Here is a 144,179-nt window from a genome sequence, read left to right as displayed (position 1 = left end):
GGTCTGATTTGTTACCTCACCTGTTTCTAATTGAGAACCCTTGCAAATTAATATTAACAACCAGATTCCTTCCCTCCTAAATACTTTGATTTTCAGCTTTGTAAGGAATGAGACCATAGGAGCTATTGACTTTCTCATAAGGTAGAAACATACTCAGCACCTTGCAGGGCTGGGCACTTAAATTTGGCCCTGGAGAATGCAGGTGATAAGTGAATGGATAATAGCACTGTGCCTCAGGAAAGGGGTATTAGCATTCTGTTAGAGTAAGCTGTAAGGAAACAGCAATACTGCAAGCTCCTCAGCTTCTCCATTTCAAACAGGTGGCCAAGCATAGCTGAACAGGCTTTCCAAACATCTTGCATTCGTTGCAGCTCTTCTGGAAGCTTAAGAGTGTCAGATTCCCAGCCTGCTTGGGGAGCTGGGGAAAAAGAAATTTTAAGCAATTTCAAATTGTTTATTTATTAAAAAGCCACAATAAGTTCAGCAGTTGCTGCTATGACAAGTTGCTTTAAAAAAATCAGGGAATTGGTACTCTGGTGAATGGACGAGAAAGAGGTGGTGAAAGGTTAATAAGGAGACTTTGAGTAGACATCAAATAAAATGAGTTTTGACTTGTAGTATTTGCCTGTTCAAAACCAGGTACAGCACTTGCCAAACAGTTGTGCCAGTTTTAAAGTCTATTGGAAAGGGCCTCAAATGCCTTAAACTCTGATCATTTTTCACATGACGTAGGATTACGAGTTGCATGGATTTGATTTCAGTCCAGCTGGAAGGAACACTCGCCTGCATTGGCATAATTCAACAAGCAGCATGGGTAGAGGGTGGGTCTGGAGCCAACAGACTTGGGCCTAGCAGGTCGCCCAGTATGCTGAATAACTTGTAATTTTACAGCTTGCTGCTCAGAAAAATGGGCCTGGTGTAAAAATTAATAAAGATCTGTGAGTGAACAATGCTCGTTGAAATCCAAGTTTGGCAGAGTAACCTAGGGATAGAAATGCCTTCTGATTCTGAAGGGGAAAGCAAGTTGATTTTGTCAGAAGCCCTGTGGCAATGTACACAAAAGCATGAATACGAATACATAATATGAAATATAATTCTTGATACTCGGATTAAACTGGTCAGTTGTAAAGACACAGGGCCACCTCCTCAGCAGCTGTAAATCAGTGTGGCTCCATGGACTGAAGTGGAGGAAAGTTAAATATTTTGGCATCTGAGCAGTCTGTGAGAAAGCAGTTATCAAGCAGTCAGTAGGTAATTAGACTACATCATATAAAATAAAAGGACATACTTTAACCTTCTAGAAGAAACAGTAAAAAATAGCTCTCAAACCACTCTGACAGGGCAGTTTGGGATTCTTCTAGCATTGAGGAATTAGTGGCTGGTGCAGGGCTGGCATAGCTGTCTCTGTGTCACCTCCTTTGGTCCCCCCAATGTAGCAGATGAGTTGGGGATGGGAGTGGCTAAACTGCACTGTGCTTCACCAATCTCTAGTTCTAGAACATTCGCTTTGAGTGCATGGCAGCAGTATGTAATTTGGAGGAGCCCTGAGGCTGCTAAAAGTTATACCAAGGACAAACCCAGTCTGTGACAGCACTGGGGCTCAGGAGAGTGCAAAGAGAGGATCCATATACGGGTTCAGCAGAAAAGTTTACTTGTGGCACAGGAATGAAAGTAATATCTGAGTTAACTTTTTCAATTATACAGCTCCGTGAAAGCCTGCTACAGTAGCTCATAACAAGAAAATTATGTAGTACATCATGAAAATGTAGTACATCATGAAAAGGCCACTTAAAGTGCTTACATTTTGCAATTACTACCGCCCTTCTGGCTTTATAATCTATGAAGTTTATAATCTATGTATCAATGATGTTGAGCTTCATAGCTCTGCCATATTTCCTATGGAAAATCGTAGGCATATATTTCTCTTCTGTATAAGATTCCAATATATATTTCTTGCAAACAGTATGCTAGAGTATGATATTTTATACCTTCCAACAATGCTAGAGCTCTGGATCATCTAATTAAATCACAAACAGCTAAATTTGTAATGTCGACAGTGCTGTTTCTCATAAGGTACTTTCACTCATCAGCACGTGAATCTGTGTGGACTTTACAATGATTTCATTGCTATATTGCATCTTTAAGAGGACATACTTTGAAGTCCTACATGGTTATGAATTGAGAATCACAGATATGGACTAGGAATGAAAGCAGCTATTTCTAAGCAATAACTTTCTCCCTAAGAAGCATCCTTTCACTGTGTAATTGATGTTTCTTTATTTTCACTGCTCTTGGCCCTTGCAACCTGATGTTTAATTCAGTACATAAAAAATCCTTACTCACAGATACAAACTGTAAGCTTTCTGTAGTGTCTCGCACAACTGCAAAAAAATTGACCTATCACCTTCTGAATTCTTTGTTTTCTCCCACATAAAAAGCCTGCTGTTTGCTTCTCACTGAGGCATAGCACTATGGCAGTCTGTGACAATTCCCCTCCATTGAACAAATTTAGAACCAGACCTTTCACCTTCATTTTCTGTTTCTCCCAAAGCAAATGCAGTGTCTCAGATTCAGCCATTGGAATGGCTGGAGGCTTAATTCTATGACACGAGCCTGAGACCACTGGAGACCCTTTGAAGGGCCAATATTATATGTTCATGTTGTAATGACTCAGCAAGGAGGATGTATTTCTGAATTTAAACAAAAACCAGGCAAACATAATTTTCTCTTCAGAAGAAATTTAATAGTTTCACTGCTGGATCCCTTAAATACACATTTTTGTAAATATTGGTTTATAGTTATGTAGTGTCTTTAAAATTGGAATGTGCACCATCTATGTATGCATCAGGCATTTAACACTTCATATGCACTTTGCGCTGTACTTGTACTAATTTTTTGAATATACAGTGTTGTTGTAGCCATGCTGATCCTAGGATATTAGCGAGACAAGGTGGGTGAGGTAATATCTTTTAGTGGATCATCTTCTGTTGGCGTGAGAGACATGCTTTCAGGCTTACACAGAGCTCTTCTTCAGCTTGTCCTTGTCATCCATCTTTTCTTGTCTCTAATTTTTTGAATAATCAGGCAAAGGGGGAGATTTCCAAAGGCCCACATACCAGTTAGGTGCCCAACTGCCATTAAAAGTCAATGGGAGCTATATGTCTAACTTCCAGTCTTCTCCAAAGCAACATGTTACTGTGAACACATTTCATGGTTAATTTGGCCACATTAAAAAGTGTGGGGTTTTTCCCCCCAGTTATGGCTTGAACAAACACTTGACAAATGTATTTTAAAAAATAGCCAGATCCGAAAGCCCTTCTTCACAGAAGTAATCATTTATCATACAACTCTTCTTATTGAAGTAGATGGGTCAGCTCAAGTGTAGAGATTACTCATGTCAGCATCTGCATTATTGGACTCTGTCAGGGTTCCCTCCCCACTCTGAACTCTAGGGTACAGATGTGGGGACCCACATGAAAGACCCCTTAAGCTTATTTCTACCAGCTTAGGTTAAAACTTCCCCAAGGCACAAATTCTTTGCCCTTGGATGGTACGCTGCCACCACCAAGTGATTTAACAAAGAATCAGGGAAAGGACCACTTGGAGTTCCTATTCCCCCAAAATATCCCCCCAAGCCCTTACACCCCCTTTCCTGCGGAGGCTTGAGAATAATATCCTAACCAATTGGTTACAAAGTAATCACAGACCCAAACCCCGGGTCATAGAACAATAGGAAAATCAGTCAGGTTCTTAAAAGAAGGATTTTATTTAAAAAAAATGGTAAAAATCACCTCTGTAAAATCAGAATGGAAAATAACTTTACAGGGTAACAAAAGATTCAAAAACACAGCAGGCTTAGTTTCAAAGTTAGAAAAAACAGGAATCAACCTCTCTCCAGCAAAGGAAAAATTCACAAGCAAAACAAAAGATAATCTAACATGCCTTGCCTGGCTTTTACTTATAATTTTTATAATATGAGAGACTTTTAGGATGGTTTATAGGAGGAGTTTTCTGTCCTGATGCTTCTCTGCTTCCCAAGAGAACACTCAAAACAAAACCTTTCCCCCACCCCCCAAGATTTGAAAGTATCTTCTTTCCCCATTGGTCCTTTTAGTCAGGTGCCAACCAGGTTATTTGAGCTTCTTAACCCTTACAGGTAAGGAGGAATTCTAATCTACCCTTAGCTGTATGGTTATGACAGGCTCAGTGATGGAATCCTTTCCTCTAGTATCCAAGCTTTATTTTCGATACACTATGTCTGTGTTGAGACAGTGGCAATTACCAGTGGGGCACAATCAGAAGCCTAGCATATTTAACTTCACAGATGAAGGGGGACACTTTACAGAAAAACCATAAGCTCACCCCCCATTTATTTAATGCTTATGTTTGGCTGAGGCTTGTTTGTATATTATAACTGACAATTTGAAGAAGGAAAGGAAGAAAAGGGAATTAGCCAATAAAATAAAATAAAAATAAACAAAGGGAGGCTGTTCAGATGAAGCATAGAGAGATGAGAAGGAATAGGAGGAAGCAAGAATAGAGATATAGGTGTAGGCAAATAAGAGGATGTGGAAACAGTTATAAGTGAGGGGAATAGGTGGAAATGAGAGCAGATATGAATGGAGTTGGAAGTAGTAAATATATACATATTTTGAGTTGATGCATACTTTCTTTTACTAGGTTTCATAGTAGCAGCTGTGTTAGTCTGTATTCACAAAAAGAAAAGGAGTACTTGTGGCACCTTAGAGACTAACCAATTTATGCAACCGATGAAGTGAGCTGTAGCTCACGAAAGCTCATGCTCAAATAAATTGGTTAGTCTCTAAGGTGCCACAAGTACTGCTTTTCTTTTCTTTTACTAGGTTTATGATTTAAACAATTGTATATAAAACTAATTGTTGGGGTATTACAGAGTATGAATTGTCTTTCTTGAAAGTAAATGGGAGTACAGTTAAGTAAGTCCTAGACTCTCATCTAAATATTTGAATAACCAAAGAATAATCTGGATTCTAACAAGGTTAGAGACCTATCTGTATCCCATCTGTACATCTGAGAGACTAAATGCACTCCAGATGGGAAAATTCAATGAAAAAACATATTTAGAATGGTAAGTAGTGATCAGACTTGATGGTAGATAGTACCGTCTCCCTGTGTATGGAGGAGAAGGGATTATGTTATCTCAGTTGTCACCCTTATCACCATTCCTTTTAGCCTTCCCAGGGCAGGTACCATTTAGTCTTATATGTGCATACATCATCTAGCATTTGTGGGACATTTAGAGATACATTAGAATTTTTTTATTATTATTTATCTGTCACTTTTTAAACTACTAAAATATGTTTTTCTTTAAAAGTGAGGCTATCAGGTATTGTGTGGGAGGAGGGTTTTGACATATTTTTAAAACATGCCATCATCTTTAATCATCTTGGACCTAGGTTTTCTGCAGGGTATTACTTCCTTTGATCATGAATTCATCAAACACATATTTTCCCAGTGATAAAGTTCAGTCCATTACTGCAAAAATGAAAACTAAGAGATGCTGTCAAAGGGAAATTTGCTGACTGGGGCTTCCACCCCATGATTTTATAGAAGACTTATGGAAAGGAAAGATAAAATAAATTTTAAGTAGTCTCTCTCCCTCTCTCTCTCTCTCTCTCTCCCTCCCTCCAAAGGAAGTATCTACAGACAAATATTACCCATTTAAAACAGACTGATCTTTTACTTCTTTAACTTTTGATTTGATTGTGAGCCCTCTGCATTTAACCTATCAGCAATGCAGATGAATCTTACAAGTAAGGTTACTTCCCAATTTGTGATGGCTCATTTGAGTCAATCTGCTTTTCTCCCTTCTGGGCACCATACGAGGTGTCGCATTGGATCCACTCCATCACATCTACACCAGCATAAAACTAAAAGGAATATGTGTATTCAGCATTAGTACACCACCAGACAAAACATAAAAGTCAGTTCTCAAGTGGCATTGGTGCAAAATTTTAAATTATCGCCCAAAGAGTTCATTTATTCATAGAAGACGGAGGAAGAGGAATCAAACAAACAAAAATCAGGTCTCTCAGGGGAACTAAGAAGGAAATGATATATGGATTTATATGCTGTGGTAATGGTAATTCTGCTAGGTGCTCAGTTAAGTGTGTGTAAGTGTGTGTGTGGTCTAAATGCTCATGGAAGTACTTCCTTACTTTGCATAGTTGCTGGTTTCAACCCTATTCTGTCAATTGAGAATTTTATTTTATTTTTTTAAAAGTCTGTCACACTTTGTTTCATGGTGCATGAAATTTTTAAAATTTGCTACAAAGGTGAAGGGCTGTGATGTAAGTGGTTTCAACACCAAAAGTAAACTGTAAACATAACAAATATACTCCAGAAACACCAGTGCAGTCAAGGGCCTGGATAAGGAGAAGCATTTGATGCTCTTCTGTGAAGATCCACAGACTTTGCCAGACTAATGAGGAAGAAAATTTCAGAGTCAACTTTCTTCTGCTGAGAAATCCTCAGCCTGTTTCTGATCATACAGTGGTTTTACTCTAGCTAAGACTCCATGAACAATCAGGGTACACAGGTGCCCTTCCTTGTAAATCTCATAGACAAAGTACGTGCAATTGCTACTCTCACCCTATTCTATAACGGTGGTTCTCAACCAGGGGTCAGGGACCCCCTAAGGGGCCTTGAGCAGGTTTCAGGGGGACCTCCAAGCAGGGCCAGCATTAGACTCACTGGGGCCCAGGGCAGTAAGCTGAAGTCCCACTGCATGGGGCTGAAGCACCCAGGGCTGAAGCTGAAGCCTGAGCAATGTGGCTTTGTGGGGGGCCCTGTGGCATGGGGTCCCAGACAATTGCCCTGCTTGCTACCCCCTAATGGTGGCCCTGGCTTTTATATGCAGAAAGCTAGTTATTGTGGCACAGGTGGGCCATGGAGTTTTTATAGCATGTCTGGGGGCCTCAGAAAGAAAAAGTTTGAGAACCTCTGCTCTATAATAGGTAGGGTTGCCAACTATCTAATCACATAAATCCAAACACCCTTGCCCCACCATCCTCCCCACCCATTCCCTGAGGCCCCACCACTGCCTCGTCCCTTCTCCAAGGCCCCACCCTGCTCACTCCATCCCCCACCTTCACTCACTTTCACTGGGCTGAGGCAGGAGGTTGGGGTGCAGGCTCTAGGCTGGGGCCAAGAGGTTTGGAGTGTGGGAGGGGGCTCTGGGCTGAGTCTGGGGCAGAGGGTTGGGGTACAGGAGGGGGTGCAGGATAGAGAGCCCCCCCGAGGTAAGCAGGGCCAGGGGGTTCTGCGCGTCGCTCCTGGAAACAGCCAGCATGTCCCTGCAGCCCCTGGGGATGGGGTGGGGGGCCAGGGACTCCTTCAGGCACCACCCTCTCAGCTCCCATTAGCTGCAGTTCCCCACCAATGGGAGCTGTAGAGTCAGCGCTCAGGGCACGGGCAGTGCATAGAGACCCCTGCCCTCCCTCCCCAGAGTCCGCAGGGATGTGATGGCTACTTCCAGGAGCAGTGCAGGGAGCCTGCCTTAGCCGTGCTGCACTGTTGGACTTTTAGCACCTAAAATCTCCTGGTTTGGCTGCAGTAGCTTCTGGGAGATAGGGCCTGATTCCGGGAGACTCCCAGCAAAACCAGGATGGTTGGCAACCCTAATAACAGGCTCTCCTTGAACAACCAATTCCTACCCTAACCCGTGTCTTATCCAGACACAGGCAAAGTAAATGTTCTGAGTATGATGCAAGTGATATGTAGAGTTGCATGTCATTCTGCTGCTAACAGGATATTTTCATATCATATCTGTTCTTCAAGCTCATAGTCTGGTTTCCATAAACCAGAACCACCCAAATATTTCCCAATTCCAACTTTCTTTGATACCAGCCTCAGAGCTCCAGCCAATTTATATAACACTAACATAATATTTATAACATAACATAACATAATATGAAACATTTTTTGCAACTTTGTTGCAACTTTCAGAAAAGAACTGGAGAACTGTTGGATTCTTTAATATTTGCCTCTTTTAGGAATCCACAGGAGTCAATTGCTTTCTTCCTTGCCAACAAACTGCCTTCTGTCATATCACTGTCCATTCACATTGCTGATCAGACTTTGGTGTGGATCATGCAGTTAGCTCTACTGGAGCTACATAAAGCCTGTATTCAGCAAATCACTTGAGCACGTGCTTAACTTTAAGAACATACTTAACTTAGATGAATTTAAACACATGCTTAACTTTAAGAATGTGCCTAAGTGCTTTGCTGAATGGGGATACATTTAAATACATGCTTAAGTACTCTGCTGAATCTGGGCCTAAACTCTGAAGTAGATTCACTTCATTATATTCTTCATTTCTTTTCAAACACTGATTTCAGCACATGGAAGAATTTTAATGTAACTGTTGCCTGATTAATCAAACTTCAGAATATTCACTTGCATATTCGTGTAATATACAAACATGTTAACATAACCAACATATTGTCTTCAGCACTTCTCAATTTTTTATCACCCAAACATTCACGTCTCCATGCATTCATAATATTCCATTAAATGATATGGCAGTCTGAAATTCTGTTGTTCTGCAAACCCTGAGAATGTTTCCTTGCAGATGGGACATATCGTTTTGTTGGGATCATAGCTTCCCTGTCATAGTGTTCTTCTTTCTCTTAAGATGTGGTGAGGTATGAGATGATGACTTTGAAGAAGGAAATGTAGTAATCATTACAGTTGGCCTAATAATAATAGTAAATTAGAATTATTTTATGTAGAACAAATCATGGAATTCATGTTCACAAATATTTGCTAATTTTTCATCCCTCTCTATAAACTGTGCAAATAATGAAAATATTCACCAACTTTATTTTCAAAAGATAAAAAAAATAAGTTGTCATTTGTCAGCTCTTGTAACCAGAGTGTCTTCAACTTCAACTACAGTGGAGCACTGGGGTGAAATCCAGAGGCAATTTTCCTTCATATTCTACACAAAGAAGAACACAATCACCAACCACTACTTAGCTTTGCCATGTCTGAAGCTGATGATATACTCATGTTGGTGATGATATAAACATGTTGTTTGACACTGAACAATATGCCATACAAACATTCAACAGGTGTCTTTTCATTAGGGCTCTGGTGTTGTTCAGCAGTTCTGAAGGAAACCATCTATTTTCATAGTTGTTAAACTACTTTATGCAGCTTTATTCAGTGTCCACATAAAATATCTCAACACTTGATTGGTTATGGCCAGTATGAGATGAATCAATGATGCTTAAAATAAGATAATTTGCAAAATTCTTGGCCACAATATGGCAGACAATTGTGTTTTTCATCTTTGTAACACCCAAAAGCTTCCCAAATGAAGAGCAACAGTAGCTGCTCAATTATACACCCTCCTTTCCCTCACCTCTTTTTCCCTTGTTTGTTTGATTCCTTGAATTTTGAAAAAGTGGTGCCTCTGGGATTCACTGCAGTATTTTAATTGGCTGTAATTCATAAAACAAGAGACCCAGATATTGGGTTCTAGTCATTCTCCTCTCCAAACATAGCAATCCTATGCATGACTTATAGAAAGCATTGAGAGTTGCTCAGTTATTTAACATTTGTTTTTAATAAGAACTTGCTCCTGTATGCTAATCACAGTCCCTCTGAATTGCAAATCAAATTCTGGAGGGGATTCCATAGTTACTTAGACTATAGTTACGTGAAAGCCCATAAACTGTGTTATTCAGGTTAAAATTGAAGGCTCAATATTGGCTTTTTTTTTTTAAAGGAGAAATGTTAGGGGGAAATCTTTGCAAGTAGACCAGTGCTTTTATAAAATCTGAGAATAGCATTGCACAGAAAAAAATGTAATTTTAAGGAAATGTTCTTCTTCCCACCACTAAATTATGCATTGTTCAAACAAACCATGGAAAGAGGACTAGTCCATACCTCCTAGCCTCTATATATTAAGTGGTTGCACTGCTGAATCAGCATCATTTCTCATAAATAACAGGATTCAGAGACGATACAACTACTTTTCTAGTGGATTAACCTGTGGCAAAGAGCACCGAGCTTATTCTACAGGTGCAAAATGGAAAATCTACAAGTCTTCCAGTATGAACTGATCCCAGTGTCATCATGCATAACGTTGCTCGAAACTAATGGGAAATGTCACTCAAAACAGTCTACACTTAAAAATTAGATTGACCTAGCTACTTCACTCGGGGCTGTGAAAAATTTTGCGCCCTGAGCACCATGATTAGATCAGCCTAACCCCCCTGTGCAGATGTGGCTAGGTCAACAGAAGAATTTTTATGTTGACCTAGCTACTACCCCTCTGTGAGATATATTAACTACATCGATGGAAAAGCCCCTTCCTCCAGTGTAGGAAACATCTATACTATGGCGCTACTGTGGGATAGTTGCAGCACTGTCGCTGTGCTGCCGTAGCAGCTGTAGTTTCGACATACCCCACGGTAAATTGATGCATTCCAGTAGCTGAAGTTTTTGTGTTCCAAATCTTCATATTAAAAGGCTAAAAAAGCCCACATTTTTGGACCTGGAGGGATGCACTTTAGGCACTTTTCCCATAGACATTTAATCTGAGCCTTAATCTATTTAACAATACACTGCTTCCGTTAAACAGGCATTTTATTAATAAATACTACCTGGACATGCTTGAAAGCTTTTATAGTGTTATAAAATGTTTAATGACTGTTCATTTTATAGATTTGTGCTAGTCTTGCTCTAACAGGATCCTCCTAACTATAAAGAGCTTTAGAAACTTATTGAGCTTATATGATAGCAAATATTTGGTGGTGAATCAATAGGTCATTTTGTCATGAAGAATAATGTTAAATAGAATAGGCAAAGGTTACTATTTTCACAGCATGGTGATGTCTTTTATGGAAGATCACCTGCTTCTCTTATGCATAGGTGCAGCTGGTTACAACAATACAGAGGATCTCACATAAAGTGCGGCAGGTAAATAGGATGAACATAGACTGGCCAAATCCAGGCTGAACTGGAATGCAATGCAGCAACTATAGCTGGCTTCAAGTGAAGTAAAAAAAAAAAACACTCAATGGGCTTCTGACTAATAAAGAAGTTGAGGAGATAGTGTAACAGAAGCTTGCCGATCCCTGATATAGATGTTTTATGTTGTTTTGTTTTACTAGCAGGTTGTTGGTAAAAGTTGGGAAATTGAGTCACAAGTCCACCCAATATAGGCTTCATCAATTTTCGCCTTTATTTATACAATTTCAGACAGAATTAATGTCACTTACAGTGGCTGAACATACATACATACATTCATGCCAGGCAAATAACAGATAGGATAGAACTGGCACTGGGAAGTTCTTCCCCCTTCCTTGATAGTCATCACCTTCTCTGTTCCATTGGTCTGGTTCTTCAATCCCATCCTTCAGTTTCTGGTCTGGTGTGTCTCCAGTATGGGGCCATGTTCACTTAATCTGTAACATAGAACTGTATGAAAAAGCTAACTAATCTTTATCCAATTGCCTTTTATCACATTAACACTTTGGGTTTTAGGTAGCCCGTATATTACACATGTGCAAGCTGCAATTAATTAACTTGTGCATTTTTCATGCTGGTTTTTGCACTTTCTGAGTCATGTCATTTTATCACCCTGTCCTGGGTCTTTCTTTTGTTACAAGCTTGTCTGTGTTTACCTCAAAACTTCCAGCACAATATGTTACATTTGTTCTGTCATCAATAACATCATTTTAAGCAGCTTAGCAATTTTACGTAACAGAAGATTTGGGAAAACCACACTTATGCCATCAAGATCTTTTCCTAAGTGTTACCTCATCTGTACTCATTCACTATCCATAATTACAAATTATTAAAATATATCTATCAAAGCTTTTAATTTTACCATTTAGCAATCCTTCATTTTATATTTCAACGTTATAAATCAGTATATGTTATCTCTTTTATCTGTTTGGGAAGGGGATTTTGGAGAGCACACTATGATTCTTTAATGTCAGCATTTCTTATCCTCTTTAAATATGGGTTTTCCATACAAAGTCCAGTTTTGTTTGTGACTCATTAGAAAGAAACTTCATTTGAGTTTCTCTTGTGCATGCATTTTGAGGGGTGTCTCAATTTTAAGGCCTTGATATTTAGTTGCTTCTCATGGTACCCCAGCAACCATTTTCTCTGTATTTTTAACTAATCTTGTTTTTAAAATTAGTATTGTATCAGGTATTTTCATGCAGAGTACCCCCAAAAGAGATGAGAATCCATCAATGCCTAAAGAGAGATATTGAAGGATAAGGAGATTCTGAAACTTAACTCACTATTCCTGGTCTCAGACAGAAGAGGCACAGTATAGTCAGAAAGCAGGATCTCCTGCCTAGTTATTAGCATCTATGGATGCGGTCACACCTAGTGGATATGGTTCAGTGGGTGACAACTCTGCCTAGTGGAGGCATTACTCATGGCAACAACTTCACCTGGTGGATAAATGCAGAGAACAGTAGGAGAACCTGGGCCCTCCCACTCCACCAGGTTCCGACCTAGGTTCCTGGGAGGCTGGTTCGGCTGCTCACCTGTCGGTGTCTTGTGTCAGCTTCAAGTTAGCTTACCTGGGTCACTTCCTACTTCAGTCTGCACCCCATCTGGCCACTGCCCATCCCTGGGAAGAGTCACCTTCTGGGTTTCTAGCCCCAGTCCTAGTTGCTGTGTGTTGTGGCTCCTCTGCTCACTGACTCGGTGTGGGCTTAGGTCATATTCTCCACTGGAACTCCCAGGGCATATCCTTCTCCCTGGTTTACAAGCTCCTGACTGAGCTGCCTGGCTGGCTTTTAAACCCCGCCTCCAACTCGACCATGCTCAGCACAGGTGGAAGGGTGGGGCCTCCATAGCCCAGAGTTGCTCATTAAACCCCTCCTATCCAGTGAAGGGCTTATACATCCTGTCACACATGGACACAGGTGTCCTTGCCCAGTAAAGCGTATCACCAAAAATGCAGCAGATGAACAAAGGGGAGACACAGAAAGACCGCGTACCTTTGTGAGCTGGCATGGAGTGTAGGTGACAAACAGCAGAGAATGAGGAGAGGGATCATCCAGTATCACCTTCTAAAAAGAAAGAATGAATGAAAGAGACTAGTGAAACGGCATGAGCAACACCTTAGCAATATTAATTATGTGACAGCTTCCAACCCACCTCTTCAAACAATTGTCTTTGTCATGTTAATTCATGACAATTAATTCACCATAGCTGTAATATTTGAAGTGTGAATAGATGCTGTTGAAAAAGGAGTACTTTCAGACTTGATTCCTTGTTCGAGTTGTAGAGTTTAAGGCCAGAAGGGACCACCTGATCATCTCGTCTGACCTCCTGCATATCATGCCACCAACACACCCACAGTAAACCCAGCAACTGTAATTAGACCAAAGTATCACAGCCCATTTATGGGTTGTACATATTTAAACAAGGGGCTTCTAACAAAATGTCTCCCTTTAGCCACGCTTAACCCCATGTCATGGGACATGCACTTACAGAGAAAAGGGATGAGTGACTGAGAACTCTATTCATTTGACTTCCCATTTAAACAAATACACTTTCTCATAACCACAACCAAAGCTGAGGCACACCAGCTGTTATTCAAACTAATGTTAACTGCCACTTGCTAGAAATGCTTCTGCTTTGTTATTAAGAACTAGACTTACTGTTCAACTTCTGTAATTTAAGGGTCTCTTCCCTTTGAGATTGCCTGACACATGGCACATTCCACAGGCAAAATAATTGCTGGTCTGAATTAATTTTATATACCCATGTGTTGGGATGGTGCCAAATTATTATTAATTGCTGTGATTGATACTAATAAATGTGGAAAGCATGAGTCTGGTATGGCTTGGTATGTCTGAACCTGAGCAGGATCTCTTAGCATTAGATGAATGAAGTGGAAAATTACTAGAGGTGCTGAAACTGCACTGGAATGGTTTATAATGGCTTGATGGGCATATATGTTTCAACCCCGAACTTTGGAATATCAGCAGAGAACCAGCTCACAAAGTAAAGAACACATAAAATCATTTGATCGGTGGGCTTGGTGCAAGCTGACCTGGGTCAAAGTGACCAGTTCGGATGGCATCACGCTGAGAGCTTCAGTGAATGATTGATGAGAGGGTAAACAATGATTAAGCTTTGGTCTGTCTGTGTCCGCTTTGCAGTCCCTTCCAAAATATTAATTAGGGTATACTAGTTATAAACACCTACAAGGCATACTTCTGGGACATGTGACTCCTTTGAGAACAAAAGGTATAAATTCTAAGCAAAGTAAATTAGTTAGATTAATTCCCCAATTAACATCTGAAGAGGATCATGATGCTGTGAGATAGAGGGCTCGGAGCAATGTAGGCTCCGCTTCGAGGGATCTTTGCGGGATCCTAGAACCAGAGGGCTCAGAGTAACCAAGACTCTGCTTCGGGGGAACTTGGACAGACCAAGTGCCTGAGAGGGGAAGAAAAAGAAGAGAAGGAGTCTCCATCTAGAAATGGTAGATATGCCTGCTTTGTTTGCCAATCAGGATACTGTGTAGAGCTAACATACTTACTAAGGGTTTATGCTTGGCGAGCTAAGACTTATAGGAAAAGATGTGTACTATGTAACCTTAATTGCTTGTGTGATTCTTTCTCAAATTAATTACTGTGCATTAAGCATATTTGTTTCTGCATTCTCACTGGTACCGGTAACATCTGCCCAGCTGTGGGCCATAAATGATCCATTTCAACACCATGGGATAATAGTCATCTCAGGCAGGGATGACTCAGCAATATCCAGAGGGCAAGGTGCTGGGGGCGGGGTGGGGGAAGTAACTGGGCAGGAATCCAAAGTTGGGAAATCCCTCTGACGCTCCCTTCGACTTGGCTACCAGATTTTAACAAAGGACTCCCAAAAGTCCCCTCCAGCGTATGACTGCACTTCCTGCAAGGAGATTGGAAACATTCTGTCACTCTCAGGAGACAGCCCATTAAAATGTTAATGTAAATGACAGCTCTCCCAGTAAGTGGATGAAACATTAAGAAACAAATCACTGGATTTTAATCATGTGCTGCTGAAGGATGTTCTGAAGGGAAACTGTCAAACTGGAAAATTACTGCAAAATAAAAACAAATCCACAAATATTCACTGATATTTCTAAGATGACTCTTCTAGTTTGCTTGCTTCTTTTTTGTATTCACTTTACTATTCTAGGAAAGAAACTTTACTAAAGTGAGTACTCATGAATTGCTAAGTTTAAACTCAAATGCTTAGCTATTCACTGAAAGTGAATGTGCAATTAAATATTTGATTGTGTATTTTTTTCAGTGAAAGCTGTGTTGGTTATTGACATAAAGCATCCAGTCAGAGAAAAGAAATGCTACCACATGACTTATGCTTCTAACCAACATGGTACACATTTTGAAGTTTGAATATTTGCAATGAACTCTTCATAAATGACCCACAGACCTAGAATTCTTTGCTAAAGAAATTGATACATAATATTAAATAATGAAATAGAGAAAAACACAAGTTGTTTATGGACAATTTGTGAATCTAAAAAGAGGTGACATTGACTAAATTATCCTTTATGATTTATTATTCAGGATGGATTGCATCAGCCAATCCAGAGAAGCAGAAGCACATTTTTGTGTCCATTCTAACCATGGGGAGATGAAAAGCATTTTCCTCTTTAGGGAGACACCTTTACAGCAAAAAAAGTTTAAAAAGGAACCTAGTATCTGTCAGTTAGGAGTGTTTTAATATGGAGGATAATTACATTGACAGTTATGAAAGTGCTTATGTTTCTTTGCTAAATATAGGCAAGGGCTGTTGAATGGATAGCACAAAGAAAACCAGAAACTGCCTGTTTGACTTCTTCCCCACAATGGGCAATCATCTTTGTGATGCAGAATATATACTGACACTTAAGCCCTGATCTTGCCTCCTGTGTTGCATGCAACTGATCAGCTTCATCCATGTGGTGTTGCATTGAAATTAACTTGACATTAATGATCCTCCATGCAGAGGCAGCTGTCCATCTGTGCATTACACAGCACAGGATTGGGGCTCTACTTTAGATCTACCCACAATGGACTATTGGGTGAGATTAGAGTAAAGCTAGCCGGCGTGATAATAAACTAGAACACCTGGGGAAATGCCTGTGTGAGGGGAGTGTGAGCTGAAGACAAGCCAGGCACGTCGACCAAATCATTGACAAGGGGGTTGAAAAACAGACCCTTCCCTGCTTCCCAGGATCTCTCTCCTCTACCCTCAGTCCTAACAAATTTCTAACAGGTTGTCTTTGACAAAAAAGGGGTAGGAGATGGGCATTGCTTTCTAGAACCACACTGCAACTAAGCTGAGGTGTCTTATTTTGGGAGACGTTTTAATCTAGATAGATTTGGCAACTCATTTCTTTCTGAGCTATAATGTTTTCTCTGTTTCTCTCTATAAATCTTAGACTTTGTGTAATTAATCTCCTCAAAGAGAGCAAAACTATCACCCTCTTGGGAAAGTAGGCAAGGAGGTAGAGTGCCTGGAGCATGTCTCTTCTCATCAGGTGTTTCATAAAAGGATTCAGACTCAATAGAGAAGTCCACCAGCCAAAGAGGGACATGAGTGGTAAGGGTGCTGTGGCAGGAGCGCCTGGGGGCAACACGGTCTCCATTTTGGGAAGAGAACTCGGTTCACGTTACTGGAGTTTTGATTATATGCTTGAATTTGGCCCATATATAAGACTACATTCAGCAATACTTTTAACTAGCAAAAGAGGAATAGCAAATAGTATTTCTATGATTAAATACTAAATATATTTGCAACTTGGTCAAATTATCATTGCTTTTGAAATTTTACCATCACATTATAAATAAAATGATGATTAAAAGGGATTGGAACTCAACATACTTAAATAGTTTTCTGCTCTAAAACTCTTATAAAACATTTTTAAAAGGTTACTGGCACATGAAAGATAGAGAGCTTACCTGGATGTTAGGCACCGTGCCTCAATTTGCTTTGCTTGAGTTTAAGGCTAGTCCTTGGTAAATGAATAAAAAGAGACCTTGAAAAATAACTCTGGAGATTGATTTTGTTATGTTAATCCCAGTCCTTCCAGTATAAGTGGTGCAGATAGAAGGAGGAGTGAATAAATAATGTTTTCCTTTGTGCTGAGAACTCAGGTAAGTATACTTTATTATTGTGTGTTTGTGTTTACATTGAAGGGCATCACTTAAGGCAAGATGATGACAGTCTAAATTGATTTTTACACATTAATTTTATCTTCCCCAATGTTTCTTTTTTCCAGAAAAATATGACACTCTCTCCATCTTATGCTATGACATTTAACTTGCATTCATCACATTGGAAAGTTATGTAGGCAACACTCCAAAACTGCTTTAACTTTTATTGGCAATGCTTATTAGTGATAATTTCTCCATCAGGTACCTTTCCACTATCATGCATCAGCAATAACTTTCAATACCTAACAGCCACGGGGCAGTTGGCCCAAAATGTCCTTCAGTCATTTACAATGACCTGATTTTAAAAGTGCTCTGCAGCTGTAGCCCTCACTGAAGTCAATGAAAGCTGTGGTGCTCAGCACCTTTGAAAATTAAGGCCAGAATTAGCTAGCTGGCATTTAGCCCATAGTACATTTTCAGCTGTATAAAGGATTTCAGTTTTGCTTCCAAAAAGATTGTCTTTCTATGTGCCTTCTTTTTGGCATGCAGTTCGGTGCAAAGCACCAAGTAGACTTGTCGTGATCCTGCCATTTGTAGAGCTCAGTTATTTGTATTTTGGGGTCATTTCCCTAATGGATTTAGAAGCAATTAATTATGGGGAGAAGGCTTTACTGGACTAGAGCCGGAGTTTAAAGCTTTTCTAACAATGCATTTCTGTAGGTCTGTGAACTTTCTGCTCATAAAAGGTGAAAACCTTGATGACTGAAGTCCTGTTCGTCTATAGAACAGATGCAGCCAAGATGATAGTAGTGCTTGCTTCCCTTACACTGCCCTGCCAATATTCAACAAATTTAATTTGGAAGGCCCACTTCTTGGAGAGAGAAGGGTAGTTCAATCTCCAATGCCCTTTTAGTCCTTGATTTTTCTCCTTGGAATCACGAAGGTCTGAAAGTGCCGGACCCATTCTCACAAGTAGATACAAGAATAGAGAACAGTGCTGCAAATTCATGATAGCAGAGTACATTGAATAGTAAAAGTAATGTCAGGTTACATACTTCTGGAGGGAAACTATCTTAAAAATAACACAGAAAATTCCAAGTGCTTGGATCTCTAATTCATTAATGCCATTTTATGTCCTGTACCCTATGCAAAATGGCCTTCAAGCAGCTGGAAGATGGTCATTGGAGAGTTCCCTCTGTGCAAGAGAACTCTGAGCATGTGGCGATCTGGTGGAGGCAGTTCCTGAGCCAGTCATCTTGCACAGACATGGCAGGGGAAGGAAAGGGCATGCTGGGGATTTTAAAGGATAATATTTGGCTGGAGGAAGAAGGGGTGATATAGCATGATGGAAAAAAACTCTGCTACACTTAATCATCCAATGGCGTAATGTCCCTGAGTAATAGAACTGGTCAGAACATTTTTGAAGAAATGAGCTGAAACCCTTCATGGGAAAGTGACAGTTTCAACTATATTTACAATGGGAAGGTTTCAGAGATCTCAAGTGGACTATCTGGTTACTTCCAGAGTACAAGAGAGACCTGAATTGAAAACCTGACCTTTTAACCTGAAAACTGACCTTTTAACACAATTCCATTTTGTGAAATGTTTGTTTTTTGTTCTGAAACAAAACATTTCAAAGTTCAAAACCTCAAAAGTTTTCAGGAAATGCAACGGTCTTTCTCTGGCCAGTTCTACTGAAAGACCTCTTGCTTGTGGGGTAAGTTTATCACTGCCCTTGTGCAGCTGAGAATTTGGGAGTCTCAACCATCTCCTTGTATCCTCCCTACTCCACTTTGTCTGAATCAAGCCCTAAATATTTGTCTCTAGTTCTGTTCTTTCTGGGATAGCCAAAAGGCTGACAACGCCTGGATGATTTTCTCTCTTCTCTTCGAACATCAATATTCAAGTTTATATTCTGGTAAGTGACCTGCCAGAATTTCAGGATTTCCTGTTGGGGAGGATGAAGAAAGGATTCTAAACATGTGGGGGAGCACTTCTTTCTCCAATAAATCACTTTTAGAGTCACCTATTTCTCAGACCTGTTCCCTGAAGACCTTTAGGAGCTCACTCAGAAGGTGTCTCAAAAAATTTGTGGTAAAGCACAGTGTTGTTAGTTTGTGAATGTGATGATAATAATTAACACCTGCCAAAGGCCTTAAACTACTCTAAATATTTGACCCTCCCAACACTTTGTTGAGGGAGGTAAGTACCAATCACAAATAAACTGGAGTAAATAAATAGTCAAAGAGGTAAAATCTTTGTTGAAATTCTATGACTGGGGAGAAGGGGGATCTTAGGAAAAAGCTTATCCCACTGGACTATAGCTACCTGAAATATCCAGATCTTACATTCTGTGTAGTTCCTACAAGTGACAGTTACCCCAGAACACACTGCCTCTCACTCCATCTCTCCCCAGTCAAGGAAAAGCCCTGGAATTCCTGAGATTTGAAGGAAGCAGACAGCCAAGGCTGGCTACATATTAACAAACTGTTACCTAGCAGCTCTTGGGGAACCAGTAACCCAGCCTGTCTGACTCACGAAAGACACACCCACCCCCGCCTCTATTTGAACCAAATCTGCATCAGAAGAAAGACTTACGAAAAGAAATGAAAAGGCAGGGGGAGACACACTTAAACCCTTGGAATAAGGATGACAGAATTAAGGAAACTCCACTAGCCTCATTTGCAGTGAAGATGGGACAAGGCGTCATCTCCATTAGCATACAGAATGGAGAACAGAGATTCCAAGGCAAGAACAGCATGGAACTCTGGGACCAGAAAAGCAGGGAAGCACTGTATGATGGGGGATCTCTGCTCCTGATGTTAATGAACCCACGCCTGCACACACCCAGCTCAGTAGTTATCAGACCAATTCTAGTAATAAATCCTTTATTGGTATCCAGAATAGTGATGCTCCCTAATTGCATTGTGAGCTCCCTCCAAGGAACACAGCCCAGAGCCAGGAATGATCAGCTCCCATGTCTAGCCTGAACGAAACAACTTTGGTGTTCTCCCTTGTTTACACATAAACAAATCTAATGTTCTCCCTTGAACCATTGTTGTTTCTCTACAAAAACTCCTACCCATGCTCAAGTAAGTGTTCTGATGCCTGGATCCAAAATCTGCAGCAGTTTCATTGGGACTTAATCTTCTCCTGACTGATCATTCTGGGGGCTCTGCCTGTCTCCAGCACTCCGGACCCTCAGCTACCACCACTACCTGGGACCCCCAATCTATTCAAGCTTCACAGAGTGGTGAGAACCCAGCTCTTGCTCTCTTTCACTCTCTTTCTAAGTATAGCCTTCAGACCCTGACTTGTGTGATCAATTATAGTTTTCTAAACCTGACTTTTATAATCAAATTTAAGTTAAATTTAATATTATAACAGTTTTGTTTGTTTGGCTTCCTTATGGTTATTACCTGGCAATAAATAACTTTCACGTTTAAGCTGGTTGCTTCTCTCTCTCTCCCCCTCGTGGGTGGTTTTTTTGGTTTCCTCATTCACTCTTCAGTAACACTCCTCGTAGCTAAGCTAAAAGATCCCTACAGCACCCAAAAATCCTGTGGGGTTTGCTAATCAAGTGGGTTACTACCAGAACAATTTTAACATGAAAGTAGGGATAGAGACATGCTGAACCTGGGACATATGAGGGTGGCAGCTTGGAAGTGCTGCTCGACCCAGTCTGCTGAGTCCAGGGGCATATGAGGGTGGTAGATTGAAAGCGCTGCTCGACCCAGCCTGCTCTGGCATGCTCTATTCCGGTGCAGTACCGATGGCATATGAGGGTGACAGTTTGGAGGTGCTGTTCGACACAGTTTGTTGAGTCCAACGGCATATGAGGGTGACAGCTTGGAAGTGCCACTCAACCCAGCCTACGGAGGCCAAGGACATATAAGGGGTCAGCTTGGGTGTGCTGATTAACCCAGTCCTCTTGGATGTGCGTGTGTGTGTGTTAGTCTGATTCTGGGGCTGGAAGAACCCAGCCCTGGGGAACCTAGGTCCTGCAGGATAGCTCCATTGGGAGGGAACTTGCAGAAGGGAGAAGTAGAGCTCCGTATGAGAACACAAGCAGTACATTGATAGAAGTACAGACCCCTCTCTCCCAGAAGAGTAACCCTAATAAATGAGCATACCACGAAGTAACGGGCAAAGCTGGTAACAAAACGTGTAAGAACCTTTTTGCTGGATGATAGGAAGGACTCTGTATATTCCTAATCTTTTAACCAAAAAGCCAAGAAAGGTTTGAGTTTGGTTTATTTCAAGATTTAAGGATAAAGGTTAAAGACAGTTATTATTTACCAACATAATTTGCCTAGTTAATTGCTAATATAAAGATTCTCTATGGCTGTGAGAAACAAAAGTATTGGGGCCAAATGATATAGTAGACATTACAATATTTCCTATCTGAGTTCAGTGTTTTAAACTTACCTGATTTTTCCAGGCTTCCCAGCAATAACTGGCCATTTTAGCCATTGAGTTAAATAATTTGGGAAGTATCACAAAAAGCCTCAAGTTAGTATTATTTTGAGATGTACATATTTACATATTTTTGTACTTCATCTTTTTGCAGAAATATTAGAAATTATTCATAGAAGTTATGTATCACTGGTAAGGAATTGAAGAAGAATCTTGTATTTTTCCCCCTTTTTCATTGTGCCCCAGATTCCCAGCTGTGGCCAAGGAACGCACAGCACAGCTGAGGTGGAGGTGAGAGAAAGGTGACTTTAACTCTTCTTTACACTTGTCTGATCCTAGGCTGGCTATACACCAGGCTTCTCCCTTAGCACAAAACCAATGGGACTACTCGCAGGCTTAAAACTAAACACATACTTAAATGCTTTTGTAGATCAGGGCCTTAATAGTCTACATTACATTAGCTGTTAATGGCCAAGCCAGGCTGTTTTAGCAGCCAGGGATTGCTGGAACACAAGTAATCTCTACCTACATTCCCTTTCCCCTGGCCTCATCTCATCATGCCAGCTGAAGGGAAGGAGGTGGCATAGAAGCCATTATGTATGTGCCAGTGGAAAGTAGGATTCCTGTGTCTGGCTACCCTGGTTTTGAGGGAGGGAAGCTTTGCACTGACAACATGTAGAAAAGGGGCGCGTATGCAAAGTAGAATCTGGGTTTATTCCTTTATCAAGCACTGCTGTTAGGAAAAGGAAATAGCATTGTACTGAAATGGAAACTGTAATACAATGATAATTGTATATAACTTAACCTATTTTCGAGGCTCCTTTCCTCCCTCCTCCCCCATACACTGCACTCTGGTCTTAATAGGCTAATCGTCCTTTCTCAGGCTAGTCGAATTAATTCATGGGCATCCGACATGTCTTTTTAAATCATTTTGACAGTATAAAAAGGGGCATTCTCCCTGAACTGTACTCAGCTGTTTGATTTATTAAGAGTGTGAGAGTGACTGTCCTCTTTCTCTGGGATAATAGCCACTGCACTGATACGGCAGTACAGGCTTGGTAGCAGTAAAATTATGAGGCTGTATGGTAGACGTCATTTTCAACAAATAGAATCTCTGTGTCTCTGTAGTAGAGCAAGATACATAGTGAGAAAAATTATTTGTGAACGTTTTGAGGACTTCTAAATAAAATTTTGCTTCCCCCTTTTCTTCTTTGTTCTTCATGAACATTTGGGCGAATGCTATTTTGTTTACATGCATGCTGATCAAAAGAAAATTTTAGCCCTGTAGCCAAGATTTGCTAAATGAAAAACTTGAAATAATTTCAGTTGGAAGTGGAAGTAGCTTACAAAGTTTAGGTCACCCAGTCAGGGAAAGAAACAATACCATGTGAGTTACATGGTCATAATACAAGTACTGAATACTTGAATAGTCAAAATGTATAGAGTCCTGCTCTACCAGGAACTGTAGTGACAAAAGCAGCAGCATGGCAGGCCTCTACTCAGAGGAGCCAGCGTCCAGCCCGGGCAGCTCCTCCAGCATGGCTGTAGGACTGCTAGCCTGGTCCGCTGGAGTGAGTAACAGGCTAACCAGCAGCCACTTGCACACATTAGCGTTACCAGGGATAGCTGCTGGTGAACCTGATGCCCACCCCAGTGGGCAGGACAAGGGAGGGTACAGTCACACTGGAGAAGATGACCAGGTTGGGTGTTGGCTCCTGTGAGCTGTGACCCAACATGCTGTTGCTTTCACCATTGCAGTTCCTGGTAGAGCCCTTCAACTCCACAGATATCCACTTTATATGCATGGATACCCACATCTGTAGAAATACATGTTGTGTCTGTGCAGGGCTCTAAAATGTGTAAATTTTGTGCTCTCTAGAGGATGCAATGTGCTTGTCCAAATGAATTAATGGGTGAAGGAATTAACAAAAAATAACAGTTTGTTTGATGGCAGGTTGTGAACAGAAAAACAGCTAAATTAACCAAATAAAGTATTCTTTGCAAATTGTTTGCACAGTTCCATTCCTTAATATCACTGTAGTCTATTTGCATGTAACAGTTAAATTAGCAGAGCCTTTTTTTTTCCCTTTTAACATGTCTAGCTAATGTTGGCTACATCAAGTAATGACGTTAAAGTAAAGTGAACTAAGCCATGTTCACTACATTAATAGCATACTTAAAGTTATCAAGTGAACAATTGTAAAGAATATCCAGTGAGTACACAAAATATACAGTATGTCAGGTTAACTAAGAGAGTTTAGTGAAATAATATAGTGAACAGGACATTCCCTGATACATGAATAGGCAATATGGATATTGTAGTATTACTCTGTTTATACTTACAGTACACCAAACAACTTAGTGTTGGTACTGGATATTCAGACTGAAAGCAAACAGTTTGTTAAAATAGTTGTGTTACTATTCATGCACATTGACAACTGATACAATTCAGTTTCAACATCAGGCTGGTATAATATAAGTAAGGGGCTAATCCAGCACGCTATACTAGACATTATCTTTATAGCAATATATAATATAAAGAAGAGTATGATCTAGTATAATTGAAGAAGGAGAGGAAGAATTGTGAGTTATCCTCTTTTACTAACCAGAGCCCAGATCCAGCATTGAAATCAATGGGATTGCTCATTGTTTAAAATTAAGCACATGCTTAAGTGCCTTGTTCAATAAGGGCTTGGGTATATTTTGAAAACTTCCAGGCTCTTAGCTTTTATCTATAAGTAATGCAATTGCATTTGAGTTCTTTATCCTGTCAACTACAAATGCTTGGGTAGAAAATGGAGGAACTGCAATAGGATGGGCATATGTATTAAGAAAACCAGCCATGTATAAGCAGCAGAAGTTTCAGAAGGCCAAAGTGGATGAGAGGTTGTTGTGGCTCAAACTACTTAAGAGAAATCCCTTATTCTTTGTCATGTGATTTTTAAGATGCAACATTTCAAAGCTTTCAACTTCCATATTTGGTGGAACAGAGCGAGCCAAGACCTATTCTCCCTGTGGTGAAAGCTATGAAACCCCATTAACTCTGAGAGGAAGGGTTCTCCTGAGGTGGCACTGAGGCTGGGGATAAGGTGAATTGAGTTCAATTCCCTCTGTTGCCTCAGACTTTGTACACTACAGCATCTAGCAGAGCCAATCAGAGGGGGGGCCAGGAGGGCCATTAGGCCTGGGCCTCAAGCTCAAAGGGGGCCTCAAATTTAGACACTTGTTAATTTTTGGGCATATAAGAAGTTTCGCAACTTGTTTTTATGTGCATCCCTATTGGGCCAAAATGTGACATACTCTCTCAGCTTACAGCTGCAAATTTAAGCAAATAAGAGATGTGATTTGGTAAAAGACATACTTTTTTTGTTGACCAATATAGATTTTGTCATATTAAAGAGTTTAAAATGTTCATAAATAATAATAAAAATATATAGGTTCTGATGGCACAAGATTAGACCATGTGTTGTCATTTTTTATGTTTATTAAGGCTAGGGGCCTCAAAAGCTGGAAGTTGCGCTGGCCTCTCTGGACCTCTGTGCCTCTAGCACAATGGAGTCTGGATTTCTGTTGAGGCTTCTTGGCCCTTTCCTACTGCTAATAATGTTGTTGTTGTAACTCGAGGGGATGGAAGACCACGAGTGTCGATGAAGCCCCCTCGCACTAGGCCCAGGTGTCCTTGGCCCCCCCTCCCGCCTGGAGGCACTCGCAGCAGCTCTGAGTACTAGGCCCAAGTGTCCTTGGCCCCCCCGCCTGGAGGCACACACAGCAGTTATGCTGAGAATCTGCAACAATATGCTGCGGAGTCAGACTGCCTGAAACTAAGCAAGGCCAAACAGGGCAGATATGGAAGAACAATGCTGAATAAAGCAGCTTTATGTATGGTTTAAGAAATGATACAGAGCACAAGGGCACTAGCTGGGAACTGGATTGGCTGGCTATATGGATACTTAGGGCAGCTTGCTATTGGATAAGTATGCTGGGAAAAAGGATGTATAAAAGCCTGTGTAACTTCCTGCTCTGTGTGCAGGATTTGAGATCTTATTCTCCCTGTACCTTTTTGCAGCTGCAAATAAACTTTTCTGCTTCTCCACCCCATTGTGATTATTGGGTGTAGCACACCGGGTAGCGAACCAACTCCAGCTGTTGTTTAGCCTCTCGGCATTGGGTGCCAGCAACATTGTGGTAGATGGTTGTAATCAACTCAGGCTCTAGAACAGGGATCAACAACCTTTGGCACATGGCCCGGCAGGGTAAGCCCCCTGGCAGGCCAGGCCGGTTTGTTTACCTGCTGCGTCCGCAGATTCAGCCGATCGCAACTCCCACTGGCTGCAGTTCGCTGCTCCAGGCCAATGGGGGCTGTGGGAAGCGGCACAGGCTGAGGGATTCTCCCTGCAGCGAACTGTGTCCAGTGGGAGCTGCAATCGGCTGAACCTACAGACACGGCAGGTAAACAAACCGGCCTGGCTCACCAGGGGGCTTACACTGGTGAGCCGCGTGCCAAAGGTTGCCGATCCCTGCTCTAGAACCCTAGATTCACCTAAATCTATACAAGGTTTGCTACTGTAACCCACACACCTCCTGGGTGTAGTGTTCTGTCCCATCTAGTGGCACCGAGACCACTTAAAGAGAGAGAGAAAAAAAATGAATCTGCTCTACAGCCTTAGCTAACAGCCAGTTGGCTTTTAGTTCATGCTGTAGAAGCTCATGTACTAAGCTCCTGAGGTTCCAGATTCGATCCCACCCACCAACGATCGGGGTCTGTCGGCATTATGCTACCAGCTTCTCCTAAATAAAGGCTAATCTCATGGTAGATTGAAGCTCTCATGGATTCTCTGGATTACACGAAACATATGTTTCTTCTTTGTTTTATTTTAACAATATTGTTTCACTCTTTAGTGTTCTGCAATTAGTTAGAAAGAAAACGATAGGAATGGACAGCTTTCGTCTCTAAGGTGCCACAAGTACGCCTTTTCTTTTTAATAATCATGTTATTCTTCAATTATATAGCCATTGATTCAGGTCTGTTCCCTGTGTAAGTGCATGTCTGTAAATGTGTTCTTTGTTTCAGGCATGACTGCACAATATACTACTACTGCAATGCTACTGGGGATTCTATAGTTAAAGGGGAATTTGTCTCACAGTGGAACATGCATGTAATTTTTCAGTCTACATACCAAAATCGTTAGTTTCTGAATTTTCTTTTGTCTACCAAGTTTTTATGAAGAAATAGTAAAATATTCTGAGTAGACAATCCTCCAGCCATCTGTTCCACTTACATATGAACTTTTCTCATGGCACTCAGGCTCCGTGCACACCATTATATTTCAGTTTTGCCTATCTACCACCAGCCTCCATTGGTGGGTCTGTGTGGTGTATTCCTGGGGGAATGAAAACAGATTCCCCCTGCAGATTTCTTTGCTTCCGTTTAAAAAGTGAGGGAGAAGCAAAGGGAAGCGGCCAGGGGTGGGTGGGTGGGTGTGTGTGGCTGGGAATGCCCATGGACTTAGTTTGGGGGGCATTGCCCCCAAACAGACGTGAAGCATGGGGGGCCCACAGGGTCACATGCCACTGCCCCTCCTTTTTCAGTGGGGCAGCTCTGCACTCTAGCTCTGCTGACTTTGCAGCTGGATGCCACCTTCTGTCCTCTTGCTGGTTGAGTTACCATTCTGTGTGCTGGGAGCCATCCTGGTTTTTGTATAACAGTGAGTGACTAGGGTGGGGCAGGGCAGGGGACAGGCTGGGGATGTGGGGAAGAGGCAGTGGGGAAGGAAGTGAGTGGGCTGGGGAGGGGATAGACCAGTGGAGTTAGAGGAAGTGGGAGCCCAGCATGTGGCATCCCCTTGGCAGCAGTTGAGGCTCCCCTGTTAAGCAGGCCCATCACACCCCCACCCTCAGAAGCCCCACCTCCCCTGCACCTGGACCACCCTGATGAGGCCCTCCAGAAACCCTCCTCCCTGAGCCCCAACCTGCTGCACCTGGATCCAAATGAACCCCACCACCCCTGCTCCCAGACCCCCCCCCCCGCTGAGCTCCCCACACTTAGACACCCCCTGTTTCACCCCACCCACCTTCATTTGGAAGTCCCTGCAGACTCCCATTGCCTCTGCACTTTGAACCCCCCAATGATCCCCAGTGCATCCAGATCCCCCACTGAGCTGCTGGCACCCAGATTGCCCCACACAGAAACCTCTTACTCCCACCTGGATCCCCCCACACTAAGTCTCTCCGCACTTGGATCCTGCTGCCGGACTGAGTGTGTCTGCCCACATCGCATGTGCCTGGTGCAGAGGGGCAGGGCTCCAGGGTGTTTCTGGGGCAGGCCTGGCCCTTTCACTGTCAGGGTCGGGTGCAGTCTCACTGCCGAGTCCCTGTCCTGGGGTGGGGGTGGAGGGAGGCTGTAGGGTGATCTCCCACCTCTATGCAACCAGTGGCCTGTGCTCACCACTGTCATGCTGGAGCTTCCACATTTATTGGCAAATAAAATACATGGAATTTTAAAATATTGTGCACAGAATTTTTAATTTTTTGATGCAGAATTCCCTCATGAGGTACTGTGCAGCTATGAGGTGGGTGCTGGACAGTGAGGGGTCTGTGGGTGGGGGGTCCTGAGCGGGAAGTGTGGTGTTGAGGGCGCTGGGCAGTTGTGATTGGAGGCCAGTGTGGGAGGTCTCTGGGTGTGGGACCCTGGGCATAGCGGGTCCAGGGGGGTTCTGAACATAGAGGACGGGGGAGGTGTCCGTGAGGGGGTGCTGGGCATAGGAATCTGTGGTAGAGGTCTTTGGGCAAGGGAGTGCTGAACATAAGGGCGGGGTACTGGGTAGAGGGGGCAGTGTGGTGTGGGCCCACCCCAGATGTGAAGGGGCATGGGGCATCGCAGGGCTGGGCGGGCCAGTGTGCGTCTGGCAGCTGTGGGTTTGTAAATGGTGCCCTCATGCTGGGCTGCATGGAGTGGGGCCACTCCTAGCCGTGCCATATCCTGCCTCATGCCCCCAGCCAGCCCCTCACTCTGGGGACTGACCCTCCCCCGCACCATGCCCCATTGCCCCCATGGGAGTTCACAATATGTTTGGCGCCGGATCTACAAAAAGTCATTCCGGCCCTGAATATTGGCTTCAAATTATGTATATTGGTATGAAAACAAGATTAAAAGCAAGGTAGTAAAAGTAGATTAAAGTATATCCAGCAAACCAAGTTAAAGTTATATTTTAGTTTCCTTCCTCAAGCTTTTCCTTCACCAACTCGAACCATCACCGGGGGATACACACAGCAACAGTGAATGACTATTGCAACCAGAGGACTGAGCTCCTTAACCAGTAATTCTGATTTAAAGAATCACTTTAAAGTCACTTTAAGTCCTCAGATGTGATTGGGGGAGGGGTGAAAGTAAACCTGTAACACTTTGCTGGATGGTTAAGAGAAATCAGCACATCAGCTTTTTGTTATTCAGTGGTATATTTAAGTCCTGATCAATACAAGCTGATGGAATTTGCGAAATGGCACACTGAGCAACTGTGACAACAGATGTCAATGCAAAAGGGCAGCAGCTCAGTTCAGAGGCCCCTTGACCTAATGAGAAGGCATGTATGTTTGGGTGAGTAGCAGCTGCAATTACTCTCCCTTCTTATTTTCTATCCGTTGTATCAGTGCCAGTGCATGAGGCGAAAACCCTGAAATCTCTCCAGTTCCAAAGCTCATCCTAAATAATTGCATGCATCAGGGAGGGAAAGGCAACTTTCGAGGAGAGTGGAACATGCAAAGCAAAATCCAGGAAAGAAGAGGAATGTGGCAGACAACAAATACATAAAACAAGAAATGTGCTCCCTTTGACCCTGTATTGTCTGTGCTCTTTGACTCTTATTTGCAAATTATTTGGAAGTTGTAGTCTGAGGCCTTTCTAGGGAATCTTTCTTTTTTCAAGTACATCCGTAAGGTGGAAATATTTCTAAAAGGTGATTTCTAGATATTCTTTTTTGTCCCCTATAGGCTCTGTTATTATTTATTTATAAACAAATGCCCAGATGGAATGTGTTCTTCATCTGTAAAATAGGGCAATAATCCTACTTATCAGTGGGACGAATGCTGTACTATGTCAAATCTCCACCATGAGTTGTTGTTGGGGACATAAAAATCATCTCAGATTCCACCCACACTTTGTTCAAATCATTCCCAAAATACATTTATACTCTGAGCCTCATTCAAAGATTCCCATTGGCTTCAATGAGCTTTGGATCAGGCCTTTTATCCATGTCTGCCCCTTTTCTCCTTCAAACCCCCCACCCCTTTTCGCTTGTATGTTCTACCCTTTACTTTTCTGTCAAGTTAATTTTTTATATCCTGATCATGTAACTTGCTCCATGCAGGTGGACCCTGCACACAGCACCATTGACTTCCCTGGAGTTCTGTATATGAGCAGGAGTCTCCCCATGACAAGCTTATTGCAGGATTGACACATTAAGGGATGGTTATATAGAGGGGGGTGTTATTTCACACCGAGTTTGAACATTCTGGCTGGTGTGTAGTAGGTAACCTGCAGTAAGAGCATGCACACGCACTACTCCCTGTTTCACTTCTGTTTCAATCCATATAATTGTGTACACATGACAGGGACTTTGTGTGGAATAAATATGCAACATTCTGGGTGTGTATCCCATGGTCCTTTGCCTTGCTTTTGGGCAGAGTGCATTCTGGGACTTTTCTCCCAGCGCATTGCAAGATACATACCAGAAGTCATAGAATCATAGAAGATTAGGAGGTCTTCTAGTCCAACCCCCTGCTCAAAGCAGGACCAACCCTGTCTTTTAGTGTTTCCTGTGAAACACAGAGCACATTTATGGATGCAATATAATAATTACAGGGCAAGTGAAAAGGAGAGGTAGCTCTAGGGAGGTTGTTCTAAATGGCAGAGAAAAGAAGCAGCAGGTCACAGAAATGAAAACAGGAGAAATGTAGCTGCAGTGCTCGGAACACCTGCCTTTATGTGTTGGATCATATTAAAGAAGTTCTGTATTAAAATCACAAAAGAGTTTGATTCCCCATAGTTTAAATTCCAAGGTATTACTAATTAAGATGGTTTTTGGTACTGTTTCTCTCCCTCTCTGTGTGAAACTTGCAAGCTGCTAATTGTGTTATTACATCCTAAGTCAGAGTGTGTTCTCAAAGCAATACTTTGTAACAGAAACAGCACACAGATACTCCCTGCCCTTTTATGTTTATCTCGCTTTGTTAACAATTATGATTAAAATAGAGATAGAGGATGTATGTGGATGGATGCTTGGTGTGGATAATAAATGAATGATCAGGGAAGTGCCAGCCGAAGAATCCAGTGTCCATCAGCTGAAGAAGGCGTCAAGTGGAAACAACCAGAGGAACCCCGGAGCGCAGACTAGAATCCACCCAACAGCCTCAAGAATGGGAGAATCGAAGAACAAGATAACATCTGGCAGAACAGAGCTGTCAGGAATGTGCCATCTGCTGATTGATTCAGCAACAGCATGATGAAGCAATTCACATAGACTGGCATAGGAATAAATTCCTATAAAAATGGACTCTAGAAACTGAGAACTTTGGGGTCTGATTCTGCAAACCAACTTCCAGGAGCGTCAGATGTGCATCTGACAAGGCCCTGCTCCCTCCTCGTGTCCAGGCCACCTGGCCAGTGGCTTGGCATGAGCAACTCTAAGGCTGGTAACTATGATAACAACCTTGCAGAACTTGTGTGTGTATGTATGAATGAATGTGTGAATAAATATGAGATTGAATGGAATGTTATAGCTATAACTAACTGCTTACTATGATTCTTTCGTTATTCACAATAAATGTGGCATTTTGCCTTTTCCCCTTTAATAATATCCTGCTGGTTTTTATTTTATTGGTATAACGTATGCTGCAAGGTTGTACACTAACTAATATTTGTTTATTCCACAGGCTATTTATAGACTTTGTGGCTTCCTTTAATTGCCTGAACCCCTGTACTGGCTGTAGGTAAGGGGCATGACAAAAACCTGTGCTAGAAATTAAGGATGAGTCACAAACTCATGATTTCAGCATTTGCCAGGATTCATCTGTGAGTGTTTGCAGAAATTTCTGAGACAACACAGCCCTATTGATAACCCATTAAGATCTTCGCTCCAGAGAAACAACAAGCAATTGATTCAAAACTTGCTCTGCTTTTAGCTGATGCTTCTGGGTATCAACAGGGCCCCACAGAAGCATACTGTAAAATGGAGTAACAATAAAACATATATTTTATTTAGAAAACGAACATTTAAAAGGAGAAAAGAGAAAAATGCAGGATTGAGAAAGCTAATCTTCCCAACACCATTCTCCTATTAGTGTGGCTGCACTAATATGTCGACTCACAACAGATAATATTACACTGTGTCTTGCAAACTTGAAGGTCACTTTAAGATTGAGCATATGGGGAACAAACAATTCTGGCTAGGGGACATATGGCATGTCCGTGACCTCTCCTAGTTTTTCACTAAAGGACCACTTGGCAAAATGCAAGGGGGAAAAAAAAAACAGTTTAACTCAGCCAACCTTTCATAGCTATTGAATTTTGGCATGGGGTATGACAGCGGAGCCATGAAAATGAATGCCAGCAAGAACCTGGAATGGGTAACTTGGCTGTTGCAACCAATTAAGTAATTCACTAAGCTCATATTGAAATGCTTTGTAAAATGTAAAAGTCAAGGAGTTCCAACAGAGTCAGTACATTTATAACATCCCATCTCCATTGAAAAGAAGCATCATCTTGAGTGCTGCTGGGCAATCCTAAAGGAAATCTGAATAATTTCCAGCTCATAGCTTTATCTTTCTTCATCAGTGCCAGCAAAGAGTAAGCCTGAGATGAAACTGAGCCAAGTACTAATGTGGCCTCTTTCAGCTCTGAGTTGCTCAAATACCAGCAGTCTCAAGAAACCAGAGTGACATCACCTGTTCACCTCCAAATTACTTAAGCAAAATACAACTTGCTGGATTTCCCTCAGTGTTCCTGATCTCACTCCTGCCCTCCCAATACAGTTCCTTACCACATCACCAATGGGATTTGTTCAAGAAAACATTTCTTAAAAAACAAATCCAGCATATGGTGTTATAAAAGGATATACACTGTGAGTTCAGACAGAAGTCCAGTATATAGAGAATAGAATCTATATATTTTTAAACAAACACAAATAGGTTTTTTATAAAAAAAATGTTAGTCTCTAAAAACTAAACTGAGTTGCCTTCAATTGGCATACCAGAGATCCCACGTTTCATGTAAATGAAGCAAAAATGTAGCCTATTGAGCTGCACTTTTAACCTTCACTTAGTGCCTTTGGTATCCCATTCAGCATGACCAACATTTTAGCTGCTCTGCTTGAGATTTATACACAAAAGGCAGCACTTTTTAGAAACCAATATTCTCCGCACTTGCTAATTAATGTATCAAGTTAATATCCATCCAGAAACTGAAAGCTACTTCCTTGTACTGTTGATTGTTATCATTTCCACAACTTCAAGGCACTGCCTCTGTGATGAACAGAATATCTTTGCATTAGCCAGAAATATTATTCCAGTTGTTGAATACTAACCCTCCACTTAGACTGGTTATTTACATAGATTTTTTAATGTTCTTGGTGGGGAAAAAAAGATTTCTTATTGTATTGGAAGAGGAAAAACCTGTATGCTCTTTCCCCAGTGCATTGAGTGCTCGTTGAAATGTTCCAGGTTTATTTTATTTGCTTTTATTTGAACAGAGAAATCATGGAGGCAGCTGTGGCAGTTTCTCCACATGACCATCAGTGCCACTAATGTGTTTCCACCTCACCTAAAGAGAATACCATGTTAGCAGTGACCAGGGTAGCTCAGTCTCCGTCCCATTCAATCCTCGGCTTCCCTGAAATTTCCATCAAGGGTGTCAATTTGTGTAAATGTGAGAGCTGACTTGGGGAAAATAGGACTGATAACATCCACACATTTTCACATGCTGTGGGCCACCAAACAGATCTAACAGTTTTGAGAGCTACTGTTAGTTTCAATTTGCATCTGTGACCCAGAGGCAGAATGTTCCGTATGCTGTTATCCTTAACTCAGCCATTCTCCTATCTCGGATAATTGTCACAATGTTTGAGATCCTATTACGTTTCTATCCACAATTGGGTCTACCTGTTTTCTCCTCTTCTCTCTCCCCCACCTCCCATCTCCTGCTATAGTAGCTTTAACATCAAGAGAATAGAAATTAACTGATGTTGCTTGATTTAATATCACTCTAAAAAGCTTTAGGGCCTTGATCACTTTGAGTGATACTTTATTTGGTGTGTAGTCCCAATGAACTGACAGGAACATTTGTAGTGTTCAGCACGGGTAGCAGATTCTCTCCCTTAATTACCATCTGATCATTTGTTCAATGGCATTTGTATGAAACATTAACTTCTTTTGAATAAGGATGAAATTCTTCATATATTTTTAATTAAACTGAAAGACTTCCACGTTTGCATAACATGTTTTTTTTTCCTTTCTATTTTGTATATCTTTGCCTATTCTTTTTAACAGTTTTAATGAGTTCTTATTCTTAGCCAGGAAACCTGCACGGCTTCTCTTTACTGTCTCTGAGCAATTTGTTGTTCTCCACAGTCTGATCCTCCCTGACAGTTTTCTTGACTCTATTTTCTGTGCACAAAGAGAAAAACAAGCACTTCAGTCTAGATTACTTTCATTTTAGATTAGGGAAAACAGCAATACAAAGTGAGAACAAATATAAAATCTTCATGAGAGAGAAAGCAGAGTATCTGTACAATTGGTAATGTAAAACACTCTGTAAATTCTTTCATCTCTAATCCTCTTGGAGCCCTGCCACTAGCGGAAAGGCAGTTGGAGAGACTTTTCATTTTATGGTGTAGGCAGGATCGCTGTGTAGATAAGGTCCAGGATTGGGATTGAGTAGATCTAGGTTCCTTTCTCTGGCACAGGCTTCATGTGTGTCCTGAGGCACATCATAGACATTCTCTGTGTCTCTGTTTCTCATCTGTAAAATGAGAAGATTAATACTTACTTTGTCTCTCTTGTCTATTTTGATTTTTGCTCTCTAACAATACCTGCACAGCAAAAGAAGAAATATCGGCCTGATATCATTCAACTATTACAACATGTGCCTTAAGTTGTTATAATAACATCCCAAATTCAGCAAAGCACTTAAGCATATGCTTAAGTTTAATCAAGTGCTTAAATCCCATTGACATCAATGAGACTAAATTACCATTACTGAATAAGGATGCTTTCCTGAATCAGTGCCCAAGATTGCAGGGCATTAAATACCTTACAGTGGAGTATAACACATACAAAATAAAACAGTGTGGTAAAGATAACATAATAAGAATATGAAATGTCCATAGCAAAATGTATACACTAGATTTGTCTCCAAATTAAGGTAGAGCTGAAGATGAGGTGAGAACAAGGATATTTTCATTTGTTTATATTTATTTTGTGTTGCAGCCCCAAACTTTAAACACAAACGAACTTTACCTTTTTGATGTTGCATGGACATATGCTGCTGTTCTGGAGACAGTTTCAATAGTTTGCAATTCCTTTCATCAACATGGTTCAAAAATTCCCACCAGAACCTGTTATTATGACTCAAGGGCTACCTGACATACAGATAATAATGTTCACATTTTTGTTTGATGACTTGATGTTATCTCCTGCGTTCCTTGAACATTTCAAGGTAAATAATTTATTGTGAAACTGATTTTGTTCTCAGCAAAGAGGTATAATGTCTCACTTCATTTTAGCTCAGTTTCACACTGGCAAAAAATGTGCTTTGTGTATGAAAATTCTATGTTCACTGTTCTCTTTGAACTGGGTCACTTTTTCACTTTGTGGATCTGACCACTGACATCAGGGGATCAGGCATTTGCACTCTGCATAGAGTTTATTCACTTAGCTGTGGAAGACTGCACAAGCCCCTCTGTCTTATTTAATCCTTCATTGCTCCCTCTGGGTGAGGGGACTATGAGCAGAACACCTGCACAGGGGGCTCTCTTTAGTCGGTAAGTAGTATTGCCACTTCAGCAGGATTCCTAAAAGTAGCAAGATGTCTAACTAGTGTCTGTAGAGATACTGTAGAGAAGGAGATATCCAAGAGAACACACTCAGTGCCCTGAGCATCAGCACTGTGCTCTCCGCTGCATCTCCACCCTCGTGAATTCCAAAATCATGAGTCAGGCCCCTAAAAATCATGAAATTGTCTTAAAAACCAGAAAAAAATAGTTATTTTAAAAAAATGTGTCTTCTGGTTTTCAAAGCTTTGGGATTCATGTTTGTAGTTTTTCTCCATAGCCTTGTTGTCTAGAGTAACAGGTCTATAAACCCTGCACTAGCTTGGAAGGGGTTAAGGAGCTACTCTGGGCTGGCGTGATCCTGCCTCTCTGCACCTGTATATCATGCCAGGACTGGAGGGGGAGTTAAAAGGAGGGAGTCCTCGTAAGGGAACAGGCTATTGAGCTTTTCCAGCCTGAAGACAGGGCTGACAGCCTGCAGAGCTCCTGCCCTCTCAGAAGAAGGGTGCAGTTCCCCTAAGAGGGAAAAAGAGACTGAGACTTGCACTGGAGACCCAGTGAAAGCTGAAGTGGACAGTGATACTGAAGCCAGAGCCCCATATGCTGGCCAGAGCTGCCTGCAGATTCTTGCCCTCCCCACCCCCACCCGCTTTCCTTTCCTTTCCCTTATACCCTTATTTCATTTCATTTGCTGTGTGCTATGTGTTGTTACCCGTGGAGCCACAAGAAGGCAAGAAATAGCCAAGAGGTCTTGGCCAAGGGGCTAAGTGCCCGGCTGCTAGAAAGACACCCCCCCTCCTGCAGCACCTGCTAGAGTGTGAGTAATCAGAATCACACGTGAGTGCTCCCCAAGTAGCCCCTAAAGGAGGCACCTTATCACAGACTGATCAAGAGAGCTACAAACTTGCTTTTTTAGAATATGAATGTTGAGATTCTGATGCGATAACATGACTGCAAGACAAGAGCTGAGACTTGGAAAAAAAAGACCAAATATTATGAAATTCCCAATAACATTTTGAGGGTTGGTTCACATTCTGCCTCAGAGAGATTGTATATGTGTGATAAAACTGAACAAATAAAAGTTAGAGATAAAAGCTACCCACTTGTCTAAACTAGCTTCTAGAGCTGAGGCATGGGAATCTCTCAGTATATGTCATGGGATTCTGTTAATTTAGATTTAAAAAATAAAATTATTTTCTAATAATATGAAAAAGGGGTTCAGGAACTGGAACTAGTTTGCTAACCCTAAAAAAGTAGTTTGTAAAATCTTGTACTCCATTACTGTACTTATCCCTTAGGACTGCATCTTTTATAAACATGTTTCTTTCACCTGCTCTTCTAATTACTCTTCCTTACCTAATACACAATTATTGTTTTCCTCAGGGATACAGCTTTGGAATAACAAGAAGGAAGGTTTCCATTTGTTTTTAAGTATATTTTAAAAAATTACTGAGTATCTCTAGAAAACTGGTCCCTACTGTACCTATAACAAAATATATTATGTATGAATTCTCTTTTTATGTTATAAATTGGATGGCTTTTGAGTGGTTAGCGGTATTGTTTCATTTACATATGGATTAAATAGCCCTATACATGTTAACGAGTTTTTTATTGATATAACTAGAGAATCAATTCAGTCCATTTTTATTTTTTGAAGTGTTCAGGGAACACAAATATTTGCTGGGCAACAGGACTGTGTCAGCCCATTCAATGGAACTGTAATAAATAATTTACACATACTAGAATTACTTAATTGTACTACCACTAGAAAAGATGTAGGTAACTTCTGTTCTTTAAGGACAGGTGACACTCTGAGTTGGTGAAGGGTATTTAAGAACATGGCTTTTAGATATTCTGTGTCTCAAATAGCAATTTTGATTACCGATTTAATTTAAGTTCTTCTTTTTTAATAATTTCTAAAATACTGCTTCCTAGTTTTATGTGTCATCATTCTTTCTGATATTTTAACACTGGATAAAATGTAGGCATCTGTGAAAAATTAACCATGTCACATTATATTGCTCTTTTGTAACTGATGAAGTGACAAGAGGAATCTTCCATGAATTTCAGACGACTAAAAGCCTGAATACATCCTTTCTATAGGAAAGACAATCCCTTAACTAAATAATATTACTTAGAACATATAGGGCTAAATCCTTGTACAGAGTTTTGCCACTGACTCTAATAGTCATTGAATTGGCACATCAATGTGCTTTATGCAGACAACACCCTGGTATATCTTAACTACCTAATCCCTACAACAGCCCTGTGAAGTAAACACATATTGTTGTTATTTCCATTTTTAAAGATAGGAAAACTGATAGATAGGAAAGGTTAAGCCCAAGGTCACATAGTGAGTGAGAACTTCATCACTTCTAGCTCATTCCTCCCATGTGTTCCTTCCTCAGAATGCTCCATCACAGGAGCTCCCAAATATGCATCTTGTAGGGTTGGGGTGAATTTTGAGAACTTTTAGAGGGGCAACTGCACCTATACCCCCCCCCTTTTAGGGTCATGGCCCCAGCCAGCATCACTCTTGGGCAGAGACCTGCATCACTCTCCTCATAACTGGGATTTCTCCAGGCTGCACAGTTCCCTGCCTACACTGTGTAATCCCAGCAAGCCAGACTGCCTAGACAGGCCAGCGTCTTTGTGCTTTGTCCACTGAATGCATCCGATGAAGTGAGCTGTAGCTCACGAAAGCTTATGCTCAAATAAAATTTGTTCGTCTCTAAGGTGCCACAAGTACTCCTTTTCTTTGTGCTTTGCTTTCTCCTCAGAGGCTATAAACAGAGTAATTGCCCACAGTTATACGTTACCACACTGCCATATCTAAGCAAGCACATGTACTCTTAAAGTGGAAGCATTACAGAGAAAATGTACTAAAAACAATAAAGGAACCTACACGCATGCTAATAATCTTATCAGAGATCACCCCTGCTCCCGCCAACTTCAGAAGGAGTCAGTTCGTCAAACCCCCGCCAAGGAGTTCTTCTGTGGTTACAAGTTCATAAAGCTTTTTCTCAGAACAATCACTGCCATGGATATATCAATCTCGCCTTTATATGGCTTGAGTGTTTGATCTTCAGAGTCTGGGGCTAGGTAGTCAGCAGACAATGGTTCTCTCTTCAGGGCATAGCTTCAAAAGGTTGGATATTTGAATTACTGAGGTGGAATTTCGTATTCACCTCTCCCCAGGCATTTCCTAGAAAACCCACTTAACTTTGTTTGCAAAAGGTCATTCTTGTCTAACATGTTGTTTCAAATAGTCTTTTCAAGTTCATAACACTTCCCAGGATTTACATTGGTCACATCTTCCCTCTAGAGAAGTTCCATACAATCCTACAGTGATAGATAAATTTTGTATTTTTAATACAATGGACTCCAAAGCTCATAAAACATAATTTAATAAGGTTTTTCAAGGACACTGCAGGAAATAGCTCAGTCTGTCACATACCCCATACACTCCCTGGTGGATGAGACAATGCAAGAATATAAAGCACCAGACTCACAACTACTGACATGTTTGGGCAGAGCTATTCAATCGCTGTTTCTTGGGACTCCTCTGTCACATAAGAGAATGGCTGTGCTGCTGTTGGTTTTTTCTACTGCGCCTGCTCCTAAACCCTCCCCCTCTACATGTCCCTTCCTACGGATATTACTATGAGAGGCAGATTGGTAGAAGCAGGATCAATTTCTGTTGTGCCACCACTATATATTTTCATGCTGTAAACACTACCCATCATAAAATCTGTGAGATGTGGTGTGAACCTGGGCCATGGCTGCACTGGGGCAGGAGTTTCTCGCCAAGGCAGCTACTCCCAGCGCAAAGGATAGACCGTCTCCAAGAGCAAATAGTTGAAGTCAACAGTCTGTAAGCAAGCCACAGTCTGAACATTGATCCAGAGCAGGGATCGGCAACCTTTGGCACATGGCCTGCCGGGATAAGCCCCCTGGTGGGCTGGGCTGGTTTGTTTACCTGCCGTGTCTGCAGGTTTGGATGATCACAGCTCCCATTGGCCGTGATTCACCGCTCCAGACTAATGCGGGCTGCAGGAAGCAGCGCGGCCCAAGGAATGTGCTGGACGCCGCTTCCTGCAGCCCCCATTGGCCTGGGACGGCAAACTATGGCCAGTGGAAGCTGCGATTGGCCGAATCTGCGGATGCAGCAGGTAAACAAACCGGCTTGACCCGCCGGGGGTTTACCCTGGTGGGCCATATGCCAAATGTTGCCAATCCCTGATCCAGAGTATTCAGCAAATATTTATGAATATTGGAAATATTCCTAGAAACCAGGATCATTTCACAAATGATCCACAAATAATAATAAAATTATAATACCGATAAATTGCTGGATTATTTGTTAGCAATAAATAATTCAATTACTTTTCCCCAGCTCTAGAATGTTTGGACATTATTTATTTATTTGCTTGGGTATATTGTTCTGTTCTGCTCAGTGTCTTACCACCATCGGATCTGAGTGTCTTAGATAGCTCGGGTGCCAGTAAGTCAGTATGTGTAGCACCTAAGAAATAATTCAGTAAGACAGTGAACAGGTCCTTCTGGTGGTGAGCATGGCTTCTAAAAAGAATTGCATCACAGTTAGGAAAAAGCATTTCTCCAGGATCTAAATGCCTGCACAGTCAGTTAAAAAGAACTCATAAAACTACCCGTGATGGTGCCATTTAGTGATTCTCAATAATATTAGAAATTTCCTTTGGGTCTTCATTCAATCATATTGTTGGATCAATGTTTTGGCTTTGTGTTTATTTCTTTATGCAGGATTCAGGGTATAATTGATATTTTCCTTAGTTTAAGAGGAATTCAGCGACCAAATTTATGCAAGCATATACATTCACAATTATTTATAGAGAATGGGGGCGAGGGACTTTTTATTGCCCATATCCATTTCCTAAGCAGATATCTGGGTTATATTGTTCTGCATACTTATTCAGAAATAACTGCAGAGCTGATATTTCTTTAATACCCTGAGGGGACTGTCAGATCCCGTCCTCCCAACTTCTTCCATTAATATAATCAGAGTGTGGGAATAATGTTGTGTTACTGTTCCATACATTTTTAACAAAATTATTAGTACTCCTCACTACCAGTTGTCAAGATCCTATATTTCTATCATTTGTAAGGTAAGCTTGTGCCTAGCTAGTCTGCATCGAAGATTCCCTGACATTCTGAAGCCCCTTAAGAACCCTCCAGGGTACATTCTGCTTATGCGTGTATATTCCCTAACGAATAGCTGAAGCTTCATGAGAAACTCTGAAAAATTATTGAAACTAGAGAAAATGGAGGGGAAAAATATTCACAGATTGGTTCACAAAGTTTAAAATAAATTCACTGTGTCCACATGCAAACTCCTTTGTTTTTGCTTTCTGTAAACATTCAGGTGGTATGAGCATTCATGGAAAGGAAATCTCAGGCTCCAAACCCAGTGAGGATTACTACTGTAGCAGGGAAAAGGAGGTGTAGCCATAAAGAAAGATGGGACTTTATTTGGCACTACATCAGGCCAATCTAGGATGTTTACAGATGGTATAAGTTAGGACAGCTTCATATCTGCCCTAACACAGTGCGGAAATAGCCTGCCTTGCTCAGAGCTGACACCAGGATCAAAAGACTACAAAGCCACTTGTGCACATATGTGCCCCAACCTATGCTATAGCTCCATCAATGATAGTCTAGGACAGTGGTGGGCAACCTGCGGGCCATGGGCCACATGCGGCCCATTAGGGCAAGCTGCTGGTGGGCCTCCAGACCATTTGTTTACATTTGCATGGCCACCCGCAACTCCCAGTGGCTGTGGTTCACCGTTCTTGGCCAATGGGAGCTGCAGGCGGCCATGCAAACGTAAATAAACAGTCTGGGGCCCCACAGCGGCTTGCCCTGATCGGCCGCGTGTGGCCCATGGGCCTCAGGTTTCCTATCACTGCCCTAGGATCTAGTCCACTAGCTCCTAAAAGTTCACCTATTATTTCTCAAAACTTATTTCATAGTATTGTTTCAAGGGATAAAATTAAGTTATTATTATAATTGTTGTTAAGTGCAGAAGATTCAGTATAGCTGTAAGGAACAACAGGAGTTGCCACTGGAGTTGTATTGGTTGTGTGTGACTGTTGGGGGAGGGAAAGTGGACCCAATAAAATGCATATGTCATTGCCATTGTCATATGAATATATCATTGCCACAAGAAACCTCATTCTGGCAGCAGATTAAAGAAGTACAGCTTTTAATAGGATAGCCAATAGGAAACTGAGAACTAGTAAGGCCTCTGATAGACTTTTGAGATTAACAAAATGGAAAAGGCTGGTGGATTTGTTAAACTCTTTCCATTCTAGCCTTAGCCCTCCATGGCTTTAAGTGTGTAGAGATGCACTGAAAATAATATAAAAACCTAAGGGACCTTGTGGAGTGTTCTTTTCAGTACAAGCTTGCAGGTTGTTTCTCATATAAAAGAGACATACTGACATAATGTGAAGAGCGCTGACTTTGCAAGACTTCTTTTCACACTGTAAAGGAGCCCTTATTGAACAAACCTCTCTGCATTCCAAGAAGCCAGTTTATAACCCATCTAAGTTAATATTTTTATGGGGAAACCTGCAATTAGTAACCAGTAACCTGATAGATGGATTATTTCATGTATGTTCGTCATATGAATGTTAGGAATGAAATGACAAAGGATCAGCCTTTTTCCCTGTGAATCAGTTAAGGTGATTTGTTTTCTGAAGCTCTGCCTCATCCTCCAAAGAAAAGATTGGCATTGATCGTTCATCTTACAGCTCCCATCTCTAAACTGTAAGGAAAAACAGAGTGGTAGTAGGATAAAACTAGGTCTTATCAGATATAGATTTCATTATGCTAGCAGCACAAAGCATGTGCCTGGTGTGAAGATGAATACTTTTAATGTGCTTTGATACTGAGTGAATTAAAGCTTTGTTAATTAACTTTCTTTCTTTCTTTCTTTCTTTCTTTCTTTCTTTCTTTCTTTCTTTGATAATAGATATTAATTTTATATAAGGCAAAATGAGAGATGCTTTTGCACTCTTGCTGTCCTCAGATTTTTTTTCTATAAAAGAGGCAATCTTATTTACTTTTCTGAAGAAATTCACACTTGGGAGTGAATTATTCAAAAGGGCGTTAACTTGTAAGCAGAACTGTAGCTCAGTGTTCACACATTAGTACTCAAGATGCCCGAAAGCACATGAACTTTCTCTTCTACAAGAGAAATCACTGCAATTAAAATTAAAAAAAACCCAGCAACCCTCAATGATGTGTCAGCTGGGAATTCAGAGCTTTTCATGCATGGAATTCTCTGTATATGCTGAATGTGAGCACCCAAAGTGGTTATCATTGCGAACGTTGCTTTTGACTTTTGTGGGAGGAGGATCAGGCCAATAACTGACATAATGATACTTATTAATCTGTGAAGGCTTCCATGAGATTTAATTAATCATTGTTTGAAAAGCAGTTTGAAATCTTGTATTAAGGATCACACAGACATTTTAAAATATTATTGTTTCTCCTAGGCTTTGGTTAGGACTGGTCTGGTTTGGTTTGTGCTTCTTGCATTTGCTTTATTCTCATTACAAATGCATCTGTATAGTTGGATTCTGCCCTCTCTGGGTGAGGATTCTTCATGAAATGGTTTGTAAAATCCATTATTTATTTACCATGGATGACACCACCACCGGCCCGTAACTTGGTTTCATTTTTCACTTGGTCCTATCACTAGACCGGCATATTCAGGCCACTTATAAATGTTGCTGATTTTTTTTTTACATATTGCTTCTAAATCTGGCCTTTCTTCCATGGCCACATAGCTTAAATCCTTGCCCATGCTTTCATCATTTCACACCTTAACTACTGCCACCTCCACGTTCCTGTCCTCAACTATTGCTACCTTGTTCCTCTCCAGCCTATTCAGGATGCTGCTGAGGGAGAATTAATGTGAGCGGGTGGTAAAGATGGTGGGTAATGAGATCAGAGAGGCAGGTGGGATGAGTGAGCCCAAAGCAAGGACAATTTTGAACTGAATTTTCATTTATCATTAATAATGGTAAAAACGTAAGTTCGGCCACTCTGTCTGTCTGTGGTCAGCTTCCCATCTGTAAAATGGGGATAAGAATAATGCTCCTTTGTCTGCCTTTTCTACATAATTTCAAGTTTTTTAGGACAAGTTCTCATGCTATTCATCTGTAAGCAACTGGCACAATAGGGCCTTATCTTGGCTGGGGGCTCTAGGCATTATCGGAATACAAATAACAAAGAAATAATTATTCTTGGCCATGCTCTTACCTACCATATGGACATCCTTAGAGGTGTCCCAGTGCAACAGTGGCAGCCTGTGCCATATTGGGCTTGAATGTATTTTAGCAAGTGTATTCAGTCAACAGACAAAGCACTTCCCTGGAAGACAGCTGGCTATTTTCTGTTGCAGCAGATCTCTGTGGAGAGCAGAAAAACCTTCACTGAGTCCATTGAAATGTCACTTTGCTTGTTGCTTCATGTTTGCTTTGGTAGCCTAACATTACAATACAAAGGTTACCTTTGAGTCTGTATTGAATAAGCAGCAGAGCACATGTTCAGAGGAACGGGTCTATTCCTGCTCACTCTGGGACAGATTCTATTTCCCTTACTACTGCTGACTACTATCTTACTCTGTGAATAGTCCTAGTGAAACTAATCAGGTTCCTTGAGGAATAAGTTAGTACTCAGCCCAATTAAGGCTACCAGGATCCTGGCTGTTAGGCAGTGTTTGAGATGGTTGGTTGTTTTTTTCCCCCCTTCCTGTAGCTATACATGCTGAGATAAGGATACTCAAATCTCATGCTTCAGGTGTAATATGGTTACCACAAGGTCCTGAAAGGGATATTTTCTTCACTTGTATCACTGTACACACTTGAAGGCTTGATGCATTATTGAAATGGGAATGTATTAGCTTTTATTTAAAATATTTGTTGTCTACTACTGGATAAAGGATGTCAGGCTTGATGATGGTGAGTGATTTGTTCTAGTATAGTAAATCCTAAATCATAATAATTTTATTTTGGTCAATATTTGGCCTGATTTGCTCCTGCCATGTACCTTGTGTAGTCATACTTTCAGATGGAGTATCAAACTAATATCCTTTCTTAGACCAATACATCCATTCCACTGGTTCTCAAGAGTGGGGTGAACCTAAAGTGGTGATCTACTTTAAGGCCTTGATCCTGCAAACACTTCTTCAAGAGCCCATTTTCTCATTTTGAAGTCAAAGAGCCTATTCACATACTTAAAGTTAAGCACATGTATAAATGCTTTCTGGATTGGGGGCTAAATCATTATTATTTCACAATCTAGGCAGTTTAAAAATAAAGCCTTCTCAAGAGCAAACCATAATACTGTTCTAATATGCTTTAAGCTACTTTTAACAAAGTAACCACAAGGATACTGGAGAGTGGAGTGCAGCAATTTTATTGAAAAAGTCCACTAGTGTGTGCAGTTCCTTTATTAAAAGGTTGTCAAATACATTGGACAAGGAACAATTGATGATCAAGAATTAGTTATACCTTTCTATACATGTTTATTTCCAAAACTATACAAACAGTGGAAAACTGTCTTTATGTCTCCATATAATCTATTAGTAATTGTGTAATAACATACATATACAGCTCTCATTGCAAACTCCAAACCTATTTTCCTAGAGTTGACATTTTACATCTTTGACAATAAAAAAAAATGTCAGTAATATTTACATGTGCTTAACATTGCATAATTGAGCATCATACAGGTTCTGAAAACCACTGGCTAAATGAGTTTCAAGATTCACCCAGGTGGGTTAAATAGTTTTTAATACACATAAGCTATGCACATATGATTTATTAGCAAAGACACTCTTCATTTCCTTTTATTGTTTCAAGGTTACCTGTAAATTGTGTGCTAGCCGGGGTTAGAGTCTGTATTTTTGGAAAGGTACACACAGAACAAAAAGCAGTGCTGACTAATATTGCTGTTCAGAAACATGAATGGGTGGTGAATGATAGGTGTCTACACAGTGCAAATATAATGAACCAAAATGAACCTGAAGTTTACCTAGAGAATAAATATTTGTTGTGGTTGCTAAGAATCAAAGCTGTTTCTAATCCTTCTGATTAATTCAAATTGATTGTGTATTATTATTATTATTATTATTAATTTATTAGTGTATTTGTATTACTGTAGCACTTAGGTGCTCTACTCATGGGCCAGGACCCCAGTGTGCTAGGTGCTGTTCAAACACACAACAAAAAGATGGTGTCTGCTCCAAGGGGCTTACAATCTATTTCCCCAAAACACCCTGCGTGAGAAGAATAATCAAAGTTCAGGCTCAATATGGGAAAAGATTCATTTAAAACATATGTATTAAAAGACCACAGATGATCTTGCAATGTATAATAATTGCAAATTCAGCTGAGACATAACAATGTTGTCACTGGAAAATGAGAGCTAAAACAGCAGCAAACACATACAGTTACTTTATAAACTAAGTATTATATTGGTCATACAGATTGTTCTGTCTACATGTTATTTGTTTCAATCCTTAACGCTTCTCTAATGTCTTACATGAAAGTGTTGTTGTCTGCTTGAATCTTCCATGCATGAGGGAGCGGGGCAATTTTTCCAGGGAAAAAAAATTATCCACATTTCAGTTACAATAGCACAGCCAGAGACACAAAATAAAAGACAATAATTTATGGTACCTTTGCTTCATTTATTTTGGTCAAAAGAGATGCATGCACTAGAGACTTTAAGTACTACAAGGTATTGAAATATTTACAGCATTGTACATGTGTTCTTAAAGGGAAGGCATAGTGAAATGTCTATTTTTATTTGAGAGGGAAAGTTACTTTGCTAGCCTACTAACATTTATTTGAAGTGAAAGGTGAAAGATGACTCTTCCAAAAAGAAAAGCCCACAGAGGACAAAGATATAGCATATTTATAGTAGATGCTAACAAACTGTACAGTACTTTACTTTGAAATTCTAGCCTCAGTCACTCATGATTGAAATGACAATATCCAATTATTAATTAAAGTTGGCATGTTTCCCTCCCTTTCCCCCAATAATGCTCTATTTGTTTCTATTCCAGCTGGTCGAGCTGCATGTTACCTGCTTTATTTTTTGTTTCAAATCACTTAAACATATTGAATGGAATTGTTTAAATCACAATAATTATATGATAGTTTTAGACGAACAATATGATATGATTGATATTTACTGGGTTATGGCACTAGAGAATTCAGACCACTATAAAGCGTGTCATAAATACTTTAAGTGGACTTCAAAAGGAAACCATCTCTCTAAGAAATTCAGTGAGTAAGGCTCATATCACCTATTTCCTTTCTGATTTTAAAGGTAAAGGTAGGATACCCAGTACACCAGGTTAAACAAACAGAAGGCAGTTGGAAAGAAGATGCGGGCATAGGAGTCCATTTTGGCAACACGGATGTGTATTCTTCCATGCCGCCACGCCCCTGTTCGGCAATCCTCAAAGCAGCAGAAAAAGCTGGCACAGTCCTTTCCATCAAGACACTCATACCCATACTCTTCATCCCTTTCTTGGAGGTGTGTGGCATTGTTCATTTGAATAGTAGCTGATCTTGGTCGGATATCAATTGTAGGTGCCTGTGATGAATGAGGGACAAAATATGGGAGCAGGAAGAAAGAGATTGTTACAATCTTCATAACAAAACTTGATTTAGACTAATGGTCAGTCTATGCAAAGGATGGTTCTACTTAGGGGTAAATAGGGACCTGCTAAAGAATAAGGAGCTCTAATAGTAAATCCTTATTTTTAAACTATTAAAAGAACATTTTCATATATATATAGCTTAAATTCTGAGATAAGCAATGCAGATTAACATTACGTATTAATAAATATGAGTAGGTAGGTTTAATGCCAAATAAATTAAAATTTAGAGGGTAAAGGAAACATTCAGGAATGCAAGTTAATGGCAATTTGGATTGCTTTTGCCTTTTATATAGTATTTGCATGATATATGAAGACAATTATTGATGTTGCACATGAAAGGAATTGCGGTAATCAACTGGAAATGCAGGATTTTCTTTAATAAAAGTGTGTCCATGCTTCGGCACTGGCAAATAACTGCAATTTGCTGAAAAGAGCGAAGAGAATGTTAACTGGTTGATCTGAATCAAGGGGTTTGAACAGTCTATGTAACAGTCTCCAGTAGTTTGCTTTTATTAATCCATACAGCTCGGCATCTACCATTGTTCACCATCTGGAAGCCTCTACATGTCCAACACCGTATACAGTAGCTGTACATGTATGTACATTTGCTATAAGTTGAATTAATTAGGCATTTTCAACTATCTTGAGCAATTGGTGAACGTCGCATTGCATAATGCATGCCACCCAAACTTTTGGCTGGCACCTGGCCAATTTTTTTTATGATTCTGGAAAATTACGACATGTCAGTTTCCACAGAATATGTCAATTCTATTCGCTTCAGCTTAAATATTCTTCTTTTTTTCCCCCCTCAAACTCAATCTCTGCATTTCTGAATGAAGATCAGAGTCAGATGTAGTATACAGCTATCTATATTTGCAATTTTGGATAACAACAGCATGTGGATCCAGTGACAGTATTAGAAAATGTATGCATTTAAAACCCTTTCAAAACTCTGACATTAGACATAAGAACACCATACAGGTAATTAATGATGACAGTGAATTTTGAACAGCTCATCATTAGAAGAGATTTTGGTTTTGTTTATTTAAATTAGACCACAAAGGTTAAAGGGGGTCAGAGTTGAGTTCTAAAAGGGTACATTACTGGTGCTTAGTGTGGCTGGTGGTATTGGATCCATGGGTAATTGATAAAGAGAGAAATACAGATGCTTTAAACACATTAGGCTCTCTTAACTCATGCGATCCAAAAATGTTGGGCTCTCTTGAACTTCAAGTTCAAAACCGTGAGTGAGTCAGGGTTCGGGCTGCTGAATCAACTCTACAAATTTGTTTAGAAATCTGTAGCCATTCTACTTATTTAGGATATTGTCCTGAGTAGAATGCTTAAATGTCTAATTAAAAAGAAATAATCTCATTTAAGCTCTAATAGTTAAATTCAGCAGTCGCATGCAGTAAATTTCCATTCCAAAAACTTTATACCTTGAAGGAAAACATCCGAAGAAGCTTTTGTTTTGCAGACAGAAAAGAGAATCAGAATTTTTAAAATAAAGAAAGAAAGAAGAGGAAGAAAGAGAAAAAATAATATAAATTAAAGATACTTTTTAAAAATATAGCAAGTAAAAAAATAAGTAAATTATAAACAGGAAAGGGGGACAGCCTTTTAAATAAGAAACTCTGTTATACTACGGACAAGAAAATATTTCTCTCATCTCAGTGTCATGTAATTAAAGTGGACAAAGCCACAAAATAGGGAACCTGGTTTCAATCTTTTCATTGTTCAGGGGAATTAAGAGATGTCATTTGGGTCATTCCATTTTAAAATTAAGGGCTATCTGCAAAGTTTGGATTTACATTCAGGGCCAAAGTCTCTGCTACTGGAAATTGGCCCTTCAACTCTCCACCCTAATGTTCAGGGTTTCTTTGAGCCTTGATTTAGTATCAGGCCCATCCCTACTTCTGATTTGAGGAAAGAAAACATAATCTTCTGTTGGACTGAAGAAAACAGTTGTAAATGTCCCCAAGTGCCCACAAACCTTACTGTTTACATGACTTCTGTTTGGTTATTTATCCAGGACAAACAAATTCATGTTTTGTTTTGTTCTTTTTGGTAAATCAGCAGATCAGTGACAAGCGTTTAATTAATGTAACAAAATTATTTACAATAAGATAAAACTGTGCATTACAATGACAAAAATGTTAATCTTTATTTGCTCTCCTGTGTATTTGCTCTCCTATGCGTAAGTGCCTAAAGGATTTAGAGTAGCAGCCGTGTTATTCTGTATCCGCAAAAGGAACAGGAGTACTTGTGGCACCTTAAAGACTAACAAATTTATTTGAGCATAAGCTTTCGTGAGCTACAGCTCCGATGAAGTGAGCTGTAGCTCACGAAAGCTTATGCTCAAATAAATTTGTTAGTCTCTAAGGTGCCACAAGTACTCCTTTTCTTTTTTCTAAAGGATTTGGGTGCTCAAGTCCAATTGATTTAGGTACATTTGAAAATTTCTATTGGTGTACTCCACGTACCATGAGTGTGTGTAGAGGGAATGCAGAGGAGAAACTTCAAATGCATTTTCTTTCTTTTTGTATTTTGTCTCTTTTGCTTCCCTCCCTCCCACACACACTTAGATTCTGTTGCTCTAGAAGAACAGAGTTTTACTTCAGCATGGAAGCGTAAGGTACCAACCTCACTGAAACCAAATAGTCTGCAAATACTGCACTGACAATAGGGGATTTCCAGTGGCCTTCACTGCAGCTGTTATAAAGGCTGTTATCATATACTTGTTACTGCTAGCAGGTAAAGCTATACGTGTTAATAGAATCACATTCTGAGGTAAGAAATAAAAAAAGGGATTCAGGAGAGAGAGTACAGTAAGGAAAATAAAACAAGGAAAGAATAGAAAGGAAAGAGAGACAGGGATTTGCAAAAAATACATTTTGTGCTTTGAAAATAAAAATTAAACACTCAAGTGCTCTGTATTCTTTACATTGCCTTTGTCATTCCCTATGAAGTAATGGTACATAAACAGGTATTTTTCCCTACATAAATGAATCTAACGGAGAAAATTCCCATTGTGACCAAGAAGTTTTGATAATCATGCAACAAGATAGGGACAGCAATAAAAAATAGAATAGCTTAATTTTTAAATCTGCCTTGTGCAGTAAAGAAAAGATAATCATTTCAGCGTACAAACAGGAAGTCACTGTATAAGGTCACAAGATACTGGCAGAGCTAAGACAAAGAAATTGATTCTCATATCAGGTTTCAGATGTTAAGAATTATAACATTCATAAACCAGTCGGAGAACACTTCAATCTCTCTGGTCACGCAATCACAGACATGAGGGTCGCTATCTTAAAGCAAAAAAACTTCAAATCCAGACTCCAGCGAGAAACTGCTGAATTGGAATTCATTTGCAAATTGGATACTATTAATTTGGGCTTGAATAGAGACTGGGAGTGGCTAAGTCATTATGCAAGGTAGCCTATCTCCCCTTGTTTTTTTCCTACAACCCCCCCCCCCCCCCAAGACGTTCTGGTTAAACTTGGATTATTGCTGTGCACATTGTAAGATGAGCTATTGCCAGCAGGAGAGTGAGTTTGTGTGTGTGGTTTTTGGAGGGGGGGGTGTGGGGGGGGTGAGAAAACCTGGATTAGTGCTGGAAATGACCCACCTTGATTATCATGCGCATTATAAAGAGAGGTTTCAAAGAGGGATGGGCTATTACCAGCAGGAGAGTGAGTTTGTATGTGTGTCTGTGTGTGTGTGGGGGGGGAAGAGTGAGAAAACCTTGATTTGTGCTGGAAATGGCCTTCCTTGATGATCACTTGATGATCACTTTAGATAAGCTGTTAGCAGCAGGACAGTGGGGTGGGAGGAAGTTTTGTTTCATGGTCTCTGTGTGTATATAATGTCTTCTGCAGTTTCCACGATATGCTATGCATCCGATGAAGTGAGCTGTAGCTCACGAAAGCTCATGCTCAAATAAACTGGTTAGTCTCTAAGGTGCCACAAGTACTCCTTTTCTTTTTTCTTTTTATTCTCATATCAGTGACTCTATTTACCATAACATGAAGGCATGGTTTTGGTAATAGTGGTAACTTACAGAACACTTTGGTTAGATGGAGCCTGCCACTAAGAAATCAATCTCTAGGCTCCCAGACAACTGTAATATATCAACTATTCATTCCCCATGGTTGACTGAGTTTGTATTCCCATTTACGTCTATGAACGGTTTACAGCTATAGCACAGTATAACGAAAAGGCAAACACAAAGTAGGATTTAAATGCTCTCTCAGAAAACATAACTGAGATTTATATAGGGAACAATACAATACATACTGGGTTTTTCTTCTTTTTGTCTTTATCCTTGCTTGGTTTTCTGTTGCTGACAAAGTAGTGCAGGGTCCCATACTCCACCAGTGCAGAAAAAACAAAAATAAAACAAACTGACACAAAAAGATCCATTGCTGTCACATAAGAGACCTTGGGAAGAGATTTACGAGCAATTGTACTGAGGGTGGTCATTGTCAGAACAGTTGTAATACCTGGTAAGGAGACAGAATTGAACCAAAAAAATGTTACTATTTAAGGTGACAAAGTAATTCTGTCACTTGCCACATGCTGACTGGCTTTGAAGGATGCCCTGGAGTCCTGGCATACAGTGAGAGTGTTAAAAAGCAGCATGCTAAGCAGGAGGGACTTGTGTATTCAGTGAGAGACTCCAGGCAGTCACAGGAAATACGAATTACAATGCATTGTTTCCTACAAAGGGACTCCCATGATGTAGCACCTGAAGAAATATTAGGAAAAAATATAACTTTTCAGCAGAGGTAGCCAAACTCAACTGGGGGAAAAAAAGATCATCCTCAACAACTTTGTCCATCCTTAGAACTGAACTTTTGGAAGGTTCTTTATGTTGAAATAAGTTTCCTTCATTTTCAGTTTCTGGGCAGTGCTGAAATACCCAAAGAAAAGTATTAGAAGCTATTACAAGAAGTGGAAATGCCTAAAATCTCTCAAGAAAGTATTATGAAAAAAAAAAAGTGGAAAAAGAGGGGGGCTAGAATCTTAAATGTCAACAAAAAGCCAAGACCTCTATTTAACGTCTCAGATGAATATCTTATATGAATGAGTTTGATGTTCATTAAATGAGGGATTAAGGATGCAATCCAAAACTCCCACACTTTTCATTAGGGTTTGCATCTGTTCTTCATAGCAATGACCAACTGACCACAATCAAATATGTAGGGAAACTTGCACCTCACTATCCACTGTAATTCTGACAATTCACCTTAATTGTAACTAATCCACCGTCTGTGGGACTATTTTATAATTTTAAAGTTTTTGATGCAAAATCAGAATTTCTATAGGGCCTAATTCAGAGCCACTGAAATCAGTGCACAGACTCCCATAGGCTATGATGGGTTTTGGATCAGGCCCATAAAGACTTAACAGAAAAACAAACCCCACAATTTAATCCCCATTTGTGCTTTTATGGATTGAAAATACAAAAAAAAAAAAATAGGAGAGATAAGGGAAATTACCATTTTCCCCTAATTACAAAACCTCAAATTATAATAAATAATTGTCAGCTTGAGCCTTCACACCTGCCTACATTCTTATATTTTGAGTTGACATTATGAATACCTATATATGTTGAGTACAGAAAACTGCTCATCCACACACAAGAATTGAAAGCCAACACTGATCACCAAATAGAGACTGAACTTGTATGTATGTGAAGTGACTTCTTCTGTATAATGTTGAAGGTGAACATCAATGATGGTTTCCCACGGTTGAAACCCACATACAAAATGACAGAATCTCTGCTGATCTTTATATGACATTAAGAACCTCTGTGTTCACACCCTGAACCTCTGTGTTCACACAATTGAAATAATCTTTGTACAAAATGTGTCTTGTGAGGTATCATTAAAAAACTAACAACACACCGATCATTAATGTTCTTCTGTGATGTATGTATGCGGTGGGGTATTAAGAGTTCTGGATGTATGTATGCTAGAATTATGACTAAAGTGTGTAATCCTGGAAGGTCAGGGGGAGTTGTTAAACAGATCTATGTCCCATTGTTAATAAATTTGTTTTGTTTTGTAAAAACAAAACAAAACATAACTCTGTGCTGTGTTTAATTGGAAGGGTGTACTTATCCCAGGTAAATTAATAAATTGTGATGTGCTTTTCGGTCTTTAGAGGAAAGAAATGAACCTTATTATTTCTCTAAACTGTCCCAGAGAATGCTGGACATTTCAGAAAACACAGTTCTGTGAACATTTAGGACTGGGAGTGTGTTGGGGTCACCTTTCTGGTTGTAACCAAAGTGGGTGGAAGCCAGATTGGGGCTGTAGACAGGCTGCTGTAGTCAGAGCTGCTGAACCAGGCCTGTCTAGCATATGGACACTCAGGATGTGATCTGCATGTTGGTAGGTTGGCTAAGCAAATCCCAAGCTGGGAGCTCAAGCAGCAAAGCACTGTAAAGCACCCAGGGTTGCAGGGCAAGTGGTGATACAATCCCTCACTGGTCTGGATTGTCACTCCCACCCTTGAACCCCATCACACCCTTTGGTAGGGAATGACTGGCACAAAGCCAAGATCCAGCACATTTGCAACAGGGAGTTTCCTTTTAACAGGGGAATTCTCTGCTGCCCATTCGTGGTCAATTTCTGGTCCCCTTAAGCCTCCTGAATAGTGTAAACAGGCCAGTTCTCAATAGAGAATCTGGTCCATGTTGTACATCTCAAAAATAATTGAATTCATTTACTGATTGTGCACACATACAACATTATTTTAAAACCTTCTGTCCTGCAAATCCTTGATAATCCAGTTCTGAGTCTCCATTGGAAAAAACTTTACAGTTGTGTTTGGCTAACCTGTATTGTGTTTTTGTGCAGAACTGAAAATTAGGTTGGCAAATCTAAAGTCATTTTCACTTATCAGGACTCAAATCCAGATCTCTGAAAGTGAAAAGTGGGTGGCCACAATTTTATCATCTAGCCACATAATTTTACCTTGCATTTTTAGTGCCATCAACTGTTTCTTAGAAACAAGTTATATTTATCCATCTCTTAGCTTATTAATGGGCCAATTCATGTAGAAATTGCTAATTGTAACTAATTGCATGAGAGACTTTTGGGACAACATATGATAAGAACTCTGATGACAACTTAAAATTCATTTGATTTATAGTTGAGAGGACTCTGTTCCTGTGAAGTTTCCCTCCTACTTTTGCCAGACCCAGAGGTTTGGAGATTCTTAGAAGGCTGGTCTAATTTTGGGGGGGTTTACTTGAAAGAAACCCAAACTTGGGGCTTTAGAAGTTTGCCCATCACTAGTATAAAATCATGTGATAAAAACTGCCATGAAATATTCCAGGTACATTTCAGAAATGCACATATTCACATGCCTGCCTTCAAAGGTGATATGTTCCATTCTGTACGTGAAGTAAACCCCAGGGATGAAGTTCATCCCTGAGGGAAACTTACAAAGCATAGACAGACTGCTGGAAGTACACCGAACCCTGCTGAAATCAATGGAGCAGGCTGGCTGTGCATTGTAAATTGCAGGATCACAGCCTTAAAGTTTAATTTAAGACCTTAAAATAGGTCTTATATGGTGTGTAGGCCTTGTGTGTGCCTTCTGCAGAGGGCTGTCTGAAGATGGGTGACGTTCAGAGACAATAACTTTGACAACAGCTGAATATTTTTTGTGGGAGCAGGGGGGCCAGGAGAGGTCACATAAGCAAACAGTCAGGTATTAAAACACATAATCATACAGAAGTAAGTATGGAATTAAAATACAAACAACTGAGATACCAAAACATGGTGAACAATAACTCTTTAGATACAGACAAAAACAAACCTTATAACTAACATCAACTTCTTAATAGAGGTAAAAGAACAGCTGATTTTTGGTGCTTTTGAGACATACATATGAGATTTGGTAAAAAGAAAGAATGTCCAGATAGCAAGATAATAAAAATAGGTTTATCCTTTAGGGCAATAAATTTCTCTCATGCATGTATGGCCTTTACTGAACCAGATGTTCATACAAGGAAACTGGGGGTTAGGCTATTGTGCAGTTATCAAACGAAAAAGGATGGAATCCATTTTTCTAGAGGGAACGTCACATCTTTTTGCAATAATCCATTGTTTCTGCTACCATTCTTATTAAGGAGGGTAAATATCCATTTTCTTCATGAATACACATGCACTACAATGGCCAGTACAGATGTGACAGGGGAGATCTCGCAGCACCCTGATGAGACACCTCAGCAGAGAAAGCTCAGGTCTTTACACATGATACATACACCTCTGCCATGCATGTACCTTTGTTCACCTTTGTTCATGGTATTACATGGATAACTGGCCAGATTAACTCTTCCTTGGCATTGACTATATTGACAGCATTGGATGTTTTTGTGTAAAAGCCAAGCTGCTCAAATATCAGAAAAATGTTCCCCAACATTGTTATGGCAAAAAAAAGGATGAATTTCCAACTAGCTCTTCAAAATATGCAAGATCTTGAGTATAAAATGGAATCCAGGTGCTCTTGAAACTCACTGCTGTGCAGGCTTCCATTGCAATTATTTGAAGTATGCAGTCCCTTTGCAGGACCCAATATAGTAAAAGGGGAAAGGGGAAGAGATGCAAATGTTGCTTGACTCACATTATATCTTGACAAGAGACATACATTCCAGTTGCCATCTAAGGCCTGGTCTACACTGGGGAGGGGGGAAATTGATCTAAGTTACGCAACTTCAGCTACATGAATAACATAGCTGAAGTCGACGTACTTTGATCTACTCACTGCGGTGTCTTCACTGTGGTGAGTCGACTGCTGATGCTCTCCTATCGACTCCGCCTGTGCCTCTTGCTCCAGTGGAGTACCAGAGTTGACAGGAGAGCGCTCGGCAGTCGATTTATTGTGTCTAGACTAGACGCGATAAATCGACCCCCGCTGGATTGATCGCTGCCCGCAAATCCAGCGGGTAGTATAGACAAGCCCTAAGTGACAAATGCAATTCTTTCACATGTGATGCACAGAGAACTATACTAGACTTGCAGCCAGATGCTCCCCTATACTGGAGCTCTGCTAGATACATAAATCATATCGTAAATGCTGGAAGACACAGCAACTCACCCAGAGATGTTCTGGCTGGAACTGCATCCTTGTTAATCCAGAAGGAGACCCAGGATAGCACTACAATGAGTGTGCAGGGGATATAGGTCTGAATAGTGAAATAACCCATTCTTCTGCTCAAGTCAAAGTAAACTGACATGACTACGTAGTCCCCTGTAAAACAAAGATATACATAGAATAGCATTTAAAAACCCTTTAGATTTACCATCTGTTACCTAGGTATATACATAGTGAGTTGTGTTCACCATGTTTGGATAGGTGTTCTAGAAACAGGTACACACACACATTCTGTAGAGCTGTGAGTTTGGTTTCCTGCTGTTCTTTATTAACTGAACCCTGTTCGCTTCTGGGGTATGGAAGGAAACATCCCCCATGACCCCACATGTATGATGAACTCCAACCTTCAAGAGGAACAACCATCTACACAGTAAAAGGTGCTCCCTCCCCTACCGTTTTATTCCCCTCAACCTACTCTCCTTTCAGCTGGATTTATAGACCAATCTGCAATCTGCTTCATGTATCCTAGCACATGTCTCAGTAGTGGTCCAGCATGTCTCCAATCACTGTATTCCAATGAGCCAAGTGTTTGTGCTCTCAATTGTGCTTTAGAGTGCTTTTCACACCTATACTGGTGCAAAAAATTTGGCGGGAGAAGATGGCCCGGGGCCCAACAAAGGCTCCTTCCAATTTGTGGAATCTATGTAAAGAGAAGCCCAGGACTAGAATAGCGGGGAGGATTGTTAATCTATATTGAGGTACATTTGCAGAGCTGTAGGAGGGAAGGTCAACCAAAACTTACTCTTGCTCAATGTAGTTTGTTGTTCATTTTGAATACTAAATTTACAGGCATATTAAAATTAAAAACCTGTTCTTAATCTTCACTAGAATAATCCCTAATAAACTCTAAACATGAAAGAGTTTAGAGGTAGCCTTTCCAGGAGCAGTGTTTTTTGCAATAGAAATGTCACCATCCTAGTCATTCCTCACTGCCCATACTAACCAGATTGACTATAACTGTTATTATAGTCTTTATCAACTAAAGCAATAGAAACCTCCTTACTACCATTAGAATACTCACAAATTAATATAACATATATCTGGTATATACTGACGAGTCATGGCTAAATGCTAAGGATCTGTTTTATTACTTTACCCTAATTCTCATATCATTTCATGGACAGGCTAAAGTTAAATATTTAAAACATACATGGTTAAAGAGAGCTATACAATCAAAACCCATACAACTGTAATATTAATTATTCTTATCTCCTGTGAGTCTAATTGGCCACTTTGGGAAAGGTGGTTATTTTTGTCAATTTGAATTTCTGTATTTATTCACTTTAACATATGCTTCTAACAGCCCTGGCATTTCTAAAATTGGCTGTCTCCCTGCCATGCTATGGTAGAGATTACACTATGCATTAGCTGCTGTATTTCAAAGGAAACATCCTTTAAGAGGAAGCTCTTTTCATGTTTAAAGTTATTATTTTTTTAAAATGAGGCTAAAATCAGAAGAGGAATGAGAGGTAAAACAAAGACCAAAAAGTCTGACAAGGAACATATACACAGCACGGGTTCATGATAGAACTAACGGAAAACCAGTTTTCCATGTGCCTAGATAACGCATCAGAATATTAGAGTCCAAAGATACATATCCAAGGACATACATAGATCATAGATCCTATGAATGTTGAAAATTGTATTATATTATATAAAATTACAGTCCACTGCATGGTTTCTTGTTTCTTTCTTTGAAATTGCTGGTCTTGAGCCAGTATGTTGGAATGGATGGACTGGTATGTCACTAATTATTAACCCCACATTTTATCCTAGTTTAGGACTGATCTCTTTTGGCCCAGAGCTCCAGAAGCTGCAGCACTCTCAGCTCCAAGCACTTTTTACTCTTAAGCATAGGAAATGGCATGGCTAACTCATGCAAACACCTTTTTTTTGTAGACCTTCTAGGACAAAATCTAGACCTCAAAATCCATCCTGACAAGATGGGCACATTAACTTCACCTACCCAGGTAGCAGAACTGCTGTGAAGTCCCTGTGCAAAGCATATTCAATAGGACTTTATGCAACATGCCCCCGACTCCCACCCCTTACCCCAACTTACTGGGTGGGGGAGGGAGGAATGACAGGAGAATATACAGTTACCTATATTTCCCCAGCTTGCCCAGGTCCTACCCTGTGTGGTGAGAACCCCCCTATACAGCCATCCACATCCAGTCTTCTATTGTGGTACTACTATCTGGGAGCTAGAAGGATGGGGCTTTGTTTGCCCCTTAAGGCAAATATCAATTATTACTTTATTATTATTTTATAATAGTGCATTTAATTGACACATTTTCTTATTTCTTTAATAAAAAAAATAAAATTATGTCATCCCTCCATCCTCCTCTCCCACCACCACAAAAAGTATATAAGGAAACTCAAGAAGTTAATAAACTAGTAGAGGTCTTAACCCACTGAGCACCATTCAAACATCAATCTGATGTCAACAGCTCCTCTCCATGAACAATTTATTTCTAGGGAAACGTGAGTTCACCTTCATCTGGCACTTGCTATACACACTGGGGACTCTCCAGGGGCTAATGTTTTGTATTTAATTTATCAAGAGTTTTTGGTGCTTTTTCTGCTGCTGGATTCCTGAACTGGAAATGTTGGTAAATGACACATTTCAGTCAACATGTTCCCTTGAATCAGACACTGATCTAAGTTTTTAGATTTTGTTCTCCCTTCACAAACAGCTTTTTCTCTTTCCTGCACTAAGGATCTTGATTAGGGTCCCTGAATGCATCAGCTTGTGGCAACATCTGCATAGTTCCCAGGTCTTACTGCCAAGTTCTGGGTGAGGTTGGGGGAAAAAAATCCTTAAAGGCCGAAGCAGCTGCACTCATAATGGTAAAATGCGAGCTAAAGTCAATGAGAATTCTACCTGAAGAAGGGCTGCCAGACTACAGCTCCAATGGTAAAGAGTGTTTATATCCGTGCAGCTGCTTTGAGGTGTTTGTGGGGAGTTGATGATGAAGGACTTTCTACCACCCAGGGCACTAGCTTGGCATTCAGGAAAGCTGGGTTCAATTTCCAGCTCAGTTACAAATTTCTTGTAGAAAATGCTGGCCCTGTTGAAGTCAAGATTTGCCATTGGCTTCAATAGGGCCAGGATTCCACCCCATTAAGTGAAACCCATTTATTCTAATCTATCTTGCCTCTGTTGTCTATTTGTAAAATGAGGATAATACTTCTCTACCTCACAGTGGTGCTATGAGGATGAAATCCATTAATGATCACACACTACAGTGGGTGGTGATGGTTTATATAAGTAGCTAGTTAGGGAGACCCTCTGCTGTATATTTATATAGGACCAAGCTTTGTGACATATAGACAACAAAGCATTCTTTACACTGTAAAGATATCAGTAGTATCAAGGATCACTTTTTAATAGCAGCCACTGTGACCCCACACTGCTAAAGCCCTCGGTTTGAGATGATAGGCTTGTTTCTCCTCTCACACCATTTTCACACTAATATATCACTCTATTGACTGCTCTGGAGTTATTCTTTATTTCCACATGTGTAAAAGTGTGAGAGGAGGACAATGCAAGGTATCTTCGCGATAAAAAATAATGTCAACACTTCATCCAAAGTGCCACCTGACTGCCAGCCCAGTATTCTACTCCATATATAATTCCGTAAATTAAATATATATTTGCCTATTTTATCTTGAACAAGGAGTGACATTGTACATACTGATAAAGAGAGCCCAAACTGTGCAAACATATACATTGCAACTAAAATATTTCTCAGTGAAAACTCTGGGATAACTGGTCCCATAGCATGAGAAAGAAAATAACTGTTCACTTCAAGAATGTTCACTTCAACTGTCCACTTATATTTATAAGCAGCTTCTTGAGTGATATTTATTGGTAGTTGTTAAAAGCCAGGATGCAGTCATTTGGGATATTGCTAACACAACAATATTTGCACCCATGTATGAACACTCGACAACATATCTTATAAACATACCAAATGCTAATTCACTTCAATTATTTTAATAAGTAGCTCTCATATTTTGCGCAATAAAATTATGCTTGCCTTTTGTTCAACCCTAGATCCAAAGTGCAGGCTAATTACATACCTGTGCTGAAAGTGTAGTCAAAGGTAACAATAAAATATTCTTTTTATGCAGCTTCTTTCAGAGTACCATATTATTGTGACACTAGAAGGGCCAGTAATTAGCCTTCATCACTGTTAGCTATACATTGTATCCCCATTTCAGAAGAAATTCTTCAAATGCTACCTGCAAACTCCTCTTTCATAATTGTCTCTTTTTCCATCCAGCGTATGTTTGGCTTTATTTTTAGATTTCTAAAATACACCTGGAAGATTCTGTCTGAGCACAGGTGTATGACATGAAAAATAATTGTGCAACTTGCAGATATTCCAGCTATCCAGATTTCTAATGTTTCTCTCCCCACACTCCTTTTACTTGAAACTGAAACCAAAGGAAAAAATAAACATGATTTAAACTTTTTAAATGTATGTTTGTTATGGAAACATGGAGACATAGTCAGGAATAACATTTTATTTCAAATTAATAGGAACAAAAGAATGAATGAATGTGTGGAGAATCCCATCTTTTTCAATTAGTATGGGCTATAAATGCTAAAAGTTAATCACTAGGAAATATTTCTGCAAGAATACATGTTTTTGACCACAGGAGGGCACTGTCACCTCAGAAAGGAAACAGGCAAAGACCATAAATCTGTCAATGGAAAACAGAATCTTAAAGTTATCAGTGACTACTCCTTAAAATGATTTGCATAAACACAGCAATGGCATGACACATTCTGTAAGTATATTGACACGGATGCTCCTCCAAAAGAATGTACTACAGCTCTAAGACAACCCAAATCCTATGTGATAGAAATGTTACTAAAGTAATGATGCTCAAATAAATTGGTTAGTCTCTAAGGTGCCACAAGTACTCCTTTTCTTTTTGCGAATACAGACTAACATGGCTGCTACTCTGAAACCTATCATAATATCAGTAACTGAATATAAACTCCATGCAAATTGTAAATGGGAATATTGTTGTCCTGTGGTGGCAGACCTTACCTTCATTTTCTCCATAAATAACTAAGTTAATGGGCAATAGGTCCATCAATAGTTATTAGCCAAGATGAACAGGGACATAATCCCATACTCCAGTTGTCCCTAAACTTCCAACTGCCAGAAGCAGGGAACTGATCACTCAGAATTGCCCTGTTCTGTTCATTCCCTCTGAAGCATCTGGCACTGGCCACTGTCAGAAGACAGGATTCTGGGCTAGATGGACAATTGATCTGACCCAGTATGGCCATTCTTATGATCTTAATAGATACATTCTTGATCTGTCTCTTTTATTGTTACCACTACCAAAAAAGTCTACCTCCAGCATACAAAGATTCCATTTCATACAGGGTTTAAAGAATTAACTGATTAGGCAAATTCCTAGAGTTTAATGGAAAAGGCATATTTTGTTATTTTTAGGATATATTATATGAAAATACCATCATTATCTGAAGGGTTGGCTTTCATGAATATAGCCTTTCAATTAGAAGTGATAGTTATACTACCTTAATCAAAGCAATCCTGGACGTCACTCTGAATAAAACTTTTAGCCAAGGTAAAGAAACAAGTGTTAAGTGACTACAAAGTTCCCTTAAGGGTGAGCTTGGAACACAATTTAAAAGGCTGTGGAGCCCCAATCGTGGAGCCCATTGTGCTAGGTGCTGTACAAACACCAAACAAAAAGAGAGCTCCTGCCCCCAGGAGCTTACAAGGTAAGTAAAAGATGTGCGTAGAGTTCAGTAGGTGGAGAAATTAGAGTGTAAACTCTTTGGGACATGGATCCTCCATTTTTCTCAGTGTTGGTGCAGTGCCTTATGTTATCAGACTGGGGTTTTCAAAGGCACTGAAGGGAGTTAGCTGCCCAAATCCCATTGAATTCCAATGCGAGTTGGGTGCAAATCTCCCATAGGTTCTTGAAAATCTTATATTAGTGCCATTGTATTGACTGGAAAAGTTTGGTGCCATTGTGATATAAATATTCAATATTAGAACTGACAATTATTGGGAAAGATTGTTGAGGGAATGCAAATTCCCCCCTTACTCTATGGAGTCAGTATGCCAGACTGCCACTTCCAACTCATTGGGGAGTAGAAGGATCATCACAGCTGCTACAATTTCCCTTCTCACAGGAGCAGATGGGGTGGGGGTGCAGCCTTGATTCCACCATCCCAACAGACCTTGAAGCATAACTACACTGGTGCATGGGGGACTGTCTGCTGTGCTAGATGCAGGTTCAGTGCAGTCTGTACCTTCTCTAGAGCACTAAGAAGACTGGGAGGGAAGCTGTGCCTCCTTAAGTCATAATATCCACTCTCTCCCAAGCTGTTCCAGGGTCAATGCAACAATGTGCTGCCCCTTGTTACGGGCTAGATTGCAAAGTGCCAGTCTAACCCATTATTACTAATGACATAAATCTGGTAAGATCTGATGTATCTGCCCTGATGTTTCTTCACTTCATCATTAATTATTACATTTTTTTAAAAAAATTGAAAACCAGAGACTCTCCTACTTATTTCCCAAGACCTATATATGGTTTTTTTGCAGGAGTTTGCTATATTTATGGGGAAGCTGGTGGGAACTCCATAGTTAAGGTACTACTGAAAAATGCAGTTAAAGAGACATGGTGGTTTTGCAAGAAAAATAAAATAGTTATTTTCCAAACTCATACAATTTACGAAAGGAATGAAGATTTAATATCTGTGAAAAATGTAAACGATTCCACTGAATAAGTTAAAGTTTAGAAGCTGTTCAAAATGACCCATTTCTGATTTTTATAAGTTTTATAAAGTTCTTAGTTTAATACCTTTAAAGAGGTGAAATGTCAAATTTACCATGTGAAGAGATATTGATAGTATCTTGTCTAATGAAGCATGGTTTTGTTTGCATTTTTCACCATAACTTTTTTCATTTCTGTCAAAGCATTTGATGATAAATGCACAGGATGATGGATGGATGGATGGATGGATGGGACAATGAAGCTACAGTGAAGGTGATATATAATGCATTTAACCAGGGCCACTGCCAGGATTTAAAGAGCCCAGGAAAAAGAACCCACCAGCTGTTCCATCTGCACCCCACCACCAAGTGGCAGGCCCTACCATCAACCTTATAGCCCCATCCTACCCTTACTTTTGTTTCTGTCCCTCACAATAATTTTAATTCTGCCCCTCAGTCAAAAATGACTATTTTACTTACTAGTTCCAGGCTTCACTGTATTTGTTCATTCATTCATTTTTCAACCACATAAGAACTAAACAGCTTAAAAAAGAATTAAAACATTCATCTGATGAAAAAAAAATAACATTCCCTTTCCTTACAGTTGTACTGCTGCCAAGCTTCAATAAAAGACCAAACAGATTTCTGTTTTTGGAGAACATTAATATCTTGGGGGGTGGAAATCTGCTGCAGCACTGAAGATAGTTGCTTAAAACAAAATAAAATCCCTCAGAACCTCTGAAATCCTACAACCGAATGTTCAGTATTTGGTGTGTCTGTCTGTTATGTAAGGGACAAGGCAACCCGTGATTATCATTGATGCTGCATGGCATCTGTACTGAGTGAGTTCCATCCCTGTCCATTTCAAAGCCATGATTATAGTTTGATTATGTAATGAAGTAAAACAACATTAAGGTTTGCAGTATAGTCCATTTATAGAAGATTATCTCTGGGATTCAGCTATCCACAAGCCTGGTTTTCAATTTACATTCCAAAAGATGAATGAATCCTAATTACCTTCTACAACATGAAGAGAGAGATAGGCGGGGGGGGGGGGGGGTGTTTTAAAACAAATTCTCTGTGTGTGTGTGTCTGACAACAAACACATTCTGATCATGGGGAAAAAAACTGGTTTGTGGCTGTGTGTGTAATGACAACCCCAGCAGACAAAACTACTGCAAAATGAGAAGAATCATATGGCTATCCAAAGAAATGAGATAACTGTACTGCTGGCTACCAGTCTGACAATTCATGGAGTTTGTTCAGTCCTTGTCCACTCATTTCATCTTGGATTTTTACATCTGATTTCATTTCACAGATGGTGTTCCAATGCCATTTAGTTTCTAATTATAGGAGGGACCACTGTAATGATGCCAGACTGTAGCTAAAATGTCCATCAGTTTCATTAGTGGAACTCTCCCTTCTCCACTTTGAATCTATGGGAACAAAACGCAACCATAAGAATTCACTGTGGCCTGAAAATGTTGGCATGTGTGGGGGTTCTCATTGTGGGTTGTGTGCATGTGTGTGTTTTAAATAGTCCATATTTGAACACTAAAAGTTTGAAGAAATCTTGACGGTGGGTGGCTTTGTATAGTCCAAACTATTTTCAAATGCAATTCTGTGAGTACTTTTTCCTCCCTGTTTGGGACGTAATTAAAAACAAACTAACTCTTTTATTTTGAAAAGCAGCAAAGCAACTGAGCTGGCATTAGCAAGCACTTTCCAGCAAAAACAGGAGGATTTTTCATGTGCAGGATTAATGTGCATGTGTGGCAGTGGCATTGATGTAATAGATTGTAACCACTCTAAAAGAACGATTCTGTGTAAATAATCTGCAAATTAAAGAACCTTCTGCTTGCTCTGCCTTCCCCCTTCCCACTAAGCTTCAACGTAGGATGAGAGCTCTGTGTTTCACCTCTGAGCTGTTCAGATTGGTTAGAGTATTTCTTTTCTCAATAACTTCTGGGACCCAGAGTGATAAATTAAATAATGAAGCAAATAGCTTAGCAAATTTAAAACAAATGCACTTGTATAAATGCACTAACATCTGCAGTTACAGCAGCTAGAATAAAAATAATATGGACAGATTTTCAAAACAGCTCAGCATGTAAAGTGTGGAGTTCTTTTGCAAATCTGGCCAGACATGTCACATTGGGTCCTCAGCACTTTTGAAAAACTGGCCCCTATTTAGATGCCTAAATGAAAGCTGTGCTCTGTAAACCTGGCCTGAGGGTGGGTGCTAAACACTTGAAAATCTGGCCTTGATTTATTTTTGACGTTTGGACCAAAAGAGTTATCACTGTAAGTGTGAACGCTCCAAGAGATAACGCAATTGTGAATGCGTGTAAGGAAGAAATATTCTCCGATGATATAATCTTGCATAGTTAGAAGCTCTGAGGTGGAGTTCCAACCTTGCTGCTGTTACAGGGAGGTGACGTGGCTGGATGGATTATTGTGATGGTCCTGTATGGATGTTTCAATGTTTATGAATTTATTTACTGTCCTTGGTGGTTTAGATTAGATAATATGCTAGGATTATGGAACTGCATGGGATGGAATTTGTAAAGATGTTATTAATTTTGTCATGATAAAAACATAACTGTTTTTTTGATAGATAGTGACAAGGAAAGAAATAACCTAAAATCGTGGATTTTTTAAAAAATTGGTTGGGAGGGTGGTGGATGAAGCCAAATTATTAAGAGATGGTATTATGGGGGAAGTTTTGCATTTATGGATTTCCTAGACAAGAATGTATTTTCAGGAAATATTTGAATGACAAGAGGGAGGGAGTCCACTGTGCTAAGGGTATGGAGATTATTCTGAGTATAGCAGGATGCTTCGAAGAAGGCATGCAGGTAGGAGTGGAACAAACAGAGCAGGAGAAGACTTGGTACTTCCACAGAGGAAGGGGTCCAGTTGTGTCTAGTTCTTGCATCTGAGAATGGCAAATGGGGAGGCTTCTTAAACATAAATTTCCCCATGCACATCCTTCCTCACTCTTGCCCAAAACCTCAGGAGACGGTGCTGTAAAATAAATATAATGCTGATCTCCGCAATAGGAGAAATCAAATTCGCTTCTGCTCCAACTAACAAACCACTTGCATCTAGTGTCAGCAAAGCTCCCAAAAACCAGCATTACTGTTGAATGAACAGAATTTTGTGCATGCCATGAGCACAGATGTGACCATTGGTGAGTGGTATAGTTCATATAACATTGCCTCGCGGATTCTCTTTAAAATCTTTGTGGATTGTCTGTGATATGGCAAAGGTCAGTCTGAAATTCCCCTGAAAGCCTTTCATTCTGGGAGAGGAGAGAAATTCAAGGGTACTGGGTATTAATTTTTCATTTTTATATTTCTAGTTATTTTCAGAGCCAAGAAACAGCATTATATAAACCCCCCACTGCCGTAATAAAACTGGATTTTTTTTCCTGTTTTTCCCTCAGCAGGGTGGAGTACATGAAATGCAGGGAAGTCAAGTTCTATAGGGAGGCTACAGATTTTACATATTCATTCTGTCTGAAGCCTTAGCAGGAAGTACTGCTAGAACACCAGCATCATGCTACCACAGAGTGCACACAGAAATCACTCGAATGATGGTCTTATAAACAAATAGCCAGAAAGATTCTGGGATGCAAGGAGGAAGATAAGATGCTTTATTGCTTGAGTGCCTGCATTTTTTAAAAAACAACCTCAATTTCATTTATTTTTGGCTTCCTTTAAATATTTTAAAAGATTGCATCAGTGTTTCACTGGAATTTTTGTTTTAAACCCCCAGGAAACCAATCTAAGCTACCAAGAAAAGACTAAAACTCACCCGGGTATGAGATCCTGGAGGGCAAAACATCAAGGAGCAAAAGTATTTCAGATCAAAACCAACTTTCTCCAAGGCTGAGCATGATCAGCTCCTAACTGTCAGGCACTTCAGAGAGCCAGGACAGATCAGTGATAAAAGGAGATGAATTTTAGCACAAGTACAAGAACCAAACAAAGCTAGAGGGAGTGAAAAGTGGATTGGTTTCTTGCGGGGGGGGGAAAGGGAGAAATGCAGGACAAATACCGCAAGGAGGCAGTGTGCACTAATGAATAGGGCTCTGGACCAGAGTTCAAGAGTGCTGAGTGCTAATCCCATCTCTGCCACTGACCAGCTCTGTGACGTTGAGCAAGTCACTTCATTACTCTGTTCCTTCACTGGCCCCATTGTTACTTCAGAATATAAGCTCTTTGGAGGAATGAGTATCTCTATTATGTGCTTGTACAGTGCCTGGTAGATTGGGGCCCTAAATTAGATGGTATTTTTCACTGAAAAAAGTTTCAGCTGCAAAATTTTGCCCAGCTCTCATGAGGAGATTGTTTTCCTGGCTGCCAGGACTAAGGGCAAGGGCGGAGGCTGTCTGTACTTTCTGCATTTGCTTTTGTGTCAGCGTTCTAGGGAAATACTCATTAATGAATTACATCCATTAGTGGTATGTGCTGAAGAATTGTGAAGCACCCACTAGGACATCTTTTAAGTGTGTAGATTAGTCTTCATTAGACATAGAAATAAGCTCCCATGAGGGAAAGAAAGATAACAAATCACAGTCTAAACAGCTTAGAGGCCAGTAGTTTTGTCTGTCAGAACTTTCCTCAGCACAGTTATGTCTAACAACTAAGGTACAGATGCAAGCTCGAATATCAGATGCAACAATCTTTTCCCTGTTCCAGCCAAAACCAGGTATTTTTATTAACCCATGTCTGCATTTTTGTCTATAGAGTCTCACTTGAGCATGCGGAACAAAGGTGTCAGATAAGCATGATAAAGATGCAGTCACTAAAAAGAAATTGGCCACAGTGATTTTTGTGGATCCTCATCTCCTGGGCATTGCATGTCTTTGTAACAGAAAGACATGGTGGAAGGGTCAGGGAGAAAGGAATGATAATACTTCTACTTCCCTCTCAATGATTTAGTGGTTTTCTGGGTAATATCAGAGACCACAAGACTGAAGGAGTGAGCAAAGCAATCAATAATATAGTGGCCTTCAGAACCATTATGTAAGAACTACAGGGCTTGAACCTGGGAGGTTGTGGGCCACTGACACCTCTGCATCACCTAGGCTTAGGCTAGGCTCCCACAGGTGGACCCTGTGAGGCTGGGCTCAGCAGGAAGTAGCACCTAACAGGACCTGAGTGGCAGCCCCTCACAGCCTACTGATTGGCCGATACCAGTACTTAAACCAGGAAGCCATGAAGTAGAGCTGTCTGAGCAACAACACAGACTGCCTGCCTGTCTCTGCTCCAGACCATGCTTGTGATGAAGTAATGAAGTGACTAGGCTTTGGCTTTTGACCCTGGTTTGTCCTCAACTTCACTATTTGACGGCTGCCTGTAACCTGGCACCTGACTCCAATCTATTGACAACCCGATCCTGCCTGCCTCCTGAGGTCTGATCCTTGGTTTGCTCTCTTGCATGTCTCAGACTGTGACCTCCCAGTACCTGACTGGTCTGACTTCTGCTGTGACCACTAGGTATGACCACCCACATCCCAGATGTGACACATTAAGTGACTTCAGCTATTGGACCCATTGTTAGAAACAAGGAAAATAGCCTAAACTTTCCATATTCTAGCCACATACAAAAGGTTGTCCAATATGTACTAGGGAATGTGGACTTTTTCGAGGTGATCATGTTGTGATTTTTTGACCAAAAATTTTACCCTTAGCAACTGTGAAAGTATATGAAAGTTCATAACATGTCACAATAACCTATGACTTTTTGTCTGCCTGAGAATTAACCTTGGAGAATAGGTCAAGTTATTTTCAATAAACTTTTTCAATAAATATTTTCAATAAATTTTCAAATGTTGTGAACAGGTTCAAGAAAGCTAGAGAGAAAAATTGAATTAGTTCAAACAAAAATGGCCTACTGATATAAGTCAAGGACTATGGTGAGAGCATTCTTAGTAAACAAGAAAATGTGGGGATGAAGTTACCTATACCAAGTTTGGCCTTATGGAAATGGATTTACTTGGTGGACAAAATAATGAGGATAAAATATGCCACCCACTTTTAGTCCTTAAAAAGAGACTTTTAAAAATATCGTCTTCTTTCCCCATGTCATCCCCCAACCTGACAGCATTGCAACTCACGTTGACTCTTCTCAGCTTCCTTGACTTCAGGTCAGAAGAAGCAGATCAGGCTAAGGGCTTTTCTTTCAAAGAGGAAGGCCAGCTGGCCTTGCTCTTGTTTAAGGACTTTGTTTTCACCTGTGAGTGATGAACGTCATCACATTATCATGACATCTAGTTCTCAACCCATCAGTAGGAATAGTTAGTTGCCCGCACCGCAGAGACACATAAGATCCTGTATTGTCCTCCCTTCCCATATTTTATTGTTTTCCGCCTTGTTCCATCTTTTCTACTAATCCTATCTCTCATTCCCTTGGCTTTTCATCAAATCCTGAAATCAACTATACTGCATTCATCCAAACCTCCCATGTCTAAAGAAAAAGGATCAAACCAAATTATGTCCTTGACCAGAATGTGAAACAAGGTCCAATCAGCAGGTGTCATAGTAAACTTTCCAAAGCAGCCTAATTACTAACTAGCAGCCCAATGTTCCAAAAACATCAGCAAAAGCTGTATCTCACCCATCTTTTTTATCCTGTCTCACCTTTTGTCTGTCTGTTTCTTAAAAACAGGATAAATGAATGCCCTCCACACATCAGGACTGAGACTAAAATGAACATGCTCATTTTCATCAAAGAAAGGTTATTAATGAAAACAGGAAACTTTAATATTTTAATTCCAAAAGGATAAAAACTTTAACTGGGTCCAAATAAAGCATGTGTTGCATAATCACACAACCACAGTTTCAATATGAATGCTGGTTTTAATTTCCTGGGGTTTTTTTTTCATGTGTGTTCAATCAATCAACTTTCAACTTGAATGAATGTTTGTGTGTGTTGGCCAAATAACCAAGTAAATCCAAGATCTCTGTAAAAATAAATAAACAAACAAAACATAAAACTGTCACTGGTTAATGTTGGACAGTGCAGCCCATGCAGATAGGGCTTGCTTATGTTTATATAGAAATGTGTTGCAATGTAAGTAGGCGCAAAAAATCTATTTCCTAAAAATAGGCTTGACAATAGTTAAATGAGGCCTGGTAAAATTAGTGCAGTAAAGTGAGACAGCTCAGAGGCAAGTTAGAGATATGTTAGGATATAACCCCAGGTCATGTTGTAAACACGTTCTGGTACTAAGTGGTTTTTACAAATGTTTTTGCATTTTCGTAAACATTAACAATTTACCTATCTATGTTAATATAGTTATTGATTACCCCCAATACATTTCATTTTATCATGCAAGTACAAGTTAAGCAAATGGGCATTACAATATAACCATAGAGTGCACTAACTATTTTATATTAAAGGGTTTTTAAAAAAATTATAATTCATTGAGTCATTCACAGTCCTCCAATAAATTAAATTATCTGTAACTGCCCTGGAGGCTCGACCCTTAAAGAATTCAATTTGGTTTTACTCTTCGTTTTTTAAATTACTAATTGGGAACACATACATTGGGAACACATACATCTGATCTTCGTCTATTGCAAGGGAGAAATCAGCAATTAATGGGGCTAGAGCAGTTTCTGTACCATATCCAACTCATAAGTCCATCTGCAAAGGATCAAGGAAATATGAAGGCTCCAGATTACCTTAAAGTCCTCAGTCCTTTGGTTAGAATGTATATGTTCATAGTCCAGAGGTGGAGCAGGAAAGATGCCAGAGCAGGAAAGAGGCAAAATGGAGATGTTTCCAGGCCAGGGCCTTTTGGCTTCTGCCAAGTGCCAAGTAAAGGGAAATCCGTTCTTACTGTGAAAGATGGTGTTTGGAGTCACATGGGCAAGTTACATGTCCATCACCCCACCCATATTCTAGTTAGAACGTTCACAAAAAGTCCATTAAGTGCAGACAGGCATTTTCCAGGGTCCATTGTGAGCTAAGTGTTCCTTAATGGGCTATTCAACTTGACTTGTCCCTTCATGTGCTGGCTAAATACCTTGTGGGCGTCACCACAGGAGCAAACATGTAGTAAACAGCTAATATTCATAACTTCAGATACCAAGATGAATGTACATAATCACAAGTACCAGCTATTTCACCTACATGACTATTCCCAAAATAGATTCTGAAAAAAATCACACCACGTACCTCAGACCCTATGTGCCAGCACCAGGCCCCACTGGAGTTTTGTTATCTGTTATGTAACAACAGAGATGGAGCCAGTGACATGACTCTATTTAGCTTAAAAGAGCAAGGTTAATTTTTAGCTGTTCAGGTGTGACTGCACCTTTAGTCCGTGAGGGCATATTTGCTGGCACACATTCAGGTTAATGGGCTTCGGTGTTCCTTTGCAGTTAACTTTTTAATGTTCATAAATCTGGTATGTGCTGAGGTGGTTTAAAGCATAACACAGGTTTTTAGGTTTGCAAATCTGTGAACCTCTGCCTCTTTGAGATTTTTATTATTGTTATTATTATTATTATTATTTGGTGGTCATGATGTGGGAGGGTATCCTCTCCGCCCTCTGCTCATGAGGTTATGTACGTGTCTTGTAGCATTCTTCTGAACACCAGTTGGAAGGCATTTTTTTTTCAATAAGTGCAGACTGATTCTTTTCTCTCAGAAGGCATGTAATTTTTTCAGGTTCACACTGATTAACACAGAAAACAATTGGGGCTGTTAAACTTTCTTCAAATTCCATAGAAAATTAAGTTCAGCTATATTTTCCAGTACGGTGATGAAATGGGTGTTTGTATACACAAACATCAACATGCTTAACTGCTCACTTTTCCCCAGAACATGTAGTATTTCAGTCTGTTTATATGGAATATGGGGAGTTGGGTGAGGAGCCATTTCAGCATATGTATGACTTATTAAAATACAAATTTTAAGTAGAACTGTATCTAAACTGCATTATGGTATTGTACCCAAGCATTGCATTTCAATGGGAGATTGAACTTCCTTTATAGGAACAGAACAGACTCCTGAAACTCTTACCACAAAAGTGGTCCACAGACATGCAAATAGTAAGAGTTCCAGGAGTCTGTTAGACTAGTGTGGCTGCAAAGAAGAATTCTATGTACACGGGGGACAACACCTGGGGACAACACCTGATACCTGTCAGGCTCCAGAACTGGGCTGACATCAGAATCCAAACATCCTCTGGTCACTGCAAGCAGAGGCATTCCTCTACTGATTTGGACTTGATGTGTTGCAGTATGAATGTTCTGGATAATTCAGACCAATGGGAAGAAACAGAATAAAAACCACTGTTTAAACACCTTCCATCCCCCCCTCTCCCCCTCTCTCCTCTTGAGGACTCCTGACCAATTTAACAGCACAATACATATGCTAACAAACTGAAACAAACGATTTTTGCTGTTAAAGCCATAAAAAGAATGAAAGCCCTCCCTAGCCATGTTCTGCTCCTTTAAGGAGCCATATAAAGCCATATAAAGAATGAATGCCCTCCCTAGCCATGTTCTGCTCCTTTAAGGAGCAGAGCGCAGCCCCAAGTCTTTCTGGTATCCCGTACCCCCTAAAAATCTCTTGTCGGTACTGCGTACTGGAGAGTACCCCCCTACTTGCACTACTGGCCAAATGCAGCTTCTGTCCAAGATTCTCAGTGCTGGTACTACTTATTTCTGGACACTGTCATTATCTCTCCTTTGCCTAGAGCTAGTGTTGTACTCCACAGGGTGGAAGGAATCTTTAATATTTTCAAGAGATGGATGCTGCTGGAGAATGACAATCAGGAAACAGTGCATGGTTTCTGTTTCCAGCTGACACTGGCTATATAAGGTGTCCATGGACCCTATAAGGATGCTTCCAAAGTGAGCTAGGAAAACAAATTGCTGATATTCTGCTTGTCTGCCTCTGATGCCCATTCTAGTGCAAAATTATGCAACATTTTGTACTGGAACCCCAAATCCACCACAGCAAAGTGTCACTGACATAGTCTTGCATACTGGTGAGGAGCTAATGTGGCTCAGTGGCTGGGCGGGGGGATTTGGCATTTGGGAGGCAAGGGCTCTGCTCCCAGGTCACAGTGTGAACCTGATCAAGTCATTTAATCTCTAAAATGGAGATAATGATTCCCACCCACATTGTGTAAAGTGCTTTGGAATTTATGGGTGAAAAGTGATATACAAGTTTTATGCATTTTTATTATTGCAATATTTCTAAATATTTCCTGAATAATAGAACCTCTGTATATAAATATCAACTGAATATAAATATTAAGCTATTTGCCCATCCCTAATATAGCTATCAGGCCAAATCCTCCTCTGGTGTAAAACCATTGCAGGCATTGGCAAAGGATATTGCATGTTTCACACAGTAAAATGTACTATAATCTCATGAAAGTTTGAAAATTCAGTGAAAAAGCTAACAAGCAAAAATCAAGGAACAGGCATGTCAAAATTTGATTGGAACTATTTTGATTGAGGTAGATTTTAAAACAATATTTTCAAAAACCAATTCTAAAATGTACAACTTACCTAAAGGAGGCCTTCTAGGCACTCTTCAAACAAAAAGCAAAAAGACAGTCGCCCTCCCAAAGGCCTTACGAGTAATAGTAGTAGAGGTAGCTTTTGCTCTGTCTCTTTTGTCCATCTAAGCTATGTAAAGTGCTTAAATGTGTACCTGCATCATTCCCATCACTGCAGTATCTGACTGCCTACAGTTAAAGCTGAAATTCAGCTTCCATTATAACTCCATTTTTCAGTTACTCTTAACTCTTTCTTTCAAATAAAACCATTTGGGGCTGAAATGTCCCCTGTTTAGTCTCTGCTCAGAGGTGAATTATTCTGAAAAATGTGAAATGTGTTCAGGCATTGTGTGTGTGTGTGTGAGTGACAGTGTGGCTAGCCCCTTTAAAGGTCAGAGGCCTGCAGATGACAGCCCCATCCAGTTAGCTCTGCCTGCCACACCTGGGATGAGGTCTTGGATTAATTAGCAGAACCAGCTGGGTATGGAGGAGCTGAGTCTCCTTTAAAGAGCAGCAGACCCTGAAGAGAAGGGTGTGCAAATGCCAATGCTAGGAAGCTGCAGCGAGAGGGAGAGATACCTGTAGGGATGACAGTGGGACCAGGGAAGTTACTACAATAAGGCAGGGCTGGGTGCAGCCTGATAGGGTAGGAAGGGCCTAGAGACTTCAGAGGAGTTTGGCTGTGTCCAGCTTAAGGTTGGGAGGAAGACTGTTGTGTTAATTTTGAACTTTAAATTAATACAACAGCTCCTAAGGAGGGCTGTTATTACGAAAGTCTCTGTGGAATTTATTTAAAACACCTCTTGAAAGGTGAGAAACCAAGGCAGACCACCTGCAGAAAAAACTTTGGCCATTATGGGTCACTTGTCATTGGGTTGGCTACCTCCTGAGTGGCCTCAGGGTCTCCCCTGAAGGAGCCTTGCTTACTCTTTACGGCCTCCTGCTGCTTTTCGTAGAAGCTCCACCATGCCCAGCTAGTTCTACTAATTAACCCCACACCTCATCCCAGGTGTGGCAAGAAGGGCTAATTGAAGGGCGCTGGCCAGCTCTAGGACTCCAGCCCTTAAAAAGGCAGGCCACCCTCTCATAGTGTGCTTATGCACATATGTTACATAAGTTCTAACTACTAATTTTGCACAACCAACTCCACAGCAGTTAGACCACTGTTGTTCAGATTAGGCAGTATTGCATTCTGCACAACTGAGGAGCAGAGGGACTCCCCTGGGGGCACATGGGCCCAAATGGGGCATGGATGGGCCAAGATTAGATGATGCTATTTAGTTTGTTAGTTAGCTACACAGGAAGAGCAGGTTGCACCCTTGAAAGGGTACAATAGCGTGCATGCTGTCCGTTGCATCAAGCTGATTTGGGAGACATTTTGCCTGAAAGCAGGACTGTGCCCACCAGGCACAATCTAGCCCTGATTTTTGTAAAACCCCTGGGCAGTAGGATTTTGTTAGCTTATTTGCTAAATATAACCTTCAGAACATTGGGGTGCAACTGAAGATGAGGTTTTGTTTTTTGTTTCCGATCATTATAAAGCAGCTTCAAAAGTTGGGGATGCTGTGAAAAAAATAGCTTACACTAAATCTGCAAAGACTTCACAAACTTCAAAACCTGACTAAGATTTGAAGAAGCCTCATGTATTATACGCTGTAAAATAAAGGGAGTATGTGTTTCCCTAGAGGACATTAAACACAAAAGAAAGAGCATAGAGATTGAATCCTAGAACTCTCACCTCTTCCACTGAATGGCCTCAGTAATACATTTCACTTACATAATACCTTATGCAAGTCCAAGAGAAAAATTGGGCTCTCTAGTTAGCTGAGCCTTGTAGAATGTATATGATGTAGGGAAATATCTTTCTTCCCCATTTATAGATGGGAAAACAAAAGGTTAGAAAGGGAAAGTTATGTGAACCTATGTCAGACCATTCATGAGCATCAAAACTAAGATCAGAGCTCAAGTCTAATAATTTAGGCCAACACATAACCCATAAGACTGCGATAGTTTCCAGGATAGTCACTTAAACACTATAGATTGTGTTTGTAAACTGGGGATGGTAATTAACTGGTGTTTATATAATGCCTTTTCATCTGTAGATCTCAAAGCACATTAAGGTACTATAGCAGACTCCCCGGGATCTTGGAATTTAGTGTTTTCAGACTTCTACCACTTTTAAAGATATAACACTTGAACTCATAGTTCTGACCTTTTACAATTATTTACTCATGTTTACAAATAAAGAAAAAAACCTAATACACTTGTATTTTAAAGGGAAATGTCTCACTAAGATGGACTCTCCCTCGAAAATACCACTGCAGACTCCAGCTGAGATACAAATAAATGCCATTACTCATTCTCATTCTCTCATCAATCTGCCTAAGGATGATGCCTCCTCCGTCTGTAGATTCCAAAGTAATCATGGTTTGTTGAGCATTTTGTCTTGCAGGAGCCAGGTGCAAACTTTTAGCAATGTGCAAATTAATCTTGCTCACAATCACAACCGACATTTAACAGCACAAGCAAAAACTGTCAAAAGGAAGTGCTGCAGAACAGTCCACTGTATGATTGGTGAGGAAAATGAATAGAGGAAACTATCAAGTTTAGCTTTAACAGAACAGTTATTTATGTGCCAGGAAAGGAGACAATAAATGTACTTGAGTATATTTTTAGCCTTCTTGAGATTTTTAGAAGGATATTGTTGCCAGGTGGAGAGTGAGCAGATTTGGAAGAGAGAGAGAGAGAGAGAGAGAGAGAGAGAGAGAGATGCCAGATAGAGAGTGAAGCTTTGAAGGAAAGAGAGAGAGAGAGAGAGAGAGGACATGTCAAACCCAGAATCCCTACAGATTTTAGATAAAATAATAAAGTTTTTTGGATGTGGGGAAAGAATTGGAGCAAGAAGAATGGGCCCTACTATGGGAGAACAAGAAGGGATGATGCACATAGCAAGGACACAGTCAGAAAGAGATGGTTGGGGGAAGGAAGGAAGTATGAACAGGGTCTAAAATGTACAAAGTAGTAGAGACAGATTGAGCCAGAGACAGTGAGATAAACCAGAGAACTTGACACAGCAAATCCTAAGGAAAGAATGGAGAGAGAGTGTGTTTTGCTCAGGGATAATTTCCAGCTGAAGAAACATCAAGATTTTATATTCAGTATTAACATTTAAGGCAGAATAGATCAGTTTAGGATGTGAAAAGTCCCCATGAGACTACAGATACCATCTTGGACTTACTGTTTCTGAGTACTCAGAGTTATATTAGAAAATTAAGAGCTTCCAAACAAATACAGGTATTCACTCTTCAAAATAAGACTTCAAAAATTCCAGGGGAATGTTCAGAGTCATGCAAAGTGTGGTCATACGGGAACTTATGGCTTACATTACAATGTGAAAACGATGGCATTAGATTTGTTTTCAGGACACAGATTGTATCCTAAAAGAAACATACATTTTGAGGTTCATGTGAACCCAAAACTCAAAGTGAAACTTGGGCACCCAAAATCATAGGCATATCTTAAAAAGAAATATTCCATTGTGAATGAGAATACTGACTGGAATAAAAAACAGCTTCAAAATGTTTTACTTTGGGAAGCCTTAAACAGAGAAAAACTCCCTTTAGTCATTGAGAAATTGCTGAGATTTTCCTTACTGAATTGGAACAGATGAAGCGAGAGGCAGAAGGAAAATCCAACATAAATCGCAAACATGACAAATAGAAGAAGATAAAGAGACAAGTACGACTATCAGCACAAGCATTATAGTCAATGCCAGGATCATGCTGCATCATATAATCCAAGTCTAGCCAGATAACACAAAGGTTATGCCTCCCCCCATGTCATGTAGGTCATACCACAATTTTGGTCTATTGATCCTAGGGCTCGTGACAGCTGAGCTCACAGAGCTGTTGCAAGATTCTTACTCACTTCATTGAGCTTTGGATCAGACTTTTATTTACATATTGAGCTCAGTCCTGACTTAGTAGTGTTTTACACACACTTTGCACAGCTCTGTATGGCAACAAAAGGTATATGCAGTGGAGAATCAGGTGCAATGTCTTTCTTATCCAAGATGTTATGCATTCAGACAAAGTTAAAAAAAATCAACCAACCAACCAACAAAAAAGCCCATAAGATGTAACACTTGAGGCACAATTTTGCAATCACTGGTACATGTGGGCACAGAATTGTGAATGCAGTTATTTGTGCTCTAATACAGATACTAACTATTCAACTACCAAACATAGGTCAGCACTGGAGCTAAAATTAAGGGCCTAAAAGTCAGTGGAAAAGATAGTATGATGTAAAGACGAAGTCCTAGAACATCTGCATTGCAATGTTTTATACCAAGATGTCAGTATTTTTGTGGCGGAGAAAAAGTAGGGGTATTGTTATGCTGTCATAACCCAAGTTAAAAACCCTTCCAACAGTGAAGTGAGTATTTCTGTACCTTTTAAAGTATAAAAAGAGGAGGTATTGACAGTATGGGGAGAAGGACTGTTTAAAATCAGTACATATTTCCTCCTAGAATATTAATTGTTTTAAGAAGTAAATTCTCTCTCTTCATTCCATTACTAACATAAACACAATCACATGGTGTCATAAATATAAAGGGAAGTGTAAACACCTTTAAAATCCCTCCTGGCCAAAGGAACGATCCTTTCATCTGTAAAGGGTTAAGAAGCTAGGATAACCTTGCTGGCACCTGACCAAAATGACCAATGAGGAGACAAGATACTTTCAAAAGCTGAGAGGAGGGAGAAAAACAAAGGGTCTGTGTCTGTCTGTGTGATGCTTTTGCCAGGGACAGAACAGGGATGGAGTCTTAGAACTTAGTAAGTAATCTAGTTAGATATGCATTAGATTATGATTTCTTTAAATGGCTGAGAAATTAAGCTGTGCTGAATAGAATGGATATTCCTGTCTATGTGTCTTTTTGTAACTTAAGGTTTTGCCTAGAGGGATTCTCTATGTTTTGAATCTAATTACCTTGTAAGGTAGTTACCATCCTGATTTTACAGAGGTGATTCTTTTTTACTTTTTACTTCTATTAAAATCCTTCTTTTCAGAAACTGAATGCTTTTTCATTGTTCTTAAGATCCAAGGGTTTGGGTCTGTGGTCACCTAGGCAAATCGGTGAGGATTTTTGCCAAACCTTCCCCAGGAAGTGGGGTGCAAGGGTTGGGAGGATTTTGGGGGGAAAGATGTTTCCAAACAACGCTTTCCTAATAAAAATAAACCCAGATAAACGTTTGGTGGTGGCAGTGGAAGTCCAAGAGTAAAGGGTAAAATAGTTTGTACCTTGGGGAAGTTTTATCCTAAGCTGGTAAAAGTAAGCTTAGGAGGTTTTCATGCAGGTCCCCACATCTGTACCCTAGAGTTCAGAGTGGGGAAGGAATCTTGACACATGGACTTTACAATCACAGAGTATAATGAGCAGCCTGGTGCTATCTGCATCGCATAGTGTGTTGAAGAGATCTGCACTGAGCCTGACCCAACTCCTCTTTGAATGAGTGGAAGGACTAATGGTGCCTTCAAGAGGAGGTGGGCAGAGCCATAAGATGCAGATGCTCTTATTTGGGATGGTGGAGAGAAGCTGCATGTCGGTTTCAATACTCCCTATCGAATGAAGCAGCTCTGTAACCACTGTCAGTCAAATATACTTTGACTTTCAAATAGAACTCTCAGGTGTTTTGTTTCTGAGGGGGTCCCTTCCAATAAGGTGGGGCTAGCTGCCATCTCCTGAATGAACATAATGCACTTTTGCCAATCCAGCAGCCTTGCTCCAAGACAGCAAGATCTGAAAACCCTGCTACAGAGTAACTCTTATGGTCTCCTGTTTGCTGAACTGGAGTGGAAATGCCAGCTCACTCTCTCCTTCTTTCTCTCCTCCTGCTGAATATCTTCAGGGCAATGCTGTGGACTGAGAGATGACATTCAGAAAATCCACTGAATCCCCTCTGCTTATAAATGTGAGGGTAGTGCAACCCCTTTCATTGTTTCAGTTCACTAGAGCCCTTGCAGACCTTATTAGGGAGCTCAGTGCCTATGATTTCTGGTGCCCAAGTTTCACTGTGAGTTTTGGGTTCATCTGAAGCTCAAAGTGTAAGTTTTAACTTAATTTTATCTTATTAAAACAAAATTTAGCAAAAGCCATGCAAACCTAGGCAAGCTTTGCCAAAAATGATACTTGCAGTGCTCTCCTCTTTGGGTCTTCTGTGGGGCTCATTATTGGCACAGGGGTTAACCCACACAGATTCAGATTGTGGCCGAGGTGAATTTCATCTGGTTCAGGGTTTCACCAGAGAAGGAATTATGACACACACAGAGAGAGAGACAGCCTCTCTAGCTGCTCACTTTTTTCTGGATGAGGAGGAAACTACTCCACCCCTTTTGTTGGAAAAGTCTACTCCTCCCTGTGCACCCAGCCAGTTATTTTAGCCAACAAGAAGACAGGACAGAGCTAGAGCTCCATTCACTTCTTGACTTCTCTGATTGCTCCGCACCCACTTCCTTCAAATAGGGTCTATCAGGTGAATAGCATCGATGTTCTCAATTCAACCAGAGTGACTACCTGAGCAGAGCAATGCAGGGAAATAAGAGGGAGCCTTACTCATTATTATCCTAGGCACAGATAAGTACAGCCTGAGACAATCTGGCCCTTAGTAAGAGGGCAGAAGTCAGGTCTGCCTGTCATTGAAGAATTCTATAGTAGAAACTTTTGGAGATTGGTCAAAAAAGGGGACCCATTTTTCATGAAATTTTTCACAAAAAAATTGTCCTTTTCCCCTCCAAAAAAAATTTGAAATTATTCAGTCAGCTCTAGCACCTTTTATTTTATCCATTAATTCCAAACTATGAAAATTAACTTCCAAATATGTCTTTGACTTATTGAATTTATTGGTATTTTCCACTGTAAAGTCCTTATGGATTTTAGGATGAGTTTTTTCCTTTCCTCACAAATAGTACAGGAGCTGCTAAACATAATTTTATAAGGTCTTCCACAGGTCTCCAAGGCCTTGCCTTCTTTCTTAGGCATCATTAAGGACAGACAACAAAAACTTTTCATATCCCTATAGCTCAGATACTATAGTGATGAGGGACACATAACCACATAAATGGAGACTAATATTGGTATGAAGGTATGAAGGATAATAGAGAAGATTCTCTTGGAAAATGGTTTCATTCATCAGGTGTATGCGAACACCATAATGGAGTATTGGCTGCTACTTCTAAACTTACTGAATCAGCAGCAAGGGGGCAGAAAAAGCTGATTTAGCTAATGGGAAATTCCAATAACCTCCAAGAGGCCTCTTTTGGTTTCAACTGGAGTGTCAGTATCTTCAGAAACCATAAGTCCCTGGAACCAGTACCATAATAGACATGTTGTTTTCCATTAAAAGTTAGTTACACCAACTGGACCAGTTTAAAATGTTCAATTGAAAATTCGGAACCATTTCTTAAAACTGTGCTTATGAAGCCTGTTTGAGGTTCTATAAAATTGTGGTTAAGGCCACCTGTCTCCTTTGGTTCCTGCTATGCATACTGGTGATGGTTGATGGCTTGCATAGCAAACAGAATAGCTGGTGCTGTTTCATGTCTTAGTTAACATTTCTACCTTGTTTGATGAACAAAATGGGAGTGGTGTTGGGAATGAGGAACAATTCACATTTTGGAAACTTGTACCCCAGATGTTGACTTCCCAATGCTGAATATGGAGATACATTACCAATTCCAAGCAGGGATGGACCTATGTTTTGCAGGACCCTATATGAGGCAAATGGGTCTCATCATCCCTTCTCATTCTACACACCTATGAAACTCAGCCTGTCTCCTCCTTCCTGCTATAAACCTTTCGTGTATGGTGGTTCAGCCACTCCTAGTGACCCCCTAAATGGACTGGAAAGCTAGGAGATGGAGCTGGTGCCAAACTGCATTCTTGCAAAAATCACTTTTTGCTGTAATTTGCAGCAGTAGAGTAAGGCAGAAACACAGAGAGGGAATCAGGGATGATGCTTGTCCTGGCAAGTTGGATATGTGCATTGTAATGCAGAATCTATGGAAGTGCAGGGTCCTGTATAGTCACATAGGTTGCATTGAGCTAAACTGCCACTGTGTTCATGTTATTCATTTTCTACAGATAAAGCTGTCAATGTGACTAAACAGATTAGGATGCATAAAACAGTCACCCAAGCTCGTTCATGTTTATCTTTCTGTGGAAGACACTATCATAATAGAGCTGAGGTTGAGATGATTGGTTGGATGTAGGAATAATACACTGGCTATTCGCTTGCAGCGGGAGTCCGTTACTCATAGCCTCTAAGTGAGGCAAAATCAGTCATGATGTTGAGTCAGTTGTTATAGCTGAGCAGAGTACATAAAAAACAAACGAAGCGATAAAAACCCCACTGACAGCTCATTGTACACTACATGGAGGTATTTGTTTAGCAGGAGCCCAGGAATTTCCTGGCAGGGATGTGAAAATGCTTCTTTATTACTGATTGCCAGTGTCTTTAGACAAGTTGACATTCCTATAAGGACAAAGGAACCAATCTTCCTTCAACAAGCTGTCTGTCCAGCAGCACGTTTCTTTTTAGCCGCCAGTGGCACCATTCCCTAAGAAGCATTTACCATTAATTCACACACTGTATACAGGAGAGTGAAGTAGGAGCCAAGAGAGTCAGCAGTTCATGTAAAGCACCACAGTAAAGCGAAACAAGACAAGTAAACAATTCAAAATGACCACAGGCTTTAGCTGGATAAACCACAGTAATGGTGTTATTAAATTGCATCCCAAAGGGATGCCAATGAATCTTAAATATTTCATCTAGTTTGAGTATAAAAATGTCTCTGTTCAAGAGAAAGCCTTTGTGTCTGCTCAGCTTTGTGGGCCAGATTTTGGAGCCCTTATACCCCTTCATGTGCACTTACTCATGTGAGTAATCCTATTGGAGCCAATGGGACTGCTTGCATGAGCAAGTTCTCACAATTCTGAGCAAGGGTTCCAAGATCGGGCTCTTTTTTTCACCTCTATTACTTATTTGTATTGCCATAGAACGGAGGAGCCCCAGTCTTGGAGCAGGACTCATTGTGCTAGGTGCTGTATAGACACAAAACAAAAAGACAGTTCCTGGCTCCAAAGAGTTTACAATCTAAGTAAATTATCACTGAAACTTTGTAATATTATAATTCAGAAAGTAAATTTCTATTCCTTGTGATTTTTCTTAATTCTGGAACATTACTGAGTTGTTCCTTTATATTTATTTAAATACTGTGCACCCAGTTTTCAAACTTGGGTGCCTACATTATTACCACCAATTTTGCATTCAGATATTCATACTGACAGTCCCTACATTTACCTTTTGAGTTCCAGTGTTGACTTCAGCAACTGCAGGGAGCCCTAGCTCAACTAGTCAGTCGCCTGGACTCTGCAACTGGGCTCTGCAAATGAATTCTAGCATTTCTAAAAATGATGGAAATCAGCACAGGCAAGAGATAGGCATAGATATGGGAGAATTTGTTGTGAAGGCTTTTGTCTCAACTCTTCTAATGTACCGTCATCCGGACTGGAACGGATCAATGATTATTAGACAAACAACATATCTTGCCTAATTTTGCATGCAGAGCTCACTAGGTACCCAAAATCCTGGATGCTTATCTGAACCATATCCAAACTACATGCATCTCTTAGAATTGAAAATTTAGGCTGAAAATTGCAGAAGAGTTCTATATTTCATGCTTTCAGTGTATATCCAAATACACGTAAGGTATTTTGGCTTTTCTGGCTTGAATCCTGTCTGGAAGTTGGAGTTGCAGAGTCTGGAGAAAATTAATTCAAAACAAAAATGAACTGAACTTTCTCAAGATTCAGAAATGGCTCTGTTTTGGAGCTTTTGTTGAAATTCTGAGTCATGTATTACTTTAAAAAAAAATCTAAACTCAGAGAGACACAAATCCTCTGATCAACTTGCATACATTTATGGACAAATGTGAATGCACTACAGAGAGGAATACAGGGTAAGGAGCCCTTTTCACCTACCTCACCTGGGAGCATGCTTGTGTCTGTTGAATGGGTTGAAACTAGTGAGGTGTGCTAAGAGCTCCAGAGGGGGAATGCCTGCTTGTCACCCTAGGATGTTTTAGCATTACAATCTTGAGGAGTTGTGGTAACTAACACAATATTAATCATGACTTAACACTCAGCATAAACAGGTTTACGTGACACCAGATGGGTTTACCTTAGCTTAGCCAGCGGACAGGACATTAAAGAGTGACAGTCCTTGTCTGCACTGAGTGTTTAAAATAATATTACAGTGACACTCAAGACCATGTTTTAATATGAGCTAATTGTCTAATGAAGTCTTATGGTGGGTGGGATGAGAAAGAAGGGCATCACCCCTCTCCTTTGTGCGCCAACAGAGATACACTAAGGGGGACGCGCAGAACACTTTGCAAAGGTGTAACTTGAACCATTTCCCAAGCAGGCTTCCCTCAGTGCCCAGACAGCATTATGCCTTCCGAAGAGTTAATAGTTCTACATACCAGTTCTCAGACAGTGCATCCCCAGCACAGCTCAGGCTTTTAGAATCCATAGTTGGACCCTTAATGTTTGTACCATTCATTAGCAGTGACTTTCTCACTGCCAAGTTCTTGTCTCTTCTGCTCAATTCAATGAGATTTTGTCTTCACTGGGAACTGAGGGGCAGCCACAGGTGCCAATAAACCATCTGCTTCCATGCATAGTTGAACATTTATTAGTTCTTTCTATTTCTATAACATGCCTGTTAATAAGAGTTTTGGGGTCTTTTAATGATAGAGATGGTGGGGGAAAAGTAACTGGGTCCTTTTGTGTGAGACAGTAATATCTTTGGTTTTCTCTGGATGGCAGCTTAACACTGCTACTAAGTTGTTTTTCAAGGAATCATGATAAAAAGGACCCCTGGCTCTGGAACAGCGGCAGAGGCAGCAGGAGTGAAAGATGCTCTAATAAATTACCTTTGGTTACTGCTACTGAACCTGCACTTGCAGTGCGAGTAAGAGCCAACGTAGTGTCCGAGACATTACCTTTCTTCTTTGTGATTTTACCTCGTTATTCTTGATAGCTTTGTTCCAGATTAGTAGTCTAGTGCAGTGAGCTGAGAAAATGGACTTTCAGTGAGGGAGGCTTGGAAGGATTCAGTTTTTAAGAATTTGAGTGGATAACAGCAGATCATATTCCAAGAAAATTCCCCCCAGTTTTTACTAACTTTAATTTTTGCATAATTTAATATATATACTAGGACCACAAATAATAATTATTTATTCAAAATAAAAAGGCTTCTGCTCTCATTTATATTGGTTTTTAACTTATTTAGTCAGGAAATTAAAAAAATAGCATATGACCAGTTATGGCACAGGTTATATGACAAATCAGCGATAGTTCAAATTAGCATTCTCAGGTGCTCGAAACTCAGAGTGAGGAAAAATTGTTGGATGAGCTACAACCTAAGTGATCTGGAAAATAAGCATTTTTCCAGCCATATGTATTATTGACTTCTAAGGAACAGAAATTTGCTGACTAGTACCACAACCATTTTCAGCCCTCACAAACCAGGGAGTTTGTTCTTCATGTCACAGTAAGACCTGTCCACTTAAAAATGGGTGTTGTGAGGCATAATTCATTAGCTTGTAAACTGTTCTGAGATTCCCTCATGTAGGGCATGATACAAGTGGGAAGCATTATAGCATAACTTTATCCTGCAGATCTTTAGAGAATGCTATATTTTATTTATTATACTATTCTAATAATTGTACACTCTGCTCAGTGGCAGCAGGGAACTAATTTAATGGACTGTATTTTCTTTTTAGATAAGTGGCATATATCTCAAAATGAAGAAATTATGCCCTATTTAAAAGGAAATAAAGACATATGGTATTTGCAATAAAGAATTAATATTACCAGCAGAAAGAAGGCCAGTTCATATTCATTTATTAAACTTGATTTCATAAGGATAAAATATTGTTTACCATTCAGAAGGAGAGATTACTGTATTTGTTTCACTCTTGTATTTCCCTGCCTAGGCGACTGAGCCTAAGAAGTTATACTAAAAATGTTACCAAAGCAAAATGATCTCATGTGTGGAACTATAGAGTATATCTACCAATAAATGTTATATAACAGCATGTGCAGCATTTACCTACGGGTAGCTATATTATAGGGAATTCTACTAAAAGCCTGCACATGGTGTGCCCATTTCCATTTAACCTCCTATTTCTATTTTCTTTTTATTTCTAACACAATTAAAAGTAAACTTGTAGACCCAATGGAACTATGCTAATTGATGTCAGCTGATCACCAGGTCTCTTAAAAACCTGATGGTCTTAAATTTATTTTTCAGACTGTTTTTTCATATGGAAATATTTAAGTTGATTTGGTTGTTAACACGTATTGACATTGTGTGACTCTGACACATCTGTTGCACTGTCATGCATTTAATCAGTCTCTTCACTTATATGCACTCAAATACAGTGATGGAAAACCCACAGCACCTTAGCTAAGTAGGTTACCAAAAATGCTGTGTAATGACATGAAGCTGAGAAGCTAGCAATTGCACTTACAGAGTGAACGGATTTAATTGGGCAAGAACAACCTTGGAGGCATATGTGTTTATTATTTAGGACACATATACACCAGAGGCAAATCCAAATTTATTTCAAATGAGCAATCCTCCATGATGCACACCATCCGCATCAAGCTATCAGTGCCTTCACGCATTCCTTCTAATGCTAATTTTTAACCAAGCAATTTAGGTTTGTTAAAGCCTGATTCAAATATATTACTCCCACAGCAAGGGGAACAGGAAGTAGTTGAGGAAGGAAGAAGTGGAGGGGGGGGAAAAGAGAGAAGTAACCATGGCTGAAATAATTGTACAGTGAGTCGGTTGTTATGTTTGGACACATGGAGTTTCCAGAACTAAAGCATGAGTAGGGAAGAAATCCTAGAATCAGTGCAATGTGGATCAGCATGCCATTTACCTCGCCTACTTCATGACTCCATAACTGCATAATAGCCTTAATTTCAAGAGTTCAGGATATCAGAGTAGATTTACATCCTACTTCTGTTGCAGAATTGTTTAATGTATCAAGTTGTTTAGACATGGAAGTTGCTAGGTGCTGAAAATTCGAAATAGCATTTCAGGCAACTCACCAGAATATAGCACTTATTCCTGTATAATTTTTAATGTGCCCTTCTATTCTACAGAAAAATCTTCTAAAATAGAACTTAATATACAGACTCAGAGTAGCTCAAAAGTAATTATGAATCTACATTTTCTTTAGCCACTAAGCCATTGCGTATAATCTTTTTGAACTACTGATTTCCCATCACAATTCATTTTAATTAGATCCATCTCCAACTGCAAACAATAAAATTACAGTGATTTTCTCTTGTGATACTACAACAGTTTCCATGACAATCAATCATTCATATGAATATTATGATTTTACTGCAAACAGGAAGGGGAAAAAAAGAACTGGGCTGTATAGGGGAACGTTCATTTTATATGCATAATGTGCCTCAAAGATTCATCAGTACTTACAGAGCTATATTCACAACTGTGCTAAGGACAACATGATTGTTTTTGTGATGTCTATAAGGAGTTTGTGGAAAATGCTTCTGAAGATGGGATCAGACTCAGGATTTGCTGTTTTTATCCTTAGAAAGGAAAACAGTCAAGAAGCCTTTTTTCTTTCTTTCTTTTTTACAGGTTTAAATAGCATACTTTATATGATCAAATTATTTTTCCTATAGGTGAGTGATTCTTTTTCTTGAAGCCACTGTTCTCTCAGATCAGAAACAGTCCTATATTTATATTTATTACAAAACCAATTCTTGCATTCAGCATCTGTGCTTTTCTAATTAGTTCTGCACGAGAAGCAACTGAGATGTTTATAAAATCTGGCAGCTCCTTCACTCTGTTTGCTTGTATATTAATCTCTTTTATCTGTACCTGTCCTTCCTAAAGCTGTAGTAAACCATGCTTGCAGGGCACATACATAGAAAGGCAAACTTGAGCCCAAAGAGCAACTGCTCAATAGGGCACTCGTACTATCTGAGGGTAAGAGCGCTTTCATGACTCAGCTACACTTCCCGCCAGGGGAAGTCATCTTTTTACTTTGTTGGGGTGACTCAGGCAGCATTACAGCCATGAATAGGCAAGACTGATCAAGGAGTAAGATGGCTGAATTATGGTCACTGAAATTTCAACACCCGTGTTATTACTGAAAACTTTAACCTTCCCTAAAGAGAAAATCTTTATCAAAGAGCCTTTCAACTCTCCTTATAGCCACAGTCAGCAGCAAGCAAACTTGAGGCAGAAAATGGAAGTGTAAAGTTCTCAGTATCTTTATCAATGCAATCTTGAATAGAAAAGTACATCTTTCAAAGTATAGGAGTTCAAAATGTATATTTCCACAAGAACACAGGATTTTCCCCATCAGTTCAGACCTTTAGTCCACAAAGTCTAAATTTCCACTGTAAACAGATAGTTACAAAGTTAGGAAGTCTTTTTGCTCTGAATAATTGTATGCATTAACAATGAAACTCTGATAGCCCTTCAAACTCAGTTACAATTCAGTTACAACAGCCGTATGTGGCTAATGTATCTTTTATAATTCAGCCTTCTTGGCTCTGTGCTCCCTCCCAGCACTTTCCAGCTGTTTTCCAATAGTCCAGTTCATTGCAGACAACAAAATTATGGAATCGTAGCATTCACTGATGCAACTATCATGGTCACATTAGCCCCAAAGTTCCCACTGAGAGTTATTATTACTGAAAGAATGACATTTATTTTTCTCCAGCCAGCATGGCAGGGCTGCATCACAAACTTTGCAGTACCATGTCCAAAAATAATAGGCCTCAATTAATAATATTTCCTGGATGCCCTGGCTGTCCTGTTGGATTTCACAAACGTGTGTATTAGAAGCTTTTGTTCCCTAACATGGAGTTTGACCTTCACCGCTGAAGTCAATATGAGTTTTGTTATTGACTTCACTTGCCATGGGATCAGATCCGTGGTGATTACAACAACTTCAGATTATAGTACAGAATGTCTTGGTGAATGATCTTTTCACACTGTTAGTCATGAGGTGTTGCTCACCTGCCTAAGGCACCTGTCAGAAATAAGCAGATTTGAATTAAACTGGCTTTGATTATTCCTCCTGGCCAGACCCCAGAAGGTCATATTGGGCAGTTGATTCTCCTCCCCAAGGCCTGTCATCTGCAAAGTCCCAAGAGGCTTAATCATGTCTCATCTGCTCTTCAAAATATATGTGAGACTTCTAAGGGTATTTGTGAAATGTTATGGACTTCAGTACCAGCAATGAACCAGTGACACCTTGTTTTACAGCATCTTCTTGTCAAATACAGAATGTTGTCACACAGCTTTCATAACACATGAAAGCCATTATCTTGCACAACTGAGGAACAGAAGCCTGGAAAATCTCCAACTAGGCCAAGACAAAGGTGATTAAAGGTTAGAGGGAAGAGGGAACGTTTTGAAGAACAGCATCCACTGAGGATGTCTCCCCTCCACTCATCAGGGTGCGGTGGACTCTTGGGCTCCCGATGGATTCTTTGTAGCTCCTAAACACCATAATAGTAGCAAAAGCCAAAATATCTTTAGCCATTCTTCCTAGTAAAGAGGCATCAAAGGAATGAGCTTCTCTACCATCTGTATATTGGGTTGAAACTGAACTTTTTGGAAGGATGGTGTAGCAGAAAGGGCACTAAACTGGGGCTCAGAAGAACCTGGTTTCATTCCTGGATCAGCTACAGACTTCTTCTGTCAATTTGAGCTAATCACTTAATTTACCCCGTGCATCAGTTTCTGATCTGTAACAATGGAGATAATAGTTCCTAAACTCAACAGGTGTGTCATAAGACTAAATCCATTAATGAAGTTAAGGCACTCTGATATTACAGTGATGAGGGGTGTATAAGTATCTAGACTGATAGGTCTTCTTGGATGTATATGTGACATCCTGGCACCCCAATATTCACCACTGTCATGTAATTAGGATATGTATGTGCTATCATCGTATGTGAAATTATGAAGTTTGGCTATGTCTTTGTTACTGAAACATGTTGTGAGGTTGAAAACACTCACAAGCAGCCTTTCAGGTACAACAGTAAAAAGGCCAAACAATGATAATAGCTTATTGAGGAAATGCACACACGCACAAGGATGATGGTTTCTCATTCTCCCTACAACACACCTGGAAACACCTGAGGGGCAAGGACTAAACTGTGGGAAGTGATGGTCCCAGGCTAGAGGTATTTTTAGCTTGTGTATGAAAACCTGGGAAAGACAAGGCAAATTGTGCCTTAAGAATCTGCCAGCCTGTTTATCACTCAGGGTGAGAATCTGCTAATCCATATCTAGTGTGTTAAGTTCAGTCTGTGGTTTTGTTTATTTACTAAGGAGGTTTGCTTTGATCTGTTTGCTATCACTTAAAATCTATCTTTTGTACTTCATAAACTTGTTTTGTTCTTAAACCAGTGTGTGGAAATAATAACTTGGGGCAGAAAGTTGTTGCATATCTCTCTCCGCATTGAGGGAGGGGGTGAATTTTATGAGCTTATGCTGTTCCATGTGCAGCGCAAGACTATATAATTTTGGGTTTACACTCCAGGGTATGTGTTAGCAACTGGGAGGTGCCTTAACTGAGCTTTCCCATGCAGAGCTGATCTCATCATCTGTGTGTGAAGCTGCAGCTGGGTATGTCCCTATCTGTGTGTGTAGTATTAGGAGACAGAAAAAAATCAGGCAAAAACGTAAGCATGTGTAAATTGGTTCATCCATGCAGTTCAGTAAATACATTTATAAATATTCATTTGTCACACAATTAACCAATTTGGATGACCAAAGGTGGGACATGCAAAAGATATATTTTTGTGCTCTCACCTCCACCTTTACTTTCTGAACAGATGACCCTCATCTAGAGCTGTACAAATTATCCACAGTAAACAAATGTTCCTGAATAGATTATAATTTCTACAGATGTGTTCATTCATAATTGCTTGATTAATAGTTGCATGACTAAATTTGAACTTCTGGACTATTCAGGAAATGGTTGCTATGCAGATTCACTGATCGTGTTTGCTATTGTAGGATTGGTCACATAAATCACATGGTATTGTTTCTATTTCCTGTTTGGGGGTTCTCAATTTTATAAATAGGAAAAGTCCTGTTTCTGTTCACAGATTTATCTAGAACTTTATAACTGTTGTGAAACAATAAAAAAAAACAAATATTTTGTGTGAATAATAAAAAAGTTTTTACTGAAGAATGCATCCAGTGTGAATCCACTCACAAGTATTATTGTATTAATGGCAGTTTTGCATTCTGCAGGGTGACAAAGATCTGTCCTTGTCTCCGTGGGTCCTGCGTTTCCTGGCAGATTTCACTAGCCTCAGAGGCTCACTGTGACCCTCCACGTAGCCCTTCTCTCTCTCTAGAGGCAAGTGTCACAGACTATTGAGCCATTTTCATCATAAGCCAGCAAGGGAGGTATGGAGAAGCTACCCTCCCTTGCACAGTCTCTGTTGTCTTCCAGTCTCAGTGATTAATTGGAGGCAAAGGAGAGGATGCCGGGCCTGCCCTCTACTCCATGCTCCAGCCCAGGGACCCTAATAGTATCAGCTAGGGTAGCTGACTTTTTAGAAACAGGACGCATACAATTCCCTGGGCCACTACCCCACAGCAGCCCCCACTTCCTCAAGATCCACCTCACCCTTACCTCAGGGCCTCCTTCCTTGTGCCTGATATGGTTTGTATTTGCTCAGTCTCTCCAATAGCACAACTTCTTCCTACAGCTCTTGACATGCACACCCACCTGACTAACTGGGAGGCTTTTAACTATTTTCAGCCAGCCCCTGATTGGCTTCAGGTGTCCCAATCAACCTAGCTGTCCTCCCTGCCTTCTGGAAAGATCTTAATTGGCCGCAGGGTGGCTTAATTGACCTGGAGCAGCTGCCATTTGCTTAACCTGGTAACAGGGGTTTGTTTAGCCTGTGGCTAATATATCTGTCTCCCATTACTTTACTATAGCCATCTAGCCTTGCCCAGTCACAGCAGATATTATCACGAATAAAAAATTTTCACTTGAATATTCACAAATCAATGAATAAAAGGAGGGTCTTGTATGCCATCAATGAACAGGTTTTGTTATAAAAAATATTCACTAGTATTGTTTATATTCACCCAGCTCTACCCTAAGGATTACTTTCATAGGCAGCAAGACAAGGAAGACTCCTGGCTGATTCTCTCTGTATCTTCTGGAGTATTGCATCTAGTTCTGGACACTACATTTCAGGAAAGATGTGGACAAATTGGAGCTGATCCAGAGGAGAACAACAAAAATTATTAAAGGTCTACAAAACATGAGCTATAAGGAAAGATTGAAAAAATGGGTTTGTTTAGTTCGGAGAAGAAAAAAACTGAGGATGGACATAACAGTTTTCAAGTACATAAAAGGTTGTTACAAGGAGTAGGGTGAAAATTGTTCTTGTTAATCTCTGAGGGTAGGACAAGAAGCAATGGGCTTAAATTGCAGCAAAGGAGGTTTAGGTTGGGCATTAGGAAAAACTTCCTAACTGTCAGGATAGTTAAGCACTGGAACAAATTGCCTAAGGAGGTTGTGGAATCTCCATCACTGGAGGGTTTTTTTTAAGGACAGGCTAGACAAACACCTATCAGGAATGGTCTAGACTTAGTCCTGCCTTGAGTGCAGGGGACTGGACTAGATGACCTATTGAGGTCCCTTCCAGTCCTACACTTCTATGATTCCTTAGGAGTATTCAGCCAGAAATATTTAAACTGACAGAGAATGTAAGAGTTCCTGTACCATTGGGGTGCTGAATATCAAGATTTGGGGTTTCAATCTGTCTTTTCTGCCTGCAACTTTAAATGTTCCATTGTCCTACAGAGAAGATATTCTTTTGGCTCTTGTGTCTGAAGTCATCATTTAGTATTGCTTTAAAAAAAAAAAGCAAACAAGGGTTGCGAAATAAATATCCTCCTAAAGCACTAAAGAAGGGACCAATAAAGATCCCAAAGATAATCTCAGACACACTGGTTGTCCACTGCCTTGCACCTGTGCAATGTGATGTTTAGGTGAGTGCTGCCTACTGCTAAATCAGAATACAAGTATTTAGCACCTATTCACTAGCTAAATTCTTCAGCTTTGGCCATGGAACACTTGGTACTACTCAGGAGGGATTATGTGCATAGGTGGTTTTAAAACCCCCTCCTCACCACCCCCAGTCTTGTGGCTGCTGTTTAATGGGCTGGACCATCAATTCAATTTAGAGCAATTTAAGGGTTGCACTAACTTGCATTGTCTGCCTGAGGCATTGCTAGGTATAGGGACATTTCAGCCATAACCCTTTGCCCCTGTACTAGGCTGGCTTCTAAACAATCTCAGGATTGTGCTATGTAGAGGAGAACCACCTGCAGCCACGCAAGCCAGTTTTAGGGTAGCCTTGAAGCGGAAGAGCAGTTTGAAATCTGGCCTAATGCAGGAGAGAATTGGGCTACATAAGTCACCTTTGTACTTTCCTGATCCTGGGTTTGGTGTGCCAGCCATGGTCATGTCCCATCATAAGTTAGAACAGACTTAGGCTGCACTAATGTTCACTGGCTGCTAGTGGCCAAAAACACTGTTATGGTAGTTGGGGATAGCCACCCCATAGCGAGGCATTGGACATGCCCCTGTCTCCTAAACATGCCACTATTAAATTAAATACTGCTAATCACTGCATGAAGCTGCCATGGAATAGCAGTCTCATGTCTGCTGGAGGACATCAGTTTACTCCCTGGTAAATATGATTTAAAAGATTATCACGTGGATAAGAAATATCTCTGTGAAGCGGCGGCCAGCACATCCCTCGGCCCGCGCCGCTTCCCGCAGCCGCGATTGGCCGTACCTGCAGACGTAGCAGGTAAACAAACCGGCCCAGCCCACCAGGGGCTTTTCCTGAACAAGCGGTGTCCCAAGTTTGGAAAACACTGCACTGTGTGATGGTTTGCTGAGTTTACATGAGCATCTCCATTTCCCACAGAGACCTCTAAATATGACATACAAAGTATATGTGTCAAGACCATAGTTCAACTTAAAGCAGAATCATGGGAGAAAACTGATGGCTGTTAGGTGCTCTCCAGGACCGAGGAGGATTGACTGCCTGCCAGCTGTTCACTTCATTACAATGGTGCATCAAGATCAAATATAAGAGCATGTAAATATGTTCTGTTTAACAGAACAATACCTCTGACCAAATTTACTCATGCAAGCAAAGAAGGCTGCGTGGGGGAGAGAGGTTAGTTTCCTACCTGAGTACAAAACATCAATACAGGTTGACCAAGATTTTGTGAGATGGACTGAGGTTCATGGACTGAGGTTCACGGACTGCATGAAACCTCACGCCCAAGCTCAATTCAATATGAATATTTCATACAGCTGTGTGGTAATGGCCTATGGACACGTGAAGTATTTTATTGTAAAGAATGTGAGCTAAATCACTGCTGTTCCAACAACACAGATCTCAGGAAACAAAAACTTGATTCTCAATGACATTCTGCCCCTTTGCTCAACTCCACAGCACAGACAGCTCACTTCACCCATGGCTAAAACATAGTTACCTCTGGTGTCATGCTATAGGTGGCAGCCACTCTGTACCAGCATCACAATAGCTTTTCAGTAGGGGAAAAAATAGTGCATCCAACTGAAACTACAGGGGAATATTTGCAGGCAGAATGCAATTATTTCCAGTTAAGAATCTGATGCTGAAGAGCTGTCTTCTGCTGCACAGTGAAATCAATTGGCAAATGAATTAACTGCCTGAAAGCTTCCAAATGTTCCAGGTGTATCCACACAGAATGCACTGGCTGCGTCTCTGACTGTTACTGTGCTACTGAGGGTCTAATGATCTATTCATGTCAGTGGCATATTCGTAGACAACAGCAACAGCAGCTTAGCACCTTTAGAGTTAATATTTCTTCTTTACATGAAACAAATCCTGGATGTCATCGGAGGCTAGAACCCATTTGCTCAGTCATCACTTGATTTTTTGGTTCCATGTGACTTTCCAGGTAAATTAGAGATGGTTTGAAAAGTTCACTATTTATGGGAACACGTTCACAACTCAGGATGACTCGTTGCATTTAAAAGGAGATGATAGATTGACTTGTGATATTCTAGTAATTTTTTTTCTTTTGTAGGGGCAATATTCTAGGGCCAGATTTCCAAATTTGGGCTCTCCCAATTGTGTGCTGATAGGTGTGTGCATGGGTGTGTGTGTGTGTGTGTGTGTCTAACATGCTGGTTGTGTGCATGCACACACAGCTACCTAACAAGCATGCAGTCATTTAGGCAGGGCTGTCAGGTCTTACACATCTTATGTGACACTTATTGTGATACCCAGGCCCCATGGGTTGTTCACTACTCTGTGTCAGCAGCTCCTGTGAGGCCTGACGCACTCACCACACCTACCACATTGTTGTCATAATCTGTATTTAAAACTTGTCATGTAAGACATCATATCAAAACCCTTAACATACTAGTCCTGAAAATCGTGTGGTGTATGTATGGCATGGGTATAAAGAGTTATAATTATGTTCTTTAAATGTGTTGGGCAACAACACATAAGCCCAGTCTGTCATAGATAAAATAATGTGAATTTGCTTATCTCATCAGGCAGAGATAATGGAAGTACACTTACGCATAAGGTAACAAAGCTATCAAGATAACAAGCAGTGGGGAAGACAGCAGCAGAGAGAAACTTTGTCTGGGCTTACTTTTCAAACAATATATTTCAAAGGTTTGCTGAACTATAAAAAGAAGGGGAGAGAACCCTATAGTTATCCTTCACCTAAAGCAGGGGTGGCCAACCTGTGGCTCTGGAGCCACATGCAGCTCTTCAGAAGTTAATATGCGGCTCCTTGTATAGGCACCAACTCCAGGGCTGGAGCTACAGACGCCAACTTTCCAATGTGCCGGGGGGGGGGGGGTGCTCACTGCTCAGCCAAAGGCCCTGACCCCACTCCACTCTACTCCACCCCTTCCCACTCCCTCCCCTGAGCCTGCCATGCCCTCGCTCCTCCCCCTCACCCCCCCCACCCCCGGAGCCGCCACAAAACAGCTGATAGGGAAGTGTGAGGGTGGGGGGGAGGAGGCACTAATCAGTGGGGCTGCAGGGTGGGCAAGAGGTGGTGGGAGCAGGGCGGAGGAGCTGATGTGGGGGTGGGGCTGCTGATGTATTATTGTGGCTCTTTGGCAATGTACATTAGTAAATTCTGGCTCCTTCTCAGGCTCAGGTTGGCCACCCCGATCTAAGGAGTCAAGGAAACCAAGTGCTTTGAGCTCTGTCTGTTGTGTCCTGGGTAAAGATTTAATCAGCCATGCTGGAAGAAAGTCCATGGTGAGAAAAACTCCTTTGAACAAATACCCTTGTTTGTTAAGTTGAGTTTTAGTCTTAGAAACATATTTTTACTTTGTGTTTGTTTGTAACCATTTCTATCCTTATTGTTTATGCTTGGTATCACTGAAACCTATGTCCTTTTGTTAATAAACTTGTTTTACTTTTACCATAAACTAACACGGGGGCTTGACTGAAGTGGAGCATTTGTCAACTCCAGCTAATAAGCTGCTGTGTACTGTCTCTTCAAAGGAGCAGCAAACTTGACTAGGTTTTCTAGGTGCTACAGTAAGAGGGTCTGGCATGGCAGAGAAAGAGGTTTCTGGGAGAGAAAACAGGGCTGGAAGAGAAGGTTCCCCTGCAAAGAGTACCTGGGCAATGGAAGCCAGTGTATGAACCTGCATGCTTGTATTCTGGCTGTTGGTGTCAGGGCTGTGAGCCACAATAGCGTAGCTGTTCAGGCACCCAGAGCTGCAAAGCAGGTGTTGACTGAACCCCTTACTGGCCTGGGTGGACCCTAGAGCATCATCTGCATTCATCTATGTAATGGATTCATCTGCCGTGCCGTGCTTCCTCACAGCCCAGCTAAGAGCTCGCACATTCAGCTGGGCTTGGCAGGAAGTGAGGTATCTTCTCTGGGTCACAGGGCGCCGCCCTGGCACCAAGTTTTAGGGAACCTTTCTGCTTCTGCTTAGTCTGCTTCTACTGATGGAGCCAGGCCAGCATGGAGTGCTGGGAAGCAGGAGGCAGTGGTGGTTTTGGCTAAGAGGCAGGGTTGGACAGAGTAGGAAATGTGCTAAAATGAAAGAAAAGCAGATTTGGGGAGGCTGCTCCAGACTCCTACTGCCCTAGAACAACTCCCTCGGTGTCTTCCACATCCAACTCTCAGGCTGTGCCAGTTCCTCCAGCCACCCAAAAACTCTCTAGGCTCTCTCCCCTCCACATCCAATTAACAGATTCCTCCCCCCCCCCAAGTATCGTTCCCTCCAGGCCATAGCTATTCCTCAATAACCTGAACCCTATTGGCTCCTCCAACACACCAAGTTGCTCCCAGTTGCCACTGCTCTAGGGGCCCATGAAGTAGTAATCAGTGACTGTTTATCAGTACAGAGAAATGTCACACATGGAGCTACACAACATTTGGCAGCTATGGTAAGGCCTTGACTACTTTAGGGAGTTTTTGCAAAAAAATTCCCAATGATTGTGCCACTGATCTATGCTATGGATCCACTACTAGGACTGCCACTAGTGGAGGTGGATAGAGTTCTAGGGACCAAACAGGCCAAGCGTGTGCCCAAATGCCTGACTTGTGCACACACATTGGGGATTTCTTCATATAAGTTAGCTATATGTAAGTCTGACTTTTAAACTCAGTTGAGGAATAAGGAGCATGAAATAAACACATAGGGAACAAAGGCATTGAATTTTGGACCCTGGGTAGAACAGCAGGAAATATAGCTTGGTTGCATTGCAGATGTGTAAGTGTGGACCGTGGCTACAAATGGAATGCATTTAAGAGTAAGTACACTGAGGCCTTGTCTACACTGGCGGGGGAAAGGAGAGGGAGATCGATCTAAGTTATGCAACTTCAGCAATGTGAATAACGTAGCTGAAGTCGACGTACTTAGATCGACTTACCGTGGTGTCTTCACCGTGGTGAGTTGACTGCTGCCGCTCCCCCGTCTACTCTGCCTGCACCTCTTGCGGAGGTGGAGTACAGGAGTCGACGGGAGAGCGCTCGGGGGTCGATTTATCGAGTCTAGACTAGACGTGATAAATCAACCCCCACTGGATCGATCGCTGCCCGCTGATCCGGCAGGTAGTGTAGACATACCCTGAGTAGAAATGAATCTTATGCACCTTGTCGTAACGGCAATTCTCATCCTGATAATAAGGCACTTAGCTATATGCTATTATCTTTGGCCTTCTGGCTCATGCAGTAGCAGTCATACTGATGTAGGAGCAGGATTCCCATGCTAATTTTGTTTATACGTGCGACCCTGCACACCTGCACTGGGTTGAATCAAGGCTAGACTTAGTTTTCATGCAAATAGCTCTAGCAATAAAAAAACGGAGAAAAGAAAATAGCGAGAACATGTGATAAACACTACGGGAAGGGGATGCCTATGAACACAATGTTTTTTCAAGTTGTCTCTGCAGCCCCAGCAGGCCTTTAAGAGAAGCGCGGCAGGACTAAGTTGCTTTGGAAAGCATTTCTTGTCACTGATCTAGTGCTGGCAAAAGTAGGTTTTTACTGACTTTAAATGCACAATTAATATTGATTACTTTATTTGTTTAAGTAAATGAAAAAGGGCAATGTGCATCAGCATATTAATAAAAAATATGAACTTTAAATTTTATTGGTTCTCTCAGAGCACTACCATGGCTTCTCAGACTAGATTAATGGTCCCACAGGAAGAGGTTTTTGTTTTGTGAGAATGCATCATTTCTTTCAATGAGCACTCTCTTAACATTACAAGATACATCATCAAATGCCTTGATTCACAAAGCAGAAAGCAGTGGAACATTGGAACTGAAGCTTGTAGTATGTTCAAATTGTATTATTTTTCCCTTCCAGCCAAATATTCTCCATTAGAGAATAGAAAAAACAAGGAACGGGAAACAGCAAATAAAAGAAATGCAGTCAAGTCTGAGTGATGTCAATGTGAGATTTGCTGCAGACTTTAATAGAAGCAGGACCAGACCCTAGAACCATCCACTTATTCATTGTTGCCTTTTGTGGATGTGCCGGTTTTAGGGGCATGACTGAGGAGAGATGCTTGCTGATTATATTTTTGCTTTGGGCATGAGTGACTCAACCAGGCCTTACACAATGCAAGTTATTAGTAACCATGTTCCCCCACTCTCCCCTTGCCCTTCTTTGACCTTTCATTGGCCAGGAATGGTGAAAGGTCACACATTTCCTTAATGAGATGACAAAATATTTTCTACAGCAAGGATGGTAGAAAGTGCTTTAAGACAAATGTGACCACAGGCTAAGAAGCATCAGTCCTTTCTTCCTACCCAGAAGACTAAATATGTCATCAGTGGTTAATATCCACTTTCTTGGGAACTAGGAACCTGACAAATCCTGAACTGCATTGTTTGAACTGTGTATAATGTACAAGCAGGCAGCTTTCAGCACTAGCATACCTCCTTTTGATTATGCTGGCAATGCGACCCTTTTATTAATAATTGTCATTAATTATTGTCACAAGCCCACAGATCTCTTTGAACTTGTGGAATAAAATTTGGTATAATCAAAAGAAACCTCTTTCATTTCAGCATTCCTTTTGAAAGTAAGAAAAAATTACAAAAGAAATGTATATGCAAGAATATTAGTATGCAATACCCTTCTGGACCCTTAATAACTTCCACCAGTCTCCAAATGGCTAATTCTTTCCACCACCAATGCTAGAGTGTGTGTGTGTTTCTGACCTGACTTATTAAGTGGCATGCACTTTCCTGCCTAGTTAATGGAATAATATTTAAAACGGTGACCTTCTTACTTTATCATTTTGAAGTCTATTACACATACTGAAGGAGGGTAACACAGATAGAAATATGGAGCAGAACTATCAGAGACACACCGTATCTAGTTCATAGTAGCTTTTAATAATTCAGAGTTAGCCCTGAGTAAGGGGCAGTGTGCAGCTATGTTGCTGCAGCAGGGACTTGTAACTTTGTGTGACAATTCTCTCCCTGGCTACCCCCTTGTTTTGAGGGGAGGAGGGACAGGTATCATCAAGTATGGCCCGATAGTAGTTTATTATCCTCTGCACAACAGCTCAGCTACACAGCCTAGTGTCCTTAGGGGGTCCAGTCAAGGCTCCACTTATTCTCTGCTCCCCATCCACTGGCATTGGAGGGGGGACTGTGGCCTCCCAAAGTCTGCTCTCTCCTTCCTGTACTGCTGAGGGTGCAGGGCAAACTTGTGCAAGAGACAGCATTTCATTTTGCAGGATAAATGAAGATCTGGTGACTCTTAAGGAGTTAAAATCAATTTGTTCTACTAATTGCCAGTGCTGAGCTCCATACAATCATCTACCTTTTTTAACATAAAATAATTTGAATGTAAACAGATTATAAAAAAAATTGCTTATTTTACCTGAGGTTGTCTTCACCACTTCAGTAGAATTTCTCAGTCCAATAAAAGAAAACTGGTAGAGCCTCCAAGATCTGGTGTCTCCTACTTCCACCGAACTGCGTTTCCACTGGTAAATAATTTCTTCCCTGGGGTAGCCATCTTCAAGACAATTCCAAATACAGCTTCATAATCTTTTTTTTTTTATTTTAATTTAAAAATTTACTTTGTAGGAAACAGCTTCATTTTCTATTTATCCAGAAAAATATGGAGCAACATAGTCAAGGGAGCGAGGGTATGTTAGTTACCTTTCAATTCAATATTTTATTTATTTTCCAAAAATGCATTTTTGAATGCCTCCTCTTCTTCCTCCCCCCCACCCCAACTTGAGACATCTAGGACACAATCTGGCCCTTCTAAAGTCATGGTCAAATCTATAGCCTGATTTCAAAGACGTCAATCCACATGCCAACAATAGTCAATGGAGTGACACCCATATGCAACAAGCGTGACAAAGATCCAGATCACAACATCTATTAATAAAACCTAACTCTCATGTCAAGCATAATTAAGCATTATGAATATCTGTGTATTCTCCTCTATGCTATGTGTCTCAGAGCACATAACGTTCTCAGGTATCATTATTATACTATATCTGTGAACATATACAATGTGTACACTTTTACAAAATAAATTCCAGATCCTCCCTGATCCAAATCCAATTGAAGACAACAGATTATGCTGATTTACCCTAGCTAAGAATCTGGCCCTGAGTATGTCAATGCAAATGAAGGTGGAATAGGTAATTTAGCACACTACTTACAGCTTGAAAACTCCAGAGGACAGGAATGTTCATCCATTGGGAAGTTGTGCAACTGCAACTGACACTCAGCATCTATTGTCAACCTAAAGAGAAGAGATGACAAACACTTAGTATCAGAATTTACAGCACATGCCATAGTAATTTCTACTATTATAGCACACAAACCAAGATTCTTATCAACATGCCCCTAGCATACAAAATATGCAACACACATAAGCACTGTATACAATGGGTATAATTAAAACATGATGATGTATTTATTTGCCTATTCAAAGTGTAGGAATATATGATGGTTATTGCATGTATCTGAGCAGTGAATATTGTGTTTTTCTTTTTAATTACACTCCCTACCCACAATGCATCTATTCATCCCTTGCAAAAAAGAGAACGTGAAATGCGGCGTGTTTTAAAGGATTTATTGGAGTGAGTCTGAGACGGCAACATTATTTATGAGTAGCAATGCCATGAGTGAGTTATTCAAGTCATTTCAAATGGGTGCCAGCAAAACCTCTATGTCATAGCTTGTCATTATATTTATATAGATGTATTTTATAAGAAAAAGTCTATTTTAGAAATGCTCTAGAGAGTTAAAAAAAATCTCTATTTCACATTTGACCTCTTCAGCATTGCCAGTTGTACATATGTCTCCACTATAGGGCATGCGCTGCATGGTACATGCATTGGAGTGAATTATTCAGTAGGAAAGGAGAGAAGTCTTTGAAAAGCAGAGGGAGCAAGGAGAGAGTAGCAGAACATAGTGCTACCACTAGACTCTTCTGTGAAAGCTGCAATTTCCATCCCACCCTTATGAAACCCCTGGTGATGGCATTCTCTGTTGGCTGGTGCATGTCCAAGAACCACTCTCCAAAGCCATATTGCACCCTGGCTCCTGCAGTCATGCTTTCTCTATCTCATGCTTTGATGATGATCAGAATGGAAGATGTAGGAGCCATCTGCCTTCTAGAGCAACTGAATCAGAAATGCACACTCTCCCCACAGCAATGATAGAGGAACCTATCCCAATGCCCTTGAAATCAATGGGAGTTTTGCCTGGGATTGAAATGGGAGCAGGGTTGGGCATTTAGTAATTATTTGCTGAGATTACTGCCTTTTTCTTCCTCTCACATTTCATCCCTCGACAATCCGACTTCAAGATCACCGGATATATACCAAGAAGGCAAAGCAATCTGCTCATCAGATAATGATATTCTTATCTCTAAATGATTTTTTCACTGGTGTCCTTATTTAAAACTGTTTGAATTTACCACATGGTTCATAAATTCAGTGACAGTTTGGGTTTGTTTTCTGTTGTGGGGATGTTTTAATATCATTCACTAGCGTGAGTCCAGTTGGCTCTTTCAGGCTTGCAGAAAAGCTTAAGTCTGTGTTAGTAATTTTGCTGCAAGGGGCAAGGTTGGCTAGAACATAGTCATACAAATGCCAAGATTCTCACTATTTTCATTAGAAAATCACTTAACATTTGTTAGGGAATATAGTGCTCATGAAAGCGAGTGACCACCAGTAGTGGCTAGAGCCCGGCATAATTCCGGCAAGCTTCAACACACAAGCCTTTACCAATATACCATATTTTTGTCACTTCCAATACTCTTGTAATATGGGATCTCTCAAATTGTGTGCTCGATTTCTGAGGCACATTTGGGATGAGATGATCACATTTAGCTCAAGCCAAGGTTTATTATTAGAATTTGAATGTTACTGGCACTGATCATGATATTTAATAGAACTACTGACTACAACTTAATGTCAGGTCACTAAAGAGAGAAACTGAGTGTTTTGAGGAGAAAAGTAGTGAGGTCTGAAGAGAGAAGAGAGCATGGTTTGAGATATTAAGACCTATTTAACATTTCAAAAGCAGATGTAGGATGTGATTTATCAGACTGACTTTGATTCACGCTGGATTTAAATTCCAATCATTTTCTTATCTCTTCTTCAAAATGTGATGCATAATGAATGTAAAATAACTACAAAATAACTCCTTGTAATTCAGACATTTCTTCCAACATCAAAAAAGATTCTTAAGCAAAGAAGAAAGAAAATTTTTAGTAACCTCTAAGAAACCAAAAGGGAGATATATGAACGGATAGATATGTACACTGTCCTAATAAAACTTTGATGAATATAAACTCAATAGGTTTTGGATCAGACTCTAAATGACTGATATTACCTCACCCATTTTGTCTGTATTTCCACAAGGATTTCCAGAAATTAAACATTTTTCACCTGGGAGCTTTATCCAGCTCCACTGACGTCAAAAGGAGCATGAAATGGACTTGAATGAGAACAGGAAACTTTGATGCAAATTGGTCATAAATACTGATTAATTCAATCAGTGATTTTAAAATCCTCTAATTTAATAGCTAGAAGAGAAAATTATAAGACTGGCAAAACAACTGGTAAGCAATAAATTGTAAACACAATGTTCTTCAGGGAGAAGATTGTATTACCTTATATTGAATAGTTCCTTACTCCTCATGTAGTTCTATTTACTTTAGTGAGATTCCTTGTGGAATAGGATATTAAAATCTGGATGAAAATGAGACACTTAAACTATGGCAATATCCAGCCTTCTAAATAGACAAAGTACAAATGATCTATGCATTTCACATTTTCCAGGACATTTTAAAATTACAATCAGGCAAGTTACGTTAAGTTATGCATTCCAGTTATGTTTAAACCTCTCCTATGATTAGAAATTTATAGGTATTTTTTATTCACATTACAATTGCATAAAATGTACTTCTTTGCTTTTCCATGAGAAACCAAATTTAAATTCAAGTGTAATACCTTAGTGTATATAGCACTCTGCCATCATTCCAGATCCTGAGCATCCTATTGGGCGTTGTTATCCAATGAGCATCAGCCTTCTTGGAGTTTCGGAAAAACGTATCTGGTATCCAGATCTTCCCAACCATGTTACTGTTCAAACGGAGCACTTTTATCGTGCTGTTGAATTTCAGACGTCTGTCATACCAGGTTTGGGCGAAAAATATATCGATTGTATATTCCTGTTCATTAACCAGAAATAGTAGTGAAAACATTGTGCATGCTAGGGTCAGAGTTGCACTTTTAAAAGCATTTCTCTGAAAAACCTGAAAAAGTATTTGCAGTCACTATGAGAGGGATTGATGCTAAAGCTGGTTGAAAAACTTTGATAAATTTTGTGATTTTTATTTTCAAAAATAAGGTTTGATGCTGTTTTTTCCCATTATTCACCCAAAGCTAACTGATAGCTACTGGTTGTATCTTTTTCAAGTCAGTGTGTCCCTCCCACTCTCCAGCCAGTCTTAGTTGGGAGAGGTGTGTGTTTGGTCAGTTTGGTAGGGGATACACAATCCCTAGGGTCCTGTGAGGAGGCATGGAAAGAAGGGGAAGGCTTAGCTAAGCTGGAACTTCCTCTTTCTCTTTCCCTGCCCTGGCACTCAGAATGCACATGGAGATCATGTCTGATCAGGGAGTGGGGTCAGTGGAAGGGAGAGATTTCTCTGCCTCCTCATGCCTCCCGTTGGCCAGTCTGTGGAAGGAAGGGAGACTTGATTGTCCCTTATGCTTGTCCCCTTGCTCCATATGAAGCTCTTAGGAGGTGCAGCAGCCATTCTGCAGCTCTTAGAGGTATAGTTTGAACTGTGTTTCCAAGAGGCTGTGGGTCTGGCCAGTCACTAGTTTGGGGCATGAGGAAAATATTTGTTTCATATGGCAAGATTGGCAAGGTGTTTTGCTCCTTCCTTGAAGCATCCTGGAGGTCCAATTCTAGGTTAGTTAGGAGAGAAATTTAAAAGCTTTATGTTAATAGTGACATTTGTAATATTGTTACAATTTGCACTCCCTGTGAAGATCAAAGGGGCCAGCTATCACAGGTAAACATAAGAGATCCAGTAGAAAACCGGCAGACCCTATCAGTGTGCAGACCTTAAGTCTTCCCTATCTAACTTTTCATGTACACGTTCATTCCACCTCATGGGGAGAGGGGGAAGAGGATTCAGAGGTGTACTGAATCCTAGGGATCAGGCTGAAGGGTGCCACCTCTAACTATGGGATATTTGACATCAGGTCATTTAAAACCATACTGGATCAAAGTAAATGTCTGGTATTTCTTGAGGAAGGCCCATCACCCTCCTAAAATTAAAAGTTAATTAAATTGCAGATCCATCCTTCCACCTCTGTTTCATTCTACTGTGTGTCATGATCAATGTCTGTATTTCTATACCAAACAATGCCTCTAACACAAGTGTTATGACGTACATATTACACAGGCTGTTTCTGGCTGTGAGATGACAAGAATACTAAAGTGTTGGTCCATCCTCACCCAAATTAACATGTTCTGGACTGGATCTTGCAAGCCCTTGTATGATTAAATAAGGGACCACAACATGGTTGCACACGTGTGAGCTAGTAACCATGTAATAATGTTATTAAGCACGCTCATACCGGTTTCTGATGTACGGAAAACCTCCACTTCCAACCACAACCATGCCCTACTCTTCTCCATGAGTTTGATATAATAAGACTTTTAAAATAAAATACATACAGTGCAGTGTCAAAAATAATGGAAACATAATTGCACTGCAACTATAAAGGAATTATTGCATACATCAAACCGAATATACTGATCATTAAAAGTATAGCAAAGTGTTATAAACAGTTACCTACCATATTGATAGCATTCACTGGACCGATGCTATTTACGTACATGTCAGTGTGAATTACTGTTGGTTTCACTGCAAGGAAAACAATAAGAATTGCTGATACAAATCAAGGTCAAAATCCACTACATAAAAATCACACATAAGGTTATTATTTTGGAGTGTCTATTTTATGTGTGTTTGGGGGGTGGGAGGTGTGAGTGTGAGTGAGAGAGAGAAAGACACATTTCCAAACAGCAAATAAATATAGTAAAAAATAAATTTTACAGCAATATTTCTAGTTCCTCAATAGACAAAGATACTTCAGCAGCAGATTCTGACCACATTTATACTGGTGTAAATGAGGAATAATTATGGGACTCAAAGGCAATACACTGATGTGAGTGAGATCAGAATGATGCTATGCCTATGTTTTGTTGTCTGTGTAGGGGACTTTGTTTCTCAAAAACAAATTTTATCAAATGCAACTCCTTGAGAAAACACACACTTTTTTTCAGAGTCCTCTTACACTGTGTTTCAGCACTCATTTCACATGATGGGACTCAATGCAACGTGACTGACATAGCCTGAAGTGATGTCTGCAGATAAACAAACATTTCATGAGCCCAAAACAACATTTGGGGCTTGCAAAACAGGAATGGAAAACAATTGTTAGACTAGTTTAGTTTGAAATATTGTTCTCCCACTTTGACCATATTAATTCCAGACACCCCTAACAAAAACAAAATCAATCTTCCCAGATTATTTTTATGGATGTTCCACTCCTTTTATTCCCTAAAGTCTGGGATTGGGAGAACAAGCCATACAAGTACTCTGGTTATGTGTGTTTCATTGGGAATTCCTCTGCTAATTTTACAATGTGTACATAAGTATTATCAGTGGGTGTTACCCACATAAATACTCATGTTAACTTTCTTTGTGGAGTATAGGTAAAAATTGTCGTTCTTGGTTTTAAACTTCTTCAGACTTGCTTGAGCTAGCCTATTTCATGGAGCTTCCTGCCCCCTACTTCCTTTTGTTTCTCTAGTCCATGACTTCTCTCTGTTCCTTTCCACAATCTCATTATTATTATACGAGACCCTTCACTTCTGTAGTTTTTATGATCTGGGATAGGCTTCATATGTTGCCTCACTTCTTTAACTACTCCATTGCTGTTCTAAGTTCATCTGAAAACTCATGAGTGAGAGCCTCAGTTGATGAAAATGGATATAAACCTTCAATGATGCTATTCTCATTACTTCATCTTAGGGTCTTCTAATCCATATCGTCTCCCTTTTTCTATACTCCTTTCTATCCTCTCCATCTGCTGCTATGTATTATTTGTAACTTTGTGACTGTATAATTTAACTATATAAAGCATTTAGTGATACTCACCAACATTTACAAAACTGAATGCTTAAACTTAAACTCCTAACTCCATGTTTAGGCACAAAATAGAAGTGGCCTGATTTTCAAAGTAGTTGAGTTTCTGGCTTCAGCAATTTCGATGGAATTTTTGGGTGCTCAGAACTATTGCAAATCAGGCCATTTAGGTGCCTTGATATGGATTTATCAGGCCATCCTTATACACAAGCCTCACTTACACATCTTGGCCAAAGTGTTTATGATAAATATTATAAAAAATGAAGTTATATTGTATTATATTTTGTTTTTATACCTTTTGTGTGGATTATGTTTCCAATACATATATTGTAATGTGAGGATTCTCTTCCTCCAGCCCCCATTTCAATTAAAAATAGGTTAGAAAACACACCTCCTATGTCAGGTCTCAGTTTGTTGTCATATCCCTCCAGCAATCCATTTAAAATCAGGGTGACATCACTCTCGTGGACTTTGGGAGTCAAAACCCATGTTTTGTTGGATGTATAATCTTCATAGTCATCATCTCCCTTTTGGCTAGAACTGTGAGGGAAAGAAAATTGAAGAGCAAGAAAGTCTTGAAAAACCTGAATGTTGGAATTACATCCATATACAGCCCCTTTTGAAAACATGCTATATGAATAATCCTGTTCTAATAGCACTGCAGTACTTCACAAAGTATTACAAAATGTTGCCCATTTTATGACAGAGATATTGTAGTCAGGATGTTGTGTATTACCTAAGGTTAAAGCTCACTTTAATGAACTTTCCTTTGGTATAATAGAGATCATGGCCGGTGTATTCTATGGTACATCAATGCTTCTGTCCTTTGAGACATCTGTTTCTTCTCCTCTTGACTCAGATGGGACATATTATAGAACACAAGAACATATAAAAAAACCCTCTTGTCGTCACTTAGTTTATGCAACACTCCAGTAGAATATCACTTTGTATGGACACCATGTACTTACATTATTTCCCTTTGAGATGAAAACTTGACATATCCTATTAATGACAGGACCCAATAATTACATGAATTCAGACAAACTGTCATGTAGCCTCACTGCACTATGATGAGCCTGAGTTTGTTGCGCAACTGGAAAGTTCAGCACAAATAGTTTGGGACTTGGTTTTCATTTTCACTTTTGCTCCCCAGAGGTCACCGAAAAATAAAATAGAAAAAAAAATGCAGGTTGGCTATCACCAAACTAGGACTCAAAGGAAATCCAGTAACCCAACCCTCATACTATAGAAAGGGCAAGTCAGATGCTGAGAACTGTAAATCACAGCCTATGCTTTCTTCAAAATGCCTGGTTATAATATCAAATAAAGTTATACTTCGCTGGCACAATGTTAGCAGATACTATGCAAGCTCTTTCACACAGTTCTGCCAATGCTCCTCTATCCTGAGCTGCTGCAAGATTCTTCCTATTCCATCCTTCAGATCGCTCTTGATTTGAGACTTTTATTGGTGCTGAAAACATGCTAAATTATATGGTGCGGTTGGGGTGTTCACAAATAGGAACTAAAAGGAGGTCATCACACTTTTTGCTTGAGAACACAGTCTCATATCCATAATGTGCAAATTATAGCCACACCTGTAAGAGCCACTAGTGGGGGAGGGGTAGAGGAACTCTATCTGCTGGATCATCAGCTATGCTGAACTCATTCTTGGAGAGGAAACCCTGGTGCAAATAAGTGTGGCCACGGGATCCCCAGTGACTACTCTACTGGTCCAGAACTGCAGTGAGCTAAGAGCCCAATCTATCATCCTTAGGTCACCATCTCTCTGCCTCTGGCCCACTCTGGAAAACCGTTCTGTAGAGGGAAGAAAGACTGGGTGGCAATAAGCCAACTATGCTTGCTCTATGCCACCGGGGGATTCCAGCAGCACAAATGAGATTTAAACAGGGCTGAAGATCTGGCTCAGTTTCTCTTCCCTTCCCAGTACAATATCATGGGAAGAAGCCTTAATGAAGCTGCTTGCTTTTCCTGGTCGAGATCATGCAAGGTTCTCAATGTCTGAGAGAAACTGAATGCCCTGCCCTTAAATGGAATTTAAAGGCATTTGGCATCTCTCAGGAAGCAATGCAGGACTGGACCTCAGAGTGGAAGACAGGGCTATTTGGTGATGCCACCAGAACCATACATTCCAGAGGAGATAAGGCTGGGACAAGGTCAGCCCTGCCTTCCCTGTACAGAAGCTAGCACTCGGAAGCTGATACTGGAGGTAGTACATGCTATACCCTTTAAACATGTTTAGCAATACCATTGCTGTGTGCACTCCCCCAGGTATCCCTCTGTAATGCTTAGGCATCATGTGCCACCAGCCACCACCGGTCACATACTAAATAACCCTCCTCCACCCAGCCTCAGGGAGATGCACATAATTGAGCCTTTAATGTTTATTGGCAATCAAAAGGACAATTTTTAATTGGCACTCTGCTGCATAACTCTGCTATGTAGAGACAAACCGGCATGGATAATTAAATTGGAGAGGGAAGCTGGTTTTTTCAGCTGTCTGGAGTTTCAAACATTTAATTGCAATTTAAAGGAACAAATCTCAGGCAATATACACCCTTCTGTATGGCACAAGAATCAATATAATCTATATTGCAAACACGGGATTGGATTATATGTTTTTTAATCTGTATGAAATGCATAGAAAACCCAAATTAATTTATCAAAGCCATGTGTCTTTGATGTTATCAATTAAAAGTTTTTTCAGAGATCCTTCTGAAGCAGAATTTTCTATTTCCTACATGAAAAAGAAACTCTAAATACAATATCTCTTCACTCACAAAACACATTCCTGAATACAAAGGAGGTGAACAAGGTTTAAAACTTGAGCTGCTGATTACAATGGTTAGAATGACAGAGAGAATCAGCATTCTTGTTTGGCCTAAAAGGATAAAACTGAAGACATAGTCCAGGAAAGACTTTACAGTCTAGATTCACAGTTTTACATTGTCTGCTTCTTATTGCTCTGGTGACACAAAATTGCCATAAACCCAATTTAACTGACCAGTGAATCCAAGTTTATTACATCTGTGAGGCATCATCAGATCAGTGCAAGGCAGCCAGAGTGAGATGGTGAATCTAGCTCCAGGTTGTCAGTGGACAATGAGTCTTCAGTAACTGTATTCTTGTCTGAACTAATAGTCATTCTTTTATGGGTAAACCTAAGCAGAAGATTAGAACAAGTAGAAGTTTTTGTTTAAACTTGTTTATTTTTAATGTTACTCTTTGATGCCCTTCTTTTACATTTTTAGAATTTATATTTTTGATTAAGTGAATATAGTGTGACAAAGCTCTGTACTTGTCTCCATGGGTCCCACGTTTCCTGGCAGATTTCGCTAGCCTCAGAGGCTCACTGTGACCCTCCTCATAACCCTTCTCTCTCTAGAGACAAGGGTCACAGTCTACTGAGCCATTTTCATCATAAAGCCAGCGAGGGAGGTAAGGAGAAGCTATCCTCCTTTGCACAGTCTCTGTTGTCTCCCAGTCTCAGTGATTAATCAGGGGCTGGGAGGTGCTAAGGGGGGAGCCCAGGCCTGCCCTCTACTCCGGGCTCCAACCCAGTGACCCTAATAGTATCAGCTATGGTAGCTGACCTTTTAGAAACATGACACGTACAATTCCCTGGGCTACTTCCCCACAGAGGCCCCCACTTCAAGCTCCACTTCACCCTTACCTCAGGGCCTCCTTCCTTGTGCCTGATATGGTGTGTACTGCTCAGTCTCTCCAACAGCACAACTTCCTCCCACAGCTCCTGACATCCGCACCCACCTGACTAACTGGAGGCTTTTAACTAGTTTCAGCCAGTCCCTGATTGGCTTCAGGTGTCCTAATCAACCTAGCTGTCCTCCCTGCCTGCTGGAAAGTTTTTAATTGGCCCCAAGTGTCTTAACTGACCTGGAGCAGCTGCCATTTAACTTATCCTGGTACCAGGGATTTGTTTAGCCTGGAGCTAACATATCTATCTCCCACTACTTTTCTATAGCCATCTGGCCTTGCCCCATCACAATAGATATATTTTAAAATATCCACATAAAAGCTGGTTTACACAAAGGCAAATATAACCTGGTAAATGTTGTCTGTGATTTAATAGCAGATTTTTTAAAACATGCATTTACTAGACAAACAGTGATGAAAGTTTAATATTGGGTGTGCTCTGGGTATATAAGAGAGCAACTATTAAATCATGACCCTGACGCATGGGTCTGGTCATGCTCTGATCAATGCTGGATGCAAATCAGGGACAAAAATGCCCCCCGCTGTAGATGTTAGTTTTATGATCAGAAAACTTGCTATGTAAAAATGGCATCTCCTCATACAACAGAGCTGCATCGTGTGTCACTGAGAGCCAAAAATCAAGTTTTTGCTACCTTAGACAGGAAGCATTAATTTTTTCAGAGTCCACAGTTATAAGATAGTGAGCTACAGTGCATCCTGCTCATACATCTACCAGAGAAACATTCATCAAAACCATGCCATTTCATGGATATAATACAGTTTGGCCCACCAGATATTACTGGTGATGATGCACTAGCCAAAAGTTAGTGTTTCAATCCTCAAGATACATTTTAAGGACTAATATGTAGAAAAGAGTTCAGTCTTTTTACTTGTAAATTAAGCAAATGTGGTATAAAAATCCTACAAAGAACAATAAACCTGGGAACCCCATGATGCTATTTTTAGAGTGACTTTTCAGAATAGAGCCTGGCTTTAAATTGAATAAATTCTCATATAGCAATATTTCCACAATCATATGAGTATTTATTTCAGAGATCTAAAGTACATGCCAAGGAGAATTTCTCTCCTAGCTCTAAAATGAGTTTGCTTCATTGTGTTTCTGTCTTATTTAAATAATGTATGACTTCCGACTTCTATCTCTAAAGATCATTGTAGGGGAAAAAAGAACAATTTTAACAGCTGTCTCTTGTTTATTCAATGTTGAGTAGAAATTACAAATTTGTAAAAATTCCCTTTGGCAGTACATGCAAAAAGAATGTTTAAAACTCTTTTTCCTCGTGTGTTTTATATATTTACAATCTATTGGTTTGAATTCTTTAATCTGTTTAAGATTAAAGTATGCCCAATACTGCTAATCTCTCAATTATATTTAGATATAAAGGACATATATAGCATTTTATGAGACCATGTCTATTATATTGATAGAAAAAGAAAATATAGTGCCAGAGCCAAATGTATAAGGAAAATAAAAACTTTCAAAAGAGAAGAACTGGAACACAGTAGAGGATGCAACAGGAGTTAGAAAGCTAGAGGAGCAATAAGACTTCTTGAAATATCATGCATAGTTATTTATCTAATTAGGCTGGAAGCTCTTCTGGTCTGTGTTTGTACAGAGCCTAGCACAATGACCCAATTTTGATTGGAGCCTCTAGGTGCTAATGTAATACAACTATATTATTAACTATTCTGATATGCTCTTTTAAAAAAATATTTAAGTAGAGAACATCTCCCCACAATACCAATGTTTTCTGTTCCCAACTGACAGTTCCTGAGTGGTGATGAGCACTCGTAGCTCTCGATGACTTCATGGGGAGTTGCAAGTATTCAGCACCTGGCAGGATCAGGCCTAATAGTATTAAAGGATGGGAGAGTGTAGGACATTTCAGATTTTTTTTTAAGAAGTCTACAGATAACTTTGATTGGCAGCCCACTAGTACTAAAGATTCCATCTCATCCTTGATGATGAATTGCAGGAGTGGGACTGTGATCTGTTTGCTCTCTAGGGAGATGGTGTCTACTAAACCTTCATCAGCTGCCACTTCTGACCATTTTGAAATCCCAAACCTAAAAGGAAGTCAAAGGCTTCAGAAGTGATTAATGAAGGGACAGTCAGTCTGATACCTAATGAAAGTTATGTTCCTAAAGCCCCATTCATATTCTTTCCTCTGAGCCCATATTATCAGAAACAGATTGATCTATCTTCCAAGTGTTTTCAGCATCATGAAACAAAACTGGTAAAACTCTCCTATCGAGATTATTTGGAAACACTTAAGAAATTATCTTTTTTAATCTTATGAATACTAGAGGACTTCAGATGGAATATTCAAACAAGTAAGCAAATGTACATTCCTATCTTGCTAATGTGCATTAAAGCATACTTTAAGAAATTAATTTTAGTCATTTTGACACAATGATATGCCCTCCTATCCTGTTAACAGCCTGGAAGAATAAAATAAATGAATTCAAGCCATTTTATTAGAGGTATTTGTTCTATTGTTTTGAGGTAGAACTTCCTGAGTTCTAATCCCTGCTGTAAGACACCTCCTTCTCTAGTAATGGACAAGCCACTTAATGTCTCTACCTCGGTTTTCCCATCTGAAAAATCCAAATAGTAAATCCATCATAGGTCAGACTCTGATCTCCTAGCTTAATATTTAATAGAACTTCAATTTCAATGGGAGTACTTCTGCAGTAAAGTACTATTTAGTGTGACTAAAGGAGTTATAATCAGGCCCTTAGAAACTGATCCTGAAAACACATATGTTCCTATATAACCTGCCACGCTCGAAGAGTTACTTATGTGCATGTATGCATGATCCTGTTTGCATTTCAGTGGAACTCCTCACTTGACTCAAGCTACTGACATGCATGTTTGCAAAGTACTTTGAAGATGAAAATTGCTAAGCACTAATTATTTATTAAATTAGATCAGAGAATGCATGAATTTAGATCCAAAGACACGTCATCTGAGGGTGACAACATAAGACTGGGAATCAGGAGATTTTAATTGTATTTATTTAGATGTATTTAAATGTGTCTGTCTAAAGCTCAAGGCACACATGGATGAGTCCACAAACGCATACAAAATTAAGAATCAGTTCCCAGTGTTGCAGATTTTGGACTTTGGGTAACAGCCTTTTTTGTCTCAGCTTTCCCAACTCTAAAATGTGGATGGTAATACCAACCCTACCGCAGAGTGGACTTAGTATTTAATTTGTAATGTTCATTAAGCTCTTCAGACAGATGGCATTATAGAAGTGCAAGTCTTATTCAAGCTGTTAACTATTATGGGCCAGATCCTTAGGCCCTATGCTGATTTCATAGATTCATAGGGATAGACGAGACTGCAAGGATCATCTAGTCTAACCCCCTGCCAAGATACAGGATTTGTTGTGGCTAACCATCCAAGACGGGTGGCTATCCAGCCTCCTTTTCAAAATCTCCAATGAAGGAGCTACCACAACTTCACTACCAAGTCTGGTCCATTGTCCTACTGTTCTGACAGTTAGGAAGTTTTCCCTGAGATTTAATCTAAATCTGCTGTAAATGATGTAGTTTGAATCCATTACCTCTTGACCTGCACTCTGTTGGAAGAGAACAACTTTTCCTCCATCTCTTTTTATGGCAGCTCTTCAAGTATTTGAAGACCATTATCATTTTCCCCCCCTTAATCTCCTCTTTTCAAATTTAAACTTACCCAGTTCCTTCAGACTTTTCCCATGTGGCTTGCATTCTATCCCTTTGATCATCTTTGTCGCTTGCCTCTGGATCCTTTCCAGTTTCTCTACATGCATTGACCAAAATTGGACACAGTACTCCAGCTGAGCCCTAACCAGTGCTGAGTACCATGGTACTATCATGTCCCATGTCTTGCATGCTGCCAGGGTTCCCTCCCCACTCTGAGCTCTAGGGTACAGACGTGGGGACCTGCATGAAATACCCCCTAAGCTTATTTCTACCAGCTTAGGTTAAAAACTCCCCGAGGCACAAATTCTCCCTTGTACCTTGGATTAGGTAACACTGCCACCACCAAGTGATTTAGACAAACTCAGGGAAAGGACCACTTGGAGTTCCGGGTTTTTTTAGGACACTAAAAAAAACCCCAATCAGATTCTAAAAGAAACAGAACTTTATTATAAAGAAAAAAGGTAAAAGAAGCACCTCTGTAAAATTAGAATGGCAGATAATCTTACAGGGCAATCAGATTAAAAAACACAGAGGATTTCCCGCTGGGCCAAACTTTAAAGTTACAAAAAGAAAACCAGGAATACACCTTCCTCTCAGCACAGAGAAGAATCACAAACCAAAACAAAAATAAGCTCACGCATTCCCTTGATAGTACTTACTAATTCTAATGGAGTTGGATTGCTTGCTTGCTTGATCTGTGTCCGGCAAGCACACAGAACAGACAGACCAAAACCTCTCCCTCCCCAGATTTGAAAGTATCTTGTCCTCTTATTGGTCCATTTGGTCAGGTGCCAGCCAGGTTACCTGAGCTTCTTAACCCTTTACAGGTAAAAGGATTTTGTGCCTCTGGCCAGGAGGGATTTTATAGTACTGTATACAGGAAGATTGTTACCCTTCCCTTTATATTTATGACACATACTATGCCTCTATTACTGCAACCTAAAATTGCTTTTACTTCTTTTGCAACTGCATTGCGTTGCTGACTCATGTTGACATTGTGATCTACCACAACTCCCAGATCCTTCTCAGCAGTGCTGCTGCCAAGCCGGTTTTCCCTCATTCTGTATGTGTGCATTTGTTTTTGTTTTTTTTCCATAAGAGTAGCATCTTACATTTGTCTTTGTTGAATTTCATTTTGTTTTCTATAGACCAGTTCTCCAATTTATCAGGGTCCCTCTGAATTTTAGCTCTACCTTCCAAAGTGTTGGCAACTCCCCCCTGCCCCCCTCAGCTTTGTCTCATCTGCAAATTTGATCAGTGTGCTCTCTATGTCTACATCAGGTAACGCATTATAGAAGGTAAACAACACCGGATGGAGAACAGATCTCTGTGGAACCCCACTTGAGATGTCATTCCATTATTAGTTATTCTTTGTGGTGGTTTAACCAGTTATGTATCCACTTAATGGTAGTTCCTCCGAGCCTGCATTTCTCCAGCTTACTTATCGGAATGTCATGTGGGACGGTGCCAAAAGCTTTGCTGAAGTCCAGGTATATTATGTAGGTATATTACCTCATATGTTAGCTAATCTTGTTATCTGCTTGTAGAAAGACTCATCCACTTCTGGTGGTCTACAAGAGACTCCCACCATAAAATCACTACTATTCTTTTCCCTTTTTATCCTCATCCAGAGACTCTCAGTAGGTCTGTTGCTCACTTCCTCTTGGACCTCAGAGCAAGTGCATATATTCTTGACTTACAGCGCAACACCTCCTCCTTTTTTCCACACACCTATCCTTCCGGAACAAGCTATATTCCTCCATGTTGGTACTCCAATCAGGGGAGTTGTCTCACAAAGTCTCTGTAATGCCAATTAAGTCATAGATTTCTTCATATACCATGACATCCAGTTCATGCTGCCAGTGGCGCTGGAATCTTTTTAATAGTGGGGGTGCTGAAAGCCAGCTCCCTCACCCCTGTCCATGCCCCCCCAACAGCTGGGGCCAGACAGGGGTACTGGGGCAAAGTCTGGGGATGGGCACGGGGTCAGAAGTGGAGCCATGCAGCCAGAACCCCATGTACAGATCCAGCAGCAGAGCCGCAGCTGCGGGGCCAGCAGCCGGAACCCTGGGAACAGAGCCCTGGGAGTAGGACCATGGGCTTGGGGCCCTGGGTGTGCAGCCAGTGGCTGGGAAGCAGGTCCGTCAGCTGGGACCCAAGCCCAGGTGCAGGGCCAGGAGCAGAGTCCCAGGAGCAGGGCCCCAGGCACAGACCAGCAGCTGGGGAGCAGGGCCGGCGGCTGGGACCCAAGCCGCGGTCTGGGGAGTGGAGGCCTGGGTACAGGGCCAGCAACCCCGCATAAAACCTGGGGATGCTGCAGTGCTCCCTGCACCCCTAGTTCCTGCGCCTATGCATCCTGCTTGTAATACCAGCTGAGGATCCAGTCCTCTATATTTATTGCAATACCAACCGTTCACAGTGATCTGGTGATCACTATTCTCGGGAGGGCAAATGTAGTCTCTATATTCCTAGTTATGGAAGCCCTTTGATGGTATAGATGGTTCTCTTGTGCAAGCAGATGAGGTTTGCAGCCCTTAACTAGAACAAAGCCCAGTTCCACTGACATGTTCTCTTCCTCAGTGCATAAGAGTGGAGGATAGCAGGGTTAAAGGATCATCCCTTCCAAAGTATCCTGCTCCCATGGTGCAATTGTGTTGGTGCTGTGGGGAGTTACTTCATTTAGTCAGTGGGCTGATGCAGCCTGTGCAGAGCAGCTCCACAGCTCTTGGGAGAGGATACTTTCCTCCTCCTCTTCTCTGGGCTGTCTAGGGAGACACCCATAGTGCAACCCACTACTAAAAGACATGGCCAGTGTGCTCATATGCTACTCTTTAAATATGAGGAATGGAAATGCTCATCTTCATTGTGTATCTGCTCCTGCTCCTAATGAAATCAATAGATATTTCCCCACTACCATAAATTAGGTTAAGGTACAAGAAGTGACCTCAAAAATGACATTTCAGTGTCTTAAATATATTCTCCCTTAGAGATTTTGGAGTTGAGTTTGTTTGGTTCACAATTCAACATAACAGGCCTAATTATCTATTCCTATACTATCATGATTTATTTAGTTTCTTATACAATGCCCATCATTACACTTTACACTTTTTGATTGCCTCTTTGCTAGCCCTCACTTAACCCATGACCATTCAGGTTTCTGTTTGCAAAGAGTAATGTATGTAGCTGGCAGTTTCCTCAAGGGGAGATCAACTCCTGTTTGAAGTTTATTTGGAGTAACTCTAATCAAGTCAAAATTATCCAAATCAGAGACAAATTAGTGTAATTGAGAGATGAATCAGACATACAATTTTTTGGCCAGCTACACCTAGCATGTGAAAATCAAGCTGCACTCTCTGATTTCTATATTATCATGATCAACAATAGTAGTTTTGGAATCTAAATCTAGGGACAGATTGTTAACCACATACTTCTACTGGTGATCAATTAATCGCACAGGTAATCCCACTGAAGTTATGCAAGCAACTCTTAACTGATGGGAGTAAAAGGTTCACAATCTGGCATTTAGCAAACAAGTTGGTTGGTGTTTCAGGAGGTAGAATAGAACGCCACTCACTTCTCTCCAGCTGTAATGGCCCACACATAGCCTCAACATTCAGACCTGGGGCCAGACACTCAGCTGGTGTAAATCTGCATACCTTCCACATACACAATCATAGAACTGGAAGAGACCTCGAGAGGTCATCTAGTCCAGTCCCCTGCACTCATGGCAGGACTAAATATTATCTAGACCAGGAATCACCAACCAGTATATAGCGAACAAGTGGTCCATTCTGGAGCCTCTGACAGTCGACCGTAATCTCTGGCCACTAAAAATCCAGTGGCACAGTGGGGCTAAGGCAGGCTCCCTGCCTGCCCCCGCCATGCACCGCTCCTGAAATCTGCCAGCATGTCCCTGTGGCCCCTGGGAAGCGAGTGGGGGTGGGGAGGAGGTCTCTGCACTCCACTCCTGCCTGTCTTCAGCTGAGATATAATGATTTAGACCAGCTGTAGATCTGTCCCTTGATTCTTTGGCCATGTCAAAGTTTTCCATTAAAATAAACTTCAAACAGGAGTTGATCTCCCCTTGAGGAAACTGTCAGCTACATGCATTACTTTTTGCAAACAGAAATCTGAGTGGTCATGTTGTGCCTGAACAAAAAAACAGAATCAGTCCTGGACAGTCACCGACTAATTAGTTCAAATCTACTAGAATATATTTTGTTTGGTTGGTGGTGGCTGTTTGTTCACAATCTAATCTTTTATACCAAAAAGAGGCCATAAAAGCCATAGAACCTGAAGCAGGCAGTTAATCTACTCACACATATAGTAAATCTTCCACTAAAAGCACTGCTGTTTTCTCTCTCACACTGAAGGATTGCTGTCTTCCTTCACAATACTGTTTAACTTAATGAATGCAAGTAAACACAATCAAGCTAAACTCATTCTCTGATACGTTAAAAAAAATATCCCAATCTGTCTGTCATACATTATTCATAATGATAATGTGCTCATTCAGAGGGAAGGACATTTTCCAAGTTCCCATTGCAGATACAGTAAGGCATGAGACACTGTGGAGACTGGAGTATTTGCAAGAGTTTACAGTATCTCTGGAGATATAGCCACATTTGTATCATTTCTGGTTGATTGCAGATCATATTCTATGTAAATCTAACTCAATTAAAATGAAATATATGTTTACATAAAATCATGGGTCAAAAAATTCTATCTTTCTATCTTAGGTACATAGATAGCCACCACTGCCCCATTGAGTCCCCCGCAATCTTTAAGTCTTAGGCTAGTGCTTTAACCACGGGACAATGTTTCCTGCACTACACTAATTCTTTATTATTATTACCAACACTATTTCTACAGTCCTGTCTTGAGGCTCCAACCCAGTTGTCGTTTGGAACTATACAGTCATGTAACAAAAAGATGATCCCTGTCCCAAAGGGCTAACTCAGTATGTAGCTCCATCGAAATCAATGGAACTACTTGCAGAATACAGACAGGCCAATGGTCAAAACTTTTGAAGGTGTAGTAATGTTAGTCTTGGGTGTGATTTTTTTACAGCATTTTTATTCTGGCAAAAGCCACAAGGTAGAAGCAGTTAAACCTGCAAAAAAAGTGCTTTCACCAGCATAGCTTGTTTTATTCCGGGAACTGGTATGAGCTATACTAGCAGAAGTACTTTTTCCTCCTGGTACAAGCTGTATCCATATAAGAAGAGTTTGCTGGTAAAACTATATAGGATTTAGGTACTAATGATTGTCAGTAAAGGTATCATTGTCTGCAAATGAGACCTATTTAGGCAGCAACATGGAAGGGTATATTGAAGTGGCTGATCTGATTTACAACTCGAGTACTCCAGTTTTACCGTGGTATAATTCTCTTGAAATAAAAATCAGATCCCCCAAAACACAGTATATGTATTTTTTCTAATTCTCCCCCCTTTAGAAGAATAACTATGAATCTGTGAATGGCTTTTTTATTATTGCTTGGTCTGTGATCACATTCACCACATAAGCATGTGACATCCTGCAATTACAACAAATTACACTACACACAGCAAACACTGTCGTTCCTTTATTCCATGAATTTTTAACCAACACAGTTACATACTCCAATCAGTCATGCTAGCATAGAAATCGATTAATCTTTCCAGAAGCAACTAGCTAATTCCCAAGGTAACACACATTCATATGACACCCGCATTGTTTCTTCTCGGAAAAGCAGGATATGAACTTAAAAACAAACAAGCCATTACTGTCTTGGCGGAAGAAAAATGTTCTCACAAATCTTTTAAATCTAACAACTGATTATTGGGAAAGAAGTTAATGTCTGTTCCTTTACTGCTTCCGAGATAAAAGGGTGATGAGCAAATTGGTTCATAGAATCCTAAAATCATAAAAATTTAAGAGGGAAAAGATGGTGCATATAGTTCAACATCTCTGCCAAAGTACAACTGTTCTCGATGGTATATTTTCCAGGGATATGACACCCAGTGAGCAACGTGTCATAGTCTGAACCATTCAAATCGTTTTAATATCCAACAAAAATATTATTGAACTTTGCAGATTTATAATTAAATAATCAGATTGAAACTCAAGATGTCCAACAGTAGTAAATGCTGTTGAAACAGACAACAGATAAATTACTAGAGGTCCCCCAATTGTAATTCAATGCAAAGAACTATGAACAATTGTCAGAAGAAAATGCTAAGGGAAACAAATGATTGGGGAATTTCTGTCTTATTTGTCTGTCTATATATCTTGTCTGTCTAATTGTGCTCACCAGCTGTTAGCTGGTCCTGTCATTGCTCTTTCTTCAGATATGGATATTCACAACAAGCCTCAAACTGTTTCACTTCATTTAAACATTTATATGATTATAGCATATGAAGCAATCCTTGATTTAATTGTGTTGACTACTACAAGATTTATTACATTTAACATTGCAATTTTACCATAGTCTGCAGGGATCTTTAAGCAGCCACGCTGTATTTCCTTGATATTGCTTGTCCTCATCTGAATTAATAAATTCAGATTTTTAAGAAAATCACATTCAAGAGTAAGAAATTAAACTTCAGAGTTACAAATATAACTGGGGTTGTTCTGTTAGATATGGATTTTATTTGGCTCCTAAATATGATTTATCTCCTAATGTTAAAAGACAGAAGGAGCTTTTTGTCAAATCACTGAACTAGTAAATAATGTGACTCTTCTGGATTAAGACAGTATTGATAACCTGAGGTGTTCAAAAATTATAAAGTGTGCCCTCAAAAACTCATAAGATGGACTTAAAATGAATGAGACTTCCAAAATATATTTGGTGGGTTTTTTTTAATTTACCTTCCAGTTTTCAAGCTTTTGAGGCACACATTTTCAAACTTTTCTCTATCATGAAGATTATAGCTTTTCATTACCATGAAGATTATAAACTCACTTATGACTCATGATTTATGTCATCCTATGGCTTGAGGCACTGGAGCTTTAAATAGAAAACAACAACAAATATTGCAAGACTCATAATTTAATAATAGATACATAGATTCTAAGACCAGAAGGTGCCATTGTGATCATCTAGCCTGAAGTCCTGTATAACACAGGCCATAGAACTTCCCCTAAATAATTCCTTGAGAATATCTTTTTTTTCCTTTTAAACCCTATCTTGATTTAAAAATGATCAGTTATGGAGAATCCACCACCACCCATAGTAAATTGTTCCAGTGGTTAATTACTCTCTGTTAAAAATGTATACCTTATTTCCAGTCTGAGAACAGCAACATTATTTACAATTAAATGGGGCTCAAACCCACAAAAATCACTGAATAATCTTCCTGAAACTAAAGAGAGTTTGAGGAACCCAGAGGGTTATTCATAGCAGAAGACGCTTAAATCAAGGAAGGAACCTGGAAGCCTCTTCAGAGATGGGTCCTGGATTTCAAATATACAAGGGTCATGATTAAGACAGCTTTGCTGGGTTACAGTGAATATCCCTATGGTTTTCTCCTGAATATGGCAATGTCTGTCAACTCACAACTATAAAGATAGATCATGCTTTGGGTTCTACATGTCTTTTGACAGTCATTCAGCCTCACTGGCACTAATCAGCGATTTCTAGCCTCACACCACTGTTAAATCTCTTCAGTGACTCCTGCTAAAATATTGCATGACATTCAAGACTTTATTAGTCACTATAAAGCTGTTACTCACAAAGGACTGGTTTATCTTTCAGTCATTCTGTGTCCACCCCCAAGACATTCTCTCAGATAAGCAACTTCTTCTTAACCACATGATAAATGTAAGTCCCTCAGTAGCTGGGATTTAACCAGCTATGCTCCACATATGTGGATTCAACTGAGGTTCAAAATGCAGAATTCAGTTTTGTTTGCTTTCTATAATAGTTCCTGGGATTACTTTTTATTAATCCCCTTGGGAATACATGTGAAAAGTGCTGTGTCAATACATATTGCATTTTATTGTAAGCTGTGGTTTGTTGTGTATTCATTGAGATGGAAAGGAGACGTAAAGAGACAAATGGCTCAAAGGATTGCACTGGGCTTTGGTGCCTTTCATATCTATGCCATTGGTTCAACTCTAGTCCAGACTGGCAGTGACTGAAAGTAATGATTGATAGTGAAATGTGCTGGTGGCTTCTGGCCAGTTCCTCAGTTGTCACCACATTACTGGGAATGGACACCAATGTTAGCAATCTCAGCAGAGAGGTCAAAGGTTAAATGGGAACATGGCGTGAAATGCAGCATCCCACCCAAAAGAGGTATCAGCAGCAGAAAGCTGAGGCGCACTGGTTGAGGGAGTTGATGCTGAGGACTGTGATAAATAAAGGGCTTTTAATCTCCAGTTCTGTCAAGATGAACTTATAGATGTAGCCAACTTTGAATTATCTTACAATGCAGGACTCCCTGACAGAGCTGCTTCAATAAAAGCTATGCTAGCAGGTGAGAAACGTTTACAGCATGTAGGGAATGGGGTAACTATGAGGAGAGGTTTAAATATTCAATGAGCTGCAAAAACAGTTGTACCTTTACAGAATCTGATGGATTTGTAAAAGTGAACAAGTGATTCATACAAGCACCCACAATATCAGATGATTATTTCAACTTATCATAGGTATTCAAACTGAGCTGAACATTTTATAAGAAAGTTCTCTCATATTCTATTTCCTGGAAATTATATAAGCTACCCACCTTCCTCAGTTTTTTTTTTGTCTTGTTTTTCTAATGTGCTTATCTAAGTGGCAAAAACACAAGAGCAGCCTCTTTTGCAATATGTCACCAGATTTGATTCCCATTTGGCCAGAAAAAGGAAGAATAGAGTCAGAGTTTAAAGCCAGACAGGGCCACTAGATCATCTAGTCTGAGCTCCTGGATATCACAGGCCACCACTATCACCCTTCACCCGCACACTAAACCCAACAACCAAATAGAGGTAGTGTATGGAATGTATGTATGTATGTAAGGAAATGAACAAGAGGAGAAATAAGTGTTGGTAACCTTTTCACTCTAAATTCTTACTTTATTCCAAATTGTTTGCCTATTCCTAAGCATACAGTCATGACCCTAAGAAAATTATGATCCTGAAATGGGTATTTCCAGTTTTTGAGCTCAACATTTTCAGAAGTGGTGTTTAATTTTGAATGCCCCTAATTCTGTGTGCCAAATTGAAGATACCTTCAGCCTGACTGTCATAGTTCCCATTGCTGAGCTTTCATGGTGTGACATTTTGGGGATCATCCAGATCAGGAATGGGTTCTGTCACCACCTGCCCTGTAGCCTTGGGGTGCATTAATACTGTGTTTCTGTGGCTCAGATCCCTGACACCCCTAGCCTGTCCACAAGCACAAGGTATCATCCTGGCTTCCACCAACCTAGGTATTCCTTGCAGGGTGACACAAACAGCCCTTCTGGTCCTGAGTCTCCCCAAATCTATCCTTCCTGAGTTCTTCCCTACCAGACACTTGGACTTTTCTCCTCTGGTTCATCATCACCAAAGTTGTGAAACCAGTCACCCAAATACCAGCTTACTCTGTCCCCTAACTCCACACAGTTTGCACAAAAGAGACCTGCTTGGGGTAAAAATAAATTTAATAGAAAAATCACAGATTCAAATATGAACTAGTAAGGGAAAGCAAGCATATACAAGTTACCCAGAAAATAAATATAATGACGAAACCTCAGGCTTTATATTTCCATATTAGATAAAATCCCTTTTCTAATACAAACTACCTATCGCCTTTGAACAATTTCCCAGTGGACCCCCAACCGTAGGGGGATCCAGCAAGGCTAAAAATTTCAGTGCACACATTTGGGCTCGGGCTGGAGCCCAGGCTTAGAAATCTGACCAGGCCATGGGGATCTCAAAGCCCAGGCTCCAGCCCAAGCCCAAATGTCTACATTGGAATTTTTAGCCCTATAGCCCAAGTCCGATGAGCTCTTATCAATTAACCCAGGCTGGGACACTCAGTGGCATGGGTTTTTTATTGCAGCGTAGGCATACTCAAACATGCCTCATTCCAAGCCCTGGCCTATGACCCTTCCTGGGATAATCACTACTTGTTGCATAGACTCTAATCAAACATTCTTTCATGTTTAGAATCTCATTTTGGGGCTATAAATGTGATGTTTAAAATGAGTAAAACTAAAAAAGTAATCTAAATATTAAAATGTAAATGCCTTCTGTGTGTGAATTTCATACATTCTCATCTTCCATGCCTCACGGGCTGGCAATATTGACCAGAGTATAGGTTATTGAAATGGGACTCAGGAGACCTGTGTGCTTATCCTGGCTCTTCCACTTATTTGCTGTTTTATAACACATTGTGATCTGTGGATGACAAGCACTGTGATAATTATTATAAACTATTGGAAGCACAGTTGAGAAGGAAAAATCTTCCTTGTCCTGCTGATTTCACAATGGATCAGTTACCCAAGTTGATTAGCCAAATACATAGGTGCTGAGGTTTTCTTTTCCCCTGGGGTGCTCCATCCCCGGTCTGCCCTGAGGCCCCACCCCCACTCTACCCCCTCTCCTGAGGCCTAAGAACCCTGTGAGATATGTGGTAAGAGGTTCAGTTATTGGCAGATTAACAAAAAACAGTTTTCCATAGGAGGAAAAAAGACTTTCTGCATATTCTGTGTAAAGCAATGTTCTTTAAAAAAATTCTTATAAACTGGGGATTATTTATATTTCTTGGGTGCTATCATGATAGTTGACTGAACCAGGTAACACAGTCCAAACTGGAATGATAGTAGAATGCAAACATAGGACCCAGGGGCTAGCCCTACACAAAGATCACATAGCAGTCAGAGGAGACAAGGTCTCCTCATCTCCTTACATGGTTGCATTTGTGTGTTCCCATTGTGGCTTGGGTGCAAGGGGAATAGAGCAGGGGCTGCACACCCAACACTCCCTCCATGGGAAAGTGAACTGGTCGGGATGGAACCAAGACTACAGCCTCCTTATACGCTGAACAGTGAAGCTGGCCATGTACAAGGAGGGAAGCACCTTTAAAAGGGAAGTAGTAACTTACTTCAGAGCACAGGAATAATTGTCTGTAAGTATGAATCACAATTCCATCCCAGTGCTCCTCCTTGGGTGTTGCTCCTACATGACATCTCATACTGAAGCCTGAGCCTAAAAGCTCAAGCAAGCTCCAGATGAGAAAGGATCCTGAGGTATGATTTAAAAAGCAGTGCAGAGGGGGCTTGTTTGTTTATTTTTGTCTCATTTCTTGTTCCTTTCAGCTCATGGGAGAATTTTGATTAAAATACTTCTCTGAAGAAGGATGTTTTGAGGAGGGATCTGAATGAAGAGAGAAGGCTGTTTGGTGCATCATGATGCGCTTATTAAGTCATCATGATGTTAACTCATTCACAAAAGTCCAAATGAACTAAGACTGAGCTATCTGAATTCTTTTTTAAAATACATTTGATTTCACAACATTTTGAATACACAATATGTAGTAACTCATGTGTGCCTATAAACCAATTTATATCATATACGGCATGGCCTTGTTTGCACTCATGTTTAAGGAAACAGAATGTGCAGAGGCGGATGTGGAGTTTAGTCCTGATCACAATGATGATGTGTGATACTTTAAGACGACAAATGGTATTTAAGTGGCTTTGTGTTGATGAGTGGGAAAATATGCTTTACAAATATATGCATGTGTAGACACTTGTTTCTTGTTTACTCTAATAACATTGCCTGTGTTGTGCTTATCATGGATCTCTGATGTACTTGGCTGCTTGGTATCGATGATGACCTAATAGAAAAGGATGTCAGTCACTAATCTCACAATGACTGTGTGGGCAGTAAGCCCTTTATGACATCTCGATGAGGACCATCAGTGCATTTTACAGAAATGCAGATATGATTACTCAGGGCCCAATTCTCCCCACCTGTATTCCGACAAAGTAGCACCTTATTCTGCAAATAGTTTGAAAGGCTATACAAGGAAGGAGCCATCTTTCCATCCCCTTTCCCTTGCCTGGCATGCATAAGGGTCAGCCTGCAAGTGGGGAGCTCAAGATCATCAGAATAATAGAATCATAGACTTTGCGGTCAGAAGGGACCATTATGATCGCCTAGTGCGACTTCCTGCACAATGCAGGCCACAGAATCTCACCCACCCACTCCTGTTACAACCCCCTAACCTATGTCTGAACTATTGAAGTCCTCAAATCATGGTTTAAAGACTTCAAGGTGCAGAGAATCCTCCAGCAAGTGACCCGTGTGCCCCACACTGCAGAGAAAGGTGAAAACCCCCAGGGCCTCTGCCAATGTGCCCTGGAGGAAAATTCCTTCCTGACCCCAAATATGGCGATCAGCTAAACCCTGAGCATGTGGGCAAGACTCACCAGCCAGACAACCAGAAAAGAATTCACTGTAGTAACTCAGATCTCACCCCATCTAACATCCCATTACAGGCCATTGGGCATATTTACTGCTCATAGTCAAAGATCAATTAATTCCCAAAATTAGGCTATCCCATCATACCATCCCCTCCATAAACTTATCAAGCTTAGATCTGCTACTTGGATGCTCTGCACTGACAGCAACTTTCCCGAAGGAGAGTGGTAGTGGCTGAGATTAGGCAGAGCAATGGTTTCATCCTTTCTGAGAGTGAATCCTAAGGCTGAGAAAAAGCTGCATGGCTCAAAGCGGTATAGCAGATTGTGCTCCCTCCTACAAACCAGGGCAATGAGGGAGCTCCAGGATGCTCATTCTGCCTCCAAATGACAAGTGTTCCCCTCGGGGTGGTGCAGATCTGCAGTGCCACTTCCTGTGTATTTGGTCAGTTGAACTATATTTTTCAAATAAATTATACAGCGGACACATTTAAAATTATTCACTGAACTTTACAAATACTATTTAGTAGACCTCCCTACATGTAGAGCACTTTGTAATAGAGATATCAAGGTTGATATTAAGAAACCCTTTCTACAAGCCTGTAGGACCCTCAATAAATCACAATTAACTCAAGTGATTAACACAAAACAAATTAACTAGATTTTAAAAAGTCACAATTAATCATGGTTTTAATTGCGCTGTCAAACAATAATATAATACCAAGTTAAATTTGTTATAAATATTTCTGGATGTTTTTCTACATTTTCAAATATTGTTTCAAATAATGTTCTATTTGGAATGTTCCCCTTTAAAGCTTGCAGTAGTTGTACCTAATATGATATCTGAGTCACTGCTGAACTGTCTTTCCCTACTGGGAAACGTGGCAAGGGAAGGAAGGAGCGAGAAGTAGAGTGGAAAGCAGTGCTTCCAAGACTTCACACTACCCTTCTTGGCCTAATGACAGTTACAGCCCTGAAGGAGACTCTCCTAATGATCTCACTCCATTATTGAAGAGGTGAATGCAAACCTAACACTAGGTCAGACAGACATAATTTTATTTATTCACTTCAGATGCAGAACAAATATTCACCTATCATCCACAGTGACCGTGAAGAAGGCAGGTTTCCTAGACAGCCACAGAGGGACCCGGCCCTGTTATACAGCTAATGACAGAACTCAGAGAGCCCCCATTTTGGGCACCACAAATGGCAACCACACACCTGAATCATGGAGGGTCAGAGATTCAAATCTAGACTAGGTAGTGATGAAGAGTTGTTACCATCTGATACTACTAGCCAATCTTGAATTAGTTCAACATAAGCTTTCCTATTAAAAACAACAAAATACGATATTCTTCATTAAGTGACAAACACATTGACAGTCTCATCAGGGAGACCAAGGAATGAATGGGCATTAAGTCAGTGGAAGTCTTTCCAAGGACTTCAGCAATTGATTGATCAGGCTTTAACACTGACTTCTCCTCTAAAGATGGTCCCTGGGTGAGAAATGAGGCACTTTGGTGGTTCTGTGATTGGAATGTCCTATTGTGTCTGAACAGCTTCTCCGTGCCAAACCACCAGGTTGTGAGGATGATTTCCCTCTGCCCCATCAACCCTTTTTGATATCCTGCATAGAGCCTATTTAGTCTTGATTTGTGTGGAGCAGGAATATTTGTCCCTAAGGATTTAAAGTGATTTAATCTCATGTGCTGCAGTAAGGATTTACAAAGGAAGGTTTATTTATTAAGGTGGGGTCTAAAGCATTTTAGCCACAAGTAATGCCTAAAATCCTTACAGCAGCTTAATCAGGAATTTTAGCCTTTTCTTCAAAAAGAAGGGAAATGCAAATTAAAAAAACCTTTGTTAATGTACTGTTCATTGTAAACTTTTTGAGGCAGGAACCATATCTCTGTGTTTGTCCAGCACAAAGCACAATGGGGCCTTCATGCTGAGTGTAGTCACTTTTGGCACTACCCAATGGAAGCGTTATTATGTTTTTTTTCCCCCAGAACTGCAAAACATTGACTACTGACAACCTTCCTCCTTCCTACAACCACATCCCCTCCAAAAAAATAGTGATTTCTGTTTCATCCCCCACAAAAAAGTAACCCCCCCCAAAAAAAACACCCTGATTCTGGTCCACAATGCCCCAGTCAATGGGAATGAAAATCACAGTTCAGGTGTTCATAGAGAAATGCATATGGTAGCCATGTATTCACCTGTTCATGTCTGGATTTTTAAACAGAATATTGTTTTGTTCTGTTTTTCATAAACCCAGCGGAGAAGCGTTATCTTTCGTCCGAAACATTCTCTTCTTCCCTCCTTTTCTGTCACTCTTAAAACATCACCATCCTCTCCATCACTCAGACCCACAACTTAGGGTTTTATTTTTGATTCCTCCCTCTCCATAGTCCCAGAGATCCAGGTCATTTCCAAACCTGCCACATCTTCCTTCTGAACATCTCCAAGATGCATCCTTTTGTCTCCATCCCCACAGGCAGATCTCTCATTTGAAGCATTGTTATAATCCTCCTTGATTGCTGCAGTGTCCTGCTCTCTGGCCTCACAAACACACACATTTCCTCACTTCAGTCTATACAAAATGCTGTTGCTAACCTGATGTTCCTTGCCCACAGGTCTGATCATGTAACTCCCCCCCCTCCCCGAATCCATTCATTGGCTTCCTGTTCAATAAAGTATCAAAATGTAGGCTTCTTGTCACCAGATACAAAGCTCTGCATAATGCTTCCCTTCTCAAATAACCTCCATTCCTTCTTCCTTGCAGCCTTCTATGCATGTCACAGTCTCCCCAGGTTCATCCGCAAGTAGGGTGACCAGATGTCCCTACTTATATATATAGGGACAGTCCTGATATTTGGAGCTTTTTTTATATGGGCTCCTCTTACTCCTCACCCCCATCCCAATTTTTCACACTTGCTATCTGGTCACCCTATCCGCAAAGCCCTTACTTTGTATACATTTAAGTCTCTCTTAAAAACTCACTACTGCTGTCTGCAAGTTGACTTGTATATACACTGTCTGTTGTATTTCCTGTTCCCCTGACCTCTGCCTACTTGTTAGTCTTTAGATTGTGAGCTCCTTAGAACAGGGACTATCCTTCTTAACTCTTTGGAAAGCACATTCTATAAATAAATAATAAATAATAATAATTAATAATAGCAGTGGCCATTGGAAAGATCCACTGGTAAACTGTGCTGTTGACCTTGACAGTCAACGTGGTGTGACATGCACCTAAGCCCCCCTTTTCCCCACAACCCCAGTGTTGTCTTACAATAGTGCTGCCACCCTGCCCTTCAGGATACCTCTCCCCACTCAAACTAGCCTTTCCCTGCACATAGAATCAGATTCAACTGGGCATTGCTGCAAGTTCTGAGCCTACAAGTGGTACACCTCCAACACCATCACCATCATATGCAGGTGGCTACTGACTACCAGCTGGTGGCCATACTACTTCTCACCATTTTTGTAGAACAGGGGAACACCAGGTTGTGTCAGAGTTGGAGAGGGACAAAAGAGAACAAGGTGGAGAGATAGAACTATGAGTACATTTAATAGAGAGATGTAATAAGTGTGTCAAAGGGAGAGTGAGAGCTAAGGAGGGAAGTGAAAAGGCAGGAGAAGATTAGAGGAAAAGGAAGGTGAGAAGAGAATGAACAATTGCATCCCACCAGCACCAACATCTCCTCCAGACCCAGATACCTTTTTTCCCTCCCTTTTGTTGCACTGCTTCTGCAAGTTACCATGTACAGGAAGGGATTTGGACCTTTATCATTTCTTTCTTTTTGGAAGATAGCACCTTTTTTTCTAAAGAGCTCCTGAAAATGAATTACTCCTCTTTTTTCATGATGGGAACCCACAGAAGTACAAAAATGGAAATAACTTATGTTTACTTTGACTTACACACTTACTTTGACACATCTCTTGTCAGATGTGTGCAGCACAGTGAATCAGGGCCCTAAAATACAACAGTAAGTGTTTATTATAAAATGTTGTTTACTTCTTAATGAGGTGTTCTTATATATATAACCCTCCATTAATTATGCTCTCTCTCTCTCATTGTTTGCAAGATTTTATAAGGAACATTTTGCTAAAGAATCAGTCAACTGGAAATGCAATTTAGTAGTTAATCCTCAATCTGCCAGGGTGCACAGACATCCGTTTATTTCTGAAGATATCCTGATGCAGATTAACAAAAGCCTTATATGACCAGAACATGCTATTTATATTACAAAAATATAACATTGAATCATTATTGAGGAAAAACTTCATGTTCTGAGTTTCTACTGATTCCTAAGAAACACTGCACTATTTCAGAGAGGTTATTTAGGGTAAGCATGAGATGCCCTTTAAAATGTGTTTCTCTACATAGGTTTACAGTACCATAGATATTTCTTCTGTAAAGCATGGAAAGTTCATAAAGGTTAAGATGATAAATGGCTCAGTGAATTGCCAGCCTTTCAACTCAAGGATTTGTGCTGAAGTCCAAGATGAGGTCCAATAAAAAAAAAATCACAACTTCGTACAAGATTAGCAATTTCATACGAACAGGCCTAAGGTAAGCATAAAAAATATATCTTCCCCCTCCAATATTCATTTCAAATGTTCCCAATTCTCTTTGTCTTTCTTAAGGGGTTTCTTCTCCCTTCCATGTGTATGAATAAAGTCCTTAGTTTCATATTTTCCACATATAAAATAGATTATAATGCCTTATTTAAAAGTAATATTTACTTTTCTTAGATAAAGGCCAGATTTTCACAGTTAGGCATGTACTTTCATTTGGACATGCCTAACTTATGTCCCAATAGCCACTGTATATATGCCTTCAAAACACCTAAGTGGCTATGTACATATGGAAATATCAAATTTGCGCATACAAGCATTGGCTATTTACTCATATATATAATTTACTTATTTTGATATAAAAAGATTCCTATTTCAAGTTCTATTCACCTTTGCCATCTCTTTGAAAATACACATCACAGAACAGAAACAATTCCAACAGAGACCCCTATAAAACCTCAGGTAAGTGTGATAATCACCTATGTTTTTGTAAGGTTGGTTAATTTCTATTATGCTTCTCCTATCACTGCCTTATTTGATTTGATCTTGAGAAATTGACAAGTCTGTTTATTTATTTGGTACATTTTTAAAAGATAGTCAAGGGTGCCCAGATACTCTCTTCTTATGCTTTCTAAAAAAGCAAACAAATAAATAAATGATCACTGATACATGATGATCCATCTTCTATTTTTACCACACTCCCAAGTTATAGGCTCTAGTGACAAATGGTTTACAACCTACCAACACCACCTCTGTTTTCTTTGTTTACTTTCTGCACCAGTTAGAACACGCTTGTGTCCTTGAGCAGAAATCTTTAAAAGTGGCCCCAAATGATGTTTTTTCCTGTATTATTTATATTTCTATATTTTCAGAATTGGTCAAAAGCATGGTAGGCTTTATATAGCTAGCTAATCACTCTCCCCTCAAAGGAAAAGCTTTTTCTTACTGATTTAGTATCTTACTGCTTACTATAGTGTTCTGAAAAGTCAACAATATTATTTTCTCATTTTCAAAGAAGACAGAGCCTCCAGCTTCTGGCTAATTGTATTTTGATTTGAACAATAAATCTGCGGCAAGTTATTTTTGGACATCATTGGTGAAATCCTGGGCCTACTGACAAGGCTCCTATTCACTTCAGTGGAGCCAGAAGTTCACCTAAATGAGTAATTAAGTTTAGAGGGTTTTAAAATTGGTGTAACTTACACCTTCTGACACCACCAATGTACATGTTACCCCCAATTTAGACCCCCCCAGACTTACTTAAACTCCATTATATTTAGTTTGTTACTTGTGTCATGATACAGCAAAAAATGGAATCTCATGCTGAACATTAAGCATGTAATTAATCCCATTGACTTCAAAATCTGTCCCGTTAACTTTAAAATTGTGTGTGTGATTCTAAATGTGTCTAAGGACTGATCCACTTATAGCATGGAAGCATACACTTAACTTTATGTCTCATTGATTTATAGTTAAGAATATAAAAAACAACAATAATAAACAACAATTAATAATATTTATCTCTTATATAGTCATATTCAAAGAATTTTATAAAGGAAGTCAGTATCATTATCCCCATTTTACATATGGGGAACTTGAAGTACTGACAGGGGAAAGTGGCCCAATTGCACCCAGCAGGTCAGTGGCAGAACTAGGAATATAATCCAGGTTTCCTGAGTTCCAGTGCTTTGCTGGAGCAGGTTCTTAGTTACATTTAGATTCACATGCACAACTTGTAATTTATTGCTCCAGTTCACACCTTATATCACATCTCAATTTGTCGCAGTGAATCTGACATGCTGTAACTCATGTGCCAAGGGGCCAGAACAAAGGAGCACAGTAAGAAAAACAAGTTACAGAGTGTTGTTGGAAGTATCTTATCTTACAACTTCTTGTGCATTCTTCTGGGTCTTCAGCATATAAATTACAAGACCTTAGACTCTTATATCCCGCGTCCCCTCAGCAAGTGGATGTAATTAGATCTAAGGAAATATAAATAAGTATAAGGGAGCAATTTTATACTACTTTACAAATCACTTCTGAATTTGAGCCCATGAGCACAAATCCTGTTCCCTGGAAAGTCACTGGGAGGTTTCCCATTAATTTCTTTGGGGATAAGACTGGACCTGTTTAAATATCTTTCTTTATTAACATCACATATTGTTCACAGTCCATATTTCACAGGTTTCAGAGTAGCAGCCATGTTAGTCTGTATTCGCAAAAAGGAGGACTTGTGGCACCTTAGAGACTAACAAATTTGAGCATAAGCTTTCGTGAGCTACAGCTCACTTCAGATGCATATTTGCAACTTTCACTCAGAGAATGCAAGTTCTGCACTTTAGTGGAGAAATTCTCTCATCTCCAGAGGCAAAACAAGACATATGCATTGCTTAAGTCCCATTTAAGACCTACTTTGTTAGCAAAAGTGGAATTTAAGTAGATGATAGGCACTAGGCTGGCCTTCTGTCCAGAGTGAATGTGCCAAATCATTTCTCTGACCTAGAAACTGAGAACTTTCTACAATGAGTGAAAGAAAGAAAGGAAGATTTAAGTATAAGTTAAAAAAAAAGCTTGAGGAAAATGCTTTGTCCAATGTAATGTATTATGATTACATATTTTCATCCATCTATAGTGTATCTTAATGTTCTTTCCATGTTCCCATTTATGAAAACATCTCTAGCTAAAAGAAATTATACTATATTGTCCAAATTCTCCTCTGTTATACCTGTGAGATCCCACTGACTTCAATGGATATAGCACCAGTGTGAGGAGAGAACTGGGTCCATGGTATCCATTGCAGATTTTCAGTCACCCAATGGATAAGGATGTCCAGTTCTCGTTAGAAATTAATGAGAACTGAGCAATCAGTTCCCACTATCTGTGTTCAAAGGAACTGGTAATGTAATAAATGTCCATAAAATATGCTGCACTGTCTAGTCTACCTGACATGAAAATTGAATGATCTTAAATAATGCCCAGGTGAACAATTTTATATATTTATTTTCAAATCGCAACTCCACACTCCTTCATCGTCCATCCTGCTAGGAATGGCTACTCAGGCACTCGCTACTGCCACTTTCACTTTTGACCATGGACTGTTGGTCTGTCTGGAGCAGCTGTTGTGTAAGAATTCTGGGGGCATCTCCAGAAACCTATGATCACTCTCTATTTTGTGAGACAGTGGTTTTTACTACAGGGAGAGAGCAGAGAAATTCAGATTGCAGTAGACTCTAGTTAATGTGTTAAATAATGTTTACTAAAGGAATAATTGGACAGCTAAATACAAACTCTTATTGCTTTAATACAGAGCACAATACGCTGTCTATCGCCATAATACCTGTGCACATAGGTAGAGATATGAAATGGTAGCAATATGAAACAAAAGCAAAGAAATAAAGCACAAGGAGTGCATATATTGTACTCTAGTTGATGTGCTACATGTCCTCCTCTGTGACCAATCTGCAGAAGATATGAGTTTGTTACAGCCCTATCTTTAGCTTAAGCTGTATCAGCTCTGGAGGCCACCAGCCCTTGTTTGCTGGACACGGAGGCATAAGCGGGGGGTTGTCTAACATTTAATTGCTGTGGGACTCACACACTTGGGATGAGCTTTCTATGCCCAGAAGTATGTGAATTCCTACCTCTATCCACTCCATTGAGAACCCTCTTCTATCCACTGAATGCAAGTCTGAGAATTGTGTGGAAGAATATCTCTGTATGTCTTAACTGCTGGGATGGAGTATAAGCAGAAAAGGGACCAAAGTAACACAGATCCCTCTACACCAGAATCAACAGCTAAAAATGAATCCAGAAACAAGCTGGAAGGTTGTGGAGCCTGTGGCTCACAGATGTAATATGAACCATATAAGAAACATCACCTAATAAGAACAATAAAAAGGGTAGATTTGTTTATATTCTACTATCCTGGAAATTCTGTTTGTTGCTGTGTAAAAATCAAAGATCACACTTTTCTTTTTTTATTAACAGTTCTTCCCTCTCAGAGTTTGAGAGATTAAGGCTCTCTGAAAGACTTTCCGGCATCACTTTACATTTTCACCAATGTAATTTGGAGTACACTAAAACAATTTAGCTTGAAAGTTATGGACAAGTAATGTAGTTGCTAAAGTGGAAGTTACCAAAAGGGCTTATCTGGTTTCTCAAATCCCTTATACACTTGCCAACAGGAGACTACAGTCTTTCCATGTGCCATCTATAATCTCTTAAGATATGAAGTTACTGATAATGGGATCCTGGTGGGACTTTCACCTCCCTATTAATGTTTCAAATCCAGCTCATGTCAGGCTGTTTGGTGGTCTAAGTTTGATAAATAGAGGCTGTTCCTATTTCCAGTTCCTATTGGTCTGGTAACCCCATCACAAACTATCACCATAATTGACACAAACTACAACCCTTGCCAGAAGCCTCAGCAGAAGGGCCAAGGAAGAATGGGCATGAAGAGCTAAACAACACTTGAACTCAGGCATGCTCTGTCACTGTCCCCGAACTCTAGAATACTTGTTGGATGGGGAAGCTCACACTTACTCTCCCTGTGCTGTACCAACTCTGGACAGTCAGAACCCTAAGTTCACAATAATCTAAACAATTATAATACTAAAAAGCTACATTGTTTAACAAAAAAAAATCAATTCAATTTTCCTGTAGCCATTTACAACATGAAATTTCTTACACTGCAGTTTTCTATGTTAGTAAGATTCATCCTGTGCCTTGTCATGGGGCCATAGCTGGATATCCCGCTCCTGCTGAGTAGCACCTTACTCCATGAATGGTCCCATTGACTTCAGTAGGACCTTTAATTAATAAAGTGCTCATTGGTATTTGTGAGAGTATCAGAATCTAACACATAATCAGAACAGCTCTGTGAATACTGCAAAACCAAAGTTCAGCAATATTTACTCACTTTCTGAATGACTGTTCAGTTCCACAATAGTCACACCCATTTTTACTTACTCACATTTCATGTGTTTTTGTTTATATTAATGTTTGAGAAACATGTTCACATGAATATCCATATTCACATGTGAACAAGAGTATTTCTGTACCAACGCATGATGAATATTTGTTGTTCGTTATTTGCTACTAAGCATTTGTTATTTTCCTGCTTTAGCCATCCAGATACAGAGCAGAAATATTACCATGTAATGAGGCGAGCAATCTGACACCACAAATAAAAAAAAGGTGACTAGTCAAAGTCCAGCATTTCACAAACAACCAATACTCTGAGATTTGTTCACATGAACAATTTCTACAACAACTAAGAATAGTGAAAATTCAAAAGCTGCTCATGAACAATATGCAAACAGAATAGGGTCTAAATTAGTGAGCAAACTTATTCACAGACAATAGCTGCAGTAATTCAATATACATTGGCTTGTAGTTGCATGTGCAAGGAGTTTAATTAAACGTTTGTGCTCATCACTATGGTGTCTCTCTGGAACAAATATGTAATTATTGGAGGAACATCAAATATGTCATCATTTGTTAATCCATTTAACTTTTTAGAGCTACAGTCAGTTAATTTTGGTGACCATAGCAGTTCTATTTGGCATCAAGTATCGGCATTTTAAAAAATTTACAAAAACAAATATTTTAATGCACAAATTTGATATGAAATATGAACACTGAGCCTGATTCTTGTCTCACTTTCCAGTAGTGAAAGTAACTCTACTTAAGTCAATGGTGTTCCACTCCTGTGAAACAGGAGTACATGAGAGGACAAACTGAATATGAAATACAATTATGAATGTCATGAAACTGTATACAAGCATATCTTAACACATTAGTGTGTAGGGTCATAAGAATGTGCTTTGTAGAAGTGCAAAAAAAAAAATCTAAACTAATAGATGTTGTGAAACTGTAGTGGTAAAGTAGTCCAGTGTTGTAACATAACAATTGTTTTGAGACAATGAATGAACTCCTAGTCCCACTGAAGTCAATGAGACTGGAATTTCATCCAATAACTTTAACTTACTTTATTATTCTAAAAGTCTCTCTTAAACCTTTCAAATGCCCACAAAGTGCAACAAGTGAAATTTCAATTCACACAAGTTGTTTTATGCAGCTATTTGCATTCATAGTAAGAAATACCCTCATGAGAAATTTTTTAGCTATATTTTCTGGGTACTTAATTATTTTGGGCCAGATCCTGCTAATACTTACTTATTTAACTTTACATTTCCACTGAAGTCATGTGCTTTACATTCAGAACTTACTTAAATTCTTAGCTGAACTGAGATATAATCTCCACGTGGTTCAGAACAACAGCTACATAAAGCAATGACAGACAAAAAAAAAAGTCCCATGAGTTATTAATGTCACTAGAGTGTCATACAAATACCTAGACACATCTTATTATGAATAACTGGTACTCAGGACTATGTCGCCACGTACTTTCAAGACTAATGTTTTAATATGAACATTGTCTCCACAATAGAAGTAAAGAACTTTCTTAAATTTTATTTAGAATTAAAGTTACTCTTTTATGCTGACAGATTTTAATGAAGTGACTAATACCTTTATTTTTCAAATACTAATGTAATAAAATATCAAAGTTAAGATGACTCTGTTATTTATTCTCTAGAATATGAGATCAGGGAGGGGAAGGGACTGCTGAATACCAACTGGTTATTAGCAAAACACAGCACTTTTTGATGGGTCTTCAGATGTAATTTTAAATCATGAATTCACATCTCAAAGAGTTTTATTTAGTCTTTTAAAAGTTCATTAGGAAATTCATCTCCGAGAATATGGATTCAGAAAATCCACCAGCAAGAGCAAAGGAATGGGGAAAAGGGAGTTAAAACAAATTTTCTGGTTTTATTTTACTTGAAGAAAGATAACATAGTCTGGAACCCTGTGTGTATGTAAACTGTGCACATTTTCCAGTAAAGAAGAAGAAAGACACACATGGAAGGATATAAACAGAGACATGGTCACCTCAAAAGAAGGCTTCAACATTTATTCAGGGTGTTTCTTAATTTTAAATGCTGTAAAGGTTCATTTTCATTGCTTTATTCATGGTAATAGTAAAACATTCCTTAAGAAATCAAAGAGACATTACACATCCTTACAAATAAACAAAATGCTTTTCCTCATGGGCTCATGATGCTTCACATCACTATTACACCTTTGCTCTATTTCTAGTTATTTTACTTTCCATCTGGGATTGTGTGAAGCTCAGTCTTACAGCAAAGATTTTTTGTTTGTTTGTTTTCCTACACAGAGAAAACCAATGGCTTTTCTGCCTAGAAAGAAAAACCCAACCATTGGAACTGCTCAGTCTGATTTCTATTTAAAATCATATTAGCCTGCTTTCAATATGGCAGTACATGGGGGGTGGGGGTTAAAAAGAGAAAGTACATGTGAAACAGGAGCCCATCTGTTTTTCAATATTATTAAAAATATAAAGGGGAAGGGATACTACCTGCATTAATACATGAAAGAAAGGAGCCCTTATGTGACTGTGGGAATATTCTATCAGGCCATGAATGGCAATGTACTTTGCAATGCAATGATACTTTGTCACCTAACCTGTTAAATGCACAGTCCACAGTTTTTACAAGAATGCCTGGTTCAGCATAATGCTTTGCAATGCAGCAATACTGAACCCCCCCACCCTTATATCCTCTCTATACACACACTCCCTCTTTTCCCCTCTATTACGAAGATATTTGTTTTCTATTTCCATTTATATATGCAACAGACACACACAGCAAGCATGGGTCTTCTGTACTGTACACGTCAGTATCTATGTGTGAGGAATACACCGGTTATCATGCCAGTGTAAACATTTGCCTAACATGAGTGACTATATGGATAACATACACCCTGATACTACATCCCACTGCTGACTGCCTCGGCTTCAAATACCATCAATAACAGAAATGCAGATCTGTCCTGACTTCCTCAAGCCAGCGAGATTTGCATACGAAAGTGGATCTCTGTCCTTGGTCCTGATTCCTTGCACTGGTTTTGCTACCTTGGTACTGAAGAAATGTAAATACAGGGTCTTGGAGACATACAAGCCCAAGCACAGCCATGATGTGACTGCTTAGGAGGAAGCAAGGATGAATACAGTGACAATCTGCCCACAAAACATGGCTATATTATAACTCCATGCACTGTAGCAAACCTTAAACCAAAGAGAAAAGGCTTCCTGAACGTGGCATCAAATTCCACAGAAAAATCAGGCATGTACCACCCATCACTTAGCCTCCCCATTCCTCTCAGTGCAAGAATTGTAAAGCCAATAAAACACAGCAAGATACTAGCAGCAAAGGAGATCGATGGAGTCAATGCTACTCTCTAAACCTTCAGCATTCACACAACAGCTCTGTGCATTTGAAAACTGTATCTTCGTCCCCCACACACACACAAACACACACACAACCCTCAGGAAACAAGCAGAAAAGCACATCTTACCACTGGATGAGGGAGAGAAGCACAAGTGCCCACACCATCATTTTGAGCGAAAATGCAGGATTCGAGCTCCCCCGGCTTGTTGGATTTGGAGGACACATCTCTCTTTTTCTCCCCCCCTTTCCTCTTGGTTGCAGATGGATCCGTCCCTTTCCTTCTTTATTTTTATTTTGTTGGTGGTTTCCACCCCACCCCCCCTACGAGGTCCCGTCAGTGGGATGATACATTGCACCCAGCTGCAGGAATTAATATTCGGAGGGGGCAGAAATTAGACCTGCCCAAGCCTTTTGCAGCTACAATATAAAAAGTCAGTTTAGACAGCTTCCAAATCTAGAGAAATAATATAACTGGGAGGAAAAGGATGGGAGAGAGGGAGAACACACACAACACAAGCAGGCAAGGTAAGGAGAAGCACACACACACAAGCACATACTCACACAGACACCGGTACACAGACAACACAATCCATCAGCACAGGAGAAAGGGAAAGGAGGGGGGGCAAAAGGGGGGGGGGAGAATAAAGCAATGGAGCTTCTGCCTGAATGCAGATTAACTCTGAGGTCAAAGTGGAAATGATGCACACTGCTGCAGCACAGATTAACACATGCGTGGTGTCAGCCGAGGTGCTTTTTAACCTTTGATTACACATATGCAGGCAGCCCGGGTTTTCAATCTGGAGGCAAGAAAGATCTGGCAAGTACAGAAAGGAAGGTTGAAAGAAAAAGCTTCCCCTATGATGCAGAGCATCCTCATTGCTTTTAACAGCCTGGAAATCATTATTGGAAAGGGTAAAAAATAGAAAGGATGGACGGTGGGGGGAGTGAAAGAAGGGAGGGATGGTTGTTGCTAAGTAACTCAGGAAATGGGGAAGGCAGCATTGGTAGAGTTGCTATGAATGAGGTGGTTTAGTGTGTGATAGGATTAGGGAGAATTCGCAAGGATCTGATCTCCCCTCCCCCTAATAAAATCAGACTAGACAGATGCAGGAAATGCCCTAAAAAAAGGCTAAATGGATAGGGTGAAGAACAATGAGTCTGTGTAAAAGCTGGACCTTGCCAGATCCTGCCAATTTGTGTCCCCAACCTCCCAAATTCCACTGGCCAAAGACAATAAGTCTAGATACTTTTTTGCCACACACACAAATTGAGACCACAACATATCCCAGTGCAAGAATGCCATAAAAATCCCAATCTAGCACCTGGATTCTGCCAGATCCTACCAAGTTTTGGCCCCAGATTCCACTGCCTAAATAGAGAACAAGTCTTGATGCCCTTATTGGATACACAACAAGAACAAAAATCAGGATAATTCCACTTCTTAAATGGAGAATAAGTTGAGATGTTCCTCATGAAGCAAAAACTTCTGGATCTTACCACCAGCCAAGATACTTAGATCTGGCATCTGGATCCTTCTGGAAAATGCCAATTTCTAGCCCCCCCCCCCAAATCCCACTACTAAATAGAGAATAAATCTAGCTAATCCAAGTGTAACTAAAATTACAGATATTGACACATTTTGGTGCAACAAAGCCTCAAAAACCCAGATCCAACCCCTGGAAGCCAATTTTGCTTCTAACTCCCCCAAATATGACTACATAAATAAAGAACAAGTTTAGCCACTCTGAGTGCATAAAAATATCCTGACTCCGATGTAGCCCCAGGCTATGGTGCCTCAAAAACTTATATTTAACACCTAGATCCTATGTTTATCATTGATTTACAAATTATGGTTATGATTCCTAAAACCACTGTAACTTGATGACTTCAGTGGAAATACTCCTGATTTATACTAAAATAAGTGAGATCACGTTTAGGCCCTACACGTATAAGAATCATTTCACCCACCAGTGTCCTGCAGCCAGTTCTGAGATAAATGCTGCAAATTATGCTACCAAATCTGTCAGTATCTCAATACGTATATATTATACATATTTATATTTGAAACCCAATTCACAGTGCCCTTGTTCCTCTCTGGTAGAATAAAGGATTGTAAACTGGCCAGATCTGGCCCATGGGGAATATCCCCAGCATTAAAGCGTTCCCAGACTGCTGTTGAACTACTGCAGTTGACCTCTGGTATACTAGACCCTGGGCCAGAGCACAGCTGCATTCCATCTACTCAGCTGTCAGTACAGCCTTTTGGGAGTTCTGCCTTTGAGAGTAATTTAGAGCAGCCCTTAGGCTGACAGCCAAACTGGCCTCTGGTTGTCCTAGAAAACCAGGGGATATAAAGGTGTTGTTCAGCCATCATTGTCCTACCCATTGGCTCCTATGCTGAATAGAGCTCAGCCACACCTATGAATGCGGCCCATCACATTTATAAGGCACCCTTCACCTTTTTTTCCTCAGTGTCAATTAACAGACTTTTCAATGGACAACAGTGAGGCCAGCAGAGAATTCCCCTATTGGACAAGAAAACCCCAGCTGGTGTAAATAAACTGCTGCAACTCTGCCTCACCTTTCCAGAGGAGAGGGCATGTTTGCCAATTGAGGATGGGTGCTACACTAATCCTCCACTGGCTTACAGTCCATTAAGGATCCTATGTAAGTGGCACAATTTAGAGCAGCCTGGCAGCAGCTGTCTTGTCAGAGACAGAACTGGCCCTTAGAATCAGGGAAGTATAACTGTGTCCCTGACACCTCCCCCACCTTCTATCCTGCCCAAGCAAACCTCTAGTGCATGAATGAAACTTACCCTTCAATGGCTATTACCCCAATGGCTAGTACATTAGTTTTACATTTCATCCATATTGTGGCACAATATTACAGTACTTTTGATGGCTCTAATAGCATAACATGCATTCAAATGTATCAAGTCTATTTTTTAAAATAAATTTGTAGCTTTGGGGTGGCTATATACTTTGAGTGATTTTAGGGACAATTTTTTACCCCAACTCCACCCGGTTTTGTGCCTGGGCATCCATGAGGGCACAACTAATTAGCAGCAAATTCCCCCCTCTTCCCCATTCCTGGAGTCCCCAGGTGAGGTCACTCAGACATGAAAGTACTTGACCACAACCATTAATCAATATTTGGGTATCAAAGCAGTAGGAAATGTGGGGGCACATAATTATGAATGAAAAACTGTTCCTGCAATTAAGGAGACGCTAGCTATTGAGTACCTGGCCTTTCACATGTTTTAGTGCTCTGGTTTCTGGTTATATAGAAAACTTTTTCTGCAAACAGGTTGTTTTTTTGTTCCCGGTAAAAAGTAATATAGCATCTGCTGCTAGCTAAATCTAGGAGGCTATTTGCCATTTATATACATATTGCCAAAGGAAATGTGGCCTTCTAGTTTTGCTGGCAGATGTGCTGGAATTAGACTGTGAAGTTTTAATAAGATCTTATTAAATTAACATGAAGGACCAAATTCACAGCCAGGCTGTGATTTAGTCTAATTGTGTGTGTGTGTGGTTTTTTTTCCCCCAAGCTCCAGTATGTGTGAGAAATTAATGCCGCCCTCCCACCCCATATGAACATGGCATTGAATTTTCAATTGAACATATGATGACTGCACAATTTTTATGACTGTATTTATGTATATCTTCTGAAAATGAAGATGTAATAATTACACAGGTAGGTTATTATGATAAAAAAAATCATTCAGAGTTAGACCAGAAGTACAATTTTTAAAGTGCCTTAGTGATTTGTGAACCTAAGTCCCATTTTCCAAAATGCTAATGCAGGTTAGGTGCCTAACTCCCAATCCGTCAGAATCCTTCCAGATTCTATAAACCTGTACAAATATCTAGTAATTGCATGATATTTTCCAAAAAAAGTTTAATTATTATTATTTAATTTTATTATTACTTTCCTCTGAGAATCTCAAAGCAAATGAAACAGTTGGGCAAAATATAATTACCCCTATTTTATATAGGGAAAAATGGCATAGAGGGGTTAAATGACTTTACAAATGATACAGAGCATATCGCAGTGTGCAAATTGGGAATAGAATCCATGTCTTTTGTTTCCCCCTAGATAACTATTCACTGCTCCTGAGTGGGATAAACTAATATCAAAATACAGAAACAGCATAATTGAAATTAAACTTCTAACTTACCTTAAAATCATATGATATTTTATAAAAACAAATTCAAAGCAAAGAAGAGGGTTTCAAAATATTGATAGTTGG

The 144,179-nt window shown here is 40.2% G+C and overlaps 1 protein-coding gene across 2 annotated transcripts; it reads right to left on the bottom strand.

Moving 5' to 3' along the window:
• Positions 1-45,095: 45,095 nt before the first annotated feature.
• Positions 45,096-140,551, bottom strand: GABRG2 (gamma-aminobutyric acid type A receptor subunit gamma2). Of its 2 annotated transcripts, XM_074960643.1 has the most exons (10): positions 140,052-140,551; positions 107,613-107,761; positions 105,867-105,934; positions 104,004-104,224; positions 101,199-101,281; positions 100,400-100,537; positions 56,472-56,624; positions 51,654-51,859; positions 48,794-48,817; positions 45,096-47,287 (listed from the first exon to the last, which is right to left on the bottom strand). In XM_074960643.1, the coding sequence occupies exons 1-10, from the start codon at positions 140,147-140,149 to the stop codon at positions 47,012-47,014; spliced, it is 1,416 nt and encodes a 471-aa protein (XP_074816744.1). In that variant the 5' UTR covers positions 140,150-140,551; the 3' UTR covers positions 45,096-47,011. The 2 variants fall into 2 exon arrangements, with proteins under 2 accessions (XP_074816744.1, XP_074816745.1); XM_074960644.1 differs by lacking the exon at positions 48,794-48,817 and having other exon boundaries at positions 45,098-47,287; positions 140,052-140,544.
• Positions 140,552-144,179: the final 3,628 nt, after the last annotated feature.

This window comes from Natator depressus, chromosome 8 (genome assembly GCF_965152275.1).
Source record: "Natator depressus isolate rNatDep1 chromosome 8, rNatDep2.hap1, whole genome shotgun sequence".
Lineage (NCBI taxonomy): Eukaryota > Metazoa > Chordata > Testudines > Cheloniidae > Natator > Natator depressus.
The sequence above is the reverse complement of the archived record's forward strand: the minus strand, read 5'-3'. Positions and strand labels throughout refer to the sequence as shown.

Excerpts from the sequence above, each read along its gene's own strand:
- GABRG2 (XM_074960643.1), bottom strand. The coding sequence starts at position 140,149 with ATGTGTCCTCCAAATCCAACAAGCCGGGGGAGCTCGAATCCTGCATTT. Across the intron at positions 107,762-140,051 it reads CTTCTCTCCCTCATCCAGTG|TTCTAGCCAAAAGGGAGATG; the intron begins GTAAGATGTGCT and ends TTTCCCTCACAG. Across the intron at positions 47,288-48,793 it reads TTCGGATGTTTTCCTTCAAG|GCACCTACAATTGATATCCG; the intron begins GTATAAAGTTTT and ends CATTCATCACAG.